The 144,179-nt window shown below is 37.7% G+C and overlaps 3 protein-coding genes across 18 annotated transcripts in view; 1 reads left to right on the top strand and 2 right to left on the bottom strand.

Moving 5' to 3' along the window:
* LOC128014194 (cytosolic carboxypeptidase 4-like) overlaps nucleotides 1-54,900 on the bottom strand; it is a 191,371-nt gene extending 136,471 nt beyond the window's left edge. The window contains exon 1 of one of the 2 annotated variants that reach the window (XM_052597556.1): nucleotides 54,667-54,900. Coding sequence is in view for 1 of the 2 variants with exons in the window: in XM_052597555.1 (XP_052453515.1) it covers nucleotides 4,270-4,345 (76 nt within the window). In the remaining variant the exon portion in view is untranslated. Of the gene's footprint in view, nucleotides 1-4,269; nucleotides 4,465-54,666 lie in introns of those variants that run through there. The other variant, XM_052597555.1, reaches the window with a different exon arrangement.
* On the top strand, nucleotides 14,814-35,832 carry LOC128014196 (kelch-like protein 25). 2 transcript variants are annotated; one of them, XM_052597557.1, is made up of 4 exons: nucleotides 14,814-15,013; nucleotides 17,210-17,316; nucleotides 18,762-20,609; nucleotides 33,562-35,832. In XM_052597557.1, exons 2-3 carry the CDS (start codon nucleotides 17,253-17,255, stop codon nucleotides 20,573-20,575), a joined length of 1,878 nt encoding a protein of 625 aa, XP_052453517.1. In that variant the 5' UTR covers nucleotides 14,814-15,013; nucleotides 17,210-17,252; the 3' UTR covers nucleotides 20,576-20,609; nucleotides 33,562-35,832. The 2 variants fall into 2 exon arrangements, with proteins under 2 accessions (XP_052453517.1, XP_052453518.1); XM_052597558.1 differs by lacking the exon at nucleotides 17,210-17,316 and having other exon boundaries at nucleotides 14,815-15,013.
* Nucleotides 54,901-56,523: 1,623 nt separating the features above from the next.
* Nucleotides 56,524-143,538, bottom strand: LOC128013719 (A-kinase anchor protein 13). Of its 14 annotated transcripts, none has more exons than XM_052596873.1 (39): nucleotides 143,157-143,504; nucleotides 126,673-126,716; nucleotides 118,945-119,098; nucleotides 114,777-115,085; nucleotides 109,579-109,762; nucleotides 105,989-106,175; nucleotides 103,379-105,719; nucleotides 102,261-102,334; nucleotides 88,663-88,750; nucleotides 87,880-88,013; nucleotides 86,071-86,390; nucleotides 84,635-84,682; nucleotides 84,112-84,171; nucleotides 82,589-82,775; nucleotides 82,272-82,368; nucleotides 81,691-81,813; nucleotides 79,103-79,127; nucleotides 78,704-78,818; nucleotides 75,829-75,991; nucleotides 73,319-73,386; nucleotides 73,007-73,073; nucleotides 72,764-72,914; nucleotides 72,450-72,559; nucleotides 71,466-71,612; nucleotides 71,087-71,334; nucleotides 70,849-70,974; nucleotides 70,584-70,701; nucleotides 70,240-70,491; nucleotides 68,805-68,881; nucleotides 67,593-67,774; nucleotides 67,119-67,219; nucleotides 66,480-66,662; nucleotides 64,991-65,137; nucleotides 64,801-64,871; nucleotides 64,175-64,219; nucleotides 63,229-63,279; nucleotides 62,411-62,884; nucleotides 59,340-59,652; nucleotides 56,524-57,945 (listed from the first exon to the last, which is right to left on the bottom strand). In XM_052596873.1, the coding sequence occupies exons 2-39, from the start codon at nucleotides 126,703-126,705 to the stop codon at nucleotides 57,887-57,889; spliced, it is 7,632 nt and encodes a 2,543-aa protein (XP_052452833.1). In that variant the 5' UTR covers nucleotides 126,706-126,716; nucleotides 143,157-143,504; the 3' UTR covers nucleotides 56,524-57,886. The 14 variants fall into 14 exon arrangements, with proteins under 14 accessions (XP_052452833.1, XP_052452835.1, XP_052452840.1 ...); XM_052596875.1 differs by having other exon boundaries at nucleotides 63,229-63,276; XM_052596880.1 differs by having other exon boundaries at nucleotides 67,119-67,201.
* Nucleotides 143,539-144,179: the final 641 nt, after the last annotated feature.

Below are 144,179 nucleotides of genomic sequence, written 5' to 3'. Positions count from 1 at the left end.
ATAAAGAGTTGATATTCCATTCTCAGCACTGAGATCCAAGGAAGAAACCCGGCTATTCACTTCTGACCAGAATGATAAATTAGGAGTCACTGAGCTGTAGCAGACAGATGGAAAAGAGATAAACCTCTGCTCCGAGCCAAATGAGCCACTGAGAGTGTGCGCTAGAGAGGGAGAGAGCTAGAGGTGTTATGGGCTTATGCGTGTGTTGACATTTCTCTACACTACTGCATTAATAATGCAAAAAAAAAAACATGCATACATAGTTTACATACAGATGCAATATAGGTTCATGTTTATTAGAAATAGATACATGAAGTATTCTGTAGTAATACTGAAGCTAAACACTTAATTTGATGTTAACAATCCTATCTGCCAACATTATAATTTCGGAAAGTTGCAATATATAAACACACATAAAAAAGACACAAGTGTGAGATGAAGTCCCACTCTGCGTTATTTTTTGTTCCATGGTCGAAGAGTTTAGAGAAAAAAATTGTCTGCCTTGCAAGATCTAGGTGTATATTTTCTCATTGTTTAATTCGATATAGGATTTAAACTCTTGGCACCATTGTAGGTCTGTCAATAGTTACTTGTGTAATGTCAAAATACTGAAATATACAAGTTTGCACAAGAACGTGCAAATGTTTTCGCTTCACGTCTTTAAACATCAGCAGGTCATGAATGTTACAGACAGCCATGCCTGACCTTTGACCCTGGATGCTGGCATGCCATGGGTCAAAGGCTTAGAAACGCACCCATCTGCTCATAAATAACTTTATTACAGGTCATTCAACACAGACGCCTACACTGCATACCTGGATTGAATTTAACTGTCCCAGCCCTTGTTCAGATTTCTTCCAAACGAGGATCATAATCATCTAGATAAAAGGCCCTTCTATTTCAATTACACCTTATATTCAGTATGAAAAAATGGAGGGAAATCATCAGTAGCACCATCTAAGGGTGTGATTATAAGGTCTTTGTAATAGTGAACAAGTCAGATATATATGGTGAAAACTATAATTATATAACATTTAAACTAGCCTTTTGATATTAACAGCTGATAGGGCTTTACAGTGCCTGACCTTCACATAAAAATTTGATTCATCTCCTCCTATTTAATAGGAGCTACATTATCAAGACATAATTATGCCATTGACTGCTATTAAGTGACATTAAGATTGTGATTCAGAAGAAAATAAGGTCACATTGCCTATATTTACAGTATTTGCCATCTTAAAAGGGAGTAAAGATTGTTTGATGCATGTAATTTTTCTGTAGATTTTTAATGTTAAAGCTGTTAGAAATACATTAGCATAAAGATGACCTCAGAACTAACATACATCGAGCCTAAATTCCCAATTTGGTTTTATGGGATTTATACAGCTGTGAAAAAACACCCTGCTATAATAAACTCCTGTTGGACTTACCTGGTAAATAAATTTTTTAAGAGACAAAATTACTGTTGTTATCTAAAATTGTTCAAGTTTAACTTAAGACACAAATGATCTATTTTCAAAAAGCTTTGCGATATTTGATTCATCCTTCCTCAGTTCAAAGCACAACAGCATTTCTTAGATCAAATCCGGCAATTATTATGAAATGAAAAAAAGATTTTTCCAGCGTCTCATTCTCCCAAATTGACTGTTTCCTGGCCAACAATTCATTGCTTAGCAACTGTCACATCTGATAAAACATGCATCAGAATAAATAAATATAAAACACTACTTTCAAATTTTGACAGCTTGGATTTTACCTTCAAGCATAAAAGAATAACAAAGTTGTCAAAAAAGTTTAATTCAATAATTGTCACTTTAAATTAACAGTGCTAGTCACCAATGGAGGTATTTTATTAATATGAATAAACTTCACTTTATTAATATTAATAATAACAACATGTAAGTATACATATACAATCTATATACAAACATGCAGATTATTTACATTTGCAATCCTTCACTGACCCTCCATCAGTCTATGTACCAGTTTGAGAACATTGTCATTGTTTGGGCATTAAATTTGATCACGTGTCAATTTCTGCCAAGTAATTTTTAGACATTTTTAAAGTTCTCTGTGCACAGCATAGCTTGTGCCATACCACTGTCATGTTCATTCTATAAAAACTTCTCTCAGTAGTTAGTAAATGATTCCTAACGCTGTGGTAAATACAGCCAGATACCTTAGACGGCAAACTAGTGGCTACCGAGAGTCACTTTAAGTTCCACCTCAAGCACGACTTCCTGACCTTCTATCAATATTTTTTTTATAAAATAGCGATCTGGCAAATCATTAGCAGAATTATTAGCTGAAAGGTAACACTCCCAGCTCAAGCTACAATGATAAAAGTTCATGATGGGGTCAAATGCTTGGTCAGAACTGCAAAGGTTTCATTTGGCTTCCTTCTCTATATGTCATCCATACAAGTTGTATTCTATCTTTGGTTCTTGCATGTTAATCAGCTTACAATATTTCATTAGCATTTGGCTGATATTTAAAAAAGACAACAGGGCTGTGATGTGTTCCATTCTTGTTCTAAGTAGTTTTTGTGAAAAAATACCAAAGAAGCAATGATAAAATAAACAGCAATGGTAAATAGCTTCCCTTATTCCTTTGGGAGCCAACAAATCCAAATTGTCTCCATTAGTGTAACAGCTGCTGATGAAGCAGGCACCATGAAGAGTAGGTGAAAATGGCATGACTTGTCCTTGAACTTCAAGAGGTAACTAGAAACCTGCTTTGGAAAAATAATAACAACTGCAAGTATCATTTTGGTTGCTTGGTTAATTGTATCCACTTGAAAAGTGGCATTAGCACAATGCTAATTCACGTCATCGAAAAACAAACATTCTATCCGTGCAGGTAAATTCAATTAGAGCTGATTATCACATTAGTCTTTTGTACAATATAATTAACGTCTTCAAGAGGCCAAAGTCCGATCATTATTATCTAGGCTGAAACCGACCACTATCAGAAAACATTATGCACAAAAAACAACTCTGGCTCCGTGAATAATGTGCTAATAATACTGAAAAAAAAAAATTGAAAAAAAGTTTGACCCTGAAGTCCCCTAGCAGTGTTCAGCGTTAGAGACACATCAGCAGTACCCTCTGGGTTTTCGGCTTAATCTCCCTAAAGCCTCTAATGGCACAGCAGAATGAACAAATATTTAAATGCCTGGGCTAAAATTACACCGAGGAGGTCATATCTTTTTTTACCAATATTGTTGAAAGTGTAAACATCTAGAGTGTCGCACATACACCAACGCATGTGGACATTCAGTTCTATAAACTAAGAAATAGCGTCAAATGTTGCAGATATCACATCCCTATAAGTGGCAAGGTGACTTCATCACACACAATACCACTGAATCCCTCTCTAATCCAGACAGACAGAGTCTATAAATTATAACCTACACCTGTGGGACGTGGACTTCCTAAAGCCGGAGGAGCTTTAGCGCTTTCGCTGTCTCTCAATGGAATTATCCGGGCACAATTGCATTGTGGGATGTAACTGTCACTCAGCAGTGGTCTTTGTTTAGTTACATAATACCATAAGTATCCCAACATTTGAGAGGCAAACTCATGGATCGTTTACCATATGAAGGGGGCAAGGAGGACAAATAACAACCGCTGAGTTCGCTGTTAAGGCTGCAAGATAAAAATAATGTTATTTTGACAGGACTGACATGGCAATTTGTGACATGAAGAGAGGAGGTTGATCTTATTTTAGAAACAAAACCTGATACAGCTGTTGTGCAATGTCTTGAGTCGATGGAAATAACTCATATCGTCTTAAGCTCAGTTAAGAGCAAAGAGCAGGTGGAGTTTGAAGCATCCCAAAGTGGATGCCCAAAATCCATAAAATGTGCCAGGATCAAGATGGAAAAGTCAAGAGCTCCACCCAACCTGTAGGCTCGCCAATCACAAAGCATTGCCTTAGCACACATGCAAATCAATCGACTGATTATCTTGAGAATCGAGCAAGCATTTAAAGGTTGATTCCGGTAAATCTTGTAAATGTACCCATGCGATCGTCTGCAACAAATCTTTTCACGATTTCAAAAGTCTTTTTAAAAATGCTAGATGCACCAAGCTCATGCAACCTGATCAAAAGCTGTGAAAGGCTGCAAAAGATCCCTTTGTGCAAGCAAAACAAGACATTTACATGTGCAAGCTCCGGTAGGAGCTCTCTTTACACACTGCACGCTCTTGCCAAATGCAGGATTTGATGTGCATTCAGAGCATTGCAGAGATGCATCTTCTCGCTTACCCCCATTAGTGAGGCTTTCACACTCTCTCAATGTCGCTGTCCAGGTGAAGTAACCCGGTTTACTGTAGCTGTACATCTTGGGATGGTCAATAGGGTCAGAGAAATGGACAAAAGGATATAGGACCAAGACTACCAAAAGGTGGAAGTATGTCTGGTATAGATTCCTGTCTCCTTTTACCTCCTTCCTCTGCCTCTAGGCCACTCACTGAGTCCTCAATATAAGGGTTGCACCTGGCCGTTTTTTAAATGCCCTCCCCCCTTTGGGTAAACTCCCCCACTGGATTCTGGCCTGACAAAAATGAACAGGGCCAAGTGTACCCTAGTGGCCAATGGGATGTAAATCAGTCCAGGGGGCACAAGTCATCTAGTGAGTGTTGTATCTTTCTGTGGGGGGTTGGTGTTGTGGTTTTATACAGCTTCTTTAGACAGCTTATGGCAGGGTTTGTAAATGTATGTGTCTGTTGTGTTGTATGGGCAGTAGACTTAGGACCTTCCAATGAAGGATATCCAAACTAGACTCAGCTTCTTGATGTGTCCATCCACACCACACAATATGAATAGCATGTTATGCCGGGAATGCACAAGTGAAAATAAACCCTATTCATGCAAGCATGCAACAGGATCCTTTTGAACAGCCTGACACAAAATCTAGCAAGTATCACCAATGCACAAGTGTGCATCCTTAACCTATCCACGTTGTCCACATTTCAGGTCGTTATTCTCCTTTGAGTGCTGCTAAACTGCATCAGAACAAAACAACTGTAAATCACCATCTAAACCCACATTAGCATCAGTTTGCTTGCCAAGTTTACACAGTGAGGTTCAGTCACAACAATCACAGGAACTTCACACGGTGCAAGAACATTAGTCTGCCAAGATGGAAAATGAACAAAACTGTTGAACGCCACAGCTAGGCATGCACAGGAAGCTCGGAGAAGCATGTCTTGTAAAAGCGGCTGCCTCCAACTACAAATTTACGACTGCTTGGCTGTCTCCCAACCTTTTAATTAACACTTTACATTGAGAGAGTGACTCCTGTCTGCTGCAGGATTTGTCAGCGGGCCAAATCTCTTCTGGTCTCTTGGTCCTGTTTTCCAAACCACTTACTTGCAGTAAGCTCAGGGACCCCGAAAAACACCAGCAAAGATACTTGCAAGGCACAAATGGATACACAAAATTTGTATTTTAAAAATGTCTAATTGTTTTGTTTAAAGTGAAAGCCATTGTATTCCAATGTTGATTAGATCACATTGAATTTCAAGTTTGTTGTTTTGTGTACCACAGAAGAAAGTCAGGCATAAGGATTTGGTGAGTACATTTACATTTTCTTTTCAGGGTGAACAATGCCTTTAAATTACTTAAGCTGCAACAACTAGTGTGTCAGCCAGCTTCCAATAATAGACAGGTAAGGTTTACCAGCAATATTTCGCCTTACTACAGAGGTTGTAAGAAATTGCAATTCAGTTCTTGATTTTGAATTTGGATTGCAGACAAGAGTTAGATATTAAATGAATGCAAAGAAGAATTGTTTTTAGGGTGGGTGGATGGACAGAGGCAGATAGATAGATGTAACATTTATAAGTGCAGAATGTTAAAGCTCTTGTACCAATTCAAATGAGACCATGCATGCTCTAAAGTTATGTTTTTACCACTTCAAGACCTACAGTACCAATGGGAGCAGTATATGGTCTTCTTGACAGGCATGCAACTTCAACCGTACAAGCTTGGGACCTGAGGCACTTTTTGTAGCTTTAGATTAGCTTTGAGTGGGGTAAAATATATAGCGAGCTCAAGGTGCACAAGCTGTTTCGAGAACATTCGAGAGGTTCAAGAGGCTTATGAAACCACAGGTCCAGTAACCAGCTGGGAGCCATGGATAGTTTAATCCCAGCCAAAGCAGGCAGAGCGTGATCATATTTTCTGGGGGTACCTTTCAGGAGACCCAATCAAGTCCCACACAGAGAGGTTTAGCTTCATCTCAAAAACAACAGAGAGCACTCCTCTTCTTTCTCCCTCCTTCCCTGTGGCATAACCCTCTTTACACAGGGAACAGTACTTTGCTTGTTCTTCTAGCATTCTGAGCACAAACATGTTAAATAAGTTATCAACCTAAGAGATGCAGGGCACCTATGACATACTTCTATGCCAAGCTCCTCAGAGCCTCATAAATAAATAAGAGCAGAGCTAAGGATGCCGGGAAGCGTGTTTGGCACTCAAAGCTGTCAGTTAACAATCCATCTTTACATCTTGTTGTGAACCATTCCCAGGTTAAAAGCAAAAATAAACATCCGGCCTCATGACTCCTCAACCCTTTTAGTACAACACTCCACAAATGATGCTGCGGTTTACAATGTTCTGCATGATATTGAGGAAAAAAAAGTATCGCAAGCAAACTCTGTGGTTCTGAGAGGAAAAGAAAGCGCATAAAAGCATTTGCTTCTTGAAATCAATAAGTGAATGAGAAAAATCAAGTACACAGCGGGCATCAAGAAATTATTGATAAACTGTGTGGGCTGGATGCAGTCCTTGAAAGTCTCACCAAGGACACGTTCTAAGCTATAAAGCCCAAATAAATTATTTCAGTCCACTCTGGATAACTGAGCGGTGGATCCAAAAAGGCTTTTAAAAAAGGAATGGGAATCATAAGGAATCCAAATCTTTTAGTATTTTGTAGGTCAATCCACTACCGAATGATATGATTTCCAATTAAGCAAAAAAAGTTAAATTCATTAATTTCAATAAAACACTAATAAAACTTAACATGCATCATTAAAACAATTACTTAAACAGTCAGTCATGAACTGCTCTGATTAAAGTCTGACATCCCTTCAAATTAAAATAACCCAAATTCTTTACTCACCCTCAAGCCTAGGTGCATATGACTTTCTTCTTTCAGACAATTTGAATTGGAATTCGCTACACCTACATCTCCCGCTGGAACACCATTCTCTCACATGAATGCATGTATGACAGTTAGCGGAAACTAGAGATTACGGTTTATAAAGGTTTAAATATGGCTATTTTTCTTACAAAAATGCATCTGTTTGCTTCAAAAGGCCTTTATTAACCCCCTAGAGCAATGTGGAGCACTTTTTTGGATGGATGGATGTTCTTTTGCTTCAAAATCTCAACCACCATTCACTGCCATTATAAAGCTTGGAAGAGCCAGGACATCATCAAAAGAAGAAATCATATTCACCTAGGATGTCTCGAGGGTGAGTAAATCAAGGGGGAAATGACACAAACCCAAACTAGTGAAGTCCAAATCCCATAGAGATGATTCTTCTTAAAGAATTAAATTCCTGGCTAATGAGAGTCATTCACTGGCTGTAGATTTAATAGAAGTGATGTGGTGCGGTTGATTTAGCGTCTGCTATATGTTGACGTTACAGAAAAAATATTATACTGTATAAAGACACGCAAAAATACCGCTAGAATTAATAAAACACATTGTTTTAATGTTCACAGTTCATAAATCTAACTCTCGTGCTTTTGAAGGAGGTGGGTTTGATCAAGTGATGACAAAATTTCACATCCGAGACCGATTTTCATTCCACACTCAGACCTTCTTACAGGGGTATTACGCAAATGTGGATACTGAGACCCTTAAGCAGACATACTTGTCATCTAGTGCGCTTAGCAAAAGATAACCTCGGTATGAAATGCACGTAGACAGCCATCTCGAGTTGCTGGCTCCCATTAGATATGAGATTAAATTTCTCTCAGGTTTTAAGAGTGGATGATTGTTTATTTTCATCTAATAACCAAGGAAAAAACAAGCAAGCAAAATTGCAGTAATCATAACAAATCATAAAAGGGAGATTGGCTCTTTAGCTCTCATTTTTTATCTCAAAAGGAAGTCTTTTGCTTATCATTCTGTGAAAAACCATGGGCCTTTTAAAACTTGTTTTTTACTTTTAAATTTCTATAACTAAAATATATGCAAATGTACACCTAAATTGTGACATTTTTATATCACAGTTGCCTTTTGAAGTTACAATTATTCATCATAGACAAAATTATGATTATCACAAAGTCCCAATTAGCATGTGAAGTCAATTATTTAGGATTTTATATAACTGCAACTATTTATCACATTCGCAGTTTTATTTTTTCAATACTGTTGCTTAATATTTCAACACTGTAACTATTTCTCATTATTGTGACTTGAATTTAAACTTCATTTAAGAATTACCAGAAAATGGCTTCCATACATGGGGCTCTTTCTGTGAGTTTAATGTCCATAAATAAAGGAAACGGCTATGTTTAGGAAAATAGAGGACTCTCCATGGAGTGTAGCCTAATTTTAGAACTAACTTTTTTTTAATGTATCAGAAAAATCTGTCAAAATGTTTACTTGACAGCAGCCAGTAATGCTTACTACACTGCTGATCATGAGTCTAATCGCCATCTGCAAATCTCAACGTCAAATTAAAGTGGATGACTCATTCCCTCGTGGTCCACTAACTTAAAATACCACATTAAGCATCTTTTCTTGCCATTAATGGTATTTTTGGAAAGATACGTGTTCAGAGGGCACGTATTCACTGCCAGTTTCGTATCTCCCCCTTTCATCAGGCCCACGGTGGACACTAGACTCTTTTCCCACCTGTCCTGCAACCTGAATGGGATGTGCGTCTTGTATCTTGTTCCCAAAGCAACAGAACCTGTGCTGTGGAAGTGTCCAACCTCGATCAGTCTCAGGATTTTCCAGCGGGCTCTTTTGTGTGCCAGAAAGTCCGACTGTCACTCAAACCACGGTTGTAACATGAGCAATCGACCAAGCGATGGCACTCACATGCTGGGGATGGCTGAAATAGCACTTTCCATAAAACATGTAGAGAGAGGGCAGTGAAATCAGACCTCAGTACGGGCTGCCAGTTCTCCCACCCCACTCCAATATCCTTATCCCATCCTCCAGCTCACCCACCTACTCAATTCCTGCACCAACAGCCTTGCAACAAAAAAGTAAACCAGGGGATAGAAAAGGGGAGGGGGGAAGCAAAGGGTCCATTTACTGCAGCTGTATATATATATATACTTAATTCTATACAAAATGTTAATTGGATAATTAAAAATTCAAATAATCAAGTAAGTTCAAGTAACTAATGTTACACCTATTTTCGCCTGTAGACACTCACATTTACAGAATTATGACAATAAGGTGCACTAATTCAGAACACACACAAACACACACATTATATTATAATGTATGTATTATATGTATTAATATCTAATGTGCGTTAAAGTGTTAAAAAAAAAAAAAAAAACTAAAACCTTACGAAAAGACGGGTTTAGATTTTGTAATTCTCCCATTGAAAACAAAAGGTTTTCAATTTATTATATATATATATATATATATATATATATATATATATATATATATATATATATATATACACACACACACACACACACACACACACACACACACACAATTAAAAAAAAATTACCCTTATGACATGGTACACACATACACACACACCCTCTCCTTGTTACTGTGTGTGCATGTGTGTGTGTGTGTGTGTGTGTGTGTCTTAAGGGGCATCATTCCATTGATGTACTAGTCTAAAATGCAGTTTTCATATATTTACAGTATGAAATTGACAAAATATCTTCATAAAACATGATCTTTACTTTAATAATTTTTGGCATGAAAGAAAAATGTATCATTTGACCCATACAATTTATTGTTGGTTATTGCTAAAACTATAACTACAAACGTGCTACAAATATCTGGTTTTGTGGTCCATGGTCAAATATTTTAAAGGAATCTTTAATTTGTAAAAAATTATTTGAACCAAATTTAGGAGACTATTCTTTAATGCTAATACATTTTAACATGAGAGAGGACATTGCTCAGCCTGTGCAGGTCATCATAATTTTTATTTTTATTTTGTTTTTATTTTTTTTGGTATTATAAACATTTAGAATTGAGAAAAAAAAAATCATCAACTTGATATCTAGCATACAGTCTGGGTCCTGAAACAAAAGCAGAGAGCCACAGTGATTTACAGTACATTTGTTTTTTTCTACAACACATGGCTGGTTATCTCCCTCTTGTGGTCACACTGCACTTCACAAACTCATAAACTACAGGAGAAGGATGTCATGACAGCTCTTGACATGGTCATGACAGCTAATAGCGCACATTCTTGACTAGCCTGACAGGAAATGGCATTAACATGTAAGCACTATGTGCTTGCATTATACACAGCTGGATTTAGCGGCCTGTATTTCAACCCCAGCTCATTTAAGATTTTATGAACTCTCTGGCCAGTATAAGTGAGGCAATTAACATCAGCGGTAATCAGAGGAGATATATGCAGACAGGACACATTGAGTTACAAGAGACTCGTTGGGAATGGGAAGACCGGGTCTCAAATTAACAGCCACTGAGTTCAAACAGAGTTTCATTTACATTAATTAAGGTGCTTCACTTGAACTGTGACTCTGGGGAAAAGATAAAAACAGACACAAATGCTGCCTCACATAAGATACTGCATAAAGAGCTTAGTTCATATTTACATGTTGTAAAAAAAAAAATACAGAAAGAAAAATAGCATCAAGTTGCTTCACAATACATTGGTATTTTGTTATTACATATTCAAATAATTTTCCATAGGCAATAGCAGTGCAATTTTGAAAAGCTTTGGTCGCAAAATAAATAAAGTATATGTTTTTATAGAAATCGACTTTCACAATTTTTCTAAATCTTTCTCTGTAAATAAATAAATAAAGCCAAGGCCTACTGCTGCAAGCACAGTTAAGATTTAAAGGCAGAAAACTATCCTCATCAGATTACCTCCTCGTTAACTCCCATCTCACCCTTACTGGATGATGAAAGATAGAAGGGAAAATAAGCTATGAGAGTGAAATGAATTTCTGCATTTCGGTTGCAAAACCTTCAGCTGTCATGGCTGACCATCAGTAATAACTCAAGCGCAAACCAACATCATGATTAACATCAGAGCATAAGAAATTAGAAGGCTGCGAAAAAAAAAAAAAAAATTTGTGGATGCTTCAGTCAATACTACAAATACTATTTTTCTGTTGATGGTGGTCATTGACGTTGACTGGGTTAATGATGAAAGGATTTTCTTTTCTGGGTGAAGTACTCATTTAAGCGCTAAAAATGATAAATGATTTAAAAAAACCACCATCTACATAGTACATGTATATCTTCTGACGCCATCACCACAGTATACTGCGAGTAGATGGAAAAATTTTCATGCTTCTGTAAGCCATTTCTCCCTTGTTTTTGTAGTTTCCATTCACCACTAGAAGTTTACCCAAATATGATGACTTCGACTTCTGAAAAAAAAAAAAAAAAAAAAAAACAAATGTGAAAAGGGTCCAGTGTGTCCCAGTATTTAAAGTGTTATGAAAGTACTCCAATGCCATCTTAAGTCATTTGAATTATTTTGTTTTCGAAGCTATTTACTATTTAGGCCACGGATTCCCATTAACTTTTTGGTCAGTCAAACCCATTTAACAGTACCCTCTGACATTTGAAGATGTCATTTAATGGTCACAATACATGCAGGTAAACAAATAACATGTATTTAGTAAATGTTTTAATTAACACTTTGTAAAAAAAACGGAGGCAAAGAAACCACACTACCCACTTTCCATAAACATGATTGATAGTCCCGCACATTGCCCAGGCCTGAACCCTACTAAACACCTTTGGGATGAATTGGGACAGCAGCCGTGAGAAAGACCCCATATTCTCAACATCCGTCCCTGATCTTAATGATGCTCGAGTCTAAACTGGGACAAATCCCAGGAGTCATGTTCCATCAGGGGAAAACCTTCCAGAAGAGTGGAAGACGAAGGAAGCTCATCTCCTCAAGGAGCCCATGGTTTAGAAATCAACAAGCACATATGGGGATGTTGTTTGAGGGTCCACATAGCTGTAACCAAAGATCCACTGAACACATTCCTAAATGTATTTATAAAAAAAAAAAAAAAAAAAAATCCATCTGGTGCCAGATCACACGGAGTCCTCAGCACATGATTCAGTTTCACAGAAAGCTTAGAGACTTGTAAATATGGGGCTGCAAAACCACAACGGGTTCATCAGATGCTTGATTTGTTTCAGCTGAGGGACGCAGTGTCATTAGCATCTCGCCTAAATGAACTGTCATCCAGATGACGGCAACTAAGACACCAGACGCTCTGAAGCCTCACAGTTTCACTTGGATTAGTACACTGCAAACTAGTCTACCGCCTTTCAGTGATACATATGAAAGGAATACATATCGAAAATTTCCAAAAACCATATAGTCTACAATGGTCATCACCAAGTAGCTTAAGTTCAAAAAATATAATATATATATATATATATATATATATATATTATTATTCTTTTTTTATTGAAGCAAAATGATCAATGTGACTACATAAATTACAAAATTACTGTACTTTTTAGTGTAAAATGCCATATTTGTTAAATGAATGCATCCTTTTCTATACTATTAAATATTTAATGCATATAACAAAACATAAGTAGATAAAAAGGAATGAATGAATATATATATATATATATATATATATATATATATATATATATATATATATATATATATATATATATATATATATGCCAAAAATAAATGCATGTAAAGAAATGTCTAAATAAATGGATATAGATAAAGAAATGCATATAGATAGATAAATGTGTTTACATAAATAAATGATTAAATAAATGCATATAGATAAATAAATGCGTAAGTATTAATTCTCACTCTTATATTGCATGAATGACTAATAATAATAATAATAATATACTTACAACTGATTAAGTGCTGTTTCAGGTTTCTAATCTAAGATGACGACTGGGAAAACGTCCATGGTTAGGTGACCTGTGGAGTGTGTCTTCCATGTTCAGATTGCGTTTTTGCACAGAGAACTTGGCTAGAAAGATCAAACTGACCTTCAATCAGATCAGGGGTTATGACAGAGTACACATAACTTCTGTTGCATAGAAACCTCTCTACAAACCGTTTCACGTTGAGAACTTATCATTGGAAATTCAAAGCACCAGCGGTACATCATGTGGGTCAGATTTTATTGTTTGGCAACAAGTGCACCATAGGAAGTTAAATTTACATAAAACCAAGCACTGTTGGAAAGTTTACAGTGATCTTTAAATATCATTAGGGCACATTTGTCATGTCAAGATAACCCATGGGCTCTCCCGTGGCCCTCTTAGTGGCCAGCTGCATATTTGTGGTGCATAAAGTTTAAAATGATGAGGGACATTACCATCTTTTCATCAGGGTCATTCATCAAGTGGAAATCGCATTAAATGTAATGCCTACGATGATGATCCATCTTTTAACAAAAATTGAGATTTATCAGTTCTGAATGCTTTTGAAAGCTTTTGTCTTTAGCAGCCAGATAAACAGACAGATATAACTATATAGATTGACAAAAATGTAATACTATTGCATATAAAGTTGATAGAAAAGTATAATCTGCACACATGCAGACATACATTAAGATATTATAAACATGACCATTTTCTGTAAAGCTGCTCTGAAATGTGAAAAGTGCTACACAAATAAATCTGACTTGACATTTACAAATATTATTTAATCTATATAATCCTCTATTTTGGCACCTGGCTTACCCTGTCTGGTTTATATGGCATGTATTCAGCATTTAAAATTAGATGCATCTCACATTGCGTGCCTTTTTAGTCTTACAACAGTTTTTGCTGGTGTAAAAAAAAAGGTTTAAGCACTGCAGTAAGTCTGTGGCTTAATTATAGTACTACAATTTCATGATCTGACTCCTAATGACCACAGCATATGCGGTCAAAACTCTGCCTGTCTTGCATGAATTAACACAGTAAAGATCAGCACATTTCTCTACACTTATGAGCCTTTGGTCCCGGATTAGATTTAGACAACTAATGGAGGATACTCCCTTGGTGATTTTGCAGATGGAGCATAGTTAATTATGGCCACCAATGAAATTCAACCATCTCTTTAACTAAGCCAAGTACTACAGTCATCTATGATCAGATAGGTAAACAGATCAAGGTTTATGTTGCTTTATAATAGCTATAGAACAATCCCACTAGATGGAGCTAAAAGCATTGCATTCAAAAAAATTATCCAGTTACAATTGTTACATTCACACACATAAAATAAAAAATACATGGAAAAGAATAGAACTATAGATTTCACTAACCAATTGTGCAATATTATCTAATGTCTAAATACGGTCTTTTTTCATTCCAAAAAAAAAGGCCATTATTCAAATGCAATTACATATTTGCCAGAATACTGCTAATTGTTGTGAAGATCCGTCTTTGTAGCTTTTTTAAATTATATATTATATAATTAAATAATAAATTATAAGTTATAATACTTCCCTGCTAATTGTTGTGATTCGCTGTCGTCGCCTTCAGGGACGCTCCTCCCACTATTCCGCCATTGGTTGTTTTGTAGTGTAAACAGCGCAGACTTGCAGGTTGGAACGTTCCTAATGGCTACAATTTATATTTGCATAAATTCTCATTGCGTGATTGGTCAACGGCACGCCAATCAACCCATTCCTCTGCTTTTGGATATCACCTCAAGAGACTCCACGGTGTTTCATCAGTGAGGACTGGAATGTGAACAAAGTAACACAACACAGCCAACCAGACGAGAGGTGAACAAAACTATGACTCCTTCCCTAATTCCGAAACTGCCCGACGTCAGGATTTCTCACTAGCGCCCAGAACACTGTAAGTATGTCATGTCTTTCTAAAAAATAGTCTTGTATTAGAGCAAAAAAGAAAAAGAGCTTCAGATGAATAACACCCTAACCAACATCTGCACTGTTCTTCCTGTTTTGGGCAGAGCTGGAAAAGCCAATACACTCAATCAGGATTAGATGTGAGCTGGATAGGGAATGGTGACGACCTCTCGTCTCTTCCGATGGGTGTAAATCGGAAGATAATGATCGCTTACAGGGACAGCAGCGCGTTAACGTGTTTCTAATCGCCAGAAGTTTGTCAGGCTTTCTTCTGCATGTCAGTACGCTGAGTTACGAGCATTAGCTCCTCATTCATAGTGTCGTTAATGAGCGTTCGCCATAAACATAAGCGCAGCTGAATCTGTCATTTTTTTAGATGTAACTGTGGTGACTTTTTATCTTAAAATTAAAATTTACCACAGTGTAAGTTCTCAATTTAAGCAGGTGTCTCTTTACATTTTTTTAGCGTAATAGGAAGCTGGCTAACTGTAGCTTTAGTTGGTGCGCATTTTTTATTATTATTATTAGTAGTAGTAGTAGTAGTATTCCATATTGGCTACACTTGTTAACGTACAACCACTTTTCATAGTGTATTGAGGCGAGGGGTTAACGACGGACAGAATATTGTGTTATTTGCTTTTCCCCCCCACCCAAGTCCGAACCACAGAACACCTGCTCCTAGAGAAGATTTGTACTAATAAAACGTTTATATGATATAAAAGTCAGTGCACCTGAATGTATCATCTTTGTCCTGCGGGTTCATTTAGAATTTGATGTTCATTCCAGTTATTTCTGCATTGGTCACAGTTCAAGTAAACAAACGCCTCTCTAACCGCATATTGGCTGCCGCTTACTTTTGCAAAGGTTTCATGACCCTAACATTACAATCATATTTGCCTTAATTACTCACCTGGTTCGTTAGACTACCAATGGTTCTCCATTTTGTTCCTGTAACATTTTGGATGTTTGATTCAACTCGTCAGCTCATTTCTAGAGGCTCCATGTCCTGAAATGAGTGTCAAATAAGGGAGATGTTCAGATGTCCAGTTCTGGGCTTCCTTGCAGGGTTGAAAAATGCTGCTTTATGTTGTAATCATAAATAAGGAACTAAACGTAAGGCTTAGCATGCTTTTCGTAAATTGTCTTTCTTTCTTAATTTCAGCCAAATTATGGCCAGTTCGCCCACACTACTATAACTTTCTGTAACAATGGCTGTGAGTACTGTCTGTAGCAACTATTTAGTGAAGTGTTAAAGGGGTATTTTAAATGAATCTAGCATTTCCGGAAAAAATAAGGATCAATACAAAGTTGTCCATTGGGGTACTCCCTCATTGACAAGTTGTTGTACCCCTAAAGGTACAATTCATTATTTTTTCAAGCCAAAAGACATTCATTACAGTGCCCCAAATAGCAGCTCACTGATAATGGACTGTGTATTACAACATTTCGTAAAGCAGTGGTGCGTGAAATCGAGCTTGCACAGCGAGAAATGTCTGCATCCACATACTTGTGTAAAATATGTTTCAGCCTGAGTGCTGATAGAAGTACTTAGTCCTGATGAAGGACTTCATGCAGGCCAGTGATTCATTGAGCTTGTTCAAATCGGCGAGTTTTCCAGCTTTTGACTTTCCGCAAAAACACTACGAGCACCTCCCACCTTCCATTGCAGTAGCCTAACTGAAATACAGCACTGGAATACCAAGAACTTTTGTGAAAAGAACCTGGAAAGGCTATTTAGTCCGAGTAGTCTAGATGTTTACCAAGGAAGAACATTCAAAGAAATAAGACCTTTGTTACTCAGCCTCTCAGTGGCATTGCAATTAAAAGGTGTCATTCATGCTGGTGAGAATATCCGCTTGGATAGGTAGTTAGTTTGTTTGCATTGAATGATTCAGCAACTTTGGCATGGCTCATGCTGTTGTTGAGTGATGGTTACCATGGATGATGGGATGAACCATGCAGGAACTCAGGCAGTTTCATCAAGCTGTGAGCTTTCAGCTCTCTCCTTTTCATTCAGCCACAAACCTGTATAAATCCACCGTTGCTATAATTGTTAATTTAAGGAATTGTCACAAAGCTGTGCTGTATCTTGCAAGAAATGACTGGAGACCATCTTAAGTTTTCTTCTTCTACTGTATGTGTACTTTGCCTTTTTTTTTTTTTGTTGTTCCCTGGCCCCAATAAGGATTCTGTCAGCCTGGTCTGTTGAGGGGACGCTTTTTGGACCAATGCAGACCCCCCCTCAGTTCCTCACTGTCAGTGCCTGTGCGTGGGTCAGCAGTTTTTGCCGCTGTAAGTGGTTTTAGACACCTGCTTTCTCCCTTTTCTCTTATTCACCCATCAGCAGCCCTGCATCCAACCCCTCCACTACCAGTCTCCCAGCTGCCCTTATGCCCCTGCATAGCTTTCTGCACGGATAGCTTGACCTTGCATCCTTTGTGGTCAAACTCTTGCATCGTGATTTCATGTCATCCCGAGAGTGTGATCCATAAAGACCCCCGCCAATATTTGTGCATGCTTGCACCCCTCTCTTGCACATCCTAAAATGGTTTCAGTTAAAGGATCAAGTTAACATGCAAGCACATAAACTCACACAATGAGCCACTTGTACCATTGAACTTTTGCTCATGAAACCTTAGTTTTTGTCTTTGTTGTAGGGCTGCATGAAAAAAAAAAACAGTTATGCAGTAACTCAATTATTTCCCTTCAGTCTTGTGATCGTTATTCATTTTGATTAATATAATTTACATTGAAATGATTTTTGTATTGTAACTGCATACCATTTTCTTTGCTTTTCCAATTGCGTTTTTGCACTGTAAATCAAGTACCTAAATTTTCATGTTCTCTTTTGCACTTGAAAAAGCTTGACGCTTACTGTTAAAAAAACTCAAGTAAATTTACTGCTATAAGAGAGAAAGTACAAGTTTAATTTAAAATTAATTTATGAAGACATAGTTGTATTACTTGGAAAAACTGTGCTGTACACAAGATCGATAGAATCAGAACATGAATAATTAGGTTCCTCAGTTTATTATAGATGCTCTCTTTTTAATTCTTGCATTTTTATTCATCAGGAAGGTCTCATTTAATTTAATAAAACTACTATTGATTAGTGTAGATGGGATACTCTTATGTTTGTTTTCTTTAGGTGGTAATTTTAAGGATTTATTGCATAGTTTTCTCAAGGTTTTGTCAAAAACAAAGGATCAGTGACTTATGAATCTAAACTTGATCACAATCTGTCAACCTAAAATGTGAGAATTAGACTTGATTAATTGTGCTCTTTGTGTTGGCTTTAAAGTGTAAAGCAGGATTACAGTTCTAAGATCCTCTGAACAAATTACAGGGAACTCAACTGTTGGAAGTAATATTACTGAAGGAGCTCTGAATATCAAGCAAAGTTTTCTTATGAAGAATGTCATTCATGCAATACCATTTTCAGTCTCGGAACATTATACAAAAGCTTAAAAAGTTCTCAGCCATTTCAACCCAAACACTACAACAGTTAAGTAAATGCTAATCATCAAAAAGTCCAAGACCAACAGTTGTGTTGGCTGCAGCTGAAAAAAAAAAAAAAAGTGGCACTAGTTGGCGCTAAATTTTGTTGATACAGCAACATACATAACTACTTTCTCAGTGGTGATTTTATTTCAGAGCATAAACATGCACAGCAGTACAGAAAATACCTTTATATAGCACTTGCTAACCTCCTTTGTTGTGCTTTTGTATTTTCCTAGTTCGGGGTATTGGAACCAGTGAAAATTTGGACGTGCTGGAAAAGATGTCAGTCAGCGTCCATGAAAACCGCAAGTCCAGGACGAGCACAGGCTCTATGAATATTTCGCTCTTCCACAAGCCATCTCATCCAGACAGTGTGCTCACCCACCTCAATACCCTGCGCAAACAGTGCATGTTCACAGATGTGACACTATGGGCAGGCGACCGCTCCTTTCCCTGTCACAGAGCTGTGCTTGCCGCTTGCAGTCGCTACTTTGAGGCCATGTTTAGCGGTGGCCTTCGTGAAAGCCTTGACAGTGAGGTTAACTTTCGAGACAGTGTTCACCCAGAAGTTCTGGAGCTGCTGTTGGACTTTGCTTACTCCTCACGTGTCATCATCAATGAGGAGAACGCAGAGTCACTTCTCGAGGCTGGAGATATGCTGCAGTTTCATGACATCCGTGATGCAGCGGCAGAATTTTTGGAGAAGAATTTGCATGCTTCTAACTGCTTAGGGATGATGCTGCTTTCCGACGCCCATCAGTGCAAACGCCTTTATGAACTGTCGTGGAGGATGTGCCTCATCCACTTTGAGACTCTTCGAGACACTGAAGACTTCTGCGGGCTCTCGAAAGACAAGCTTCTGGATCTCATTCTTAGTGATGAGCTGGAGGTTGAAGACGAACAAATTGTGTTCAATGCAGTCATGCGCTGGGTTAGGTATGACCTAGACAGCCGCAGAGACTACCTTCCTGAACTGCTGCGAGGTCTACGCCTTGCACTGCTACCCTCAGAATGCCTCATTGAGGCTGTGGCATGCGAGGAACTTGTGATGTCCGATAAAAGGAGCCGACAGATTGTTGATGAGGCCATGCAGTGCAAGAAAAAGATCCTGCAGAATGACGGCATTGTCACCAGCCCATGCGCTAGGCCTCGCAAGGCTGGGCACACACTGCTCATTCTTGGGGGTCAGACATTTATGTGTGATAAGATCTACCAAGTGGATCATAAAGCAAAAGAGATCATCCCTAAATCAGATCTTCCCAGTCCCAGGAAGGAGTTCAGTGCATGTGCCATTGGCTGCAAAGTTTATGTGACCGGAGGAAGGGGGTCGGAAAATGGGGTGTCGAAGGATGTTTGGATATATGACACAGTACATGAAGAATGGTCGAAAGGTGCCCCTATGCTTATTGCACGTTTTGGACATGGCTCAGCCGAACTTGAAAACTGCCTTTATGTTGTTGGGGGTCACACTGCTATAGCAGGTGTCTTCCCAGCCTCCCCTTCAGTATCTCTCAAACAGGTTGAGCGGTATGACCCCCTAACCAACAAATGGACAATGATGGCACCACTTAGGGATGGTGTCAGCAATGCAGCAGTGGTCAGCGCCAAGCTAAAACTCTTTGTGTTTGGTGGAACAACCATACACAGGGACAAGGCTTCAAAGGTCCAATGCTATGACCCTGTTGAGAATCGTTGGACTATAGCTGCCGAATGCCCGCAACCCTGGAGATACACCGCCGCTGCTGTCCTTGGCAGTCAGATATTCATAATGGGTGGTGATACAGAGTTCACCGCAGCATCCGCTTACCGATTTGATTGTGAGACCAATCAATGGACGCGTGTTGGTGATATGACTTCTAAAAGAATGAGCTGCCATGCTGTGGCCTCTGGTAATAAACTCTATGTGGTCGGCGGATACTTTGGTACACAGCGGTGTAAAACATTGGATTGCTATGATCCAACATCAGATAGTTGGAACAGTATCACTACCGTGCCTTACTCACTGATTCCAACTGCATTTGTTAGTACCTGGAAACATCTTCCTGCCTAGATGCCTCCATTTGAAGTGTATGGATCTGATCTGGGTAAGTTTTTGGCATTTCTCTCATTTTCAGTGTACTCCAGTCAGTTCTGATCTGTATCTGTTCTATACACTCACACACAACCAAATCGTTTTGTATTGTAGGTGCTTCCTTTGAAAACTGCATAAATCATAATTCCAAGCAGAGGAGCAACTGAATTCAGCAGGCTGTCGACATTTGACACATAAACAGTGATTTCTGTCAAGATAGCTGTATGCCAAAATGCTAAACTCGGCTTGGCAGCCTTTTTTGAAAGCAAAGAGAAAATTGGCTTGTTAAACCATCTGGATGAGGTCTAGCAGTATTATAGAGCAGTGGATGTCATTGAAGGACAACTTCAAGAGGGTTGAAGGTTGAGGCTTAAACGTCTCATGAGTTCCTACTTAGGATCAGAGTGATGTGTCAGCACTAGTGAGCCATTGAAATATTGATTAGTAATCTACATTACAAAGCTTTTTCTGTCAATTGGCTATTAGGTAGAGTGAGAGCACAAAGTGGTTTAATCTCTGTAATTACAGACTGCAATGAGGGACTCAGTGTGGAGAGATTTAGGGAGAGGGTGCTTATTGTTGCTGGAACAGTTTTTTTTCTCATCAAATGGACCATATAAAGCTCTTGAAATTTTGACCACTGAAAAGTTTCATCTGAAAATTGTGTTTTATGCTACCTTTTGCTGAATATTTTCAGTGGCTAAAGGACAATGTGTTTCACAATTGGAATGCAATTGTAAATTTGCAGAATTTGCACAATTGCATTTCCCAATTGTGCATTGAAGTTCCCATCCCCAGAAGCAATCGGTCACTTTGGATGTAGGTGCATTAGCAAAGACCCATTTCATTAGAGGAACTATTTCTTATGTTGGAAGTCAGAAAAGGAACTATTTCTTATGTTGGAAGTCAAAAAAGTTTGTTACTTAAAAGAACCTACCACCTTTGTTTTAGAAATCGAAAAAGCATTGCCGTCTATGGTGTATTCTTGAGATGGTACATACGCGTTATCAGCCAAATTTCAGTTTTTAAACTGCCATGAAACCCCCCGCTTTAGAAGGGTTTTTTCAGACATCCAAATTGAAAAGGGTTCCAAAAAGGGGCGTAGTCTACTTTGATAAAGTGGGTGGGTAATGTTTGGAAAGGAGGAAGTGTTTGCATAAAAAGGGGAGTATCATCAAGCGCATAAAGACAGCTAATTAACACACCAGCAATGCAGTTGCAAACACTAAGACACAGCTGGACAGAAATGGATAGTGATACTGAAAGCAAACAAGGCAATCGTCAAACACAGATTCCACTAGTCCTGAATGCACAAAGCTCTCCAGTACAAAATGTCTGCTACAAACATATTTTCCATGTGTGTAGGTATAACACAAAAAAAATCACCTCTGGTCGCATCGTAACGCTCAGAAACGAGTGACATAGAAATGGCCGTCTCCTTCCCCTGCAGCCCATCTATAATACACATTGAGGGCTGGCTTTACGTCACATCCTTGACTTTGCTTTTCAACCTGGAAGAATGAAATTGCTCAAAGATGAAAAAATAACCAGTTTCCCTTTAATTGATAACATTTATGAGTGCTATTAGTGTTTTCACTGAAATGCAGTCTGGACATATTGGTTCACATCTAAAATAAAATTGTTCTGGGGTTTCATGAACCTTAAAGTTGTAGATTTACTATACAAAAATTGTAATGGAGCCTCTACATAAATATCCAAAATAGAATTTTGTTTTTCCAAACGAAAGGCTAATTTGAATTAATATTTTGCTAAAATTTCAGTGCCTCATTATACAGAATTTTACTATTTTTTTAGGTCTGCTTTAAGTTTTTAATAATCATTTAATTCTCCAAAGAAACAAGGAAACTCCCATTAATAAGCTCCTTGGCATGCTACTGTATGTTACCGTAAAACAAAAGCATATAAATGTAAAACCATCATTTGCGTTGAACTATAAATAATTAATGCTTATTGACTAAATGAAATACATTAAACTTTGTTCTAATAACTTTACTTCTATAGGCATCCTAAACTCATCATCATTTCTGCTAACATATCTTATTCATCAGCACTTATGAGGATTAGGGATAATACAGACTAACAACATATGCATAAACTGCATTTCTCAGAAGTCAGCGAGCCTCTTGTCTGCATGAAGTCAGTGTAAGTATAAGCGTGCATAACTATTTATGTCAGACAGCAAAGGTAGCTGCTTAAACCTAATGTTGAGGAATTACAATTGTGTCGATGGCCTCTAAGAATGCGTCATAACAGTCAGCTGAACATATCTCACTTGTGTCGTTTAAATTAGACTGCCTGGGGAGGGACCAGAGTGGTATCATTGCATCCCCTGGTGATTAGAAAATGATTACTTCTGTGAGTAATCATTAACACTCTTCATCAGCCAGCGACTTCGTTCACACCACAAGCGCTTCATTTCACAGTGAAGCAGGTGGCCCAGCAAAAGCTGGGTTTTATAATTAGCCCCAGGGGGCACAAAATCAGAATGTCTGGAGGACGCCCTGGCAGGCCTGCCGAAGGATGTTGGCAGCAGTGGCGTGCTCCAGAAACGGCCACAGGAAGCGCGTAAACGTAGTTAACCAGGTTCCAACCAAAGGGTTAAAGCTTAGCCGGTTAGCATGGCCCCGCTAGACTCTGCTGGTAGACGTTGTAAGTACACCATCTGGCTGCAAAGTATTTTTCCATTGACGAGCATTAAAAAAAAAAAAAATGATATTCTGGCAAAATAGCAATATTTCATATTACAGTAATATTTTTTGGAGAGTACTTAAATTTATATTTAAACTGATATTTTTCTATTTGCTGCCTTTAACATCACAGCTTGGGGCTCAAGACCCATTTTTCATGTTTACATTCGACAGTTGAGATGTCATTATGCATCTTGAGTGATTATTTACTGTTCACGTGATTGGCTCAAAAATATTACATTAGCAAAGGTAGATTTCAATTTCTTCAAGCAATATAATAGTCCTCCTAGACTCTCTTATTTGTCTCTTTACCCTGTTCAGCCTGGCAGCCTTCTCCACAATGGTAAAGTAAATTAAGAAGTGGGTGATAAATGCAAAGGCTGCTGTGTTTTGAACTCTTATTGAGTGAAGATATGAAGAATTAATGGAGGTGAGTAGCTCTATGGTCTCACACTTAAAAAGTGAAAAAGTGAAGTGAAATTCAGCCAAGTATGGTGACCCATACTCAGAATTTGTGCTCTGCATTTAACCCATCCGAAATGCGCACACACAGAGCAGTGAACACACACACACACACACACTGTGAGCACACACCCGGAGCAGTGGGCAGCCATTTATGCTGCGGCGCCCGGGGAGCAGTTGGGGGTTCGATGCCTTGCTCAAGGGCACCTAAGTCGTGGTATTGAAGGTGGAGAGAGAGCTGTTCATGCACTACTCCCACCCCCAATTCCGTCCGGCCCGAGACTAGAACTCACAACCCTTCGATTGGGAGTCCAACCCTCTAACCATTAGGCCACGACTTCCCACGACTTCCCAAAACGACTGTTGGTCTCCATGGTGGAATGACGTGTGTCATTATGAGAAACAAAACATAGAGAAGAATAAGCTTCATAAATCATTTAAAGGGCTGTACAGGGTTGGGATTCCATTTTCAGCTTATAAATATTTTAAAATCTGCAGCAGCCAGCGAGAAGCAGAGGAGTACCTTAATGTAATCAGAAAGCTGTGTATCATTTTAGACAGCCGGATAATTGAATCCCAGAATCTTAATTTGACATTATTAGTAATAATCAGAGAGCCTTGCTGAAAACCATCTCGTTTCATGGTAGTTATACATTTTTTATAGACTTGGAGTTCAATGCCCTTAAACAAAAAATAAATAAAGGAAAGAGCTTGATGGTAGCGAATGTGAAACTTGTATCTCTTTTATTCCCCCCAAAATGTTTTTTTTGTCCCCAATTTTAACCACGCATTGTCAAACATTTGATAAAACATTTACAAGTTCATCTCATAGTTAGAATGTCGTGGAAAAGTTCATCGTGAAACGCTCAAATTGTGAAACGTGTATTAAATAAATTCAGTGCACACAGACTGAAGTAGTTTAAGTCTTTGGTTCTTTTAATCGTGATGATTTGGGCTCACAATGTCAAAAACCCACCAATTCACTATCTCAAGAATTTAGAATACTTCAGAAGACCAATAAAAAAACATTTTTAGGCCTTCTGGGAAGTATGTTTATTTACTGTACATGTACTCAATACTTGGTAGGGGCTCCTTTTGCTTTAATTACTGCCTCAATTTGGTGTGACATGGAGGTGATCAGTTTGTGGCACTGCTAAGGTGGTATGGAAGCCCAGGTGGGGTTCAGGTCTGGTAAGCTTGCTGGCCAGTCCAGCACACCAATACCATGGTCATTTAACCAGCTTTTGTTGCTTTTGCAGTGTGGGCAGGTGCCAAATCCTGCTGGAAATGAAATCAGCATCTTCAAAAAGCTGGTCAGCAGAAGGAAGCATGAAGTGCTCCAAAATTTCTTGGTAAATGGGTGCAGTGACTGGTTTGAAAAAAAGAAAAAAACAAAAACAATGGACCAACACCAGCAGTTGACACTGCACCCCAAATCACAGACTGTGGAAACTTAACACTGGACTTGGGCTATGGGCTTCTCCACCCTTCCTCCAGACTCTAGGACCTTGGTTTCCATATGAAATATTTGCTCTCATCTAAAAAGAGGACTTTGGACCACTGAGCAACAGTCCAGTTCTTCTCCTTAGACCAGGTAAAACGCCTCTGACATGGTCTTTGGTTCAGAAGTGGTTAAACAAGAGGAATACAGCAACTGCGGCCAAATTCCTTGCCATGTTTGTATGCCTTGACCCCAGCCTGAGTCCATTCCTTGTGAAATTCACTCAAATTATTGAATCGATTTTGCTTTACAATAAGGCTTTGGTTCTCTCAATTTGTTGTACATCATTTTCTTCCACACTTTTTGCTTCCACTCAACTTTCATTTAACATGCTTGGATACAGCACTCTGTGAACAGCCAGCTTCTTTGGCAATAAATGTTTGTGGCTTACCCTCTTTGTGAAGGGTGCCAATGAGTCTTCTGGAATACTGTCAGATCAGCAGTATTCCCCATGATTGTGTAGCGTAGTGAACCAAACTGAGAGATCATTTTGAAGTCTCGGGAAACCTTTGCAGGTGTTTTGAGTTGATTAGCTGATTTGCATGTCACCATATTCTAATTTGCTGAGATGCGAGTTGTGAATTGGTGGGTTTTTGTTAAATTTGAGCCAAAATCATCACAAAAGAACCAAAACTTAAACCACTTCAGTCCGTGTGCATTGAATTTATTTAAGACATAAGTTTCACAATTTGAAATTTCAATTTTCCACAACATTCTAATTAATTGAGAAGCAAGTGGTGTGAAAGTTTTTTTTTTTTTTTCAAGACACTTAAATGATTAAGATCAAACAAATGTTTATATTACACAAAGATAACCAAAGTATATACAAAATGCAGTTTTGAAATAATTATATTATCTATAATTATTTCATCTACCAAGGGAAAAAAGCTGTCCATATGTGCCTGGCACTATGTGAAAAAAAGTAAATCTAATAACTTGTTGTGCCACCCTTTACAGCATCAACTGCAATCAAGCTTTTGTGATAACCAGTGTTGGGCAAGTTACTTTTAAAAAGTAATTAGTTACAGTTACTAGTTACTTCTTCCAAAAAGTAACTAAATTAGTAACTCAGTTACAAATTTTTAAAGTAACTAGTTACTTAAGAAAGTAACTATTGCGTTACTTTCAAGTAAAATTAAATTTTAAATGCTCAAACGTGACCCCACCTCTACCCCTCTTTAAAGGAACTTAAAATACATGTGCATGTTCAATTATTTATGATAAATCTGAATATTATAATGAAATGGACACTTAATACAATACATTATTAACAGAAACATGAAACATTGTACACACATCTAAAAAAAAAAGTTGCTGTGGGACAAAGTGAGACTAGCCTCCAATCAAATGGCATGTATGTAGATATTATGTTTATATAGTGGATCAATGCAAATAACACGATAGATTTTTGGGAACTTTTGATATTTCCTTTTATTGTTTCTTTAATTTCTTGAAGGAAAAAGTAATGTATATACTTCTATTTAGAGAAGGCTACTTTTGGATTATTTGGGCTCGTCGCCATACCTGTCTCTCGTTGACTGACTGGCTTGTGTTGTTCGTTGTGTGTCCTGTCCTGTCCGATGATGGGTCGTTCGCGAATGAGCGTTAGTGATGGATCGACTCGTTCGCGAATGAGCTTTTGATGAGTCGTTCGCGATTCGCGAATGAGCCGACTCTAAGAGCCGGCTTTTTTAGTTGAACTTCGGGAGCTGGCTCGCATATCTGAAGAGCCAACTCTATTTTTTCAAATTTAGCCTATAGAAATTAAATAATTATGTAATAAAAATTGAAATATTATAGTCAAAGTCATTTAAAGAGCCGTTTGTGAGCCAAAGAGCCGGCTCTTTTCAGTGAGCTGAGTCAAAAGAGCCGAATTCCCATCACTACTATGCGTGCTTTCGAAAACCCGCCCAACTCTACCTCTGATTGGCTTACAATGAAATTTTACTCTACCTCAGCCAATCGTCAGCATTTATGCGCTTGTCTCGTGCTCTGCCCACTAACCAAGGAAGAACAGTAAAAAAAAGTATTTGCCTCTCGCTCAGAGATCTAGTTGGTCTGATGAAAAAAAAAAAACAGCTTCATCATCAGTTATAGTAACGCGCCGCATTTTTTGGCAGTAACGGTAACGGCGTTATTAAGATGAGAAGAGTAATCAATTAGATTACTCGTTACTGGAAAAAGTAATGCCGTTAGTAACGCCGTTATTTATAACGCCGTTATTCCCATCACTGGTGATAACTGGCAATGAATCTTTCACATCCATGTAGAGAAATTTTGGCCCACTCTTCTTTTGCAGAATCGTTTTAATTCAGCCACATTGGAGGGTTTTCAAGCATGAATGGATGGTTTAAGGTCATGCCACAGGATCTCAATTGGATTTAAGTCCAGACTTTAATTTGGCCACTCCAAAATCTTAATTTTTTTTTTGAGCCATTTAGAGGTGGACTTGCTGGTGTGTTTGGCATCATTGTCCTGCTGCATAACCCAAGTGCTCCAGAGCTTGAGGTCAGAAACTGAAGGCCTGACATTCCCCTTGAGGATTTTCTGATAGAGTGCACTCAGTGCAGAATTCATGTTCCATCAATTTTGGCATCCAGGTCCTGAAGCAGCCCATCACACTACCACCACCACCACCATGTTTGATTGTTGGTATAATGTTCTTTTTATGAAATGCTATGTTGGTTTACGCCAGATGTAACAGAACACACACTTTCCAAAAAGTTAAACTTTTGTTGCATCAGTCCACAGAATATTTGACCAAACCATATTTTTTTTTTCAACCTGAGTGGAAGATGTAATTCAGAAGTATATCATGCTTTTGCTGCAATCGTGTCTCCAAGTTTGTTTCATTTGTTGTGTCAAAAAAATGCTTTAGTCTGACTTTTGAAAATATTGGACTGGTATGATTTCAGTTGGACTAAAGAGTCTACATTTTGTATGTAAGGTTTCAGGCCATTTCCTCTTTGAGTTACTATCCCACCCCCAGCACTTAACTTAAACAAAGACCTTTCTCTGCATAAAACCTTGACATTGGACTTCTCAAACCACTTCTGTTTGGGAATCTCCTGAAGCCCTGTTTGATGGAATCAGCTAGCATTTGTGTGTGTAATTTCAGAAGTAAATTGCTACCACAGTTTCCTGTTTTCCTTAGAGTGACCACTGCATAAACAATCAGAAATTGCCCAAACAACACCATAGTTGTTTCCAAAGTACGCACTGGTAATGCTTTTTAAAAGTAGCATCAAACCTGATGACTTTCCAGGTCTTGAATTACAACCAGAAGCTCCAGGTAAATACAATATGGAATGTCCAGGCATTGACTTGTAATGACCACCCTTTTGACTTTTTGCTTTAGTGCATGCCATATGTCCTCAATAAGACTTTGTTACTGCTTTTTCTGCCAACAGGGCAGTTTCATTGGGCAGCATTGTGTTAAACTAATCCAGGTAATTTGCCAGTTGGAACAGTCCTGACCCTTTGCCAAACACCACAACCTCCTGTCCCAAACACGTAAAGGAGGGGCATTTAGAAAAACTAAACCAGCTAATTATTTTGCTGTTGCAGAGCCCATAAATCGGATTTGGCTGTTTTAATCTGAGCTCTCTTTGTGGCATTCATGTTTCTAAAGCAGGAAACATGATGTTTTGGCATGTGTCCACAGTTCTTCCAACTGGTGGAAACAGGCCAATACAGGTAGCAAAAGCCCGGATTTCCCATGCTTCCCATGCGTCTCATCCTCTCTGACACGCCAAGCATTGACACAGTTGGGTAAAGGCTGGAAAAGCTTTGCCTGGTCGATGTGCCCGGTTTAAACTAGCTGTGGATTTGCACATTTCAAGTGCACACAGTTATGGCAGCAGCTCTCCATTTCCTGAAATGGCACCGCACACTGTAATCAGTCCTTAAATTTATCCTTTAGCATCACCGCATTAGTAGTGCCATGTCTACTTTAACCCTTCCATCAAGTCTGTTTTTGATAAGCATAAGCCTATAGTATTAGCAACATGTTTAACAGATCTACACAGAAGTGTGTTATTGAATTTGACTATGTGCCAGTTCTGAGGAAATGTTGAACCATTTAACTGTAATGGTCTTGTCCAAACATTAGTGTTTTCCTAGCAAACACGTACATTTGCATTTCAGTTGGACTGAAGTAATAATTTATATATATTTTTTTTAAAGTCACGTTAATGCTTTCATTCAAAAGATATAATTTTTTTTTTTTTTTAAATCAAGAATTGTTTAGACTTTTAATGTACAATATTTCTCAGTACTTTGACTAATCTCAGTTATTCCCCTTGAGCTTTTCACCTAAGCCAACACATCATAAGCACATAATTTCTATGAAATTCAGTAGACCGTTTTATCCTCTATATGTGAAATGTATTTTAAAACCAATGTCATCTCTGTGTTCCCTTCAAGAGCATGTGGAAGCTTTTCTGCCAGATCAGAATCTCACACTTAATGAATCATAAAGCAGATGGATGCATATAAGGTGAAACCCACGGCTGGGGATCTGCAAAATATTTACTTTGTTTTTGGTTTATAAAAAGCAGCAGTCAGTTTTGATGGATACGTCAATAGAATGATTTCATTGTTGTGGCTTAACACACTTACACCCCTTTAAGGGGGAGGCATTAGCATTAAATTACAATGTGGTGGAGGTGATGAGAATTGAATTAGAGGCAAGCTTCACTGGTGGGATATGAAGCTGATTTAAGCGATTGATTTTAAATCTTCTATAAGCATTGGGATGTTGAGAGGGTGTTAGGTGGAAGGCTCATTTTAAGTGCTTTGAGATTACAAATCCCATCCGCTCTCCACAGACACAACAACAGCCAAGGTTTAAAGATGCTTTTAACTGATTCCGTTACTTCGTCCAAGTCAGTTCTGGTTTCATAATCGGTCTCATTTTGTCGGTTTGATTTTAAATCTGTTTTTAGAACGATCACACATTTGTTCTTATTGCAACACAGCAGCTAATATATTTGGCTGGGTATCGATACAGATTAGATACTGATTCACAAGATCTTGATTTTATTCCAGTCATTTAGATATATTTCAGTTATAATAGTATTTTTTATGATACCGGTGCAAAATCGATACTTTCAAAATGGTACTGGTGCCTAAACGGTGCCAGAACCGATACTTAAAAAAAAAGAAGAAACTATGGATAACATTAAAGAACATTACAAATATTTAAAATTAATATACAGAGCATTCACATGATCCCTGGATGCTCTCATTTCCCGAGTTGTGCTTCCCTTACTCTAAGGCTAATAAATGTATTTCACGATCTGGGTCATTATTTAATATAAAACAATATTTAATACAAAAATCACACAATATTTCTACTGTATCTTTGTCTATCACTCTGATATTAGGTTAAAATGATTGAATTGACTGAGTGCTGTCTGTCACGGTCTTTGAATGAATGTTTGGGATGCCACATGCACTGTAACATGTTTTATATTAAATATTACATATTACAAAAGAAAATAGAAACATGATCATACATTTTATAAATATGCGTGTTAAGGACTAGATTTTCGCTAAAGGAAATGGCTGTGGCGTGATGGCAGTGGACATAGCATCATGCTAGCATAGTAAGTATTATAAGCTACTACTAAATATTATAGAAACATAATTTCTGTAAAGTTGCTTTGTTACGATTTGTATTGTAAAAAGTGCTATACAAATAAACCTTTAGAGTAGATGGTAAAACCAATTGCTCCCTCATGACCTTTTGTAAACCGTATTTATGACAAAGAACTGCACAGATACATATATTATAACAATCTATCGATAAACACACCTTTTGTCCTCCGTTTCTGTTCGAGTCTGCTCGGGCTGCTTCGCCCCGGTCTGAGAATTGAAGAGTGTGCAGAAAGACGGGAAGGAGACAAAGTCTGCTGCCATTTTCGTAAGAAATTTAAATGGCACTGACTCTGACGCGATGGGATACACAAGTATCGCCACCAGTTCAAAGGGTCCTCAATGAGAGGAAGAGATGGAGCTTTGCAGTATGCTTCCATTTCCTCTTTAGCAATGACGTAGAGGTCTTGGGTCCTACTGTACATTCAGTGTCAGCGAAAGACTGTTCCAGAAAACCTACAAGCAGAGATGAGGCCTTTCATTTGGAAGCAGCAGAGGGGCTCTCCTCCATGGATGTTCCTTCTCCTGGAGTTCCTGTTCCTTCAGGTGCTCCCATCCACGTCTGTCCTTCTAGGTGTACACTCATTCGGTGTTTGAACACAATAATTGAAAATACAATTAAACTAGTAGACCGTGAACTCAGTCAATACAACAGCTCACATATATAAGTATTTTAACTGTGTTTAAAGTTTTAATTAAAAAAAATTATATATATTAATCAAATATTATTCCTTAATTTAAGCTACTCTTAATATAATGAGTGTTTAAATGTGTTTTGATTTTATATATTGTACAAGAAACATGATAGAATTACCTCCAATCTCTCCTCTTCTGTGAGAAAATGCATTCCCTTAAATCGGGGATTCAGGGCAGTTTCTGTATGAAGGATCCTCTTCTCCGACTCACTGTTGTAGCTCTTCAGGAGATCGGTTCTGATTGCATTTTTGATCTCATGAATTATGTGCGCGTCTCCGATGGACTCTGGCATATTCTGGAGGAGTTTAGAGTGCATTTAGAGGAGCAATGAGAGACACTGTTGGATTGCACTCTTCTGACGTCAGTGTTGTTGCATCCTTCACTGGCTTTAATGCCCTCACCGCATCCTCTGGATTTGTCACATCCGTTTCAGTAAGAGTGCACAGATCGGTCTCTTCTTTTCTAACTTCTGGTGACAGCAAGGTGGCACAAATTGCAGGTTGTTGTTCCAAGAACCTCTCAACCATTTCGTATGTGCTGTTCCACCTTGTTGCAACATCAGTTATCAGCTTATGATTTCTCAGGCCAAGACATTGCCGTTTCACTTTCAGACAGTGGCTCACTGTGGTGCTGTGATGGAAGAATTTGTTGATTCTGCCCAAAAGCCTGGAGAGGGTGGCCACTTTAAGCACACGCTAGGAGATTCAGCGTATGTGCAAAGCATTTTACATGAGGGAATGTTTCGAAATTGAGCTGCAGCGGTCATGTTCGATGCATTATCTGTCACAAGTACTACATCATCTTTATCTGTTAGCTGCCATTCCTCCACAACATGAGACCGTAGCTCTGCCTGATGAGCACCCATGTGAGACTCATAAATGGCTCTTGTTTGCGGCACATGTGACAAAATCTTCCAGTCCTCGTTAATGTAAGGAAGTCCAGAAATCACATCATTGGCTCATTGATGTCATAATTTGAGCTTTGGTTTCGTGGTTAAGTTCCGGCATAATCTCTTCTGAAAAGTGGCTCCTTGAGGGGGCTCCAGTGTATTCAACAGGTGGCAAAATCAAGGGTTTTCCACCACAGAAAAGGGCTGTATGTCCTTTTCAATAAAAGCTGACACTGCACTGTTTATTCACTGCCCTCTCTCTAAGTTAGGAGGCAACGTTGATATCATTTGATCTATTTTAGCCGCTTTGAGGTCAACAGGCGTTAACAGCTCAGGGTGAGAACGGCTGGCGTGGTTTGTCAAGTTAGTGGTATTACCCCCTGCATATTTTATTTGTGTGTTGCATGATTTACGCACAGCTTGAGTCTTCTCCAGCTCGTGCTTACCAGGTTGTTCATAAAAGCCTAAATGTGCCCAGATGTCGGCTTTTAAAGTAGTTGGAGAATTCGCGTTTCGCCTTCCCTGTCATTGTATGTCATTGTATGCAACAAATGACGTCAGAACAGCATCTGTATGTTATAATAGGTTATGTTACGTTACTGAACCGATACCAAATTGTGCTCATTTGTATCGCAATGCATTGTAGAAACGATTCATTTCGACACCCCTACAGTTCATAGGAGTCATGTAAAGAATACATTTACTTTGGTTAGACTGTATTGTTGTATTTTTTATTGTTATTTACTAAAAAGAATCACTCAGAGAAATAGGTGAATCAGACTACATTCTTCCCACATGCATTGTTTGTAAATCAAACTATGCTTTAGTTTCCATTCCTCAAACTCTTTGCTTGGACTAAGCGGTGAAAGTAGATAGCAAGGTAGAGAGGCACCAGAAATGTGCTATTCTTTTATCCCTGACATTTCTACCAGTCAATTAAAATGTCTTATGTTTGCATGAAGTTGGAGTGCATTGGCTGGGTTCAAATTACAGCGTTTGGCTTTGAGCTCTGGGAAAATTTGGTTTTATACTGTGCTGTCTCTCATTGCAGGTGCCCTGTCTTCTAGCCACACTGAATGGATGACAACAGGGCTGGATTGTCATTGGCTGGCGTGAAGCACCTCTGCTGGGTGAGTGTGGTGTGGCTGTGGTCGGTCATGGCCACTCTCGAAAACAAACCATCTATCCACTGCTGAGAGGAGCCACAGAGAAGAGCTGAAAAATCTCCAGAAGAGAGGCCACAAAGGCCTTCTCCCTACAGCACAACACTAACTCATGCCATGCTTGTTCATTGCCAAATCAGAGGCACAAAGACACTATATGCTCTTATGCCAATACCTACTCTTTGGAAACTCTTTTGCAATCCATCAAGGTCAAGAACATTCCAGTGAACTATGATAAATGACTACTAAAGCATGATTTCACTTCGTGAAACTTTCTTCTTCACATTGTTTGGCAGTACAGCATGTTCATTTTGCTTCCAAAACGCCTTACAGACACTGCGTTTAAAACAAAACATCTGAAACATCTACAGAAATGAAGAACATCCCCATGGGAAAGTGCAAGTTTACTCAAGCAGGATGTAAAATGCCTGTGGTACTTCTATTTAAGTATCTGTGAAATGGATTTGAACCTGGAACTTGTATAGATTCTACAGCACAATGTATTACCAAGTACTTCTAGTTTTAAGATTTATTGAAGGTTTAAACATTTGATAAATGCATTTAATTTATGTGTTTGTGACTAAAAGCAGTAAAGGGAAAAAATTGCACATGATGAGTACATGATGGATGATGAGGGTGTTGATGTTGTTACCATTTTCCTTTGTAATTGAATGCTGGATCAACTTAATAGGAATTTTCTGGGTTTAATACAAGTTAAGCTCTGTCGAAAGCCTTTGTGGGATAATGTTGATGAATTTCAACTAGTTAGTCTTTCTGTTAAAAAACAAAAAACAAATCTGGGTTCCAGTGAGGTACTTAAAATAGTGCCATTTTGTAAACACTAAAATTCTCGCTGCTTCAGTAGTACAGTCAGTCACAAGACGTAAATATGCATGTTAACATGATTTTAGTGTAAATAACTTGGCCCTAAAAAAGGTACAGTTTTAAACTGCTTTGTTTAAATAGACATTTTAACAACAAAAATTTAATGTGTTCAACAAAAAAAATGTGTGCATATTTGATACTTCTACATCCATTCACCTAGTCCCCATGTGGTAACTAACCCTCAACATCCATTTTTGCCTGTTAGCAAATTTCCCCAAAGGACCCATAATACCTTTGTTCATCTTCAGAGCACAAATTAAGATATTTTTGATGAAATCCGAGAGCTTTCTGACCCTGCATAGCGACGCAACTGACTCATTCAAGGCCCAGAAAGGTAGTACGGACATCGTTAAAAAAGTCCATGAGACATCAGTGGTTCAACAGTAGTTTTATGAAGCTACAAGAAAAAAAAAATAATAATAATAATGACGCAATTTAATGATTTCTTCTCTTCCCTTTCACGATGTGTGTGCGTGTGGTGCTGGTATTTTGACAAAGAACTACATGTGCTGCAGCTTGTTTACGAGCAGAGCAATGCACATGCGTGTTGTGGCACTGTTGTGAATGCGCGGTGAAGACTGACAAGAAAGAAGAAAGTTGAATAAAGTCATTATTTTTGTTTGGGTTTTTTTTTGCACACACAGAATTATTTTATTTATTTTTCATTATTTTTGCAGTATTTTCGTCGCTTCATAAAATGATAGTTGAACCACTGATGATGTCACAAGGACTGTTTTAACAATGTCCTTACTACCTTTCTGGGTCTTAAATGAGGCAGTGGTGGGTCAAAAAGCTCCCAAATCTCATCAAAAATGTCTTCATTCGTGTTCCAAAGATGAATAAAGGTCTTACGGGTTTGGAACCACATGAGGGTGAGTACTTAATTACAATGTTCATTTTTGGGTGATCCAACACATTAAAGAAAAGGAGGGACAAGTCATTTTTCATCCCTAATTTATTGAGCTTAATTAGTATTGAACCCAAAAAATGTATTTCAGAACAACCATTGGGGTTGGTTTTCTTGCTCACTCACAGTCTTAAAGCTCTTGAAAAGGGATATGAATCTGAATTGTGTTTTGGGGGGAGTTTATCTTCTGTAGTAAGTGACTCACTGCTGAACATTTCCATTTGAAGGGGACTTTCTGGGATTATGCAGCAGATCCCACAGGCTTCCTTGTGAACTGAATTCCTGGTGCCTAATACCGGTCGGTAGATGTTTGTTGCTCATTCAGTCAGTTGAAGGGTTTGAATAAATGATTTTTTTGATGCTTGCAGACTGGTTTCATAAGCACCCTGGAGGTTTTTTAAAAAAAGTGCCTGGATTCCTCTCTGAAAACTCCTCCACAAAACATCCAAGGTTTTTTGACGTAACAGGAACAAGATTTACACTATTAGCCAAATCTTATAATGCTCAAGCTAAATCTGCATGGATTTTTTTGAAATGCCTCTTAAATTAGTAATTTTATCCATTGCATGAGGTTTCCTGCTCCTACACAGATAGAATTGATGTGTTAGATTTGTGGTAGCATTGGGGAATTTTAGTTCATATTGAAATAAGATATTAAACCCTAACTAAAATATTAAGGACATTGGAACAAATGAAAGGAAATTCATGAATACTGGATGTTAATAAAATTTTTAATTTTACTAGCAAACACACTTTTTCATTGGATATAAGCACTCAATAGTCAATAAGCTGAGAACTGCTTTTGTTTTTTTGGGGGATGTAAACCAAAATAGTCATTCTACAATATCTCAAAAAAAAAAAAAAAAAAAAAAAAGTGCAATTTATAAAACTGTTGACCCTAGAAATTTCAATCTGATCAAAATTATTCTTAATGAAGAAGAAAATCAAATATGGTTTCTGGTAAGCATGTATTGAGCCTCTTTTATAGGACGGCTATGCCAACAGCAATGCCAGAAGTGCAGGTCTATTGCGCCTTTTTTTAACATCCGCTTTATCCCCTAAAATAGGAAAGGGTACCGAGTCCATGAAATGGTGCAGTCATCTGGAAACTGAGGCTGGCATTTCGTAATGATTCCTTGAGGGACCTCTTTGCAAAGTTTTTATCGAGTTCATGTTTACTCTTAAGCCTGTGAGAAGCTATTAGCACATCTGACGGATACATTGGTGCAGTGCAGCAAGAGTTTTTACTGGTCAGTTCGGAATGAGATCGAGCAGTGGAAATGTTTCAATTTGGATTTATCAAAAACTGACCACTTCCTGTGGCAATGGAACATACATGAAATGTCCAGCGTCTAAATAATTTTGCCCTCTTAAATAGGATGACAAGACTCTGCAATTTCCTTTCAAGCTTCTAATCTGGTACTGTGGCTGACAGCCCAGTGGATTGTGGGAGGGGGTGAGGAGGCCCCCAAAGACAGACAGACAAGGGCACAGGCGCTAGGAGGCGGAGAACCCTGGGTGAATAGAAGGTAAATCCTCTGCCAGGCAGGAATGTTGAGCCCAGTCTCTCCTGCCAATCATTTTGCCGTTCAGGCCACCTGCTAGCCCTAAGGACTGGGCTCAAATAACAGCCACTGGCTGCTACTTACACACCAAAGAAAAAAACCTTCACAGGCTTCAGGAATATTCTACGACATGAACATTTTAATAAGCCAGTCAGTCCAGGTAAAAAAAAAAAAACATTAAAATCAAATCAAAATTAAGACTACATACACATATACTGTACATACACACTAAATTGCCAAATGTATTGGGACACCCCCTTATAACAAACACGTCTGACTACTTTAGTAATTTCCTAATCTTAATGTTTAGAGGATTGTGTGCATCTAATTTGATAGCAACAGTTAGGACAGGACCCTTTTCTATTCTAACATGACAATGCCTCTGTGTATAAGGCAAGGTTCAAAAAGAAATTGATTCAGTCAGTGTGGAATTAATTGACTAGTCTGCAGAAAGCAAAGTCCTGATCCCAGCTAAGCACCTCTGGTGTGAGACCTTGAGCCAAAGACTCCTCACCAGACACCAATGGGTTGTACATACACTATATGGACAAAAGTATTGGGACACCCCGTTCTTTTCTTGCTCGTTTCTTGGCACTTCCAAAACTGTGGCAACAAAGATGGAAAGAATTCATGCATTTTAAAAATGTATTTCCATCTCCGTTTCAACAGTTTTGGAAATGTCTAAAATGAATGTACCCATAAGGTGTTTGGTTTGGTGTGTGTAATATATATATATATATATATATATATATATATATATATATATATATTACACACACAGGGAAAAAATAAGTTTGGAATAATTTGGAAATATTATTAATCTAAAATAATTTTCCATTTTAATATATGTAATTTATTCCTGTGATGGCAAAACTGAATTTTCAGCAGCCATTACTTGTGGGTTTATTCTGAAAATTACATTAGAAAATATTAAATGTATATAAAAATAATTTTTATATATCAAAATAAGACTTTTTCACTGTATTTTTAATCAAATACAGCCTTGTGAGCATAAGAGGCTTTATAAAAAATAAAGTTATTCAAATACCTTTGACTAATATATTGCTCAAACTTTTGGGGTCTTTATTTTATTGTAGGTTTGTTTTTTTTTTGTTTTTTTTTTTTTTATTATGGTCCTCAAGGCTGCATTTATCTGATCAAAAAATACTGTTAATAAAAATTACATAAAATATCAGTTTTCTAGTTGAATATATTTATGTAATTTATTCCTGTGATGCAAAGTGTCCAGTTTCACATGATTCTTTAGAAATCGTTTAGCCTCCCCTTGTGTATGGAAGATGTTTGGTCTTTGAATGCAGTTGTTTGGCAGATCAGCATTGGCAGCCTCATGCAGAGACAGTTTGCTAATTGAAATGCAGAAATGTGTTTTGCCTCGGTTCTCTGAACTGGTGCATAATTAAACATTTCACTCATGTATATTTGAACAGGTCTTTTTTGCCTTATTGAAATCTTCAGAGCAAATCTCACCAACTTCAGAAGCCTGGATATATATATATATATATATAATTATTATTTGCACATTTAATGAAGCATTTGCTGAGTAGATTTCATCATTACTTTTGTCATTTACATTATACTTCAGTCTTTTTTTTTTTCATCTGTGGTGACAAGAATAAAGAATAATACTTCAAAATATATATTTTCAGTAGGCAGATCTTAACATGCAGTGGTTGCGTGACATTGCCTCATCCACAAAAAACTTCAACAAATCTATGGCAGGTTAAATAAAATAAGACTATTCAAGGATAAACCAGGTTTGTGCCGACTAAAGATCGAGTGTTCAATTACTGTCTGCCAAGAGCATAAAACCATCAAATTACAGATGAATTCAGCCAATATTTAGGGAACACAAATGGTACATTTCCACTTTTGAATCTTGTTGGGTCAATCAGTTTGTGATAACACGATTTAAGAGCATTTGCTTAAATTAATGATTGTGGTTAATCAATTGTATGGACATCTCTTTGGTGATCAGTGTCAATAAGATCTTGTTCTCACTTTCATGTCAAATTAATCAGCTGCCATCACACTTCCTTGATCATGCTTTCACAGCTGAAGTCTGGGGCTGATTTTTTATTTATTTTTTTTATAGTTTTTTATTTTTAATAGGTTTTTACTCAATATTCTGCTTTATTTTTTATACAAAGTAATTTTATAATGCCAGCCACAACAATGCAAAAATATACTGAATATGTCTGGCCCAGTATTTTTACTCTCTTGGGCGTTATAAAATGAGAGAGACAGAGACAACAGCATGTTGCAAGAATTTCCCGTCCACAAGACAACTTTAATTATATAATATCAATTATAATTACAGCCACCCACACATATTCTAGAAGCGCTGGCAGTGGCCCAGCTCATTTACACATACAGTATGAGAGCTCAGAGATAAAACGGCACAAAGCAGCATTCATACTCTCTTCACAGGATTTACCCTCGCTGCGATCCGAGCCGTCATGGCTACCACTAGCTCATCACCCATTTACATTTAATCAAAGTGGACATGCCTGATCAATATGTTCCATTAGCTCCAATACGTCTGTGACAGAATAAGCCGACGACATCAGCCGCTAATTTCCCCAGCGATTCCACAGACAGCATCCTGCACTATCCTGCTTTTAAGAGCCTAAACATGGCACGAAGCTCTGTGGTATGCGGCTTTCACACACACACACACACACACACAGACTCAGGGGAAAGCGGAGGTCAATAGTTAGTCTTTGACTTTCTGAAAGATGTTTAGAAGTGTTTGTGTCTCTCCTTTCATTGTCTATGACAAAGATTTTTAACAATTAGTTGGCACTCGCATGTTGTAAGCAAAGCTTGTGAGAATATATGCAATGGTAATTTCAAAAAAGGCATTTTTATATGAGTTTTTTTTTTGCTGTCAGTTTTACAAGGTGAACGGGGTGGAGAAAGACTCAAAATGGCTTCAGGTCAAGGCTGACAGCGAAAAATGCTGAAAACAGGATACTCTGCGGGTCAGTGTTCTGTCAATAAACGCGGACTTTAGAGTAGAATGAGAAAACCAAACAACATAAAAATGTGCTTGCGCTTGTACAAAAATGGAGCTATGGGTAAACACTGTCAGGTCCGTTCCTTTGGAAACTGTCAATCTAAAACCCTGTCTTTGGGGAAACTAGGTGTTCATTTCAATCTCGCGGTTTTTGGAGGTTTTCGAAATTGGACCCCAAACGTGTGTGCAATGGTAAATGTAAATATTATTCTCTGATGACAGTTGTAAAAGCACAAAAATTTTTCCTGCTGCAGTGCAGAGCTCACAAATTAACAATATTGTTAAAAATGATTTGTTCAGACAGCTATTAAACTAATATGGACATTCTATTGGGAAATATAATATTTCCCAATACACTCTTAAAAATTGAATAAAACTTAGATTTTGCACTTATGGAAATCTACTGAGTGTGAAAACCAACCATAATGATAGAAGTCTCTGGATTTATAAGACTTAAAAACAAAGGGCAAAGTTAAAAAAAAAAAAAAAAAAAAAAAAAAACCACACACGCCTTGCATATTTTCAAGCTCAAACAAGCTGAGGTCAATCTTAACCCTCAGGTTTAAGGGATCCCTCAGATTCTTTCCAGTGTTTACACAACATTCCATAGTCTGAGCTGTCAGTGTCGGTAAATACAGGGCCCTCCGGCTCAGGTGCTACAAACATTATTGGCCCCTGATGTCATCTGTATGTCTGCCGATGGGCGAAGCATGCATCAACCCTCTGCTATGAATAAAGAAGAAAGCTAAGACATGACTACACCACTTAAAAGAAACAAAAAAATATAAGTTTGATTACTTATGCCTTAAAACATTAAAATAAAACGCAACAATTAAATAAAATAGATGTCAATATGTAATGCATGAGCCAATATGCATTTTATTTTAAAGTATTTTTATTACTTCAATTAAACTAAAATTAGCTGTTCATGTGATGTGCAACTAGTGTGTTGTTAATTATTAAATGTTTTATTTTAAAAGCATGTCAATATGTGATATGTATTTTTAAGATTAAAGACACTTATTAAATCTCACAAATGCATTACATTCAGCTATTTTATTCATTTTTTTTTTACTTGAAAGTATCTGTAAATGTAATGTACTTGTGAGATTATATTTTATAATCGTATTTAATCTGCATTCAAATAAAATAGCTGTCAATATGTAATGCATTTATAAATCGCAGATCATTTTAAAATGAAAATAAATAGATTTCATATTGGTTTAGTAATTGTACTAATTGTCATGATCTCTAGCTGGAGTGCCCATGAGCTCTGCTAGAGGGCACCCCATCCTGTACCACTCACCCTGGACTCCATTTCCCATAATCCTCTGCCTGAACACATTAACTGCCATCACCTGTCTTTCATCAGATCTCATCATCAGCTCACAGCTGTCTCGCATTAGAAGGACTTTAAGTAGTAGCACACAGATTTTCTGACTTTGCTAGTGATTGAATGTTTTATAGCTCTTCCGGGTTTCAAAGTTTACGTGTTTCTAGTTTCTCGCCTTCGTGTTTTGATCCCTTGACTGTTTTTTCATTTTTTTTTCTGCCTGCCCTGACAATTGCCTGATTATCTGGATTACTCTTTTGTCTTGCCACGGTCACATTGTTCGCGGTTGTTGATCATGCCTGTTTTACCACAATCTTATTAAAGGCTTGCATTTGGATCCCCACTTCGTTGTTACGCCTCCCTCGTTACAGAATCACCAGACATATCTGGATCCAGTTGCTTTGTGAGCGTTTACAGATTAATCATCTACTTCACCTCCGGCAAAAGGACCTGTCTATTGAGCAACATGTTTACATGTTCTGTGAGTTTTTGTACCGTGTGCCATTGTTTGATGAGCCAGAGTCTGCACACGCCAGGTCTGGCAAGTCAAAGCCTGCTCATGCCAGAGCCTCCGGCCTTTAGGGATGTCCGGCCACAGTCTTCAGCAATCACGAATGCCACTACAGTGTTCAATAGCACCACAAATGTTGCATTTGAAGACACAAAGTCAGTCCCAAGGCATTCAAGGCTGGCATCCAGTGTGGAGGACCCTCAAGTTCATGTCGGTGCAAGCTGCTGGCATTCCAAAGGTCTCTACGTTCATGAGCTATGCAGTTTCCACGCTCTCTAGTGACACTGGAGTTTCAACACTCCCAAGCTTGCTGGCTGCTACTCACCCAAGTTCCCCAGACACAGCACCATCAGTCTGGGAATTAGACAATGTACACTCTGTCCTGCCAGTAATTTCTCGGCCATTCTCTGTGTCTGGGCCGCACACACACCTATAGTTTTCCCAGAGGTGGCAGCCTAGCCTTCGCTGCAGAACCTCCTGAGGTGGAGGTGACCACTCTACTCCCTGAATCTGATCTCAAGTCTAGCCCAGAGAGAGTTCCTGTTCCAGAGTTTGTTCAGGAGTTTAGCCCAGAGAGAGCTCCTGATCCCGAGTTTGGAGGCCATCTGTGAACTCTCTGCTTGTCCTGTTACAGGTAAAAATGCAGTTTCTGAATCCTCAGACTGTCCAGTCACAGCTATGGAGACTTTCCGTGAACTCTCTGCCTGTCCTGTTATGGCAATGGAGGTAGTCCGTGTACTCTCTACTTGTCCTCTCACGGCTAAGAAGGCCGTTTCTGAATTCTCAGACTGTCCTGTCATTGCTATGGAGGCCATCCGTGAACACTGCCTGTCCTGTTACGGCTAAGAATGCCTTTCTGAATCCTCAGTCTGTACGGTCATGGCTATATCCTGTTATAGTTAAAAAAGGCTGTTTCTGAACTCTTAGTTGATCCTGTTCTGACATAAAAATGTATTATTACTTATAAATATTATACTGTTGCATTCCTTGCCATGGAACAAGGTGATAAATAAACAGTCTACAAAGCATCCATGGATGCATATTTCAAGAACTCACTGGAAATAACTGCACCATCCTGCCTGGCATATTGGATTCAACATCCTCTCAATTAGAATGCGCTGATTCTAATCTATCACTTTATTTAGGATGATTATGCAAATTGGGATGCAGGGACAGAGAGACGACGGGACGAGATGGAGCTGTGTTCACATTGCCTCACTGCTCTTTTAATGTAGGACAGGCGGTTGTTTTCTTACATTGTATGCTCTGTCTTTCCCATTGTCTTGGGAGTGTTAGGAAGAGTTATGTAAGCTAGGTTGCCAGCAGATGAGCGTGGACACAAGCAGAGGGTTTCAAACCCTCACGCCATATGAAGCAAAGCTATTTTGGTGGCTCGTGAAGCACACTTAGAATTAGCGTGAAAAGACGACATGGTGAGGGGCAGATGGGCCTGCTGCAGGGACACAAAGAGAACGAAACTGGAGAGAACAAGAAAAAAAAAGACTTATTGAATTCAATTATGGATGAAGTTTCTTTTGCAAGAAGTAATTCGGCAAATCTTTTTATTCAAAGCTACTTCACAAAAAGGGCCTTTAGAAGTCAACATGTTTATTTCCAGATCATACAAGAAGTCTGTCAATGGTCTATGTTCCACCAAAATGCAAATACAATAATGATGATAATAATATTGCTGCTTAAAATAAATAAATCACAAGCAACAACAAACCCAAAAAACAAAAAAAGCACAGCAGTAAGTAAATAAATGTACATTGGTAATAAATAAATAAATGCACTGGTTTATCTTGTAATAAACATATCTTGTATTTGTTTGTGCTTCAGTCTGCTTCCTCTATCTACGGTTTACATACATATATACACATACATATATATTTTTTTTTATACACACACTGAATTCCAACTTTTACATTACACCACTCTAAACCACAAATATGCAGTGCAGACATTTCTGTCCTTGTGGATTGTGCTGTAATTATAGGACAGAGTCATAATAGTGCTATGGTGTGGAGACAGCGAATGCTTTGAGCCTGTCACACGTGTGCAGGTGGTGTAATTATGAAGTGTCTGGTTTGAGGGGCCTGAAGGGCCCGCTGTGGCCTTCACACCGCTCCGCTGTCAAACTGAAATAATGTCATCAGGGAGACGGGCAGGAAATGAGCATCCGCCTGACGGGATGACCCTCCAAGGGCTTTCACCGCGAATCCCGCAGGATAGGCAGGCACATTTGCCAATATCTGCACTCATTCATGCATTTTTAAAGATGCAATTTACACGCAAAAACAATGAAGCTTTCACGCCTGCTTTCAGAGCATCACAGCGCCTGTTCCTGCCCCAGAGCACTTAAAAATCAATATGGGAGACGGAGAAAAAGATGCTCAAGAAATCTTACCAATAAAAAACAATATATATTTTGAGTATAAGAGACTTTCAAACCTCCACAGCCACGGTGGCCACCTGGGAAGCCCTGTTGTTCAAGATCAAAATCTGTAGTCCATTAATAATCTAATTTGTAAATTAAGGCTCCCCGAACCAAAGGAGTGGGACAGATCTGAAACCAAATCCCACTGAATCAGCAATCCCTAATGTAATTCAAATGAACCTAAGGAGATTTGAGTGATTTTTGCCTTGACTGAGCCAAGTGGAAGAATCAGAGATCCATGCTGATGTTTGCTGCATTATGACTCATCTGCGGAGCCCCGAGCCAACTTGATGCAGCTATCAGGACGGCCTCCCTTGAGGGGCCTGGATCCGTATCACACATTAATCTCATAGCGAGGGGTACTGATCCAGGATCAGGCTCTCCAACCTGTCTACGAGGCGAAACCGACCCTGAAACAGCGCATGTTCTGCAGCTTCATGTAGCAGACGGCTAGAGTTCAGCCTGACCTCACAGCATCCAGTCTGCTAGAGACCAGTCACTTCATGACAGTAAGGTTATATCAAGAGCAAAACCAGACCTGCTTACAGACTGCATACACAATTCTAGCTCGCAACAACAACAATAAATATAATATTTATAACCACTGTTACGTGTTCTCTTTTATTAATATTGCTACAATATAAAACATTAAAGAATTGCAATTGACATTTAATAATAAAATTATATCTATAAATAGCATGTAACATTCCATTTTTATTGTATGCATAATATCAATAATACAATGATACTGATATTAATATTTAGTGTTATATTAATTAATATTAATACATTAAATAGTAGGAACTGATTATTTAAAAAATAAAAACTGAATGAAAAAAAAAGCCATTATTTACTGACCCCTATGTCATTCCAAACCAGTATGACCTTTTTCAAAAACAGAAAAAAAAAAAAAAAAAAAAAACAGGTTTGAAAAGACATGAGTGTGCATAAATGCATGACAGTTTTCATTTTGAGGTGAACTTTTCCCTTTAAGGCAGACAAAGAAACTCGGAGAGCTCTGAAATTGACTGCCACGGTACATTCACAACTTCAAAGAAGTCGTTTCTTTATAGATGAACCATTTTATTCAGCCTTCTTTTGCGGCTCTGACTCCATGCACATCTGAGCTATTAAAGAGACTTGCCCGTGTTTGATGTCTGGATGCATGTGCAATGCGCTTTATTTTTCTGCTCAGTGAATGGCTGACACGGCAGCCTCTTTCTTTTGAGTACTTAAAAAAACAACCAAGAATGACAATACAGAACAAAAAGATATTCTGTGAAACACTGTATGCACTGGCCAAGCTTCTCTGTTAGCAGTGCGACTGACTGCTTCTGCATGATGTAACGTGTCTAATGAGGTGTATCATGTGAATGGCTGGAAGGCGATCTCATCCGCCATTGACCCTCTTATTGGTTTTCAAAGGCTGCAGGCACAAACAGATCAGTGACGTATTGACGAATGAGAGGAGAGCATTGAGTGTGTTATGTGACTGATCAATGAAGCACTGATCCCTGCTCTCACAGAGACATTCCTGCTGATTAGCATCTGCTCCCATCATTAAGCACTAGCAGATGGCCTGTGGCGCATGGCTAATAAAAGTGCGCATCACATGTGATCTTTTGTCTGTGATGCGCTTCTGCATGACTCAACTGAAGAAGTAAAAGGACATTCCAGTGCTGAATCTGTCTGGACACCCAGCTCAATTTCCCTCTTCCTCTGATGCCTGGATTTTCAGACGTTATCCGATCCCTGCCTGACGATTAGCTACAGAAATAATGACTAGTGCTGTCTACAATGCACGGAACATTTGAAAATAAGCTTAATCAAGGTTAAATAATACTTTTGGTGGATTATTTTGCTTTACAAAAAAAATAAATAAATAAAAATATATAGGTTAAGTGACCTTTAGGCTAACCCAAACTGATTCACAAACTTTTGGCTATGTTAACATCGACTACGTTTACATGCAGCCAATAACCCGTTCAAAACCGAGATATTAGCAATAACCCGGTCGTGCACTGTCATGTAAACACCGGCAAAAACCCGGATTTTAGGTTTTTAAAAACCGGGATATTATACCTTTTTTTTTTTATTATACCCCTTTTCTAACCCGAATATTTGGTCTTGTAAACGCGTTTCGGCATATCCCCATCAAAATGTGTGTTCTGTGCATGTTCTATTCACAAGGAATCTTGGTCTTTTGAGTCTTTGGATACAGGAAGAAGAATCAGAAATGACGCATATTGCGTATTACGTCCAGACGCTAACCGTGCATCGCTGTTTACATCGGGATATTGGTGACTGATTACACATTCCATGTATACAGGAGTAACTCTCTCTGCTCAGGCATGTAAACGGGTTATCCCGAATGTTTCAGAAACCCAAATAGTGACCTTAACCCGACCATAACCCGAATTTTAACAGCATCTAAATGTAGTCAGAGTATTCTTCCAAATAAAATGAAGTAAAAAGGCCTTACAAGAAAAAAGCATGGCAATGTATTGATGTATTCTCAAGCATATAACTGGCCAAAAAACAAAACTCAAGCTATATGAGGTACATGCAGCTAATGAGCTCTACATTGCAAAATCCCAAGGCTTCCCACTGAGAAAAAATTAATAAAGTTCAGTTGATTTCCTATATATGAAGGTCAGTGAGACGGTTCTTTTTTCCTTCAGTTTCTTTCATTTTTATTTTTTTTGAAGCAGTCAGCATGATAGCCGGCAGCACAGAAACACGACATAATGGCCTCTTGTGGCAGCCTCTGAAAGTCCTCGCCACACTTCAGCGGTTAGCAGAATAACTCTTCCTGCTTCAATTACCTCCCCGTCACCTCCTCTCTGGACAGGATGATGGGGAACGAGAGAGGGGAGACTGCAGCCAGCTTCGTGTGAAGGTACATTAACATTTGTCAATCAGTTGGCAGGGACATGACAAACAAAGTGTAAACCACTCAGAACGAAGAATAATATAGAATCCACGTAGAAGATTTGAATGCTTGTGGTGTTTTCCCTGCCAACAGGCTCTCAAAAACCAGCGGACCACATCTTAGGTTGAGTGTTTTCGCAAGCCAAGCGAGGATGTTCTGGATTTAATAGACAGCAACAAATCCAGTGAAAAGACAAAAGCAGACCTGACATGAAAAGACGAGCTCGTCGCAGACACTGCGCCATTGTTTGCTTTGTGAAAAGAGTTCGCAAGAATGAACCATCTTCCTAATTAGTCACACACTATTAGCTAGCTTAATTACCCAGAGCCCTGAAGCCACAAGCCTCTCTGGCATGATCAGACGCTCCATTTCATTGTAGAGAAAATGGGCGTCTCTTATCTGACTTTGATGAGGTCGACAAGCCAGAAGCAGCTGGCATGCTTAATTTTTAAATGTGATCTCCTTCAGTTTTGTCAGTTGGAACCTAATTAACAAAACAGCCAATGGCAGCAATTTGTTAGGCGTCTTGTTCATAATCAGAGTAACATGCTGCTCAAGATTGTGATCAGGAGACAGAGAGATAGTGTAGCGGCGAGGTAAGGTCTCTCCGGTAAACGTTTCTGTGGCATAAGATGGACGTTATCTGGGTATTAATCTCATTATGTCAGTGATTCTCTAAGCCCACTTCCTCAAATCTTGCCCTGGAGGTCCAATGCACTGCAGAGTTTAGCTCCAACCCTGATTAAAGTCACCTGTCTGCGATTTTTGTATGATCCCAAATAAACTGATTGGCACTGATTAGAATGCTCAGGTGTGTTTGATTAGGGTTAGAGCAGGAAACTGGATCTCGAGGTCCAGATTTGAGGATCCCTGCTCTAAGCCAAACATTAAACATTGAAAAACAATGCATGCAGTATACTCCCAAAATAAAAAGGTACCAAACTGTCAAAATAAGGTATGAAGATGTACCTTTAGCTTTTGTACTTATGATACCCCGCCACTTCCCCCTTTCAGACAATGTTGCTTTAGACTAGCAGTTCACTTCATAGCAAATATGAAGTGTCCTTTACATGGTATAAAAGAAATAAATAGCCACCTACGTGTAGTCTGACAAAAAAAAAACTAAAGCATTTATTCAGTCTTTTCCTTCATTGTTATTCTTTTTTTATGCAATCTAATGATTGCAAAGTAAAGAAAGTGGGTTTGTTGCCCTGAGGCAACATCATCCAATATTGGAGGAATAGAAGCAATAACAACTGAACTCACCACCTGCATTTAAACGCAAGACAGTCAATAACCCTGTGGTAGGAAACAGAGCATGCTTTTTGCAAAGAATCTATAAACGCATGGCTTCAGATGCACTTAAAATGTTCTAAAAGCCCTTCTTTAACTAGAGCCAGGCAGAAGAGGTCCAGTCGAGTGGAAGGGATTAAAAACATGAAGTGCTATTTTCAGACAGCACTGTACAAAACAGCAGCCATCCCAGAGCTAAGCTGCCCAGGGCCGCCCTGTGCAATGGATGTGAACCCTCTGGCCTCATGTCAAAACACTCAATATCCTCTGAAAGTTCAACACAATTAACATTTAACACTGCTTATGGTGCATGAATAATCTTCTGAAGAATTCATGCTCCAGTTTAAGAAATACTTTACCATTTATGAGTACTTTCTGCACTAGATTACAGACCATGCAACCTGCTTGGCCCGGTTCCCATGGGGAATAGCACCTGTCACAAGACGAGCTGTACTCTTAAGGGTCTACAGGGGATGCCAGGCAAAGTCAAGCTGAGGCATGAGCATGTGCTTGGAGTCATCATCAGCCATACCTTTCTCACCTTTTCTTTCTACGGGGTCTCTGAAGGTTACATTTCTATGCAGATCATTTCCTGTAAAGCCCAGGAAAAAGCTGGTTGGCCTTCTGCAGTCACTGTCTCAGTCTCAAAAAGGACCTCTGAATGATTACTGGTCAGAGAAATGATCTACAACAAGAGTTTGAGCTTGGACGTTACCCCCCTCATTCCGGTCCCCTATATAAATTAGCATTTGAAGGACTTGTAGAGGCGAAGACTATGGAGGAGAAGGGGAAGACAGAGAATGGCTATAGTAAAGTGCAGAGGTTCCCCTCACAGTCAAACCATTATTCTTCTAGTTTTGAGGGTCTTCTAAAAGAGCCCTTTGTCAATTCTGTATGTGTGTGTAGGTATTTCGCTTTGCTAATGGAAGCTGCACTCCTTGAGGAACTGGATATCAAATCTTCAGACAATGAGCTCTTCATATTCAAAGTCTTTAGTTGATGATTTATATAGCACTTTATACAATACAGATTGTGTCAAAGCAGCTTTACAGTAGAAAATTTGGAGAATATCCTTACCACTATTTTCAAGACACTTGTACTAACACTGGAGGACTGGGGATGTCAAGGTCCGAAATAACAAAACAACATAATAAAAGTAGTGACAATTCACTGAAAAGCTTGAAATCCACTCTTGATCAAGTATAGACGTAACAAAGTCTGAATCGTGAACAAGTACTTTTTTTTATTTAAACGTTTGGATGAATCAGTTCATATCAGAATTATATGAACATGAGTATGACTGATTTGATTCGGTTCCAAGGGTTCCAAATAGGTGGACAATTTCCAGTAAATTTTGGAAACATTCCAGGATTTTTTGGAATCTTCCAGAAACTTTTGGAAATTTCCAAACATTTTCCATCCCTTTGCAATCCTATTTATCACTTAGGCCCATGTTCCAAACCCGTAAAGCGGTTGAAAAATAAATTAAGATGATTTGATGAAATCCTAAAGAGCTTTCGGACCCTTCTTGGGCAGCAATGGAAACAAAATGTTTTATGGCTCATAAAGGTAGTAAGGACTGGCAGTGGAAACTGACATGGAAGAGAAGAAATGGTTGAATAAAGTAATTATTTTTGTTTTGTGTACAATTATTATTCTTGTAGCTTCATAAAATTAAGGTTGAACCACTGATGTCACATGGACTATTTTAACAATGTTCACATTTTGTGTTCCTTAGAAAAGCAAGCAAGGAAATAAAGGTTTGGAGCGACATGAGGGTGATTCAATTAAAGAATTTCCATTTTCAGGAATTCCAACAGGAAAAGCAATTGCAAAAAGTGTTGTACATACGGTTACGCTTTGTAACAGCGTTTTACCTTAACTGATCCTAGTTTTAACAACTACCTCCTTATCTCACCACTTTTTTTAACCACTCTTCCTGACTCATTTCTCACTACATGGTGGTATTTGCCAAGCAGCTGTCAGCGAGAAGATTCCCGGCTCACAGACACATCAGCTATTGAGTGTCATCAGCCTTGTAACCATGGAGCCTTGCCCAACAGGAAGCACTTAAATCATGCCTGGAAAAGCACTTCATATTCTCCATTCTCAAAAGAGTTTACCCACAGGTGCTTCAGCAAACGAACAAGACAAATTCAACATTGGCCCAGAAAAAAAATAAATAAATAAAAATAAAAAAATCACTAAATGCGTGACTTTAATTGCATTATTTCCTTACTTCCCATGTGCATTTAGTTGTGAAATGTAGTTTGCGGTACAGTGAGAACTTGGCATTTATTGTAAGAGTTTAAACTTAAAAGTATCCTCCGATCCACAAATCATTATTTTAGTGAATCGAAAACACAGTTCTAGAAACTAGATTCTATAAACTAAAGACTCCGAGTCAGTTTTCAATTATTAGTTACCAGATTGTAAAGGGCAGCGTTTCAGAATGATTCAGAGATAGAAATGTTTCATATACAAGCCAAAACAGACATAACTAAAATAGACCCAAATAACCCACAATTACAATTGTTCAAGGTTTTTTTGCCCATGCATACCATCTCAGACTGGAGGTATGCAGATGAAGCCCTCTGCTCTCGCCTCGAGACGAGCACTGGGTCATTGCATTCTTCCCTGGCATTAGCGCCAGAGCGGACTCGCCATTTGATCCTTTGTGACGGGGCCGCCGGTCCAATTGAAATTTCCTGCTCGCTGACTAGAGAAGCCGAGCTCTGTGTGGCTGTTCCAGTGAGGACCCAGTCATCCTGACACTAATGGAATAGCCCAGCGCTCACAAATCACCACACAGAAGCTTCTAAAAGAACCCAGAATGACCGGCCAAACACCCCGCCATCACCCAGCTCTAATCTCCCTCAAAACAGGCACATTAAAAGAGAGCGGCTGACAGCCATAATAGAGAGGGGGGCCGGGGAACAATACTGCTCCATCCACCACATGTCTTACCGTTGGGTCTTATTGTGGCCCTGGCTGGGAGAACATTTTTGTATAATAGCTTCCTTTCCTGTTAGAGGAGAGAGAGATTTCTCGTCTCTCATCACTCCACCTCTTTATTCTCGCTAGTTTTTGGCTCGGTTTGGACGCCAGTCAGGATGGGTCAGGGAGTCGGAGCTAGTCGTTCGGACTCTTCACGTTATGTGGGTGTTGCGATATTCACGGTCTGCTTTAAATGGAAAAGTAGAATACATCTCGTTATATAAAGCACCAGAGAATAAGTTATCAAGGGATTTTCCAAAGCTGTGGAAAACATTTATAGGGTAACCATCATGCTCTTAAATACTGCATTGCAGATTACTTAAGCGCCTTAGTTCAAGTGCCATTTGAAGCAATCTTCTTCAAAAACGGCACTTAAGGACACTCAAAATATACAGATTAAAAAAATATTTAAATTGCTTATTGTGCCCAAGTGCATGATCCATAGTTTTATGCTTCCAACCTCCAGTCAAGTGCTATAGTTCCATCAATGCAAGTTTGCGATGCTCTTTGCAAATGTTTATTTGAAATATGGTTTCAGCAATCACCAAATCCTAGGCCTGCTCTAAACATTACCGTCATAAGACAGAATAGATCATACAAAAATGTAGACCTTTGTATGAGATCGTATGAATTAATACGAATTAACGCCAAAACATAAAATAGTTACGAATTGCCATGTCTCAATAACAATACGTTTTCATTGCTTTGGGGGATTTTTTTTTTTTTATTTGACTATGAAATACCACTACTATTAATGAATTAATGATTAAAAATAAGATTTTCTTAAACTTCCTTGCAATTTTCTAATTCACAATGGTATAGGAGTTAAAAATGCGATGCCCCATTATTCCTAATTCACCTTATTAGAAAATGAAATGTGTAAAATCATGATTGATTTCTTTGTGCTTTTCTGTCCTTCTCCAAGAACAATGACTGCAAATAGAGTGAAGAATTGCAACCAAACCCGGCAGAGAGGCACAGCTGAGGCTTCCTGATTTAAGGTAGCAGGTGAAATACGATTACAGCTGATGAGAGCCAAGGGGCAGCAGGAAACCGAATGAAGCGCAAACACCGCTCTCTCTCATCAGGACCGCTGGCCGGGGGAGGGATACAGACGAATGAAACGTATCCACCCTTACTGCAGCACTGCAGACAGTGATGGAACGGCACAATATCACAACTACAGATGGAGAGATAGATGGGCTCGCAGGGCAGCATGCGAAAGATAAACGGAACAGAGAGCGAAGGATTGCATTGATATACGAGCTGGTGGTTTTACGAGGCCTGTCCAGCTAGTTAAACGACTCATCGTAAAACAAAGCCATCGGACATCCATCCATCTAAAAACAGACAGTCTAAATCAAACACAGTAGCTTGGGTTGGTTCTTAGAAGATAATTAGCCAAGTAAATAAAAATATAAAAAATTATCCATATATACTGTGTTTCACAATGAATTTTCCCTCTGTGATTCCTAGTTAATTTCACAATTAATTACAAAGAAAAGGCCAGTAACACTTTGAATTAAATGCTAAATTTTGATGTGGAAAGACTTAAAAGTGCTAAACAGTATTTCATGTAACTTCAAAAAATATATTTTTTTACATCGTAGCACTATATTATATCAATATTAAAAGTATGGCAAATATTGAGAAGCCATTTATTATCTTTATTTTATAAATGACCGATTTTATTTTATTTTTTACATTTGCCAAACATTATATCTAATACGGTTCATTAATTAATTTATATACACTGAACAAACTTATAACTGCAGCTCTTTTGTTTTTTGCTCCATTTTTCATGAGCTGAACTCAAAAGGTCTAAGACTTTTTCTATGTACACAAAAAACCTATTTCTCTCAAATATTGTTCACAAATCTGTCTAAATCTGTGTTAGTGAGCACTTCTCCTTTGCCAAGATGGGCAGGACAGGTGTGGCATATCAAGATGCGGATTATACAGCATGATTATTGCAAATAAATATTTTCATATAAAACTTTTACATTTTTTGAAAATTAACCAAGGGTTAGATGATAAACAATTAAATATCATATATATATATATATATATATATATATATTTTTTTTTTTTTTTTTTTACACACACACGCACACACACACACACACAGCATTACATTAAATACACTTGACATGTTTCTGTGGACTTCAGCAACCGTAAAAGCAGACCATGATGAGTCAGACCATTAAATCTCTACATGACCTCAAGAACAACCATTTCAAGTGCTTTAATAGTATCACTAAGTAGATTTACAGAAAATGTCCTAATACATCAACACTTTCTTGCTCATTGAATGGAAGTCTCGAGTGGACCTAATGAAATGTCCCACCGCTTTCTCTAACAGCTTTATTAAACTCTGTCTGGAGATTCTAGCATCCACCCCAATACAAAGTGAGATGTCACATGTGAATGGAAAACATCAGATAGCTAGTATAACCTTATCCAAAGGAAACCCAACAACAATATCATGAACGCCGTTCTTCTAGGCGCATAAAAGGCCACAGTCCTTCAGGTATCGGAAAATACCAGCAGCACAGAGCTATTGTTCTCCCTGATATACAACTGATATTTATACACGGACTGTCAGTGAACAACAAAGGCTCAGGTTTCTCTAGGATGCATCTGGATCCTTTGTTCTCTTTGGAAAGCGAGAGAAAGAGAGATGGTACAGCAAAACCCAATCAACAGATAGACAAAACAGCACAACAATGACAGATACTGAGGGATCATTCACAAAATACAAAACATTACATCACTGGGAGTCGACGCATGACAAGTTCTAGAAAAGGTCATAATGCAGGAGGCAAAAATTGAAAAAAACAATGAGATATCTGACCTCCTGTTTTAAGAGCAACTCCCAAATAATTATCCAGGAATGGGGGGGGGGGGGGGGGGGTATGTATCACTACGTAAAAAAAACAAGGCTTGGATTTAAATTATATGAATAAAGATACATCCCTCCTGGGCTGAAATAAAAAAATCACCTTGTAAAAAAGCAGAAAAGTGAACATCCAGTGTTTAATCTGACAGGAACTAGTTCTTTTGAGCTTTGCATTACCTTCAACCACTGTTTCCTACCTTTGTGCTTGTCAAAAGAGCAGGGTAGCTTGGCAACAGGAACAAAGGCAAAGTCAATGGAGTCCAAAGGGGTAAGATGCCACGGCCCCCCTTCAAACACATCCAACAAACCTCTGAATGAGATAAAAAGCACATTTAGGAAGCAGACATCGCTTAACTCAAAGCAGGACAAATGGACTCATGGTGGTGTCTCCTGGCAGGAAACCTTAAGCTGGACCAGGCCAGACAACAGGAAGAGAAAGTATCAACAGGTGCTCCAATCAAGCATGGCTTCTTAACAGCTGGCTTCAATCTGACAATTTACACTTAATCTCCCTTCAATAACTTTGAAATCTGATACATCTGGAGACATAGTGGGCATATTATATATAACAAAATATTTGTATATATGCTTGAATATATATACATGTATACATACAGTATACACACACTCACATTATATATGCATATATAAATAATATATCTATATCTATATCTATATCTATATCTATATATATATATATATATATATATATATATATATATATATAAATTATATAATCTATATCTATATATATATATATATATATATATATATATATAAATTATAAATATAAATTATATATATTTATATAATTTATATATACATATATAGTGTGTGTGTGTGTAAATATATACATACATGAGTGTGGGTGGGTGTGGGTTTGTGTGTGCATATATATATATATATATATATATATATATATATATATATATATATATATATATATATATATATATATATATATATATAGTTAGATAGATAGATAGACAGACAGACAGACAGACAGACACACACACACACACACACACACACAAACACACCTATCCATCTATCTGAACAAAAAATAAACAGGAACACTGGGCTGATGTACAATTTTTTTTTTTTATTAAGATTTTTAATGTACATTTTTCTTCTCTCCAACATAGAGAATGCTGATAAATAAGGATAGTTATGTAAAGCTTTAAATCAAAGCACAAAAAGAAAATCCATATTTAATACTTTTACAATTACTTTTTTTACATTACAGCTATTTACAGAATTTGTGGTATTTTGCCCATTTTTTACACAAGATTTAACAAGAAATCACGACACCTCTTAGTAACCACAGACCTAAAGATGGTAACGTTAGACGTCGTTTAATTTTTCGTAAATAAAAACGAGTCAGTGAGGGAAAAGCCCAGTGTAACTAACAAAACATTTTTTTTTTTTTTAAAGTGTTGTGTCAGCAAAACAATCAATTTAACTTCTGAAAATGGAAATTATATAGTGTCCACATACAATAAGGGTCCGCTGCGTGAAGCAGACCTAAGTTTGAATTGCATTAACGTGACGATTTGGATTCTTCTTTAGTGCATTTCTCATGGCAGCCAACATGAGTCAAATGAGCGAGAATACTTCCGAATATCTTTAATTACGCTAGTAATAATTCATTTGGACTTCTATGTTTCCCTGAAAGAAGATTTGTCGATAAAAAAGGAACTGCCAAACACTGCAGAATCTGTGAAATATTTAAGGCTACTTAACGTACGCGTTGTTCAGTTCTCCGACAAAACAATGCGTTTGGTAAAGTCTGAGGTGTGTTACGCTTCAGGAGAGACAAAGGAAATAACAGCGCTTGAACATCCCACAGCGCCCTCTGTCGGTCGAGGCTTTCAGTTCTCGGTTTAGCACCATAACATACCAGCATGCAGAATGTCAGCGTCAGCAGCTGTTATGCTGAATATGCTGACGGATAACAAAAATCTCTCGTAATGAATATCTTAAATCCCAAGAGGTCAGAGTGAACTGATCAATAAATGAATCACGAGACATTCATCACTCTAAAGCATTAGAGAGGCGTGTTAGGTAGAAGTTTAATGGCAGAAAAATAAAACCAGAGCATAAAGCTTAAATTAACACTTTTTTTTTTTCTGCGCAATTTCCCCTTTCTTAAAATATTTCCTCATGTTCAACGAACGGTAAGCCTGGCCAGCAGGCGAGGGCTTTGATTGGCTAAAATCTAGTTTTTTTGAGTGTACAAACCAAGCGTTTAATACACCAACACAATCATCATACTTTTACTTTAAATCAACATTTCTGGCTTGAGCGTAGATACTTTGTGGCTTATAAAACTTGAATTTGTTAACCTACATAAAACTGAATCCCTCATCTCGTTCAAATTGTGTTTAATAATCTTAAAAAAAGAAAGAAAAGAAAATACTGCAGCAATACTGCACCCGCTCTTTTGGTAGCTTAATATGAAAGCTAGCTTTCTGTTTGGTTTAACAAATTTACATAACATTCATATGGTACTGTAAAAGATTATCAAATAAAACCTTGCACGCACATAGGAGACAGTTTGCCAGTTAAGTGGAGCTGATCGATTGTCTCAATTTAAAGCCAGCTGTTTTTTCCCACTCAACGTGTGCTTATAAAGTGCTAAGGAAAAAAAAAACGCAAAAGTTTTGTGAAGCCTTTAGAGTCACAATAAAACTTTTTTTTTTTCTTAAGTGAAACATGAATTTTCAGTCATTTAGGGATGGAAATGTGGTTAACAAAAACAATAAATAAATAAAAGAGAATATTTGTTACACTCTTTTGCGCTTCCATTTCTTTCATGCTCACTAAATTGTTTTCCAAAGCATCCCTTCTATTCATAAAAATGATTTTGTGACCTTTTTAAAAGAAATAAAACCTTGTGACTGTATTTAAAAACAAGCCTGGTCCATTATTAACTAGGCACATTGTAACATGACGGGGTTGAAAGAAAAGGATGGAAACATATAGATACTTAGTCACTGCATTGCAAACTGCAATTTGACTCCACTCACTTCGATTATTAGTATCTTCATTAGTCAGATGTCCTTCAGAAACTGAATGTGGCTGTCTCTCAGCGTGATGCCACTTGCTGTTATATATCTTTTTGTTTTTCACAGGAAGTCTGTGTGTGAGAAAGTGCCTGCGGTGGGTTTATCTGACCCAAACTCGTGCTCCAGGTCCCTGCTCGGATTCATAGGTGTATGTGAGGGGATGGAAGGCACTGCAGTATGCTGGCCGCTGAAAATCAGGAAACAATCCCTATAAACTTCCTGTCCAGGCCTGACGCCCATCGAGACCACAGGTATGTGCTTCTTACTCTGGTTTATAAGTCCATGACCAGAGACCAGCAGCCCTGCCTGGAGGGATTGTGGGATAGTGGAAGATGAAGAGGGGGCCGAATCAGCAGAAAAAGATCTCTCCGTCCGGGGTAGAGCCTGGAACCACAGTGCTCGGAGAATCTGTGAAAAGAGAAAAACTCATTTTACTTTTGAGCTATTCAAAGTAATCACACTAACACCATGAAATGGCATTTACAACACATTGACCTTACATAATGAAGTGAAAAACAATATTTAGTGGTATAATAACAGTGTAGGGTGGGAGTTTCTTTTATCTGTCAGAATTTGAGCGCACTGTAAAACATATGTATGGAAAAATGTATAGCCTGCCGGTTATTAGACAAATTATGGTTTAAGAATTATACTGCATGACTGATGAACATTTCTGAAATAAATTATTGTAGTAATTGAGAAATGCCATATCTGTACTGGATTATACAATAAAATATATGTACAATTATATCTATAAATAAAAAATATTGGATAGATAAACTAAAACAATGATCACAAAAAAAGGAAATCTACATAAATTACATAAAATAATCTCCATACAAACAATAACATAAATAAATAACCTTCATACATTTTTTTTTATTTATATAAAATAAAATAAGGATCATTTAAATAAAAAGAAATCTTCATGCAACAATATAAACATCTATAGAAATCTATACAATTAAATATCTATGTAAAAAAAAAGAAGATCAATCAATGCAAGCAATCAACCGTAATCTATAAAAATCTACATTAATCACATAAAATAATCTCCATAGAAAAAATGAAATCTTTATAAAATTAAATAAATCATTAAAAAGGATGGATGGGTGGATGGATCAATCGAACTTCATAAAAAATTTAAATTTGTGTAAAACTAAATAAATATGAAAATATGAAAGAAATCAAACAAATAATGACCATAAAAAATACATTTATGGAGAATCTTCATACAAAAGAAACAAAATAACTATATATATATATAAAAAAAAACAATTGTAGAAAAAAATAAGGATATTAATAAAAAAAGAAATCTTCATACAAATATATCTAGAAATCTATAGAAATCTATAAAATGAAATAAACCTTAATACAAAAAAATGCATCTAAGTAAAATTAAAATTACAAATAAAAGTAAAATTAAAAGAAAACGAGACAATAAAAACAAATAAATAATTATACAAAAAATTCTATAAATAATAGTAATTAAAAAACAAATAAAATACACAGAGAGAAATGCAACTATGACTGTTTTAGAGAAAATAAATAGGTGCCTGGGAAAAAAAAAAAAACGAACAAACATTACGGTTTAGTGGTAATAACATGAAAAAACTGACTAGTACAAATCAAGTATTACAGAGCACTAAATAATCAGTTTCTTTAATATTTCTCATCACCCCTGTGGCATTAAATCACCATAAAAGCAGTTTTGGGACCAGGGAAAGTAACCGTTTATTGAAATCAAGCCTTTAATAGAGTAACATGAATTTCACGTGATGTGATGATGATCTACACTCTACCTGCAGCCTGGCTCTGCTGCCCCTTTCCCTTCTTCTTCTTCTTGTCCTTCTTCTCCTTGGATTTGGCCAGCTGTAGCAGGCGGCTGGGGATCTGGCTCTGCGCCTCGCTGTTCTGGCCCTTCTGGCTTGAATTGGAGGAGAATGGATTGAGGTTCTTCCCTTTGCGTTTGGAGTCCATGCGGGACAGGAAGTCTCTGGCAGACGGAGACGAGGAGAGTTCCACCTCTGAGGGGTCGGGCTCCAATGAATCCGTGCTCTGGAACTTTGAAGAGTCCTCAGACATGCTGGAAGGGGTCCGGTTCTTCCTTAACTCCTGCAGATGATGATGGAGAAATTAAAATAAATGTGCAAGCATTCTCTTACAATTGTTTCTGGGAACCTTAAAAATTGTTTAGACATGGCATCAAAAAGCAAACTGAAAAACACAACCTCATAGTTGTAACTGCGAGTGCTATTAAGTTTCGAATCATTTCAAGGTTTCAGGAAAAAGGAACTATATTAAGGATGAAGATCATATGTTAAAAACAAAATGGATATAATTATGCAAACTTAATGTGCAGGGCTTTTGTTTTCACATAATTACAGAACAGTTTTGGGGTGGAATGGAAAAGATTAGGGATTCTCTCAACTTATCAACATCACATAGTGCGAGAGTATTGTACCATCACAGAATAATGACATACATATGAATCTTCAACATATTTCCATTCACATTATATAGAAAACGCTGATGAAAGAAAGATTCAATCTTCACCCTCATTCCAAACCCTTGTGACTTTATTTCATGGAACATAAAAGGACAAATTATAAGATGGTGTGAGTCACTCTTTTCCATTTAATGAATGAGGACCGAAGCTTTGAAGCTTCGAAGTCTTCTGACTCAGGAATGATTCAGTTATGCATCAGATATCGCTTTCTTTCATGAACAGACTAAAGTAACCTATAGGGGGGATTTTCAGTGAATAATGACTCAAATTTAAGTTTGTTCCTCGCAGAAAATCTATTCAGAAGACTTGGAATATACACTACCATTAAAAAGTTTGGAGGGTTTATATATATATATATATATATATATATATATATATATATATATATATATATATATATATATATATATATATATATATATAAACGCTGTTCTTCAGAACTTTCTGTTAAAGGGCACCTAATATGCAAAATTCACTTTTACATGATCTTTGGACATAAATGTGTGTTGGCAGTGTGTGAACACAACAATCCTGAGACTCCTAGTCTCAACTAGGCCAGCCTTTTGATTCTCTAAACAGTATGACATCACAATGCTTAGGCCCCGCCCACAAGGGCTGACTGACAGTCCTGTATTGCCATAGTTTCCGCAGCTGTAACATCAACAGTGTCTCATAAGCAATCCCCTCACTGCTTTGTGAATGTCATGTCGTTATAGTGCTTGGCATTTTAACCGCATTTGTGTGCGTACATTATCAAAGTGTTATAGTTAAGTGCAGGGGTAGGCAAGTTCGGTCCTAGAGAGCCGCAGTCCTGCACAGTTCAGCTCCAAGCCTGAAAACAAAAACATCACCTGCCTGTATCCAGTGCTTAAAGTGGGCCGGTACGCACTGGTACTCAGTACCGCCACTTCCAAATAAATCTCTTGAGCGTACCGCCACCTCTCTGTGCGCCCAGAACGTGCTTACAACTCAACGTGACCAGAGAAAGTTTGTGAAACGCGCACACTCAGTTCGGCAATAATTCAAATACAGTGAAAAACACAACATGCTCTCCTGGCTTCACACTCTGAGTACTAAAACATCACGGAGTCGCTGGCTGACACCCCACCAAGCCTGAATGATATACATGCAGGTCAGGAGTGACAGACAGTTCGCAGCACTGTGTACAAAAAATACGTTTAAGCTCATTAGCGTTAGCTTTACAGAAAGGTCTGATTTACGCACTGTTACAACAGTCATTATTTTATTTATTTTTATTTTTTTTACAATGACATTTGAGTTCATGATTTTAATGTTGTTGTTTCTTGTGGCAGACTAAAGAGTAATGACAGACGGTTGATCTTTGAATACAAATTTAAGCCAATCTCATCTGGTCACCCTATTCTAAGGGTATTTTTTCCTTTGCACATTTTATTTATGTTCAGTAGCTCTTTCTAGCTCAAGCAAATCCACAAACTAATAAAAGGATTTATTATGTTTTATAAGGTCGCCTGTTGACTGCTGTATATAAAACCCCTTCAATATAGTTGTTGTTACCTCAGGGGATGAGGGGAGTCCTCAAAAAAAAAAAAACGTATATATATATATAAATAGCTATTAGCTATTTGGTTTCCCTTATGTATGGCTGAACACTTCAGGGTTGCCAGGTTTTCACAACAAAATCCGCCCAAGGACTTGGCAACACTGGTCATGTAGCTTCTACTGACTATTTATTTCTGTAGGTATGCAAAGCGGAGATGTATAGGAGATGGCGGGAATATGCAGCTCATTTGCATTTAAAGTGCTACACACCTAAATATATATATTTTTTTCTTTTGTTTTAAGACATGATCCAAAAATAAAATTTTCCAGATGTTATAATAAAAGATCTGTGTGGTATTTTGGGCTGAAACTTCACAGACTTGTAAAAAGGGGCATACTAGATGCCATTTAATCAAATAACCTTTAAAAAAAATCATGGTTTCCATAAATAAAATTAAGCTTGATTGATAATAAATTGACCGTTGAATTGATAATAATAAAAAATGTTTCATGAGAATCAAATCATGAATGATTTTTGAAGGATCATGTGATACTGAAGACTGGAAAGAGTTTTTAAATTGAGATAAAAATTCACAATATTACTATTTTTGTTCTAGGTTTGATCAAATGCATTCTTAGTGAGAATAATTTTCCCGAATTTGACATACTTTTGAACAGTAGTGTAGCACACGAGTCATATGGAGCTCCAGTCCTAATTTACTTTCATTATAATCAAAAAGAGTGGCCAGGATGTTCTTTAAAAAATGAAGTCACTCAGGTTTGAAACAACATGAGGCTGAATAAAGAATATTTTTGGTGAACGATCTTGACCTTGAGCCTCACCTCCATTTGTCTGATCTGCTCTGCCTCTCTCTGAACTTGCTCTCGTTCTCTCTCTAGTCTCTTCTGGCTGTCTCTGAGCCGCGCCAGGTCTCTCTGATACTCTTCTTTTTTACTCTGCAGGTCTTGCTTGTCCTCTTCCAGCTCCTTCCATCTTCTCTGTGTTTCGTCCTCTTGGGTCTGCAGCTGCGATTCCCTCTGGGCCAGTTCCCGTTCCCGCACTTCCCACTCTTTTTCCCTGCGCCTCCTCTCCTCGGCGTGGGCGGCCTGCTGCTTTTGAAGGCTGGCCACTTCTTGCCGCTGCTTCTCCAGGCTCCGCTGTTTCTCCTGCTCAATAAGTGAGCTGGGCCGTGATGAAGAGGAGGAAGAGATGGAGTTAAGGGATGAGACGGATGGGTGGCGTGAAGAGGGAAGGGGGCGTTCGCTGAGGGCATGCCGTTGGTCCTCGATGAATGTGTCTTGCTGGATGACAACAGCCTGTGTTGAAGGTGAGCAAAGAAAGTGGTTTTAATTGATGATGCAAACAGGAAAAAAGTAAAGCTGCTAAACTGCAAATGTGCAAAACCAAAATTCAGGTGAAACAGGCCCATCTGGTGGCCACAGAGCACCTGTCCCGGGAAAGGCCAACAATCACCCACTTAATAGTAGTACAAATCTATCAGAGTGTATCTGAATACATCATAATGCACTCTGCTTGATTACAAGCCTGCAAAATAAATCCCTGCATTTGGAAATTTCTTTTTCTTCTGTCGTGCTGCAGATGAAAGCTGCTGGTCTGAACACCAGTGAGCGACGAATAAGGCAAAAAGAGAATGACTCACCTGTAACGTGTTCAGCAGGTCATGGAGCTGAGCGACGCTCTGAAGAACCTGCTGTGGGAGGATCAGAGGATTCAGAAAATGAAATCGCCACATCTCTACAAGCTGAGATGCAGATCACTAGTCTACATTTTGTCACTTTATATTTGAAACTTTTATAAATAATTTCATCTATACATAATTATATATATAATTATGAATTTTTATACTAGTATATAAGTAGATTTGTAATTTTATATTGCTAATCTTAAACATTCATATAATTCTAGAGCAGTTGTTCTCTTTGTTTTTATTAATATAATATACACTATACAACTATATTTAAATGTATTATATTTTCATATGTGCATTTATTTAAGTGTGTGTGTAATATATATATATATACACACACACACTATATATTAATACTGTATATATTTTATACTGTATATACTGTATATATTTATCTCTCTCTCTCTCTCTCTCTCTCTCTCTCTCTATATATATATATATATATATATATATATATATATACACACATTTTTGATGCATAATTATATATACTATTTTTATTATATATTATGCATTACATATATCATTTTATATTTTTATATCATAAAATATATGTTTACAGGTTATTATACTGTATAGTTTATTATATTATATAATTTGTATTATATATAATAATAAAAAAATCTCTCTTTCTCTCTCTCTCTCTATATAAAATATAAATAAATCTTCTGGCAAGAAATAGTATTTATTATTATTACTGATTTAGGTAGGATCAGAAAATAATGCAACCCTAACACAAACTCATGTTGCATGCATTAATCAGAAAACCACAAGCTTGGGAAAGAATCTTGTCAAAGTATATATACGGCTAGGTTGTCTGGTCATGGTACTGAAACCAATTCACCTTTGACCTGATCTTCAAGGCTGTCCTGAACTGTTTCTGAACAGAAAATCTTACCTCGTTGTTCCTCTTGAGGAGTAGCAGGGGATTGGCGTTGCTGGCCTGTGGGAGAGAGAGGAAGTCACATGCTCAGTGCACTGGGTAAGAGGCTACTGTACACAAATCAATAATTAGCAATCCATGTGCGATCCTTAGACAGGGTACTGCAGGACCTGCCGGAAGTAAGCAGCTGTGATGACAGGTCGCATTGCTCTGAGGACAGTTTTAATGTGTCCTCATTATCAAGTTACTATACAGTCATGTTCTGCGATGAGCGTGTGTGCAAACTTATAGTTCACTTCAGGTAACGAGTGCTAGAGCGGACATACACTCTGATGCTCAGCACTTAATGCTTTGAGCATATGGTGATGCACTATTGAGTAATGAATCAGATGGTAATGGGAACACATCTTAGAACAGCACTTGAAATAAGAGTGAACAAAAGCTTTTTTTAATAATGTACTTATAAAAATGCATATGTAATGTCATTTAACATCACAACACTTCTTATTTTTCAGAATGTACAGATTTAAATTGTACTTTTGCACTAATTTCAACTAACTTTATCTATATATGATGACATGCTACATGATCTTTCTGATAAACACAATTTCTGAAAGCTGCCTGTCTTGACCGGGTTATACCTTCTTTAGAACGCTGTCTGACTCAGTCCTGCGGAGCTCTGCCGAGTCTTCCGTCTCCTCTCTGTCTCCATCTGCAGGAGATCAAACACAATCAGACTCACCTGGAACAAACACCCACGCACACGAGTCGCATCACAAAATGCTCTCACGCACACTCACACATTCACACACACGTGGAAAACGCGCCCACCTTTACTCTTTGAGATGTTCATCTGGTGACTATCAAAGCCTCCGAAGGTTTCCGCCCGTCGTGGCAAAGTCACGGGCCCCGCCGCACATACGCCATCCTGCACCGCTGCTCCTAGACTGTCATTTACCAGAACCTGCAATGTCTCAACTACACACAAACACACACAAATTCAACATGGAATAAAGTGTTTAATGCAGATAAACACTAAATAGTAGATTTATAATTAGTTAGATTCTCCCAAAATGGAACAATCAAAAAATAAATAAAAAACAAACACACCAACAGCTCACAAAAGGTTAAGAGGAGACAGTAATCAATACTCTTTCCCATTCTTGACCTGCAGCATTAAAGCAATCCATTATCTGTTCCTGCCCTGTGGATTCAGATCAGCTTTACGTATCGATTCTGCCCATGTCCACGTTCCTCTAATGAATACTCCTACTTGCTGTATGAACTGTGACAGGCACTATCTATCACTCCCACATTCAAAGCATAAGCATCTTCTCAGCACTTTCAAGTTTTTTTTTTTTTTTTCTCTAAGTACACTCTAAAATGCTGTTCGGGAATATCACTTACTTCATTTTAATTGTTGTTTTGTCACTTCCAATGGTTTTGGAGGAGTTTTAAAGAAATTGTTTGTAGTTTTTGTTAAAGCACATTAGGGCTGCGCGATTAATCAATATTACGTTGAGATGATTATGATGAAACAACAAATATGCCTCACATAAGAAACCCAGGAAATGCCTATAGCGGTTGCCGAATAAACAGGAGATTTAACTGCTTTCATTAATTCAACGTCACTAATAAACACACGACTAAGGCAAATTATGAAAAAATTAAATGAATATCAAATAAAAATAAAAATGTTCAGCGTCCACCTGTATTTTAATGTCAAAAATAATTTAAATGTCAACAAATAGCTACAAATCAAAAATCTTTTTTTTTTTTCACCATTTATTGCATTTGTGTTATTTTCATACGAAAAAGTCTAAGCATAATGAAAATTCTTAGATTTTTACTTAAATTTTGACCAATTAGTATCATTACATTGCTTACTTGTATCATAACAGCAAAAATAAATTGAGGTTTAAATAATAAATAATTAATATTTGAAAACACTTATTGCGTTTTATTATTTTCATTTAAGTAGTAGCTGCTACAAGCACAGCCAGTGTTGAGGTCTTTCTGAGTCTGTCTGACTCACATATTTAATGTGATTCTGGTTAAGCAAGGTTGTGTAACTGGCCAGGGACCATACGCACAAGCTGCACTATAATCTGATGCAACATGTAGCTAACACCCTCCACTTCATAGAGTCATTATAAAACTAAATTATGCTCTAAATCTCAGCCCTCTAAGATTGCAATGTTCATAAAAACATATTCTAAAATGTATCAAGTTTACTAGCTGACATATGTTTGTAAGACGCCTACGGTGTTTTTCCCGACTTTATATAATAAGCATTATATAACTGTACTGGTCATCTCACCTTCCTTCAGAGCCTCTTTCATGATTGGCTCTCCTTTGGTGATGTCATCGGGTGTGGCCCTGAAGAGCATTCGGTTGCGAAGGATGGTCTCGTCTGGTAAGCCACAGTCACACATGTCCCTGAACAACTTCACTTTCTCCTCCAGTAAAGTCAATATCTGCTCATCCCTCTTATGCAGCTGATCTGTAAAGACAGATGTTTATTTCATGATGAGAAGCGTAAGATTCACTGCATCTTAGCATCTTCTACATCTAATTTTCATGAGTTTTCAGTCATTTTTAGTCACTAGAGTGTTTAAAAATCATTTTAAACAGACTGTACTCATATGTACTTGTATACTAGTATAAATATTTAATATATATATATATATATATATATATATATATATATAATTATCTTATCTTATATATATATATATAAATAATTATCTATAGATTAAATTATTTATAAAAGTTTCAAATATAAAGTGACAAAATGTAGACTAGTGATACTGTGTTGTCATCCTTTCCAATCAAAATGCTTGCCACAGATGTGACAAGAATTTCACACTCATTGTGCAAAGACCTTTACTTTTTCCTCTTAACCCAAACAAACCATATCTACACAAACACACAAAAATGAAAAAATGGAATCCAGTACCTCTCAACTCCTTGACTTTGATTTCTTGAAGTCTTCTGTCCTCTTCGTTTTCACTAGGCACACCTTCATCATCATCACCCTCCCTGGAGGAAATCGAGAGTCTGTAAAGAAAGACTACTAGCTCACAAATTGTGATGTTTAAAGTACCTATTGTCAATTATGTTAAGCTTAATTATTATTAATCATTATTTGTACTATTTTATCAAGATAAATTAAAAATAAAACACAGAAAAAGTAATGTAGATGGATTTAAAAATTAACTAAAGATTACAATTTACAGTGTTATTTTTTGTTTTTAAGAATTACATTTAAGTGAGCATAAAATGATGGAAAAGTTAATCTAAATCTAAAAATTAAAAAAAATGTAATGTATAATTAAATATTCAATATTGGCCTAAAATTTTTTTTTATTGATCGATATATTGTGCATACGTTCTTCCTGTATATAAAATGAGAAACCGATTCGAGTCTCACATTGACTGCATGGCCTCCTGAATGAGCTGCATCCATGTGTTCCTCTCCTCCTTGGAGCTGGTGTATACTTCTACCATCTCAGGCTTCTCAATGCCTGCTGTTATCAGGAACAATCCTTTCTCCTCATTGGCTACTTCCCTCACAATGAGTTTCTGCAGGGAGATGACAGTGGAGCGCTGGTCCTGAGAGTGGAGAACAAGAAGATGAGATGGGACTAGAAAATAAATGGGCCAAGGTTACACAATTAGAAAGCTCCAAATAACTTAAAGGAGTCATATGATGCGATTTCAATTTTGCCTTTCTCTTTGGATTGTTACAAGCTCTTGGTGCATAAAGATGTTCTGAAGCTGACCTCGCTCACTCAGCCCACCGTGTGTGACGCAGTGTTTTGTTGTGAATGCGAAACTACTTTGTTTGGCCTTCCAAAAGAGGACACAACTAGAAATCAGTGGATAAGTTGTATTTACAACACTGTTACAGAACAGTCTGGCCCAAATATTCAGATGTGTGCAATGCATTTTATGGAGGACTGTTTCCTGATCCTGGGAGAGCAGACTACAATGTCAGCTGTTCTGACTCTCAGACTGTAAGTACGTTTACATATTGAAAGGATTTGCCACTGTTGATTCAAGCGCAAGTTTTGAGCAGTGTAGAGTAGCGCTTGTTGATTATCATTTCTCCAATCACAAATGTAGACATGGTTTTAGGTTTACGTGTCGCGATGGAACACAATGCGTAAAAAGATGCATAAAAAGGTCATGGCAGGAAATGGCATCCTTAATACGGTGCGGGGCGTAACATTTCTGACACACACTTGAGGCATTCAGCCAATCACAATGCACTGGATGGCTGGCCAATCAGAGCAGACCTTGCTTTTCAGACCAGACCAATGAGCCTTGTAAAAATCGATGCGTTTCAGAAAGGCAGGGCATAGAGGCGAGTCAATGTACAGTTTGTGGGAAATTATGTCTTTTTTACATGGCATGAACAAATTGCATTACATCAAATACACAAAATGTTCTTTTTAGCAACATCACATGACCCCTTTAAAATGCCAATGTTCCTATGAAAACCAGTGCTGATAAAGCTCCAGAGACATTACACAATACTGGATTCCAGCATCCAAACAAGAAAAGGTAATGTAAACAGTATTGATGAACACTGTTTAGGGAGTCACAGGCAGAGGTTTAATGATAAACATAATAAACATACCAAGGATGCGAAAATATATTTCTGGTCTTTCTCCTGAAGGAACACAATCACGTCCCTCAGCAGCAAAGCCTGGACATCTGGAGAAGAACACATCAAATAGATTTAAAAACAGGCCCTGTTTGTGTTAGTGTGGGTGTGAGTTGCTATGGTGATAGACATGACTTAGTTTTGTCAGCGAAATGTCAAGGCTGTTTATCGATGCACTGTATTTTGAAATGTGAAACTAGCTTATTACATTTTCTGAATTAAATGTGAGAGGCAAAAGTCACACCACAATTTCAAAATGTGGATGGTTTCCATGGAGCTGTTCTGCAGATGCTATTTTCTTCGGCTTGTTGATTGTGCTCTGTTGGTGTTAAAGTGTTGTGGGTGGTTGCTAGGGTGTTGTTATGTGGTTAAGGTGCTCTAAATGATTTTAGCATGTTGCTGTTATGTGGTTGCTAATGTGTGGTCAGTGAGTACTAGGACTTTGCTATGTGGTTGCTAAGGTGTTCTGAGTAGTTTTGCTACTCGGGATGTTGCTGTTGATATGTGGGTTTCAAGGTGTTGTGAGTGGTTGCTTCTTGTTATTGTGTCCAGGGTGTTATAGTTGCTATAAGGTTGTTAAGGGGTTCAGAGTGTCTTTTACACATTGTTTTTATATGTTCGTAAGGGTGTTGCTATGCGGTTGGGAATGTGTTCTGAGGGTCTTTTACAGTTATTTCTTGTTATTTGGATGGATGCTAGGGTGTTGCTATGCAGTTGCTATAAGGTTAAGGTATTCTGAGAGTCTTTTTCACATGTTGTTGTTAAGTGGTTGCCAAGGTATTGCTATGTGGTTGCTATTGTATTCTGAGTGTCTTTTACATGTATTTGTTTTTATGTGGTTGCCGGGGTGATTTTATGCAGTTGCTATAAGGCTGTTAATAAGTTCTGAGTGTCTTTTACATTAAATTGTTGTTATGTGGTTGCCTGACTGTTAATGTGACATTGCTATAAAGTTGTTAAGTCATAGTGAGTGTCTTTTACATGTGATTGTTGTCATGTGGTTGCCAGGGTGTTGCTATGTGGTTGCTATAAGTTTATTGAGTTCTGAGTGTCTTTTACATTTAATTGTTGATTGTGTTATTGTCTGAGTGTTGCTATGTGGTTGCTATAAGGCTGTTAAAGTGTTCTGAGTGTCTTTTACACATCATTGTTTATTGCGGTTGCCAGGGTGTTGCTATAAGGTGTCCTGTTAAAGTGTTTTTCACACTGTTACTTTGTTGCTAGGGTGTTGCATGTGGTTGACATGCTAAGGTTTTCTGAGTGGGTTTTATTATGCTGTTGATGTAATGCAGTTGCTAGGGTGTTGTGGTGGTTTTTCTATGCGGTTGCTAGGGGTTCTGAGAAATGTTTTATCTTTTTATCTGCTGATATATTCATTCACCAATGAACCGGTTGCATTGGTTCTCACCCTTTAGTCTGCCCGCAGAATTCTTGAGCTGCAGTTGCCCATCGTGAATTAACTTCTGCCCACGTAACAGATCCTCTCTGGCAAACATCTGCCCGCTTTTCATCCTCATAATAGACTTGCTGTCTGTCCTGCTGTACACTTCCTTTAGCTTCTTTTTCTTCTCATGCTCATTCACTTTATTGTCCACGGCAGCAATCACTTCCTTCACCAACTTCAGACCCTGGGTTACATCTGCATGGTCTTCTTCATTTTCTGTCATGAAATACTTCAGAATATTACCTGGAGCACTACAGATGAGGTCAACGGTATTAAAATAGCCTGACTAGTATAGTAACTAATCGTACCATTCGTGTGCTGCAGTATTCTCTGTAGTAAGACAGGATACTTTGTTATTCGTTGTGTGACTAACAATATACACTCAGGAATGCTTAGCCGTCGGACAACTGGGCTGCTCATCTTTTTCTGGAAAACAGAAACAGATGTGAAACACAGTTCCATTTTCAGGCTTGAGCAGGAATCAAAAGGAGGATAAGAATTAAAGTTCCAGGTTAATTTTATAAACTAACATACTATGAGAAATTTGTGAAAGCAAAATAATGAGATGGCTACCTTAATGAAGGCTTGAAAACGTTTGTCTTTGGTGTGAAGCTCCTTGTAGAAGTTCACAGCTTCATTGTGTCTGCTGCAGAACTTCCCATAGACCTTCTTCATTCTTTCGGCACTGGAACCTGAGAACTAGGGAGAAATAAATGGTGGAAAAAATGATACGTTACTTATACAAAATGTTCCATAGATTTAGAGGCACACTTCTCAATGTTCAATCACAAGTTTGACAACTACAACTTACCTGAGAGACCAGCACATCACCAATCCTTCGGATAACAAAGCCACCCTCTTCATGGCTGCCTGACTCTTTCTTCCTTTCGAGAAGCTGTGAGAAGAACTGTGTGTGCAAGTCCAGAACGTCATCTAACATGGGGAACATCTTCTCTACAGTCTGGGCCTCCAGTTGAACCTCTCTAAGTAGCCCTTTACTGTAAACATCAGCCATGATCTTCAAGGTCCTCACATGGTGCATTTCTGTCTGGATGAGTTCTAATAATGAGAGGAGGCAGGAACTTTATCATATGACCTTACAAGTGTGTCAGTGAACTCATTCAACAGTTTCAATACTTCTTCTCACAAAGTTTGAAAGTGAAAGAAGAAGCTTCTTGGGAGGGTCTTACCATAGATGACATCTTGCCTCTTGATCACATCCTTTTTAAGTGGTTTCAGGAATTTCTTGTCCACCGTAAAACTCCATGAATCTGCTTCCAGATCTTTGACATCAGCTTCAAACTCTCCCATCAACTGACTGTCCATCATCTCTGTACCTGCCATACAGAACGATTAGAACGATGCTGTTGTCTAGACTTTATACATTTGTTTCGGTTTATATAAAGTGAATGTCATTCATTCATAAAGATCAGCTACATTACCAATGTTAAGGGCTTTAATGTTTTTGAAAGATGATGATTATGCTTACCAAGGCTGTATTTATTTAATAAATAAATTAAAAACAATAACAATGTGTACTGTAATTGAAAATAGCTTTTTTTTATATTAATTTTTTCTATTTTATTGAAACTGTAATTTGTGTAATGGTAAATGCCATATAATAATAATAATATTTTTAGGAAATCGTAGTATTCGTATATCGTAGAACACCATTTATTTGACATCTAAATCTTTTCTAAAATGTTAAACATTTATTCACTCTCACCTTTGTCTAATTTAATCCTTGCAGGAAAAAATCCATTAATAAATAAATCCAAAAAAAAATAAATTATATATATAAGATTTTTTTGGGGGATTACTTATTAATGGATTTTTCATAAAAAAAAAAAAAAAAAAAAAAAAAAAATATATATATATATATTTTTTTTTTTTTTTAATGAAAAATCCATTAATAAGTAATCCAAAAAAAAAAAAAAGATTATATATATATATATATATATATATATATATATATATATATATATATATATATATATATATATTCTAGATAAATCCAGATAACAATGATATATTTGCAATTGTAAATGATTTAATTATTACAAATAACCACTAATTATGTAAATAATTAATAAAAAAACTCCATAACTTGATTGGACTCAAGACAGGTGTATATTGTATTGGTAATGATTCAAGTATGAAATGAAGAGACTTACCCTCATCAGTAAGAGATTCTGTGGACTCACTGACTTTACAGGTCTTGTGAAGAGAGTCAGTCGATTGGGACAGAAACTTCAGATTCTTTAGAGGAGTGTCTTCCATTGGTCTGAATGTGCAAAGAGCAGAAGATATATTGTATACTCCATGTTTTAATGCCCTACTGATTTATAATATAGTGAGCTCAAAATCTAAATATCAAGGCCACAATGAAGAAAAACAATGAAGAAATCTGCAAAACTGTGATTTTTAAAGCTATTACAATTTTAGATCTAAAAACATCTGTATGTTATCAGCTAGCATTGGCACTGACCCTGCAATGTTATTAATGGACATGCTCTTGGACAGCGGGTTACTGTTGAAAGACATGACACTGCTGGGGCTTTTCCGAGGAGGGGCGAGAGGGGCGGGTTGATCATCAGGAATGGAGATCGCAGACCACGGACGATCCCGTGCAGGCAGGGCTAAACATATTAACAAGGTAACATGGTCATATTTTAAATGAAGCAGAAATGCATAAAACATGGAAAAATGCACAATTATATAAGGACTTTACTTTTACTTCTAAGCGTGACACCAGGCGTTGAAGCAGAATCTGGAACGGTCTGCTGCTGTTTTTGCTGCTGAAAGAAATATTTTGAAGAGTCTTTAATCTGCATAGATCCATATTATGATATTAAAAGATATCCACTTTTAATGTAAATAATGACAGAATCTTACATTTGTGGTAAACTTCCCCATTACTCGTGTTATTTCTACAGTTTAGGTCATTCAACTGACAATAATTAGCGAAGAAACATATCAAACATGCAAAAGTTGCACCGTTTAAGACTTATGTCATATGAGAACCAAGATAGGAATGGAATACCTTCATTTTGACCTTGGCACAAACAGGAAGACTCTCTCTGCAGCCTTTGTGTACCTGTGCATTGCAACCTGAAAACAAACACACACACAAACCGTACAGTCAGTACTGAATGAAAGACATTGATCCATCAATTTAGTGTTATATTCCACTCGATCATATCCAAAAGCAGACAGAATAAGCCTGAAACTAGAAAAGTCGGCAGCAAACAGAACAGGCATCTGGAAGAAACACTGTACCAAACACTGTGCCATTTCCTGCTTCTGCTTGTGTAGGAGAGAGTGAGATTAGCCTTTTCCTGCGTAACTCCACCTCTGCTGATGTTTACCACAAATTTAACCACAAACACTTCAGTTGAGTCATTACTAGTCTTCATTGTTTAAAGATTTCAAGTATATGCGCTAAATCGGTGTTTACACTCATTCTTTCAATGAAAACAAGCTAATGCAAATTGTGCATTTCAGAAATTAAATATATAAAAAAAGAAGAGTTGATTGAAATTAAAATGCAAACACATTATATAAACATATGACACAAGTGATTGGTTACGCCAAATGTACAACCAGTTTGATATTACGCATATAATGCAATATGCAAAAATCCTAACATTACTGCTAATCCTCAGTCCAAACATACCTGCACAGATGGTGCTTTGGCTTTTCTCTGGCAGTTTACTTTGCACCTCATGACCACAAAACTGCATTACAGTTAGACACACCCAAAAGAGATTTGCAAGCTTTTAAAAACAAAACCACACAATCTCAGATGGTGTGCATGATGGTATCAAGGCCTGCTAGACCTTCAACAATCTACATGTTTGAAGGCGTAGAGACTGTGATAATTTCCCCCACGAGTTCACAACTTTCCCCACTCCCACAGAACTTCTCCAGCAAATCCCACACAGTCACGGAAAGCGACTTTTTTTTACAAGAAAAGCAACATCCACTATCACTCAAAAAGCTGGGTTCAGCAAAAAAAAGTTTTTAGCATTTAATAGCGGAGTATTAAATTGTTTAATAATAACAACAACCACAACAAAGCTATCAGACAAGACTTTCAGATATCTGATCAAACTGTCTAAAAGTGTCTCGCGCATCAGTCACTTTTGGGAAACGAGAGGAAACGGTAATGAGTCTGCCAGCACATCCTCTGAGAACAATAAACAGAGAGAGCAATGGTGGTAGCGGTGCGCTGACAGGATGTCCCAGCACACGGACTGGCCTCGGTGCAGCGCTGAGCCTCCCCAGCTGTGTGCGGGTGGAGCCATAGAGTGATGCAACACTGTGTAAGGCCTGTCTGGGCAGATAGCCAAGATTACTCCTGTTCCTTCCTTTAAAATACTGCTCACTCTGAGACACATATTCACCCAATTCTCCAGACGTATCGTGGCCAACCGTGTCTCTCCAGAAATCTCATGCGCAGCTTTAAATCACAATTAAGTACCTACATCTTAGAAGCAGTCGCTGACTAGCTCATTAAAATAGCTTTTTTATTTCTAGAGACAATCTGCGGGAATTTTCTCTATAGAATCAAATTTATTTAACCAACTTCCTGTGTGAATCTCTTGCGAATCAAACTTCTGCAAAAAAAAAAAAAAAAACACTTTCACGGTGGTAAGTTTAACTCCATGCATGACTGCTCTGCAAATAACAGTAAAGGAGGAAGTGCCAAAAAAGACATGAGCCAATGGCACAACAAAAGAAGCAACAGAATACAACAGTTCAGTATTTTACCTTTTTTTTGTTTTGTTTTTGCACACTGAACTGATGTGATCCAAATACATTTTTATTTAAGCAGATGTATCGTATGCATTTTTATCATAAATTGCATGCCCTTACCTAATTTTACAGGAGTTTTATATAAGGAGTTTTTTTGTCATTTTAGCCATATCGTAAATTTATAGTATTATTGTTCTAGCATGCAATTTAATTTATTATTGTTTCCTTTCAATTGAATTTTTTCCTCCAACACAGATAGAAAAGATATTCCCATAACTCTGGGAAACTCTGAAATATAGATTAATAAAGAATGTATATAGTAGATGTTGAATAGTGTACTGACTGAGCAGAACAAAGAACAGAATGGAAGAGCACAGAATTTTGAGTATAGCAATACAAAAAAGTATACAGCAAAACAGTAGATAGTATAGAGTAGTATAGAGTATAGAATAGAGAGTAGAGTATAGACCAGTATAAAGATTATAGAATATAAGAGTAGAGTGTACAGTGTATTATAAGAGTTGATTAGAAGGGAAAAGTAGAGAGGAGAAGGACGTATGTTTACAAAAGGTTATAGAACAAAAAGTATAGAACAGTAAACAAAAATAGAAGAATCCAGAATATGAAATAGAAGAGAACAGAAATACAGTATTGAATAGTAAAAGACGGTTATAAAATAAAATAAATGAGAATGTAGAATTGAAAGTCTTTGTAGAAAGCACAGTAAGGTTGAAAATAGAGCGCAGAATAGTAGAGAAGATTATAGAGTGTAGAATAGAGAGCTGTATCTCTTACTGGTGCAGAGAAAGGCATCTCTAGAGTTGATGGATTTGTTGCACTGCTGGCAGGGGATTGTGGGTACTGCCATGACCGCAGTGAAGAGATGCCCGTTTGAGGCTCTCTTCTCCTTGTCTTTGGCATCTCGCTCACGCTCCTTATTCTTGTCCTTCTCCTTCTCCTGCAAAATACAGGCCAAAAGGTGAATGAGTGAATCAGAGTGTAGATGTGTGATGTACAGTAATTTCAGACAGTCCAAGCTGTGCATTAGACTCAATTACAGTGAGGTCCCAGTCCAGATGGGAGATTCAATGGGAGCGGTGCACATCCATCATAAAACTCCCAGTGTCAGCAGATCACGGAGAAACCCCATCAGCTGCACAATCAATACTTTCATTCCTTGTCATCATTCATCTCCTGCTGCATGTATTCTCAAAATCTGTCTATCTTCAACATCACATTTACAGTATCCTCACTGTTCTCAACATTATATCTACCTATCTATCTACCCATGTGTCCATCCGTCCTCAATGTTAAAATCTATCCATCCATCTTTTCATCAGTCCTTTCATCACATTCTTACTACAGTATCTATCCACAAACTTACCCGTCCATCTATCATCCACCCATCTTCCATCTATTCATACACTTATTTATACATTTATCTACCATCAATCCATTTACCAATTTACCCATCCATCTACCTACCATCCACCCATGTACCCATCCATTTACTCATCCATCTATCCATCCATCTTCTGTACCATCTATCATCCATCCATCTACCTATCTCTAAATGTATCAACCATTTATCTACTGCATCCATCAATCCATCTACCTACCACCAACCAACCATATACTTGTCTATAAATTTATATACCCATAACTCAATCTACCAACGATCTACCCATTATTCCATCCATCTACCTACCCAACCATCCATCCACCGATCTATGAATTTATATACTCAATCCATCTACCATATACCCATCCTTCTATCTATCTACCTACCCCTTAACAATCCATCTACCAACATATAAACGTACCCATCCATGTAGCCATCTACACATCAAATACACTGTCCTTTTCCAATGTCTTTAACACTTTACTTGAAGTGTCAAAACCACAGTATGCTCACTACATCACTCCCTGAGAACAAAGATAGCTCAAGTGGAGAAACCTCAAATTGTGACCATATTCACATATCCACCCTGATTACAAAACCCTGTCTTATCTGCTGCAACAATTACATACCAAGATTGTGATCATGTGCAAGCCACAATGGGAATTTTTTTTTTATATATATTGGCCACATTCAACTAAATGGATTAAAAGCTGTCTTATTAATTCTTAATATCCAATATATACTAAAAACAAGTAAAAGGCTGCTGTATATTCACTGAACTAGTATTCCAGTGAGTATGGATGGGTGGCTTAATGTCATAACATCAGGAAAAAATTATTTGGCTACAAACAGTATAGGAAGATAGATAGTCAAAGTGCACTTCCCAAAAAAAGTTTAAACATGGCTAAAAAGTAAAAACATGTCCAAACACAAACACAAGTGATTTACGTAATTCACGCCTTTCTCAACTGGAGCGAAACAATAACCTCGGGAAGCAAAAAAAAAGTTTCCAAGCCACTAGAATAACACATTGCACATGAAACCTCTAAAACATCAGAACATAACAGCAAACAAATGTCTATTTTCTATATATACGTGACGGGAAAAAAAAAATCGAACATCTGCTCTTTGGTAACACAGTCTTACCTCAACCAGACCACCAGTATTCTTGATCTTCAGTGACCGACCCTGCGGTAAAAACCTACGACACAACGTAGACATCCCTGATGCAAGGTAGCCAGTGAGTGCACTGGCCTGAAGGTATGGCAGATGAGGTTAAAAGTCTGTCTGCACAAACACATAAGTTCCCATGACGGAGAGCAGGCGAGCCAGCCAGAGGAAGTGACTGCAGTTACTTTCTGTCGTCTTTCACATTGGGGCTCAACTTAAAGATACAGTTCACTTCCTTTTACCATAGACCCTCCCTAATACAAAAGGCAGCTTTTTGTTTGTGTTGTGACATTTAGCTGATTCAACACAGATCGAAATTCGAATCGACACTGCAGTTAATTCAGACCCGGCAATGTTACATCAAACAATAAAGATGCATGCATCCTGTTTATATCAATTGCCTAGTTACCAATATGACACTCTGTTAAAAAACAAAAAGCATGTGACAAATTAATGTGGAGGGTTTTTTTAGGTCAAAATGTGTGTATAAAATCCTAAATAATCATATTTAAATCCACAAACCATATATGGTGGCCCAGCTGATTTATGTGGACATCAAATAAATGTCATGACGGTTCTCCGAAACAGTGAAGTCATAGATTTTAACATGTATTTGTTTCCACTGAATTGCATGAGCTGTAAAGCTTGGTGTTAGCTAGTATATTTAAACAGAGCCATGGAGAGACCACAGCTTGCTTCTACATCCTGTTGAACTTCCCTACCGCGAACCCTTGTACGACAGACAGAGTGTGCACACATTTGCCTGCACAAGAACAAACTCTGCAAGCGCTCTAGCAACTTCAGATAGTGCGGGGGTTGCTGAGAGCTTTCACACCATCAGCAACCTCGTCATCAACAGGAACCACAGGAAGAAAACCTCAGAGTTAAATAGCAGGTGCATGGTGCTGCATCAAAGAACACCATTAGATCAGCATGATATGTGGCAAACTAAAACGATAACATTTGTTTCCACTAATAAGGTCTGAGATGGTTAAAATAAGCTTTGAAGGAAATGTGTTGGTTTTCGAGCGGAAGAATTCTAGATTGACTACAGCTGAAACACATATACATATATAGTAAAGTAAAATGTATACCAACCTTGTTCTTTTTGCTCATCTTGCTCTTGAGGTAACTGAAGGTCCTGCTTACTTTGGTTCCTCCAACTTTTCCTTCACTGTCACTCCGCAACGGCCCCGGATCCTCCTCTGATATACTGAATGAGACAAAAGATGAAAACTGCAAAATATAAAACTGGTCCTGCATCCTAATTTGCATACTATCAATTTTTAACAGTATTTAAAATCAGAATAAGTGTGCCTCAAATCATAGCATGTTGAAATTGTCCATCTCGTCACCTATCCATACCAATAAAACTGACAAAAACGCTAAAAAAAATGTATTAATATTATGGCCTATTAACTTGATAAATAATAAAAATAAATAAATAAATGCTTGGACTTTAACATAACCAGTTTTCATGTGATGCAGGGGTCGTACCTGTACTCTAAAGATCCTGATGTACCTGGGGAATGTGAGAAAAAACACTGATTAAACCAAAAGTACATTGGAGACAAGACTACAACTAACAAAATGACATAAACCAGACCACAGAACAACAACTAACATTATTAATCACTTTTCAATAAGTCCCAGGAGTTTTGTACTTGTACAAAAATAAATTACACAAGAAGTTTTATGGCGTGCATAGATTCTAAAGGCACAGCCCTGCAGAGAACAAAGGCAATTCTTCAAGCAAAATGCCACATTTGTACAACACTCAAAAAAAATATTGCACTGCAACCACAAAAGCTTAACTCTGAGAGATTAAATGATTGCTGATGTTTTGCAAGGACTGGAGAAACAGGCTCATATTGTATTTATTTATTTGTTGTCTTGTATAAGAAATGATTATGCTGTGTTTGTACAATAGTTTTATATATACATATACACACACATATACACACACACACACACACACACACACACACACCAATGTCAGATGAGTTTGTCTTATATATTTTAGATATGTTTAAAAAACTTATATTAAACCAACAAAATGCAACAAACTTTGAAACATTTTTATTAGTTCCAGTGCTGCGTAGTTACTGCATTTAGCCTTTAGGGGCAGTATAACTTACTCTGTATAATAAGCTTGAAAAAGACAAAGTATATTAACATTAATCTATATAAAAAAAAATACACTTTATTTTGTCAAATGATCCTGGAACTAAATTAGACTAAAATTTCAGATACCGATTTGTAATGCTTTCTTTTTACAATTTAAAACGAGCCCTAAGCAGCTGTGAAATCTATAAGCAATGCTATGAAAAGTGTTTATGTGGATCTAAATGACTTTGAAAGACATGGAAAAAGATGGAGCCAATGGAAAGGAACTATACAGACGTGGCAATGTTTCATTTGGGAGACCCACTATCCATTCGTCCCAATAATCCACAGGAATGAATGACTTGAGCAAAAGTATGCGTCAAATAAAATTTTTCTGTCAGATGAGGGTCTGATAAGACTTTTGCAAACACACACGTCTGCTATACCGTACATAAGCAACACTGTGTTACAGTGGCTGTAACAAACCTCAGTACTCAAGTGTGCAATGTACTTTGAAATATCTGTGCCATTAAACCAAATGCATTATGATTCAGGAAGCAAGTAATAACGTTATTAATTCAACTAGTCTTAAAGGGTTATTTCACCCAAAAATTTAAATGTCCATGTTCTACTTACCCTCAAAGCATCCTAGGTGTATGTGACTTTTCTCTTTCAAAATAATCCAATCGTAATTATATTAAAAATCATAATTGCTTTTCCAAGCCTTTCACTGGGGGTAAGCAGGTGTTTGTTGTCAACAGTTCAGAAGACGTGAAATAAAGTGTGCACATCTGTAATAAAACATCCCTGACATGGCTCCAGGGGGTGAATAAAGTCCCCTGTAGCCGATCCATGTGTTTTTGTCAAATAAATATCCAGATTTCAAACATAGTAAACACTTTTTTTCTAACATTAGATGACTGCGTAAGATGAGCAGGCGGAAGATGGAAGACGTATGTGTTTCGCGCGCAACAAAGTTTCCTTACTTTAGCAAAGGAAAACCAGTCTCCTCTTGGCTTATTTCGGAATCCTCTGATGTTTTTCTTTACAAATCCTCATTTTGTGCTTCTAATTCGTGACCGGCGCTTTGTTTTGTTCTCTCTCCGCTCGTCACTAACCATGCAGCGCTGACGAACTACGACATCCGCCTGCACGTCTTCCGGTTCCCAACAGTCAGCAGAAGTGAGAAAGAAAAGTGTTTATTTCGTTTGAAATCCTGATATTTATTTTACAAAAACACATTGATTTCCCTTAGGGGGCCTTTATTCACCCCTCGGAGCCATGTGAGGGATGTTTTATGTTTTGCACACTTTATTTCACTTCTTCTGAACTGTTGACAACAAACACCTGCTAACCCCCATTGAAAGACTTGGAAGAGCAAGGACAGTTTTTAATATAACTTTGTTTGGATTATTCTGAAAGAAGAAAGTCACATACACTTTGTGTATACAGGATGCTTCGAGGGTGAGTAGAATTTAAGATATAGAATAGATTTAGAATTATAGAATAGATTTTCAGTTTTGGGTGAACTAACCCTTTAACTTACTCAGAAAGATTCTCCTCAAAGTTCTGTTGATGGTACATTAAATGCATCACCAGACAACATGCATATCATACATAAGTTCATTAAGTTATTGCATAGAGAATTTTAAAAGCCATTTCATTATTTTGGCACCATTCGTTTTGTTTAATTTTGTATTAACCGATAAGTAAAGTAAGATAAATCCAACTAGATAAAACACTTCAGATCAATAAATAGCAAAATTGTCATAAGACTCAACACATGGGACAGTAAAATTAAAATAAGAAATATATATATATATTAAATAAAATTAATGAAAAGTAGTTTTAGGAATAATTTCAATGAGCCGATCTGATCAATAACTTAGTGACACAAGGGAGGTAGGGGGACACACTTCATATTAAGCAGGGGTCGGGCAGGGTCCATGCCAGGCATTGTGGGATATTCTTTTACTTACTGACTGCCTCCTCCTCATCACTGGATGAAGAGCCAATAGAAAAGAGTGTTTTAGATTTGGGGAGCATGGGCGAGATGCTGAAGGAGAAGGAGATTCGTCGCTTGGGTCGCGGCCGTCCGATTGCTGGTGGGTCCCATGATCACATGAGCAAAAAAGATCAAAGCAGGCATTATAATAAAACTGGGCAGTAAATGTCCACTCCCTTAAAGTGACACCACAGAGAAAGGGAACCATGGGAGATCCACATTTGATGAGTTGAAGAATACCAACAATCCCAGATGATACAGGATATTTTTGGAGTATAGAGATCCCAGGACACGAAATCGGGTGTTAGATATGATTGATAGCTGAGTAGTCAGTGGGTAATTTATGACTGAACATCTCAACTCCTTATCTTACCACAAGAGACCAGCAGAGAAAAAAAAACTCTGAGCTCTGCAACATCTGTTCTAAAAGCAATTTTGAAGCTTCTAAAATAGTTTTGCTTAAATGTGTGAAATGTGTTGCTTGCACAGTGCTGCAGAACTCAGAGTGGCCCAATGAGACACAGGAGAGAAAACTGTAGAGGTGTTTAAACTCACCATCCACATCCTTTTGACTGATGGCCAACATGGAGACAGACTTGGTGAGAAAGGTTTGTGAAGGTGGGACACATCTTTGTCCAGATTGGATGGACTTCTGAAAGCAGCAAACAAATCAATTATTTAGGGTAATTAATGGCAATAGAATTGAGACTAAGTGGAAAATCTGCAGATGCAACTCTAATCATCACATTCAGCAGAATTCAGGTGATGTGTGGTGACAGGTGCATATATAGTCTGTAATATAATGTCTGTGCGTGTTGCAAAACCAATCAGATTTTAGGGCTGGATCTATGTATTTTTAAATAGAACTTCACCTGACTGTCCAAACTGCTGCAGTCACCCAGATCTGATTCCTGTTCCTCTTCTGTCAGGGACACAAGTGAGCCTCTCTCTTCTCGGTCCAGCTTCGACGGACAGTTCGGTTCCTGGCTGGCCTCCCCCATGCACTGATTAAGGCTTTTCCTTCCTTCCTTCTCTGCTACAAGTCCTTCCAGGCTGTAACTGTGGAAATAAGCATATTTAATGTGTTTCAGTGTTTGTTTGTTTTTTTTTAGTTGAGATGGTGACTACATGGCACACACACCGAATCACCAAAGACCTTTTACATTGCTGTGTGTGACATTCAAATACATGCAAGATAAAGCTAGACGCAAATCCATTCAGATTCACATGCACAAGAATCAAATAACAACGAGCAAAAGTCTACTAGTAAATAACGACAATACAAGCTTGACCTCATTCTGTGAAAGTGAAAAGTTTACTGACTCACACTATAAAACCAGCCTTTTGCATTTCCTCAAAGCAAAATCATTCAAGCTATGCCACAGAAACGGTTCGCAATTTTCCACATGGTAAAAAAACTAAAACAAAGCATCTCACAGTGGACAAAACAAGTGTTTGAATACTAAAAAAGTTAGAATGTCACTGAATTACATATCAAACCGAATAGCATATATTTTTTTAAGAAAAGCAATCAAGCAAAGCAGTTCAATAAAAGTTATTGGTTAGTTTTTAAATAAGAAAATCGACAGATATACAATTAAAACTAAAACTACTTATATTTGGATACTTCTGGTTGTCAAACATTATTAGTGTTGCATTATATGTTTTGCTTTCACATAGTTAACTTGAGGGAAAGGGACATCCTTTTTGAGATCACTTGGTTAAAATTAAATGCAATAATTACTCAGAAAAGTGAAGTCCGTTCTGAAAAAAGCATGGTTTGCTTGCAGATGTTACTTGGTAGCATTACATGTAATGAAATTAAATTGAAGTGCCGCCTAAATATTTAAATACTTTTTGGGACGAGCATGTACAAACTATATGCTTATATATATATAGTCTATTTATAAGAATACAATTATTTAAATCTACTTACATCTAATTGTTGAGAGCAGCTCAATACAAGTGTGATGAGTTCTGAAATTCTTTCTAACAGGAAACACTCAAAATGAGTGACAATGTTATAAGAAAAAAACTTCTCACCTCTCATCAGGTTTTGAGATCCAGATCAGTATGTTAGTCATAGTTCACATTCATTAATTCTGTAGTTTAATCTACATGTCTAGCTAAACTTGTTCATTTAAGTGGCCTGTTAGTCTCTGTCTCAGACAATGAAATCAGCGGAAATGACTGCAACGGTGTTTGTGGTCTCAGATGTTTGTCCAGAGAGACGAGCAGACTAAAGCATAGAGAGGAAGTAGACTAAAACACATAATGTGCTATGAACACATACACACACCTCTGTCTAGAAAACACACTATTTGTGTGCTCCTATCAAGCAATTAATGCTGCATAATACCACAGAAAAATGTAAACACTCTTTATCTTCCTTTACCTTCTTCCATTTATTTCATCATTTTCAGACCGCAGGGCAACTGAAGGACACCAGCTCATGCTTTATGGAGTGCGTATGAATCAGGATGATGGATGGATGGATGGATAAATAGATGGAAGAAGGAATGTGTATAAAGACAAAAGAGGAACTTGTTAGTACAAGATCTAAAAGAGGCCCTTGGACATTTAACCTTTACATATATTTATTGTATGCAACGACAAAATGCGAGCTTATTTTCTAGATAGTTGGCAGGGAAGCTGAAATAAAAATAAACACTATATATACACACAATAATAAAAATAAAAAAAGAGTCAAACTCAATAAAATGACTGAAACTTTACATTTAAAGGAAAAAAATACATTCAAAATATAAAAAAAAAAAAAAAAAAAAAAAAAACCTCACAGGTACTGTATTTACGGGCTGTTTTAGTGGGATCTGTTAGTGTTCGTTTTTTTACATTGGTTGTTCTGAAAGGATTTGGTGGAGCCCCTGATTGGAAAGAGTGAAAATGGATGCTGGTACCTTCTCCTATGACCCGCAGACCTGTGCTCCACTTCACCTCGAGCCGTACTGGAAAAAGTAATGGATGAATATGAGGAGGAGAAAATGATTGAACAGATACAAATGAACCAAAATGAATATGAAAAGCTGATGAGATGATTGACAGCCCTAAGAATGTTTACTAGAATGAAGAATAAAACAAGGAAATGGTTTTTGTGTATATCAATAGCTGATAATTATTCATTGGAAATATTTATGAAATAATAACAGAAAAATTATATTTAAATAAACTGAATCATTTTATTATTAATACTTTCTAAAATAATTCATGCTAATTATAATAGCTCACACACACTCACATATACATATACATACATTATATATATATATATATATATATATATATATATATATATATATATATATATATATATATATATGTATGTATATGCACACACACATATATATACATTCACATATATATGTGAGTTTGTGTGAACTAAACAAAACATACACACTCACACACACGTATATTCAAAAGATGCACCTGTGTGTGTGTGTGTGTGTGTATATATATATATATATATATATATATATAAATTATTGATTGCTACGACTTTGTTAAATATATATATATATATATATATATATATATATATATATATATATAAATAATAAATGCACAAAACAATGAATAAATACATTTTAAAAACACACACACAACCATGATGTAAGCAAAGATGTTCCTCTTTTGTGTCTTAAGAGTATTAGAGGTCATCTGACTGTTTATTATAAGCAGGAACACAGTCCTGTGTGACCTAAATACAGCTCTTTCTCACAGAACAGCAGCCTGCTGACGAATCCCTCAGAGGAAGGGCCCTCACACTTCTGGGATTTCCCTTCACAAACACAGTCCTAATACAGACTGTAAATGATTCAGAGCTGTACACAAAGCTGAAGTAATGCCAAGATGATGGGACAAAAACCAAAACTGAGCGATTACAAGTATAAACTCAAACATACAGCATATCTGATTGCATTATAAAGACAGCTGCGATGAATGATTAAACGGTGGGCGGTTTCTTTGGTAATAATGCTTGGATATTGTTATCAGATGATTCACAGGAAATGAAAATGTGGGGTGTCTGTCACATTTATGAGAAGAAAAAAGCGACGAGACATGTATGCCAAGTTCGGAAACTCATACTTGAAATTTGTCTTCTGCTTTTAACCCAAGAGCACAAAACACACATACACATGCATTTGAAAACTAATTTTTACAAAATATATTTGTTTCTTTATATGTAGTGTTTCTCTTATTTATGACATTTAATGTGATAATTAATTTCATATGTTAAACGACATTAGCCTGCTATCTTAGCATGTTGCTTGCATGGCTTGTTTTAGTATGTTTTTATTCAATCCCTTAAACCTTCATTCTCAGAGGTAAAGATTACCTGCGTTGACTAATCTCACTCTCCCCCGCCGCATTTTTGCCTGGGCCCCAACTGTGCCTGCGGAAAGGGGACAGGGACCGTATTGAGGTACGTAAAATAGCCGACCGCTCCGGGACCTCTGTCAAGCGGTCCTTTTTCTCTTCCTCCTCCGTTTCTCCTGATGCTCCAGGAGATGTGGGCTTTTCCTGACAGGGGTCTGATGTAGGAGCTTCTGTGCTGGCCTGAGAGATGGCACTAGGGGTCCCGAGGCTGGAGGTTTCATCTGTGGAGGACGAGTAGGACATGGACACACCACTGGTGATTGTGACGCTGTCCTCAGCCTTTGATGGAGAAAGAAGAATAGAATTGGAAAGAGTTTGCAAAAACAAAATCACAGTTGATGTTGGGTGACAACTAGGAGGACTGGGATTTTGGACCGACTTTCCAAACTGACATCACAACCTGAAATCACACGTTGCTCCTGGTTAGGACAAGCACATGTGAATTCTGCAAATGACTGCTGATGACGTACCACCTTTACATCTGTAGTTAACATACAAGCAGACTACATTTTTTTCTTCTTTCTGCAAACCCCATGAAGTCTCTGAGTTCTTTCCATCCTTGTAAAGCTTGCATAACATAGAAACGCACAACTCTGACACTCATTTCCATTCACAGCAAGAGACCGCAGCCAAGCAGGGGTGTGGTGAGCTAACAGCTACATACATTACACTAACCGTAATAGATGACTTTATGAGCTTTGAAAGGAAAAACACACTTCCAGAACACAAGTCAAGCTTAGGTGAAGTGACTCTACCTGCTTGGATGAAACCGTAAGCAGGCTATTTTGTCATTCATAATGCTACCTTCACGTGCAATAGGAATTACTATAAATATGAGCATCCGATTTTAAATTTGTTTTTAAAGTTAACTTTTTGGAATTTTCATTGTGAAAGTACTGATACTATTAATACTACAAAACGTCATGGAATAAGTCCACAAGTACGCGATTTTTAGATACACCCATAGTAATAGCTAATTAGCCTGCTAGCTTAGCTACTAACAACCATGTTCCAAAAGTAAAAAAAAATTCATTCTGTTACAAAGGGTCATCTATTTTTCTTTTTCTTTTTTTAAATACAGATCAACTATGAGTTTGTGATTCACCTCATAGCTGTTCAGTTTGGTTTAATGGCCAATTACTCTAACAAAGGCTTTCTTATTAAAAAATACGAATACTTTTGGAACCAAATCCACTGAAAAAGTGGGTGGTCACTGTTGTAGTCTACTTTTTGAGCCTCAACTATGGGCAGAAAAACACTTCCAACACATCAACTTAGGTTAGCAAGCATTCAGCATGAAATTTCACTTGGGTTAAGGGTATTCCGCATTTCAAAATAGGATTCGAATGAAAAATGGAGGGATGTTCATTGCTATCATCAAGAAAACAAAACATTACAGCTCACAAAAATTCTTTGTGACATGCTAGGAAACAAGTGTCAAAGTCAAAGTTAAACATCTTTAAATTAAAACAAGGAGTATAAGGGGTGGATGATTCCTCTGGGAACCTCTTAGGATGAAGCATGTCAGAGGATGAGGTCATAATTATGGCCTGGCTCAGTGATCTGCTCACGTCACATGACATCACATCAGTGAAACAAGATGATGTGTGTAGAGGAGCACCGCTGAAAATAAGACATATTACATAACCGCTTTTATTTGGCCGAAGCATTGGTTAAGAGACATGGAAACAAAACAAATAGCAACTCTGCTTCGAAAACAAACACAGAATTGGGTGATATGGGAAATGCAAGACAAATCCGCACCAACCTTATTATTAAAAACACTGTCCTCGCCCAAGTCCTGGCTAAACAGAGAGTCGCCATCGCTGGCAGACCCTCGCATAGTGCTCGCCGAGTCCTTGTGATGTACGCTCCCGAGTGAGGGGGGTGAAGGGGGGGTTTCTGAAAAGATAAAAGAATTTAAAAAAACATGAGAGAGCTTAAGAGCAACAGAATAAAAAAATAGACCAGAAAACAGACCAGACTCGACTCATGAACTCAATCATTATACAGGGAGTCTGAAAGTGACGACTCATTTCAATCCACTGCATCTCTGCTCTGCAACTGTCGCAGACAGGATGTTGATGTCATGTACTTTAATAAATGATCTTGTTTGACTAGTCTTTTGTATTGACGGGAAGACATTCATTTAGTCTTTGGAGGAAGTATATGCCGTTTCCCATGTGACACAATGTGGGCACTATTTAGATTGGACACACACAGAAACACAGTCTGAGCAAAGAGGGCATCCTTTTTTTGTAGAGTGCTGGAAGATGTATAAAAGATGTTGTGTGTTTTGTTCTGGATGCAATTTTTTACCAACCACTAGACTGACGTGATGCAACGTTGTGTTGTTGATGTCAAATGCTACACATCAGATTACTTGGTACTTCAGTGTAATTTAATGCATCAGTTGAAAGAAGATAGAGAAATTTTGTAGATGCCCACATGGACATCCTCAAAAACCACTAACATTTGGGTTCCACTTGATATTCCAATGCAAAATGGGGGTTTTGAAGTTAAAAGAGTTTAAAAGCATTGATTTGGTTACCTGAAATCACTGAAGTGGATTTCTTCTCCTCTAGTCCAGCATCTCGACTGGCATCAACTGGATAAAATGTCTCTGTCTCTCTGTGGATCTGCAATGACAAAATCAATAGAGTTTAGAGTGTCATTTAATATACAAAATAGAATATTTGATATGTCCTGATCGTAAAATATGTATACTCATAATATAAAATTCCTTGTTGAATGTTTAAAACCATTATAATCTAAACACAGAGTGAAATAATTTGAATATTTGTGCACAGATGATTTATATCATATCAAGTCCTTTAGTCGAGTCGTCACTTCCACCACAAACAAGGTACAAATCACATGTACTGTATATATATATATATATATATATATATATATATATATATATATATATATATATATATATATATATATATTGTGCATCACTGCAAATAGAGCTGTTTTAATAGCATGTTAGCCATGAATTTAGCATTACCAAGAGAAGGATTCCAGCATTTTATTACAAAACTGTTTATAATGTCATTTTACCAACTGTCATTCTATCACACAATCAAATAAAATAATTAAATGGGGATATGGTGGAAATGACATTAGTCGGTTCGGTACAAAAGAAAAAAAATGAGAAAAATCATTTTAAAAATTTTTTATCTTTCATCTGCTAAAGATCCTGCTAAACTCCAGCAGGACATACTAATGAATCAGGTGAAAGAGAATTTCCTCCGCTATCCAAACTCAGGACAAGTATGTCAATGGTTTTGTCTTGGACGGCTAAAGCATTTTCCCCCTGACCACAGAATTCACTCTTTTGATGAAGAAAGGCGCTCATGAACAGAAATATTAGCAGTGGTAAGAACATCTACCTCCTGAGAGTAACATGTGGTTGGAAACCCTAAAGGCTGTGATTTGGGGAAGGAAGGGTTTCATGGGGGCATGTGTGGGGCGATCAGAACAGACCTAAAGAGGAATGTGACCCATATATAAACATCACGGCCCACTTACGTTCAACACAGAGCAGCTGTGAACAGACCGTAAAGGGTTAGTTTGAGGCTACTGAGAGGACGAAGTGGTCACTATACACTTTTCATTTATCAAACTTAAGGCCTATGCATATATAATATAATGAATTTATAAAAATTCATACTTGGCTACACGTCCTTCCCTTTCATTTTGTGTATATATATATACTTTAACACTTTTGCTGCGGGTTTTTTTTTTCATGTCCACGGGATGAGGCGAGCCAAATAACATGATTTTTAGACCTTGGAATGCGAATTTTACCAGAGGATCCCCACCCGAAAACATTTATTTTACTCTCCTTAATGCAATTTTTTACCAGGGAATCGATTGCAATTGGGGTAGTTTTGAGTAGCAGTTGGGTGGATTTTGTTGCGAAAACCTAGCAACCCTGGTGGAGAGAGCACTGGTAATCCACTTTCCCCACCTACAATCCCTGCTGAACCTGAGACTCTAACCTGCGACCTTTGGGTTACAAATTTAGACTCTCTAACCTTTAGGCCATGATTTCCCCCAAATATAGTGTAGAAAATATACATTTTTTGGAAAAACCTGAAAAAGTGCTTTTTGAAAAGGTACATTTTAGTTAGTCTGATATCAAAGAAAAGCTACAACACCAGCTGTAAAGTAGAGAAGAAGATCAAAAGACCATGGAAATGAAGAACGTCCTGTGGCGGAAACAGAAGCTTAGAAACCTTCCTGCGCAGCTCATCTGTATGACTTTCTTCAGCTCCATTCATGACTGATTACACCCACCCGCCACCCATCGTGAGCATGTGACACACGCTCAACTCCCACGCTTAGTGTTTACCCGCTGTGTGCACGCACGTGTGTCTGCTGGTCATAGGCTTCCTTTGTTTGGTCATTGGTGAGGGACACTGGTCTAGTGTGGCAAGCAAAAAGGGAGTAGGCTTTTTCCAATAGAGACGTCAACAGCTGCGGCCTTTTAACTCAGAAAGAGAGCGGGATAGAGGGAATGAAAAATAAATACTGGTAGGTTTGGTTGTGATACCCTGACCTGTTGTCATAATGTCAGAGCAGCAGGTTTGAATCTAGCCTGCAACATGCCCCAATTCAATTTCCTCCAATTTTTCGCTTTTAATTTTCAGCCAAAAATAAATAAATAAATAAATAAACAAAGCAAAATAAATAAAAGCCCCACAAAAAAACAAAAACAAATTTCATTTAGACAACTAAGTGAAAAAAACCTATGACACAACTCAAACAATAAAAGAAACAAAATAGAAAAACCAAATCAAATTAAAAAACGCACACCCACAATAAAAACAGACAACTAGAACAACCCACTCGCCCCATAAAAAAACAAAAAAAAACAAAATGTAAACAATAAAATCAACAAACCAAACAAACAAAGCTCAAAAAAGAACACAAAAACTTAATGGACAACTACATAAAAACAACAAATAAACAGAAGCGAAATTAAACAAAACTAAAAACCCAGACAAAACTAAAAAAATGTAAGTCAGAAGAGACTAAGTGAAACTAAAAGGAACAACAACAAATAAACAGGTTGAAATTGTCAGGTGACTTAATTTAATTTCTTAGTTTTGTCAATATTATGTTAAAAGACAGAAAAAGATGAGGGGATGGATCAGTAAATTACACCAGCTGGATTCAACTCTGATCGTCTGCCTAAGTGCCACCACATAACATGCCAGGCCACATTTCTGATTGTTTTAATGATCACACACCCTCGTGGCATCAAAAATAGTAATTCAGGTCTGTAATATTTCACTGCTGTTCATGACAAAATGTCATTTCCAACCACAGTAGGATCTGACAGGATCCAGACAGCACTGGGGAACTCGCACCAGCTGGATCTCAGACGAGAAGGCATGTTACGTTTCCTGATCCCAGAACAGATATCAACCTCAATCTGACAAAGAAACTCAAACAAAACCATACAAACACACAGAATGCACACTGTCCCCAATCCTTCAATCTCGGTTTTGAATGATAAACTTGTCTCCGAGTGGGAATGCAAATGAAAAGTCTCAAGTACAGAGCACTCGGTTTCAACAGATTAAACATTAGTTATCAATGCCTATCTGGATGTAAACTACCAAACACTCAAAAATGTTTTTGTGCGCACAAGTTCACAGAGAACCAGAAATCTAGCTGGGATACTGCTCTGATATTTTATGTTAAGTCTTACAGCTTTGTAATAGATGTAGCAGAAACACTTCCAAGCAGACAACGTTTCAACCAATAACGGAATGAGTCGTGAAAATCACTCCACAAATGTGGCACATTGAGCCAGTGTGCAGTAATGGAAAGCTGTAATGCCTCACACTGACCGAATGCTCCACTGAGAGCACTTACACGTAAACATGCCATAGAGAGGAAACGGTCAGCCAGAGTCCTGTTCTTTGATCATGACTCGTTTGAGGAATTTTATGAATACATGCTTTAAGGATAACTTACAAAGAACTAAACCAAGCATAATTAAAGGTTTGCCAGGCCAGATATGTTAATAGAGCAACAAACCCGACTGATCAACTAATATGGATCTGTTTATAATGATCAATGCTAATCTCAAAAACAAGGTGGCCGAAATAATGCTAGTGTATCTGTATGGCAGCCATTATCATTTTTTCCATAAGCAAAAGTGTTCAATAACTGGTTATTGAGAAAAAGGCAGGGCTCATGAAAGCACAGATGGAATCGTGAAATCCAGGCATAAAAACGGAATTTACTACATCATGCAGAATGTCAGATTGTGACAAATTATGGATGAATAAATCAAACGTAGGTCAGTACACAAATCAAAACAGTCTGAATACTTAGCCGCAAGAATACAAAATTTGAGTAACACAGGTTGTGTGCATTTAATTTACTACACACACATACTGAAGCTCGCAGTGTTTTAAGCCTCTGCTGCCTCAATATATGAACAGAAAAAGTCGCTTCATGAGCATTTCTTCATGAGCATATGACTATATATATATATATATATATATATATATATATATATATATATATATATATATATATATATATATATATATATATATATATTATAGACCGGGCAGAAATATTACTTCACGCCATGATAGTACTACTACTAATAAATGTGTTATTAAAACTTTTCTTTTAAAGGAATATTTACCAGAAACAAATTTAAATACACGACACATTATTTTGTTTCTTTTTTTTTCTGAAATATTTTAATTCAAAATGTAATAAACCCATTAAAATATAATCCAGGAAACTAAAGGAAAAACTAAATTACTAAAAATAAAACTATATATATTTATTTATTTATTTAAAAATTAAATTTTTGGTAAATGTAAATTGCTGTTTCATGATTTCAATTAATTATTCATGTTTTTTTATTAATACAATTTTATTTAATTTAACCATTAAAACCCATTTTGGAAAAATTCAAATAATGAAAAAAAACTGAATTTGGAAACAATAATCAAAAAAAACAGATTTCATAGGGCCCTAGATTAGTAGTTGATTGGTCATGTGATAAAAATGCCGGCCGCCATAAGGCTACTAATGTCACTGGATTTATCTAAGACTAAATGTGCTTTATATTTTTGTTTTACATTCTGCTGGCCAAAAATCAGCCTGGACATATTTTTCAACCATTACCAACAGGCCAACTACAGTATTGTAGCAGATTTAAGTTTCTTTCAATTATAATAATATCTTCAAAATATGATTGTTTTTACTGTATTTTAAATCAAATAATGCAGCCTTTGTGAGCATAAAAGACTTTATGAAATCTTATCGACCTTAACTTTTTAAACAGTAGTTTATTATTCTGAAACAGTCAACCCGCATTCAGAAAATGAGACCCAGTTCTTTTTGGACAGGCATGTGTGTGAAAACACAAAAATATAGCACATAGCATATTATTATAGCACATATATTTATGTTTGGTGTGGCCTACCGGAAAAAGACAGACATACTTATGTTATCACAACTCAAGGCAACCCAGGACTCTCCACTGCGATCCTGCCTGCAACAAGTGTACTTTAGATAAAAACTAGTCAAATGACAACAACTTATATGCCTACACATAAAAAGCTCTGAATCAATATTAGTGCTGTCACAATATGACTCTCAAACTCTATCTCTACACTTAAAAACTCTCTCTATAAACACAATTCATACAGACAATACATGGTTTTTAGCACAAACAATCTTTCTGAATCTGTTTACTTGCATTGGGAACCTCTGGACGCAGCCGGACACAATGGGGCTTTGAAAACAAATGGGACAAAGAGCCCATTGCAGTGGATGATTTATGGCACAACAATGCAGACATGAAAAGTCATCAAGTAGCTCAAAGTGGCTTTATGATGTGTGTTCCAGCAAATCTGACGTTGGGTTTCTACATGCACGACTGAAAGTGAAGTATCAGAATGAGAAGACACGCTGAATAAATGAACACAATGTTTGAAACCATGCATGTGTTTGGAGAGGAAAGGAATTACAACAAAAGGAGTGTTGTGCATGAGCACATGATGTAGGCTGTAAAAAGCCGCCATGCATTTCCCTCAGGCGTGGGGCTTTATTGTCTGTACGCCACTGGTGGCGAGTAAATGGGGCCATAATGGGGCTCTATACACAGAACAACACAACACTTCATGGACTGTCAAATCCAACGCCTCAAAAGAGTGAGACGGCCAAAAAGAGAACATCAGAAAGATGCACTTATTAAAACATGATCCTGATGGCCTCCATGTGACCTCTCCTGATATGCAACCCTATTTTGACAGTATTGACTTCCTATGAGAACCCATGTAAAAAGAACAGGAAACTACCCAAAAATTGCCTTTTCAAAACAATTTCCTTACCCTGGGGAATAACAGACACCTAGAACAGGTCAGGAGAAGCCGTTTGAACTTTAAAACTAGATTTTTATATTTTCTGAAGAAACTTTAAGGAATGGTTGCCTATGCAAAATTCTATGAGATAATAGTAAAGTGTTGTGGTGGTTGCTAAGGGAACAGTTTTCTTGTAATTTATAAGTATTTATTTTTTTAACAGTTATGTAAATATACTTCTTCCTGTTTTATCATTTTCCTAACGTTAAGTATTTTGAGCAGACTCAAAAACACACACACATTCATATGAACTATATTAAAAGTATGAGTCTATCCAGTCTTGAACTGGTTATTTACTATTTTAAAATAATGTTTTTTTTTAACATTACTTTAAATCAATTTTGATTTGTTCAAACAATGTTTAATTCTTCCAACAGTGTTTCATTCTTCAAACAAAAAATAAAAAAACATTCAAAACATTAAGAATAATATGCTAGACAAAACAGATGCAATAAACTGATCAAAAGCAACAGTAAAGGCATTTTGTAATGTTACAAAACATTTCAAATAATAATTGTAATAATTCAACTTTATCAATAAAAACTATTCTTTTGAACATTCTATGCATCAAAGAATCCTGCAGAGCATCACATTTCCCATCAAATTATTAAGCAGTTCAACTGTTTTCAACATAATAATAATAATAAATGTTGCTTGAGCAGGAATCAGCATATAAGAATAATTTCTGAAGGATCATGTGACAAAGGCGATGCTGAAAATTCATATTTTCATTCCAAAAATAAATACAATTTTAAAATACACTTAAATAGAAAACAGTTATTTTAAATTTTAATACAATACACAATATTACTGTTTTTACTGTATTTCACACTTTATTTTAAGGTAGAATTCTCGCAATTAACGATCAATTAATTATGACTTTTGACTCAAACTCCTAATATGTTGTTTATTAATAGGTAGTAGGGTAGTTAAGTTTAGATATTGGGTAGGATTAGGGATTTAGAATATTTATAAGCACTTATACACAGCCAATATGTAAACAATAGGCATGCTAATAAGCAACTAGTTAATAATGAGAATTGGTCCCTATACTAAAGTGTTACCAATCTTACCTACCCCAAACTTTTGTATGGTAGTGTATGCATGCAAGGAAAGAAAGATTACATTTGTGGGAAAGTGTCTTTTAAGTGTTCTGGCTCTGATAGATGCAGCTGAAATCCAAACACAACCATGGTCTAATCATGGAAAAGAAGATCGTTGAGATGCGCTATATTTAGAGATGACAGAACTTCCGAATGGCTTATGAAACAGAGCTGTAATCCACTGAGTGTGGAGTGAGACTGTCCACAGACTGCGGTCTGAGCCAGTCCTTCTGGACACATTCCACAGATATGACTAGCCGTGGAGACAGGAAAACCTATGACATGGCAGCGGGCACCAGAGGACGTTAATACAGTCTCTCAGATACAGTCTCAAAACAATCACATGCAACGTTCATACTGCAAAAACGCTTAACAGCTACCGACTTTGATTTAGCATGGACTCCTACCTGTTTCTAGCAGGTGGTTCTGGGTAAAACATCTGTGAAATGACTTAAACGAGGTGTTAAGTAGCCATTTGGCTTCTCGATCAATATTAAGGAGGTCCCAGTTGAAAAGAATACGCTGCAACGAAGGTTTGCGTCGTTTGGAAAGTGCTCCCTTGGGTGCTCTTTGAGACGGGTGCTGGACAACCTGTCTTTCTCAATCATCACTTAGTGGTGAACCAGCACCTGTGGCCCAGTTTCTTAACTAAAAAATGGTTTAACAGCCCCTCTTCACTTCCCACCACAGATGCTAAATGAAGAGTGTATAGTAATATATCACCTCACAAATATAAGCATATATATAATGTTGATTTAAGGCGATAAAAAGAGTCTTTCACTGCGGAGACCATCAAACAGTCTATAAATTCACAAGCAGCTAGAGTATTTTCAAGATGATGGAGAGCAGACGGAAGCAGAAGAAGTGAATGGAGATAAACAGGCTGTGACATGCACTGATACAGTACCAGACTAGCCACTAAATATACAACCTCCAACATACTGACGGCATTCCAGTCAGCGTCCCTACTGTTCCCACACACACACACACACACACACACAATATCTAAATTAGGACACAGTACACTACTATTGTTTTAATAAGGCCTTTGTATTTCTAGATAAAGCTTTACATAAAGCTTCAGTATTTTTACGATGAAAATAACTTGATTTAAAGATCATTTTTGTCGTCAAAAGGAAATTGTGCAGAATTTTGTGGAAACTTTTGTGTCGACATGAAGTATATACACATTGCTTTAAAGCTTTAGATGAAAATATGGACAGAGGCATCTCAGGTTTCAACACTCGTTACACAATTACTTTATTTTTTCAAATAATTTTCCTTACTTATACATGTCCTCAAAAAGGACGTGGTCTCAAACTTCTTGGGACATTTTGTCTCTAAAGTGTCCATATGAAACTATCCACATTGCTTTGAAAACTAAAGAACAAATCAAAATCCTTGTGAACATGAAACCTGGACTGAGAAGACTTCAAACTCCATCATGTCTAGAATAAAATGTCAAACCTAAGAGCCAGCGGACAACGGTGGCCAAAAGTTGAAAAGCAGGCCTCATCATTCCACATCCAAAACTGAACTCCACCCAAGCCAAGCAGCAGAGCTCCAGAGCCCTCTCACACACACACACACACACACCCCTTCGACTCAACGTGAGCGAGATCTCTTGCATCTCAACAACGCTCCCGGCAAACACTAATCAATGCAACGTGACGGCACAAGCAACAGTCAACAAGACAATCTGCAAAATTTATGGGCGAATCCCCCAAACAATGATTTTTAACAGACAAACTCAACACAACTACTTGGTTTTAGTTCCGTACCTTTATTAAAACCACGTCCACGGACCTCTCGCCCTTTGCGCACAGACTGTACTTTCGCCGGTGTCGCTCGTACATTTTTTCCAGGAGTGAAACGTCAAGGAGAAGAAGAAAGTGCTGTTATAGTCCAACATGAAGCCAGAGACTTGTAGAGTTCCCAGTCAAGCTTTGGGAGAAATGAGCAACTCTCTGCACATCTGCACCATGAACCAGCCCCGTTCTCACTCTCTCTCCCTCCCTTCTTCACACACTTCTTTCTCCCCTCCCTCCCGCTCTCCTTTTTCCTTCTGCACACTCCCTCTCTTTTTCTGTCACCGGCTTTCCTTCTGCTCTCACCGTTTTTATTTTATTTTTGTAACTGACTCACCATATTGCAGCTGATTTTTTTCCTTTCCCCCTTCTCTCTCTCAATGCTTCTCATCCCACCGTTTCCATCCTTCTCAATTTTCATATAAAGCTTCACGTCTTACCCAGTGAGCATCACTGTGTGGTTGAACTCTGATCAGTAAACTGTGACCAAAGAGGATGAGGTCGTCATATACATTCACTGATAAGACACATTTTCATCCTTCAAACAGTGGGCTGAGATTCCCAGACTCCACCTAGCATTGTGTGTGCTTTGAGCCATAAGATAAGGCTTTTTTATCAGAGTTCACACTCTGTCAAAATGATTTTGTCATGATCAAACATAACACACCCTTGATCTATGCGGTTCACAAATTATAAGGTGCATTAAATCAGATTTAGCTTAGCACTGGATGCAACCCTGCATCTGTATAGATCCATCAATGGACTAACAGCTGGAGCCATGGCGAGAATAATAAAAGGCCAGAGCACGGGCTGATGGGATTCACTGGAGTTGAATGTAAGGCGGTGCGAGGAACTCACAATTGAACTTTTGGAAAAGAAAATATCAATTCAAAAGCCAATTCAAATATAAATAATATTAAAACCACTATGTAACCACTGCACAATATATAATCGATAAAAAAAATGCTAAATTAAAATATTGCATTACTTAAAACTGGTAGCATTATGACAAGCCTGTTGTTGAACCAATGCGTGGCGAATTGCACTGTTTTCCACACATGCTTGGGAGTTTCCATCCACCATACAGTATAATGAGGGTGTCACGGTGTGGGTATATATAATTTTATACAAAAACACACAAAACTGTCACACAGACACACCTTGTGCACAAAAATACCTTCAATTGAAGTCTCATTCACTTTTCCATGTTTAGCATGAAGATCCTTACTTGTACTTAGGAGAAAGAGATATTCAGATGTCCTGACGCAGTCAATTTGATCTTTACTCTGTGTTTGCATGCATGCGTGTGATTATCCAGTGGAGGAGGGGATAAGAGAAACAAGGGCCCTTTGTGGGGATCCCAGTGCACGTAATCCCTACATTTCACTCAAGACCGCTCATCCAATCTACAGTTTACATTTTAAAGGAATAGTTGAACCCAAAATATATAACATTCTGTCATTATTTACTCACCCTCTTGTCTGTTCTATGAAATAAATGAATATCTTGAAACTCTTTCCAACATAATAAACAAAAACAAAGAAAAGCATCGTAAAATGAGTTGAGTGCAATGTTGAGAGTTTCTGAAGTCATGTGCTAACCTTTATGTGAATAATAAACTGAAATTTGGCATTAGTCATTAAAAATACTGAGGTTCATGAGAGAAGCAGTGATGTCCGAATCATGAATGAATCATTCCTTTGAGTCAGGTCTCTAAATGAATCAGTTGATCCAATTCACTAAACTAGTCTGAATGATTCATTCACAAGTCTGATTGAATTATCGAACTCAAAGTAATCAAGCTGGCAGTAAAGGGAAGTCTGTTTTCTAAATGTATGATAAAGGTGAATTTTTCACAAAAAGATCAACAACACACATTTCTGAGGTTTGTTTGACCTTTAAAATCAGTCAGCCATAAAACGGTATCTTACAATGTCAGAAGACATAAACATAGTTCAAATATAGTTATACGGCCATCTTTTATAATAAGTTTATGTGAAAATGCTTTGAAAAGAGTGTCAAGCACTAAAATATAAATTTCTAAAATATAACATTTATTTTTTGTTTTCCACAGAAGAAAGCCGTATGGGTTTGGATCAACATGAGGGCGAGTAAATGACTTTTTGGAAGAACTAACGTTGGAAATAAGAGACAAAAACAAAACAAAGGATGATGGACAGAGGGGAAAAAAAGAGAAAGGATTTTCCATCAGTGGTGGAGCCAGCAAACAGATGCATGAATGGAAGGAGTGTGTGTGGATCTAGACCAGCCTCAGTGGTGTCTTCAACCCTCCCACTCCACCAAACACCAGCCCTTTGCTTTTCTACAACATCACGCCATTCTTACACTTCACATTCCAGCACTTGAGAGGCAGCCTTGTCCCTTTTTCCAACACACTAGATGTTGGATTTGTGTGCGTGTTTGTGAGTGTGCGCGCTAAGGTCTCGGTTTCCCAGGGGCGGGCTTGTGTGGTTTATTAGTTTGGATGTTTAGTGAAAAAGGAACTCCTTTAAAGGGATTCCCACAATGCATCTGGCCTACTGCATGAGGACAGATGAAAAGAGGTGAAGAAGAAGGCTAAGTTAGGAGATATTAGGCAGCTCTCATGCTGCTAGTGGCATATTGAGACCACAGTCTATGCTTATTTGCCCTTGTCCCATTCTATAACACGTATGTAGACTACTTTACAGCTCTGTGCACATCTGGAAGGTGTTATATCTCATCCTAACACAAGGGGGAGCCACAGCGCCCTAGAAGCCACAAGATAATAAGCTTAAATTAAAACAGCTAAACCACCCCATTACCCATCATAAGTGCAGGATGGAAAACATTCAAAGATAGTATTAAATCAAAAATGAATCCATTTATGTTCATAAAGCATGTTTCTGGTTTTATTGTCAATGATTCATTCGCCCAGGTTTTTAAAAAAGTGAATACCCTCATGCTAATTATTACAATCGTCTCTCTTCAGCCTCTTCTAAAAATGTCACACTGCCCTATGTTGGAAGCAACTGCATTGAGGAATTCGTTTATCAACTACCTCCAAAAGGTAAGAAATATTTGAAGGCTGAGTTTTTCTGATGTGGAAAAATACTAAATATTTGTTAGCATGACAAATTAGATTGAATGAAGCAACCTCAGAATCAATTTTCATAAATTAACTGACAGAATGACAACAAAAGTTAAAATATAAGGGGGGAAAAAACAAGCAACTTGTAATGCTGCTTTAGCAAGCACTGCTAATACGTCCCTGGCGTTCTAGTGGTTTATATTGGACCAGCAAAGATAAAGTTAGCATGCTAGTCAAAACTGGGATGCTCTGTAAATGTGGCCTCTGCTCTTATCTCAAGAGTCTCTCAAGATAGAATGTTCCAGAGTGTAATTTCTTTCAAATGCTGACAACGTAGCTACACAACCTCATGATGCCTTCCAAGTCTGCATACCAGACAGCAGATAAGTGTAAATGTAGCTTGATTCCAGAGGCAACAGAGACCCAAGAAACTAACTTCACAAAAGAGGTCAGAGGGGGGTAAAAAAAAAAGATAAGACAGTCAATAATTGGGTAGCCTAATTCATATACTTTTTGCTGTTGTTCATATAGGACCTAGATTCAAATTAAACAGGAAGAATGCAGCTAAAGCTAGCTATTGGTTTAACAACATGAGATTTAGCATTCTCTGTTAATTGGTTTGAAAACAAACAAGACTGAATAAAAACCCATTATGTCACAGTAATATCACGTAAAAGAAAAAGATTTCATCACTCATCCTTCAGTGCACCACAATGAAAACAATTGATACTAGTCGCAACATGCTAGCAAACAGTTTCCATTTCTTTATGGCCCGTCCACACAAAAAATGATAACTATAGTGATAGTGTCCACACCATCAGATGAAAGTGTTCTTTTTATTGTATGCACTGCAGTTTTGTTATATGCCAAGCTCTTTAAAGTCGGGTGAATTGTGACCAGTTTTTATCATTCAGTTGAAAAAAAAAAAAAACATCTCAAAGTTATTCCCCTGATATTGTTATAGCTGTGGTGTGGACTTCCATATTCTCATTTCCCGTTTTCAAGAATTATAATTATTATTAAAACGTCATAGCTGCAGTTATCATTACAATTATAGTTATCATTTTTGGTGTGAATAGGCCTTTATATACTGTACCAGTTATAACTTTATCTTTCACATCCTCAACAATAATTTTAGATCCTATCATGTACTCCAAAACAAACTGCTAGGCACAGGAAAAAGTCAAAAGAATATGGATTCCCACAAAAAGATGACAAAATCAACAACTGAATTTCTTTCTAATAAGAAACTTTATCACTCTTACTGGCCCACATATACACGCAAGCTAACACATCTTCCCTTCCTCCCTCTGTTTTCTCGCCAATGATATCATCCCTCTGACACACAACTGGGAAAAAAAGGTGTTCAGGGTGATGTCATCTTTTCTTTGAGAACAAGGACAGCATACACATCCAAAACCACAGTGTGAGCTGTAGGATGGCAGTGTTCCCATATCTGCCAGTATGACCTTGTGTGACACAGTTCAACACTTGTAACTCAGACCTGCGTCAGAACGCTGAGGCACTTTCAGCAACCAGGCAAAAAAAAAAATCGGATTTACGACAGAAGGTCAGGTTGAAAACGTCCCTGAATTTCTGCTCCGTGGAGCCTTTCAGGAATCTACCACCCTCCTAGCTACTGAGAATTCAGGGTGGCTGGAAGCAAACTATGAGTGAATCATACTAAGAGGTCTAAATGTTAATGATTTATTTAGTGGATGGCAGTTTGAGGATAATAGCCAGAGAAGACTCACCGCTTCGGAATTCGCTATGTCTGCTGAGGAGTCTTGGTGTCCGTCCACCGCATCTTCTGCTAAAGTGCCATCATCTATGAAGTGGAATCAAGACAGAGGGCATTTAGAATTTGGAACTGAAAAAAAGCTGAAGCACTTTTCAGTTGCCATTCTGTCAAACTTACTGTAGACGATGAGGCATGTACAAACAATAAATCGCTTCATTTAAATAAGTTTCGAGGAAAAATACATACGTGACTTTTAAGTGAAACTTCCAAAAAGCAGTACGTAATTCATTAACTCCGCTGCTGATTCATGTTTGACGAGCGAACATTTCAGTGGCGCAGGTTTTATTTGTTTACTTACAGATTAACAAATCATGATAAGACCATTCAGATATGTTATTAAACCTATAGTTATGATAAAAGGAAATTACTTTTTCCTCCTTTCCAACATAGCTCAGCGGCTCAGTGAATGTGATAAAACACATACAGTAAGCAGCTATTAGTAGAACAATGCTGAACTCTCATACATGTGGAAGAGAGCTGGGCGTCTACCTTGTAAAAGAAATGTTCACAAGACAATCTTTCAACTGATTTCATTCTATGATGTGAGGCAGAGGTGACATCAAGCTGCCATGATACAATGTGCTGCTAATACACACTATAATTTGCAAACACTCCCTATTAACACTGTTACCTGAATGACAAAGAAGGTTTTCCCTTCCAGATGGAAACCTAAATCGCTGATCAATGGCAGAATTTGGCTTAAACATTACTAAAAACAACATTACAGACAAAATGGGAATATTGACCGGAGTAAGAATAACTCAATGTTATGTCCATAGAAGATAGTTTTTAAGGCAAACATCATTGTATTCTCATGCATACACACACACACATACACACGCATGTGTCAGAATACAATGAAGCTAATGACAAACTAGCTTTAGCTGTAAACAGTCTGCCTGGAATGGCATGACGCTTCATTTAGTGGCAGGACAAAGTTTCAGACTTTCAAACAACTGTTACACAGGATGACAGTAAAAAGTAGCATTATCTTTTAGCATTAAACTCCATAAAATACTTGTTTACACTAGCTATGTTAGCACTGCTAGAATAATAAAAAAAATGCATTACCTGTCATTTTTTCAACTTGTGGTTCCTCAGCACACTTCTGAAGTGTTTCACTGTGCTTCATCAAACTATCAGGCATATCTTGATGTAATCCATTCAGGCTTTCAGGTGTTTCTGAAGGCTGCCGTTCCTCAGACAAACCATTGTCTATATCCACTGGGGAAGTGTGTTCCAAACCCTGGAGCAATCCACTATTAATATCCAAAGGGGAAGTGACCTCAGCTGTTGAGGATGAGGCATTGAGTGGGTCAGACATGGAGGATCTTTCTAGAGCTGAACCACTCGTGGTGTCTATGGGAGAGCAGGGGCTGTCCCCTGAGACAGCAGTCGTCTTACACATATCGGTAGTAGTGTCAACACATTCATTCCCACCAGGAATTACAGCAGAGATCTTTATTCCATCAGTGAAGGGTGTCTCAACAGGTCTGTCACCTTGGCTCTCTGCTAGGAGTGAGGCACAAGACAGCTCTAGGTCATTCACACATTCAGCAGTGGGTTCTGATGGTGTGTTTGCACTCTCCTTGGAGGATTCAGGGAGCTGGAACTGTGATTTGGATTCAGGACAATCATTGTGTGTGACTTCCGATGGATCAGGGAGCTCGTTGATCGTGTCCTGTGAAGTAGAGTCAATTTCCGTTTCCTGTAGAGGTTCATCTGGATCAACATCCTTAAATCCCGGTTCCCCCTGCAAAGTGGACACTAGAACCGATGGTTCCCCTGGTTCACAAATTTGATTTTCATTTGTGGTATCTCCAGAATACTCCTCAGGAATCTGCACAACCAGTTTGGGTATAGAATCTGGCTGAACAAACGTTTCAGATAAATCTTCTTTGAAAGGAGTTCCTACGAGTATATCAGCTCCACAATGTTCAGAAGGCAGTATTGTAGACACATCCTGTTGTAAATCACTTACCATAAAGGTTTCAGAATCAACAGGCAAAGAAAATTCATCAGAAGATTTTGATTTGTCATCCAACTTTGAGACAACAATATCCTTAACTGATTCTGGCTCTTCAAAGATCCCCTCAGGGTTGTTTATACTCTCTTTTAGGGCTACCTCCACCTTGCTTCCATCAGGTAGAGACCCATCAATCTGGAAAGACGAAATTTCTGCAGTGATGCCAACAGAATTCCCTGTTTTTGCACTGATGTCACAGTCGGTGTCATTCGACAAAATCTCCTGACATTCTAATGCAACATCTGAAGATTGTGTGACTTGGTGTGGCTGTTGAAAATGTTCTGTATTTTCAGAAAATGGCTCCACAGCTGGACCTTCATGATAGGAAGTCTCAGTAACAGGCGAGAGCCCTCGTCGAACCTTATGCACCGGTCCTGGTGCCATGTTTGGCAGGAGAATTAACAATTCCAGAGGATCACCCTCTGAAATGCTACATCCAGAGTTCTGCTTTATGCTAGCGTCATCTGTGACCAAACCAGAAACTGACTCAGTGTTGCCTTCGATAGGATTTCCTGTCTCTGTCTCTAGGCTACCATGTGTCTTGTCAATGCCATCAGAAATAACAGTTTTGTCTATTCGTACAGATGAGGTAACCTCAGAATTTACTTGAATTAAAGTCAATTTAACTTCATCTGTTCCCACCAAACATTCTGTAGACAGCTTAGGCTCAATCTTGTCGTCATGCTGACCGTTTTCCTCTGGATCATGGGAAGAAAGTGCTGAAGAGTTTAAACCTATTTCCTGGCTTCTGCTACTTGTCTCCCCTTCCTTTTCCTCTGGTAAGTCCCCTTGCCAACTAAGATCTGTACTCCCCTCACTCTCTTCCTCTCTTTGTGAGGGCTGACTAGTTTCCATAGGGACGAGACCCTGAGATTGTGTATGGCCCATGTCTTGGGACTCAAGGTTTCCAGATTGAGAGTTACTGTCTGTTTCAGTCTCTAAACTCCTCTGGCAAGCCTCCTGCTCTTCTTGGTCTCCTTTATCAGGCTGTGAAGCAGCTCCCTGTTTGGCACTGATTATGCAGAGCTCTATATCAGCTTCCTCCCGCTGGTTTCCACAGGAAGGGGCACTGAAAGTCACAGAATTGCCTTTTACCCGCTGCTGTGAACAGTCAGCCTTATCTGACGCCTCCCCAGTATCCCCTACAGCTGGCTTGTCAAGCTCCACCTCCCCGCCCCGCAATTGGACATGATCTCCTGTGCCGTTTTGACGGATACACAATCCATCCTCAATGGCAGAGTGGTTCAATTTGCAGGTTTCTTCTTGTTCAGAGTTGGGTCCCTGATGCTCAGGCTCCAGAGAATTGGGTGCTAGGCAATCTGTTTTATCACACGAGTTTCTGTTAAGAATCAGCAGTGCTGGCTTATGCTGTGGCGGAGGATCTTCCTGAATAAACAAAGTTCAAAAAGAGCTATTAAATAAAGCAGCACGCTTTAAACAGCCCTCATTAAAACTGACATTAAACATTCACAGAGAGAAACCGAGCAATGGTGTGTGCACAGAGACAGTCAAGTTTGTGATCTGCATTTAGTGACTTCCTTTAGTCACAGATAGCTACCTCCTGCAGAGTCCTAATCCGCGCTGATCGTACCCAGCTGGAAATATCTTAAAGTGACAGAGCAAGAAAATAGAGGACTCCGAAATCACTGACTCACCTTCTGATGTGACTGCATGAGGCGTTGGAGCTCCTCCACATCAAACTGAAGGTTAGGTGGGGAACTCCCTGGCACATCCTCTAGCGTCAGGGTGTAAGTGTTTAGCTTGGGGTGGTGTCGCAGAACCCTGCCTTCCGGGTAACGCCACTTGGACGTTTTCGTCTCCAACTCAGGCAGGTTATCAACCCTGCCCAACACAAACATAGCAAACTTTGAGAACGCCCAGTCTCAAGGCACTGAATCAGCAAGGCCACACCCAGCACACCTACAGAGGATTTTAAGTTATACACAATACTGATTGTGGTTACCCATTGAACACAATGTCAAGTGTGAAATCTTTCACTCATTTAAACAACACAGCCAAACTCAAAACAGGTTTACATCCAGCACAATGCTGCAATGAGCTCAGACAACAAGAATTTCATTCTTTCTTTAGACAAAGATATGAAAACCACTCACTCTCATTAGTGTAAAAACCTGTTCTGCTTTTTTTCTTTTGCGGGGAGAGAAAAACAGCGTGATTAAATAAAAGGTGAAATTAAAGTTCCCGGTGGCAGCAGCAAATAGATTTAAAACAGAACATTATGTATCTTAGTAATGGTAAAGGTGGAATCACCCTGGTCAACCCCAAAACGCTTCAAGCTTTCAAAAGAGAAAATGTGCAACTGTTTGTGTTTTTGTGCATGTAAGTAGCTCAGATTGTCCCTAGGGCTCTGACACATGGGTAACAACAGGAGCTGTTTTCACCTGCTGTCTATCTAAGATCCAAAAGGTATCCATAGCAACCCTGTGACATCACTCACAGCAAAAAAAAAAAAAAAGAGTAAAGTAAAGAGTGCAAAGTAAAAAGATGTTTATGGCTAAACTATGAATTAATCTTAATGTATATCTGCTGTTTGCCTTCTACACAACATAACAGCTTAAAATGTTAACATTATAACAATGTTATTTAGATTTATTTACATATACATACACAAACTCATATATAATTAAAACCAGTTATAATACATTACAATACTTTTACTTGATAACCCATAAAATGTGTTGATCATGAATTATATCTTATGCATTATACTCTGAAGGTGAAAACTAAATAGGCAGGTAAATTACTGTATAATAACAGATCACAATGCATAGATGTTTTAATGACATAGAAAGTTATGACAAAAGAACAAATATCTTAAAGGTCCCGTTTTTCACACTTTTTTGAAGCTTGGATTGTGTTTACAGTGTGCAATATAACGTGTTCATGTTTCACATGTAAAAAAACACAGTATTTTTCAATGTCATAAAAACAGGCTGATGACTTCCTTGTTCTATAAAGTCCCTCCTTCCGAAATACGTAACAAGTTCTGATTGTGCCAGCAGTTCCTGTGTTGTGATTCGACAGCAGCTGAGCGCAGGCTGCCCTCCTGGAAACGCGATTGGACTAGTTTTGAGAAGCAAGTGCGCAGGAGCATGTGCAGATGATGTACTTCTAATCACAGGAGCGTTTTTACTGACGAGATGCGCATGAAAATCGCATTCGATTTTTTTGCACAGCCCTAACATCTAGTTAACAAAGCTAAACAGCGTTGCCCTTTGTGTAATAAGTTACAGAAACTGTTAAACACACCTACTTAAATAATAAAATAAATTTACCGGTTGTGGTCCATAAACAATGCCTTCTCCAGACAAAGAGTTAACTGCTCCATCTTTCAAGATTATCTTTGTGCAAATCCGGCAACTGATTGAGATTGAGGAAGCTGTCCTCAGCAAAATGTGCTGCACATAGTTTTACATGTGGATTATAATTTTCGTGAACTGAGTTTAACATAAATCGTAACTCTTCCTCTTCTCCGTCGGAGCACAACAAGACCACGCCCCCCTTTTTGTGTATTCATGTGGGCGGAGGTTATTGTTTTAGTGACGTCATTACTGCAGGAACTAGAGGGATGTAGTCCAAACGGGTCGTTTTTTTGTAGGCGAATTCTGTTAAATAAAATATCTCGCTTGGCATTGAACTTTGAGCTTTAGAAGTTTACAGATATTATTTATACTCTGACAAAAACATTACACACTAACTAAAGTTTAAAACCTGGGATCACGAAGAACGGGACCTTTAAAGAAACCACTAACAACATATCATGAGCTTTGAGGCAACATCTAAGGGTGTGCCATGCTTCAGTAAACTTGCTTTAAATGAGGCACTAAACCAAAACACTTAATGGCCTTCTATAACAGACCCTTGAATCCAAAGAGCACAGATCACACACTAGCTCTGGTCTCTCCTCTATCCTTCTGTCTGTGATCACATTTCACTGGCTTTACCAAAGCTGGGCATCCAGTGACCCGGTAGACATCAGTCTGGGTGACACCGCTAACAGGAAATGGTTCCAAGAGTGTCACGTCTCTCATGCATTAATACAATTATTAAGCCTAACTTTCATATATTGAATTCAAACCTAATTTAACAGATGTGAGGTCACAGGTATGTCTCAAATTAAATTCAAAAAGAGATATAAAAACGGGATCAAAACATGCATAGCCCTCTCATGTGTTTAGTTTTCAACCCTGAGGAGTACACAGACTGCCTTGGTGCCATGCTTTAGAATAGTCAAGTAGGGGAACATATGGAATCTGTCCCACGTAGGTTTGCTAGCCATAGACTGTGAAGAGCAATGGCTGGAGGAAGCTGATAAAAAGTAAATGTCTCTGTTACACACGCACAGGTAATGCCACTTTACTAAGTAAATCTGCAGACAGGATCTTGCTGGTTTGAAGCAGGTTTCTGTTGCAGACTGCAAAGGCTTGCTTTAAAAAGCTTATGTGGCTTTAACTGTTTACACAGAGCTCAGAGCCACATGGCCTGTCCTTGTGCTTTGCTCTTATCTCCCCCACATCCTCCTTTCTTCAGAACACAACACTAAATCTTGCCTCATTCACATGATAAAATCATTGCTTTATTATTATAAATCTGACTCTTGCTCTTTTTGGGAATCCATATCAGCCCAAAACAAACATTGCCTGAACGGATCTGTGTGGTTGTCCAGTGCAAGACCAGTGGGGGGGGGGGGGGGGGATGGGGGGGTTGGGGGGTATAGGACATCTGAAAAATAATGACATTTGCAGCTTTACCTTTACAAGTGTGACTTAACTTTTTATGTTTGAGAGCAACAAATACGATAGAGCTGTATTTGTTTAAGGCATTTCAAAGGTCACAACATCCGTTCTGTTTGATAAAGTCTGCAGCTTAAAACAGTCTGTTTCTTGACATTAATCTGGTCAGATTTCATAGATCAAGATTTGCAGAGGGACCATAATGACAAAGGCTGTATTATTATGTTTGTATTAGTTTTAAAACAGAACAAGGCAAGAATACTATTTAAACAACATTACATAATTTTATTAGGACTACATAATTATTTATTTAAACATATATTGGCACTCTTTGTGTAAATACAAACTCTCAAAATAACCCACATTGTCATTATCGCAGAAGTATCAGAAATATATTATTGTTTTCAACAATGGTGGGCCATGGAATCAAGAGGGTTGCTTAAAATGAACCAAAAATTCTGGTTAATTATATCATTTTCTTGCATACTTACTCCGTCAGCAGTTTCTGGAGCTGCGTATGGCCTCTCTTCTGGGCGACCCTGGCCGGTGTACGACCCTGTTTGTTGGGAAGTCGGAGGGCCTCTTTTCCCCCAGGTTGCTGGAGGAGAAATAGTGCTACCTTGCGTAGTCCACGCTTTGCAGCAAAGTGCAAAAGTGTGTCTTGTGGTCCAGGTTCTATAGGAAAAGAAATAGTTTAGCTCAATCTCTTTCCTTTTCCTTTAAAAAAACACTATTATCTAATGCATATTTCTGATAATGCTGCTTCAGGAAAGTGCCACACTGACTGCTTCATAGGGGCTCTGAAGCTCTAAGCTCCGCCCCCTGCCACTTCAGAACCAATGAGAGCCGGCAAAGCCCTCGAACTAGACCCACCCCCACAATTCCCTCGACCTCTGTCAACAGAATCTCCTGACAAACTTGTGCAAACAAAATTTCAATAGATGATTTACAACGAGGACAGAAAAAAATCGGGCAGAGAGGTTTCCTGAGTGAAAGAAGTGAACGCAATTGAAGGCGTTTTTCTTAAAGACAGATTACAGAGTGCTGTTTTAGAAAGTTCAGGAAGCTTGAATGAGGCTCTCTGTGAAAGTAACAGATACAGAGGAAGGATTGGTCTTGCTGGTTAATGAGAGGCTGAGAATGAGACTGCCCTCGGTTAATCGGCCCACTGAGGATCCAACAACCAATTTGAAGCTGTGGTGAAGTGATCTGGCACAGGAAAGAACGGCAGATCAGGATCACTACACAGTCTGATTGGAAACACAAGAGTGGACATGACACTATACTGAAAATACTGGACTCAAGTAACTTGTATCCCAAACCCATGTTAGAATTAGAACCATGAACATGCTCTTTTTATTATTATTATTATTAATAACAATAATTAAGTAGATTTTGCTGACATCCACAAATTAACAAATAAACTAAAAATTTATAAAACCATAAGAACAAATAAACAAAAATCTCCCCCCTCAGGTCATTCTAAACATTAATTAATTTTATTTAATTTTATTTAATGTGTGTATATTACACAGTGGACTGGAAGTACACTTTATTAGCACACTTTATTAATAAATTATTAAATACATTTTGCTGACGCCCACAAATTAACATAAAAAATCATCACTAAAACAAATGAACAAAAAAAACAAATATAGATTAAAATAAATAAACAAATATCGAAAATGCATTTCATTTTATATGTTTATTAATTTATATTTGTTTACGTGTGCTATGGCTCAATGTACAATAGTAGGCCACAGCACAGAAAATAAAGCACTTTTAAAAAATATATTATATTCAAATTCCAGAAATATTTGAATTAATGAATGAATGAATGAATTAATTAATTAATTAATTAAATTAATTAATTAATGAATGATGCATATATGTAGCACTTTATTGTGTATTTGTTGTACACCCAAAGTGCTCTACAATCATGTGTGGGGGTCTCTCCTCAACCACCACCAGCGACGGCAGCCACAGGACAACGGCTACAGGTGGAGAGGAGAGAGAGATAGAGCCAATCAAGTGGTTGGGGATTATTAGGAGGCCATGATTGACAAACGCCAAGGGGCAATTTGGCCAGGACACCGGGGTTACACCACTACACTTTACGAGAAGTGCCATGGGATTTTTAATGACCACAGAGAGTCAAGACCTCGGTTTAATGTCTCATCTGAAAGACGGTGCTTGTTGACAGTATAGTGTCCCCGTCACTATACTGGGGCATTAGGACCCACACAGACCTCAGGGTGACCACCCCCTGCTGGCCTCACTAACACCTCTTCCAACAGCAACCTAGTTTTCCCAGGAGGTCTCCCATTCAGGTACTGACCAGGCTTAGCCCTGCTTAGCTTCAGTGGGAAACCAGTCTTCCGCTGCAGGGGGATACAGTATGGCATATTTATACCACCCATCCAAAATTCTGTCATCATTTACTTACCCTCGTGGTTTTCTAAACCTGCCTGCATTTATTTGTGTCCCGCAGGAGTAATAAACACAGAAAATAAAAATAAAAAATGTGCCAGTTTCTTTGTCTAAAAAAGTTCAATGTTGAATTGGTCCCTACTGAGTATCACTGTATGGAGAAAAGCAGCTAAAATATCTTTGTGACGGTGAGGCAGGGCCATGGGAGTGGAGCGAAGCCGGTGGAGTGAATGATAATGAGCGACACGTGCACCACTCACCGGTCTCGAGAACCATGGAGGAGCTCCGGAAGGATGAAAAGGAGGAGTAACAAAAGTGAAGGACGAAACAGGACCAGACCTTTAGATTTTCAGTCGGCCGTGAGGGGCTGTCGCGCTATATTCAGTTTGTGTTTATTTTGTTATTAAATTCTGTATAAAATGTCCGCTGGTTCCCCTCTCCTTCTTCCCAGTACTACGAACTTTGTTACAATCTTCTTTTGTGCATAAAAGAACGTTTTACGGGTTTGGAACAACATTCTGGGTAAACTATCCCAAAGAAGAATCCAATGAGTCATTTTCCATGAATATCATCTTATATGTGCCATGCAACATGTACGAATACCAGCAAATTCCCAGTTGGCATTCCCAGTTCCCACATTGGAAATATAATTTTTTTGTAAATAGAAAGCACTTAATTTCTCTTTTGGAAGACTGCTGGCAGTACAGGCTCACTGACGCACTGGGCAAGATGCCCGCGGGTTGCTCCAGTTTCAGGGCCGGTCCAGGTGCCCAGCGCCAGCTGCAACAAATGCCAGAGCTTGGGGAGTCATTACACAGCTCGCCCTCTCCCTCAACAGACAGGTCAACTCTAGGAATTTTTTGTTTTTGTTTTGTTATTCGGCATAAGAACCATAGAGTACTTATTAAAGACAAAATCTAAAGAAAACACTACATCTAAGGTCCACAGCAACTTGATCTAAATCTGTGGGAAATACAAAACGATACCAACATGTGCTCAGGTACCAGATAAAACCTACAATTGTCTTTTCTCTTTTTACTCAGAGTGCTGAACTTTGCATGAATAGGTAACTGAGCTTTTAGATGTTTTACTGAATTGGCTATTTAAGGCCAAGGCTGTTTATAAAAGATAAGCCTGTGCTTATTATGACATCACAGAGCCTGTTTAGCCTTTGTTGGCCTTATCTCTCTGTGCCTACGGTCCAGCTCTCACCACACCTCCTACATGGACAGAGATTGTCCCTAATTTAGAGGACAAGCTTGAGTCACATGACAGCCGGGAATCTGTTGTCGCGTCAGCTGCCCTGATGAATGATTCCTCACTGTGCAATTGTTTGAATCCTCACATCGGCCGGATCCACACACTCATCCAAGCACACTTAATATACACAAGCTCATATTTCAGCACCGTGGATTACAGCTAGGAATGATATACAAAACAGGGGCTTCCCAAGGCGTTCGGTCATTTACGACTGCAATCAGTATTTTAGTATTCATGTGATATCTTTTCGATCTTTTGTTTAGCTTTGTTTAGGTTGCATATTATAATCATCTACCGAAAGTTTATTTTCAGTTCCCCTTTCAGTTCCTGGTTGATAGACAGTTACACAATAAAACAAACAGACACAATACAACTGTACTTCTGCTGGCAAGTTTGTTGTATGCAAATCATCTGAAAACACTTGACAATGTAGATGGTCACACAGTGCATTATACATTATTGTGAAAAAAATAATATATATATATAAAATGCATCGTTATATAAAATTTAAAGAAAATCATAAATATTTTCATATATTTTAGATAAAATGTATAATGATAAATATTTCTAACAATAAGTAAATATTAGGCCCTTATAAGAATCACATTTTTAAAATGTTTTTAAAGAAGTCTCTCACACTCACTCAGACCAAATTTATTTATTTGGATATAATATATATTATTTTACATTATATACTGTATTTTACATCCGTTTTTGTCAACTGGTGGGTCACGAGACCATTCTGAGTGGGTCAAGTAGGCAAGTTAGTAAAATTCTGCTCTTAAGTCAGAAATTATGAAATATGGGCCAAGAAATATGGGCCAAGTCTTCCACAGGATTGCCGATCCTCTGTCGAATACCATTCACAACTCTATGGATATCAGTGAGCAGGACGGGAAGCTCAAGTCATAAGTAATCATTTACAAGACACTTTCAAAGCGACAACCAGGATGGCAAAAGTGTTGAGAAAACGGTTCCGATTTTGTTTACTAAGAACTATAATTGACAGCATATACAAACTAAAATCGACTTTTCTTAACATGACAGACAGCAACAGGAATATTGGACAACTGTTCCTTAGAAGTTTTTCCATGGACCCTATATACTTTTACACACCTGACATGTACTCTCTTTCTCAACTATTTAACTTTCCAAAACTTACTTTGTTTAACTGCATACTCACCAAGAAGGGCATTTTGACATCATTTTGTGTGTGTTTGAATGTTTTAGCACAGTTATTCACTCATGTAGGTATTTGTGGCTAACAAGCTATTTGACATTCTGCGCTCCACAAAAAAAGGGAAGTGGTGGTGCAGATGCTTTTGGTGTAAGAGCGAAACCTGCAGGACTGACTAAAATAATGCGCATTACAAGCACTATTTAACTGGTGCGAATGAGACTTGAATGAGAGAGAAGTAGAAGTCCGTACAGGCTTTAAACTTTTATATTAGGCTTTAAATAAAGTAAAATTTAAAGCCCAAACCAAAAAAAAAATTTATCCCACAACGAATAGCCAAATAAAAAAAATGGTTGAATTTGTTTGAATGGTTGTATATGACTAATAGAGAATTCTTCCATTGTGCAAATTATGGTCATTTTCGTCAGTTTAGGCTCGTTAGCATTTGGCCTGCTTTAAATCAGACAGAGAGATGCAGTGAAGATCACATTTATTTGAATTAGTAAGAGTGAGACAGAGAGAGAGAGAGAGAGAGAGAGATGAAAGTTGTGTGTGTGTAAACCTGTGTGCGCGTCTCTCTCTACAAGTAGTCTCATAAACAGAGATTTTACCCTATGCAATATTTCTTGTTTTAGTCCAGAGGTATCCAAACCTGCTCCTGCAGGACCACTGTCCTGAAAAGTTGAGCTCCAAGCCTAATTAAACACACCTGAACCAAGGCAAGTATGTTGCAGCTAAACTCTGCAGGACATTGGCCCTCCTGGAGCCAATGTTTTAGTATAACTGTGTACTTTGAAAACCTCAAAAACATTGCCTACTCACCAATTCCCAAGCCTGTGCAAGTGTCCGTGTCCAAGTTTGTGCCCAGGACGCTCCAGCCTGCCGGTAGAGGCAGATGTCTAAGAGCAAGAGCCAGAGTATCATCCAACCTCTCACACTCCTTCAGGGGGATCTGACACTCGTCCAGAAGTAACGCTCCCTCTGTCTTCCCAGCCGCATTCACCAGGAACTGAGCCATGTCCAGGGCAAGGTCCTGCACGAACTGGAAGCGTTCCTCAGCCACAGGGTCCACTGAGCCCCCGGGCCGGGCCTGGCACAGTGTGACCCGCACAGTTTCACTGCAATCATGAGCTGTAAGAAGACAAAAAAAAAAAAAAAAGACATTGGACAGAAAGATATTATTTTTTGTCATGCATTTGTGATTTTGCTGATGTCCACAAGATAAACTAATAAATACAAATAAAATGTTTTATAAATAAATGAAAAATTCAATAATACAAATATTTAATAAAAAAATGGAAAAATAATTATTGTAAATAAAAGTGTATAAATGTAATAAATAAAGCTTGGGATATTCCTTGGCACTAAATAGATAGCAGCACAATTTTATTTATGCATCTATTTATTTGTAAATAATCAGATAAAAAATAAATAAATAAATAAATAATTTAATTACGAGTTTGATGATGTCCACAAGATATACTACTAAAAAAAATTTAATAAATAAAGCTTGGTATACCCCTTGGAACCAAATAGATAGCAAAAAATATATATTTATGTATTTATTTATAAATAAGTTAATAAATAAATACAAAGCTTAGTATATTTCTCAGCACAACATAGATGGAAACAAAATGTTAGTATTTAATTTTATGCATGTATGTATTAGAGCTGAAGATCTTTGCCCGAACCCGACGTGAGACTCGATGGGGTTCGGTCGGGTACGGGCTTAATTTATATAATCTTACGCAGGCTCGGGTTTGCAAGGTAACCGAGAGGTCATGTGATGTGTTTCGATTAGCTCGAGAAAGATGCGAAAATGGATGCTGAGTAGGTGAAACTGAGGCTTGTCTCTGGCGATTACGTTTTGGTTGCATCAGCAACTAAAGCAAAGTCTGAGGTGTGGAAAAGTTTTGACCATGTTTATAATGAGAATAATGAATGAATAATTACGCACCATCAGTGAGCGCAGGAACGCACTGAAGTCATCTACAGTGGATTCAATCATTTTCCTCCACAAAAACATGTAGCCTAGGCTTAGCCCTGATCTCTGTGAGTAAAGGTTTTTCAATTGATAACTAAATATTCATTGAGTCTTAAATGCATAATGTGGAAAGAGTCTTTACGCTAATGTTAGCATTATTCTTTTATTAAATGTCCGGCGTAGCCTTATCTTAATTTCGTAATTGCAAAATACCCATCTTAATTTAAAATGTATCTTAATTTAATTTGTTAAAAAAAAGACTTGTTTTATTGGTGCGTTGGTCTATTTATAGACTAAATTTGCCTATGTCTAGTGCTGAGATGTTAAGATGTCACAGAGGACTTTCTTTATTCCAACTTCCAAGTGGTCTAGTCTACGTTAGTTATGAATAAATTATGTTAAAACATGTGTAAATGACTCATTCTTGACAAAAGGCAAAAGAGCTGTAAGTGTGCTCACATTTGAATAATGTCGGGCTGTAAACGGGTTCGAGCATTGGTCTCAAACTCAATTCCTGGAGGGCCACAGCTCTGCACAGTTTTGCTCCAACCCTAATCAAACACACCTGATCCAGCTAATCAAGGTCTTCAGGATTACTAGAAACTTCCAAGCAGGTGTGATTTGGAGCTGGTTGGAGCTAAACTCTGCAGAGCTGTGGCCCTTCAGGAATTGAGTTTGAGACCACTGGGTTCGGGCTTTTAAAAAGCTGTCAATCAAAATGTACTTGTCGGACTCGGGTCCTGTCGGGCCTAACTTTTATGGCCCGATTACAGCTCTAGTATGTATGCATGTATGATTGGAAAATCAGGGAACACAGTCGGATTTCAACTTGCTTTACAAGCATGAGAACCACAGCTCAATGTACACTGCAAGATCACAATTCTGAGTATGAAGCTCTTTAAAATTCAAACTCAAATTCCAGTCAAAATATTTTGGTGCAGCTTTCAGACTATAAAAAATATTTATACCACCCACTAACATTTCCACAACTTTCTCAACTATAAATCAATTGTGACTAAGGTAACTAACTATGCATCTCATATCAAACAGGGAGGTCTCCTTTAAATCATCTTCAAACTGATTAAAAAAAATAAAAAGATCTAGCTTAATATTTTGGCAGCTACACATCAACAGACAAAAAGGAGACTAAGTGCCTATGGTTGAGTGGAGATAGATATAATTACTGAGAAATGTTCCTGCTTTAACACTACTCAATTCCAAGAGGAAAACAGCCAGAGACATGTAGACATACTATAAAAACAACATTCATAAACCATTAGAACTTCACCGTGAGGGCTGCCAGGAGGCCTGTGTTGTTTTACAACAGTTATGAGAAGTCACTACGACAAGTGTCGCAAAATCAGAGTTTGTTAAGTGAGCGACTTTTCAGTCAACGCAGAAAACCCCCAATGTGTAGATCCACACATCCATACTGACAAACATTGGTTTGTCCAAAACATCTCAGTGGGACATCCATCTGGGTTCAAAGCAATTGAGCCAGTTTTGCCGATAAAGACCTTTTAGCAGCCAAACATTTGGATTTAACCGAAAGTATGAACCTCCAGCAGAGACACAGAGGGTTGAAAGTGTATCCTGGCGGGCCAACAGCAGCGCACCTGAGGCGGACGATAGTAGGGCCATTCTTCATACACTCTTAATGCATTGCTGAAAAGCTTTTAAGTGCTCAGTCAGAGTAGTGATTACAAAACTGGTGCCAAAAGTGTCAGCTGGATTCCATAACACTGTATCTACTGTGACCCTCTGTGGAAGTGCTCGGGGGCTACGGTTGAAATTTGTTCCTTTTTCGACTCTGAATTTTTTGACTTATTTCTTTGCAAAACAAGATAAGATCGCAATGCTACCGGTTCCACTAAAAGCAAAAATGTCTCAAAATTATGGGTTACAAGATAAATCTTCAGTTAATTACAGTAATGGATTGTGCCTGTTAATGGACGGTTGCTAAGGGTGTTCTAGTTGGTTGCTAGGGCATCACTAAGCGGCTGGTAGTACGTTCTAGGTTGTTGCTATGTGAATGCTTACTAGTTCTTACATATTGCTTAGACCACTACTTTTTTTTGTTTTGAAAGTCAAATTAAATATATAAACAAACAAAAACATGAAAAATAAATTAAACAAACAAACAATAAATGAAGCAAAAAAAGACAAACACAAACAGAAAAAGAAACCATCCCCCACTACCCAGGGTCAAATGAAATGAAAATACAAATTCTTCAAATGAAATTTCTTAGGTCATGATTTTCCTTTTTTTTTTTAAATTAAAATATTCAAACAAAAACATGAAAAATAAATAAAACAAATCAAACAAAAACAAAAAGGCAAAAAAAAAAAACAGAAACCCTCCCCTACTATCTTTTGGAAAAATAAAATCAAATAAAATAAATTCAATTTAAACATATCAAACAAACTAAATAACCTTTATAAACCTTCTTCCACTAGGCCTCGGACAATATGTGGTAAAAACTATAAATATTACTAAGTTACTATATATTTATATATAGTTTATAAATATTTACTATACTAAACAGAAAAACAATCCACCCTCGTTGTCCCCAGACAAGTCTATTTTTGCACCAATAAAAAAAAAAAAAGTGTATATATTTGTAGACTCTGGTTATATTTTCTTCCACCTCTTTCAACATATTACTCCATTAAAGCAAGAATGTGTCTGTTCATTAATAGTTACTGCTTGTCCATAAATCTTCAGAAGCAGCACTGGAATATCTGAATCAGCTCAAGCATGTGCTCAGTGCAGTAATACAGAGGTCGCCCTGTGGTAACCGGGACAATTTTGTGGGTGAATAATTGGGCAAAGCAACAATGTGCCAAGCAGTGCCTGGACCAGGTCTGGCATGACTGGAATGTAAATGAGTCGCTCTCTGCAGGTAATGAGCGTTTGGTTCCAGGAAGAAGCTAACAATTATCAAGCACTGATAAAATACTGTACGCGGAATGTGTTGTGTGACCGTTGGGGTTTTAAATACTGACCTGGGCACACGGCTTGCAACGTGACATGGCTGACTTTCAAAGTGCTGGAAACGTGCCTCTGGGTGGAGCCGGCGAATAGCAGGTAAAATTCTACATCGTCCTCATCCTCGACACACTCTTCCTCACAGAGCTGGACAGTCAATAGACACTCACCCTGAATAAGAAAGAAAAAATAGATCACAAAGCATTTAATGAATTATTGCTTAAACATTTAAAAATAATCCCATTGCATTTTAAATTATGGTGGAAGTGCGACAATCAAGGACTAAGAAGTCTTTCTCTTTCTCTCGAAAGACTAAAAGTAGGACTGATAAAGTGTTTAATCAACTGTGGGTGCAGAAAATTACACAACGCAAAGAATTAACTTGTATAAATCATCATTACTGGATCCTCAAACAACAGGGAGGCATCAACACCTGTCCGTTAAGAGAGACGCATTACATTACAAAGAAAGCAGCGACAGAACCGAAGACTATATACATATCAACAAATGCTGAAATAAAAAACAGTCATCAGCTTTTCCCCACCCTCATAATTATAGCTTTACGGTCATAAAAGTATATGTGAGAAACTGTTTTTTACTCTTGACATACTTTAAATGTCACTTCAAATCTAAGGCATAGACAACTACTATAATATATCTCTTGAAAGAATTGTGGATATGTTATGAACTCCTGCTTTTGGCTGGAATGTGAACAGACAAAGCAAAGCAAGACAAAAACAAACAAAAACGCCAAAAACAAAACAAACCACAACAACAAAACAACATACAAAACAAAAAACAGAAAAAAAAAGAAAAAAACAAACATCAAAGAAACCTATTTAAATAAATGTCATTAGATTTCACCTAAATGTTTATTGACAAACAATTTAAATGACCTATTTGATGTTACATTAAAAAAGGATAGATAGATAGATAGATAGATAGATAGATAGATAGATAGATGATAGATAGATAGATAGATAGATAGATAGATAGATAGATAGATAGATAGATAGATAGATAGATAGATAGATAGATAGATAGATAGATAGCAAGTAGCAACAATCAAACTAGACAAAAATAAAATAAAACTAAACTGTTCATTTGGCCTGGAATATAACTCCCAGTTTGTCTGTACAAGCAGTATATAATACTGTCACCGACACTTGACACCAGAAACAAATCAGCAGGCGTGACGAGAAGAAAGTATATCCGCCGTCTTAGATATCGTCACTTATTTATAGCATGCTTGTGAATGAGAATGTGACTATTAGAGTGAAAATGAGAGAGAAGTACCACCATAAGATACAAAATAAACAAGAGAAAGAGTGGCTTGACATAAGTTTGACAGGGCTGTCTAAGCAGAAGGAATGTTTATACTATCTTAAACCAAAGTAACAAACTAGCATTCCCACACTGCATTTACCTAGCTACTATTCTAAGCCACAAAGTTTTGTCTGACACAGAGGGCCTTTAGAGCGTGACGCAAGCAGCGGGACATCCTAGCGAGAGATGTTTTCATTGGCCAGGCTGCAAAAGCCACATGGTGCCCTTGCCAAATGCCAGTCAGCTGCTTTTTTTGGCTGACGATGATCACAGCCGCAGAGTGATTCGGAGACAAGTCCTCACAGTGAGATTAACTCCTGTGCACTCTAGGTCTGGAGAAAAAAAAAAAAAATCTTAAGATATTTCTATAGTTAAGGTACACAGTAATATTAAAATCTGATGAGTTGCCATTCAACATCAGACCAATTTTATTAATTAACATAAATTTATTCTGTAAATTAAAGTTTGAAAGTTTTATTAAAATACTAATTTATTTCAATAGGATTTAATGTAACAAAAGCAACATAATATATAATAATAATAAATAAAATGAATTTAGTTAACTATTCTGGTTTTATTACTCTTGCTGGTATTATTCTTTTGACAAACACCTATAAATTAAATAATAAAAAAATAAACAACTAATTACATTTCATTCACTGGGGTCGTTATTATTATTATTATCATTATTATTATAATCCATAATTCAATATTCTGAGGTTATTATTATTATTGTTGTTGTCTAAATAAATAAGTATTCTAGGGTTAATTTTGTTATTATTAACTACAGCTACTATTACTGTTTTTATTATTATTTATTTTAACAAATAATACAAATTTAAATAATACAAAAATATATATTTATAAAAAAAAAAATTAAAGTTAATTAGAGGAGTTGTTAAATTAATAGTTCACCCAAAAATGAATGTCATTCCAAGCCCATAAGTCTTTTGTTAATCTTTGGAACACAAATTAAGATATTTTTGATGAAATCCAAAAGCTTTCTGACCATGCACAGTGCAAAGTCAATGCAAAGTTTTTTTTTTTTTTTTTTCAAAAATAATTTGTGTTCCGAAGATGAAGAAAGTGTCACTAATGCACACAGGAAACGAGAGATCCAAATGCAGTGTTTTAATGGGGTAATCCAAAATCAAATCCAAAAAACAGGCAAGACGTCATATCCATAAATCAGTCCAAAACAAGAAACAAGAATCAAGAAAAACACAAGGGAACACGAGAAAGCCGGGTGACGGAAAACAAGGACTCCATGAAACAGAATGAAACAGGCTGGTTTATATGGACAGGTGAAAACTATGAAAGTGGAGACAGCAGAAAGTGTAGTGCAATTGACAGTGATGAATGGGACAAAGGCTTGTGGGAAGTGTAGTGCCTGCAGTGGGGTGACAATGGGGAAGTGAGACCACTAGTGGACACCCAGGGAAACACAGACGAGACACTGTGACAGAAAGGTCTTACGGGTTTACGGAATTTACATTTTTGGGTGAACTATCCTTTTTAAAGTCAAAGACAAACTATGAAGAACAAAAATATTGCCAACAAAAATAACATTATTCTCTAAACTTACATTACCAACATTATACACTTGTTAACACACACCCAATGTCCTATTCCTGATGCTATGGTGACAACTACAGAAGCAGGTGAAGGTGTAAAAGCAAAGCTAGACTTTAAGGCCACAAATTACATCACAAGAAAGTTTGTTTCCATAAGCCCCTTTCACACTGCACGTCGGACCCGCAATATTCCCGTAACATTGCCTGGTCGCCTTCTGTGTGAAAGCAACCACGTCCCGGAATTGATTACCGAATCGAACCCGGGTCGGGGACATAGTAACATTGCGGTAATCGATCCGGAACGAGCGCTGTGTGAACAAAAGCCAGATCTAATTCGGTATCGAAGTGATGACGCGCGTTATCGCGCGACTTTTTTACCGGCTGTTTTGAAGGAAGATCAACATTCGCGACAAAAACATATGTGCAAACTGTAATGAAGCAGAGATCAGTTAGTTCCTCACTTTCCGCGCTGACGCAGAGATCGTTTGCTTGCTTCAGTGAAAGTATAACGTGCCAAGCGTTGTCGACTCGTACATTACACGTCACGCGCTGATGTCACGTGTCGTTACGGGATCTTCAAGGGTTGTGTGTGAAAGCACGCACATATACCGGGTCATCACTGGCAGTGTGAAAGTGCCAAATCTAGCGACCAGGGAACAATTACAGGAACACTTTACCCCTGTATTTGCCGGAATGGCAGTGTGAAAGGGGCTTTACTGGTTGAATCCCTGGGTGTGGGAAGGGCTTTTTATGGCCAGGTCATATTACCAACTTGCATGAGAAGCAGTAATGGTGACCCTTTGATCTAAGCGACATGCATAAAGCTTAGGAATCTGACTGCAACGTCCCAAGGCTAACCAAGCCCACACTTTATTGATGACGCATACGTAGGCCACTAGAAATGTGTTACTGACATTAGATCAGTATTAGAAGCAAGAAAAAAAATTATTTGGATGTAAATATCTTTTATTTTTACTGCTAACACGCAAAAGTCAGTCATGGGCCACTTTTAGACTACAGCGGCCCAATATGGATAGCAGGTGCCGAACCAGGATAAGTGCCAAAGGCGAGAGCATAAACAACTGAAACAAAGACCACCCTGGCGACTGTGTCAACTGTGTCCATAAGACATGGAGATTCAGATTCAAAGATAATGGTCTTTGTGTTTATTGGGTCACTTTGTCTTATAAACATACAGGATTTTGAGGATTCAAGGTTGATTTTTCCAATCCATCAAATCATTAAAGCCACATACAGGCCTGGAGATAAGGCTGATGTGTGTTAATACTTGGTAGATTTTCAAAACAAAAGATCTAAAATACCCAGAATCCAAATTAATCTTGCTCAGAATCTTTTGGCTTAGCTGAATATAGGATCCATTTTGTCAGGAAGCATTTTTGGCACCTGAAGCGGGCTCATGGGGTTCTCAAAGTACTGTTGATACTTTGGTTCTTCGTTGGTCTATTTCAGGATCTCGCAAGTCAATGTGCCCAAGGAGGTGTGCATGGCCTTTTCGCCCTGTGCTTAAAACAACACTTGGTAAGCTGCCTCGTCTAAGAGAACTGTGGGAGTTGGAGACCACCGTGCAACTTTTAGCTACTTGCATTTAGCTCAAATTTAGCAGAACAAGTTTAGACCAAGTCTCAGTGCAAAAGCAAACTTCAAAGTGCATCTTATGTTTCATGACATGTCTTTGCTTCTTTAGAAACCCAAAACCGCCATTCCTCTGTTTATAATTAAGGAGAGCAAATTAGCCCACGTCATGTGTTGAACAGAGGGCGCTCCTTTACATTAGCTTCTACAACAACCATGAAAATACAGAGTCTCTACACCTGCTAACTCGTAATACAAAAGTTCTGTCCTTCTTCAAGCCACCATTATTAAAAACAATGTGTCTGAAAAAAAACTGCTACAAAATGAGGATAGCTTTTGTTTGTTTTTGTAGCCATAATGTGGTTAAAACTTATAAACTAAAGATAGTACAAGATGTTGGCTCTCCAGCTTTGTTTTTCTGACTTCTGAAATTAAATTTGAAATGAATTTAGCTTATGTTTGTTTTTGCAGCTGTCATGTAGCTACAATTTACAAATCTACCAATAAAACAGAACTACACAAATTAATTTAGCTTGTGTTAGTTTTTGTAGCTTAAACCAACAAAAATTAACCCTAAAAGTAATCTTGCTCTTTTTTGTAGCTGTCAAGTAGCTAAAAAAAAAAAAGAAAAAGAAAAACCTACAAAAATTATTCTATAATTTCTTTGTTTCTGTACCTGCCATTTAGCTAAAATTTAGAAACCTACCAATAAAACTGAACTAGAAAATTATTTAACTTGTGTTAGTTTTTGTAGCTGTCAAGTAGCTTAAACTTAGGAACTTACCAACAAAAATTAAGCCGAAAATGAATCTAGCAGTCATTAGTATTTGTAGCGGTCATTTAGATAAAACGTAAAAATCAAAATTAAAAATGTATCTAGTTTTTGTTTGTTTTGTAGCTGTCAAGTAGCTAAAACTTAGAAAATTAATCTAGCATTTCTTTGTTTCTGTAGCTGCCATTTAGCTAAAATTTTGAAACTTAATAAAAATGAAGTTGTAAATTAATCTAGCTTTTTTTTTGTAGCCATCATATACCTAAAATTTAGAAACCTACCAATATAACTGAACTAGAAAATTAATTTAGCTTGTGTTAGTTTTTGTAGTTGTCAAGTAGCTTAAACTTAGGAACTTACCAAGAAAAATTTACCCGAAAATGAATCTAGCAGTCATTCATTTTTGTAGCGGTCGTGTAGATAAAACATAAAAATTACCACAAAAAAAAATAAAAATAATAATAATCTAAAAAAAAATAGAATTAGAATCTTTCCAGAAAGAAATTTGCTACAAAATGAGGCTAGCTAAAAAGTAGCGCTTCAACCAGAGCAAACCACTGTACATGCTAGTTAGCACCAAAAGAACTACAAAAGGATTTAGGATTTCTAGAGTTCATGAGGGGTGAAATTCAAATGTGTCAAGTTTTGTTAGGAGTATGATATCTGCTTTACAATATACACTTTGTTTCCATTTGACCATTTCCAACCTTAAAATGTACATTAAAATATGCAAAGAAACTGAGGACATTTGTGACTTCTGTGAGTTCATCAAGACGTCCTGAGAATAAACAATACAATGCCTCATCAAGTCAGCCACTTGCAACTGCTAAACATGGAAAAACCACATGTGCAGCTTTAACCACACACATGCTAATACACACGAACACAGCAAATGCACTGAGCCACGGCTGTGTGCTTCATTTATGGTGAATCATGGCAGCATATGCGACATGCTTCATAGTTCATAACAAAGGACATATAACTATACCATTAAACCCCAAATTACATATTTGATATCATCTTTTTCTGGTAGGAAAAAAAAATTAAGGCGGTCCTCTTCAGTGTGGCGGAAAGTTACTTTTAAAAGTAATGCATTACAATTTTGCATTTAATCCCTAAAAAAGTAACTAATTATGTTACTTAGTTACTTTTTATGTGAAGAAATTAGTGTGTTACGTTAGATACATGTGTTATTTGACATTAAATTATTGCAGGTTTGCGTCATATTCTGAGTTTGTATTTCACTGCTTGAATTAATTTTGATGAATACCAAATGTTTTTTGTTTTGTTTTTTTTTTGTTTTTTGCGAGTGGGATGAATTTATGCACATTCACATTTAGTCTAGAACTAAATCATGTTCACACAGTGAACGCAATGCCTCTGTACTCTGTACTGTCAATAAATGGGAAAAAAGTTACTTTTTTAAAAAAGTAACTCAGATATTTTCTTGCCAATTAAAAAATAATGTGTTACTTTACTAGTTACTTGAAAAAAGTAATCCGATTACATAACTCGCAATACTTGTAATGTGTTAGCCCCAACAGTGGTCCTCTTCATGGGGTCTAAGCAAAACACTATATTTTAAGGTCCATTTCTTTCAAATCTAGCTATTAGGTATGATTAGGGATGTAAATTATGGTCATTCAAAGTATGTGCTTTATAAGCACTTATAAACAGTCAATATGTTAATAATATGCATTCTAATAAGAAACTAGTTAATAGTGGGAATTGGTCCCTAATTGTTACCAGGGTCTGCAGGCAGAGTTAACATTTACACTCATCAGTCGCCAAATGAGATAAATAAAGGATTGTTAAAAAAAAATCATCACCTGACTGTAACTTGACTGTCAGTCAAAAAAAATATGAAAATTAATAAATATTTATAGAAGAATTAGCAGGTATGCCAGAAACTAAATTGTAGACCCTGTACGTCTGTTTAATTGCGTCTCCTAACAAGATCCCCAGTCAACAAAGTCACATCCATGGCAGGATGTTGACATTACCATGGATGCACAAAAAACTGTTTTAAGCATGGCCTGATTTGTTCAAGTAGTGCAGTTTATTTTAGTGAACTGTTCCGGTCCTCACCGTAGATTTGAAAGTACTGTGGTGTCTTCGGTTAGACATCCTGCTGACATATGGGCTTCTTATGCCTTAAGCAAGTCTAATTAAAAGGGTCAGCACCAAACAAAAGAAAAACATAATTACCCAGCACCCTCCCCCCTAACCGAAGACTAGAACACGCTGATTCAGCCTAACATGAAGAATTTGAGCAGGCCTTGGCACAACAACATTTCATTGGAAGTTTCCATCAACTAGGGATAGGTCAGGATGGTCAACAAGTTGCCTAAAAACCAAGGTTGATTAATTCGCATACATCTTTTTAGGGGTAATTTATTAAAGACACATCCTCTCAATAGATACCTAGCATGCACACTGAATGAAACACATAAACATAAAAAAAATTATGCAACACTTACGTATAATGGGGCTTGCTGTGGATTCAGTTTCATGGCACTGGCCACTGCGGAAAAGAAAAAGTGAGAGAGTTAGAAACAGAATGTTCAGTTAGAGCTCTTATTTTTTTATTTTTTTATTCATTTCACTGATCATGTACAAGTACAAAATAGCTTCTGAACAACAGGCCGCACAATGCAGATCATCTGGGGCTTTTAACAGACAAAACTGTGACCCCAATAACTATTAGTGGCACATTACCTTGCCTACATTCGTAATGGTCATTCTTTCTGGGTCCTTCCATTAAAAACCTTCTGTAAACATTTAACCACAGCTAATAAATAACAGGAAATCCATTATTTGCATCTGTTTTCAGGACTCAACAATAGAGAGAGCCTGAGGTGTTCACTGATGCCTACCAAATTAAAATAATCCGATTTTTGTGATATACTGCACAATGTTGTGGAATTGTGAGGATGTATATGTTGCAATGGTTTTGTTATTTAGCTGAATAACAGATGAGAATTTACTGCAACTGCAAGAAAGACCAATGATTAGAAGTTCCGTTTAGAATGGGTTGAACATGATAACAGGATGTAATCGTTTTCAATAAGGAAATACAAAAGAGGAGTTAATTTCTCACTCCATCCATTTTTCCTCTACACAAACATGCTTCAGTAGAAACAGAGGCTCTCATGCCAGAGAATATGCCACTCGGTGGAATCTTGCGGCTGGCCGCAAAGCACATTGCCCACCTGCACGCTTCACCCAAACATGAGAGGCAAAACCACAGCTCTTAACCCACAACAAACTGCAAACCCAACCACTGTCACAGAGATTCAGACAACACCCAAATCTCAGTTGATTCAAGAAAAAACATATTAGAAAACACAGTAAGACACAAATCATGTATTTAATGTGATGGCTAGGAGCAGCAACCTAATACAGAGCACTGGGAAACAAGTGACATTGGAGCGTTAGCACTGCCTCCGCCTTCTGTTCACTAAGGATGATATACCGCCCCCAGCTATTGTTCCGTTATCTGCCCCGGGTGAGGTGTTAGCCTTTAGGAGGTCCTTGTGGTTATCGGAGGCCCCACTCCTAAACTGAACACACAGGAACAGCACATACACACCCACAACACACAGACAAGCACACACTGCCTTACATGCTTGTGACTAAAGTATGTTCCTTCTACCCTTCTAAAGTTAAGTTGCAATAGATTTCAATGGAGTTTTATGCTAATATGTTGCTAAAGCAACAATGCGGTACTGTTAGCATAACAATTCCTGTCATACAAAGTACACATCAAACTTTTTAGTATTAAATTAATTTAATTTCATTTTTCTGTTTAAGCCACCATCTTATATTAAATTTTGCACTGAGCTGAGCTCATCACAATGCATTCTGAGATGCAATGATACATGCAATGCTGTCTAAACCATAAATAAAATGACATATCCTAGCACAATTAAAGTCGCCTACCTTGTTGAACAACCTTCATGACGGAAACATGGCTATGATGCCTCAAAATATGGTCTCTGTTTTGGGACAGAGCACATAATTTCAGTTCTCTTTAAAAAGCAGAAATCTGACTGAAACCGAATAAGAGCACTGTTTTTGAGGAAGCTTTAAAGATCACAACATGACATTTTTATGCATCTTTAATTGATGAGGCAATCTCAGAATTGACTACAATATCCAACATGGCAGACAAGTTGAATAAGTATATCTAGCTCGGCATTGCAATGTACAAAAAACGGTTCCATCAAATTCTAATTATTCCTCAAGATTTCTTTTAACTATAGTTCACATTATTTAAGTATTAGCTTAGCAACATGCTAGCTCCAGTATTGATTGAAACTCCACTCAATATTTGCATAGTCTCTGTTTTAGTGCTCAGATAAATGCCATTAGCTTAGCAACATGCTAATACCTGGAATCAACTGAGTATCAAACGTTTTTTTGCGCTTTACGAGAAGACAATTGCTACAATTGTCTTCTTGTAATCTTGTAATCTTCAATTACAATTGCTACAGCTACACACAAGTGAGTGTTAACTTAGTATTCAGTATGCAGACAGTAGACAGTGAAGTGGCTTACTAGGTTTTGTAAGAGAGCTTAGGTGTTATAAACTGGACAACTGACTAATCACTAATCTCTTCTATTCTGCTAATATGTTGCCAGGCTACTTTACTTGAACCCTTCTAGGGCTCCCGTGGCGGCGTAATTCCCAAAATACCTTTCCCCTCCCTATTCTGCAGGAAGAGATCAGACATCCCACCTGCTGCTTTTTCCACTCATGCTGATTCACCAAGTACCCCTGCCCCAAATCCAACAGCAACCATTTAGCCAGCTGATCCACTTCCAAATCTCAACTAATCAGCTAGATCTACGGTGGAGAGAGAGAGGTGATGACCCATCCTAAGCCAGACGGCACTGTGAATGCTGAGAACCTGGCTAAGCTTCAACCAGACAGATCAGAGAATGTAGCAGTCATCGAGGGGGCATGCTATTACAAAGATTGACGTGAAGTGGTCAGGCATGCATAAAACCTGAACTTAGCGTTGATATGAGGCCTCCTGGTTGGACCTGATGAGCCAGTACACTGCAGAGTCAGCAAGTCAGTGGTTACCCTCAACAGATTCATGTCTAGGGGATAGAGAGAGGGCCATAGTTTGTGTGCCTTGGCCTGCGTTCTGGCACCACTGAAACTCAAACGGCACATTTGGGCTTTTTTGAGAACCCATAAACCCCCACAAAAGCCCCACTGTCTTACACATGTGAGACAGGCGGTAACAGACAGGAAGTAGGAATCTAAAACAAGGACAACATATTGACAGCAAGTCAGGGGTGGGTGGCAGGGTGGGGACAGGGCTGGACATTATGAGAGGGGTCACAGCCTCTTACTTCAGGCCACATCTCTTGTTCTTTTAGCTGAATAAAAAAGGCTACTGTTGAAGCTTAACAGGATGGGGTACAGGGATAATCAGCTGGTTCTAATTATAACCACTGATTTTGTCCTCTCGAGCTAAGCCCACTCACTATCTAACACAATGGATGCACACAAAACTAAACAGTACACTTAATAAAAATAAAGGTTAAAAGATGGTCTCAGATATGCATTTCCCTTACACCAAACCTATCATAAAATATAGAAAATGGCTAGTAAATTGAAAGTAGACACCAAAACCAATTTTGTTATCACAAAGTGCAAACTGTTGAAGCATTACTAAAGCAATATTTTTGCCAAATCTGATTTATGCGAAAAGTTGTACCTGTAATAAAAGGTAAGATGTCACGTTGATCACAAAAGTAGATAAGAGACAGAAAACCATAAGGAGAATGCTCAGTGCATTTAATGTGCATTTTAAAGACTTGATCTTGTAGTCCTGATTCCTCTTAAGACCATGTAAACGTGGCATGGGCCTAGTTCTTGGCTTAGGGCAGGAGTGTCCAAACTGGTTTAGTTTAGCTCCATTCCTAATTAAACACCCGAACTAGCTAATCAAGGTCTTCAGCTTTACTAGAATCTGCCAGGCAAGAAAGTTTGAGCTGGTTGGCGTTAAAATATACAGGACATTGGACCTCTAGGAGCAGGATTAGACACCCCTCACTTAAGGTCTTAACAAGACCGCAGTCAACTGACACTCAGCCACTGTGAAAGTTCCTCTGTGTTTCAAATAAATGCTGCAATAAAGTATTTTCTCTTTAAAAATTCATTAAAATTGTAAACTGGTTATTGGACTCACAACTCTAGGTCTTGGCCCTGGAGTTCAGATCTGTGTCATATTGCAATTAAATGCCCTGCAGAAATCTTTTATGTTATGAAAACCTAACGAAAATTACTAAAGGTCTTCTTAACTTGCTGCTTAAATGGTTTGGGACTCTGAACCTGGGTCTTGCAGGGTCTGGTCTGGATTACCACTCTGGCACAAAGCTTGAGTCAACAATTAGGCCATTGTCCAAACCAGAACCAGTTTGACTGTTAGGAGAGATTATGCTTGTCTTGAAATGTGTACATCTGAAGGAGGAAAGTGTTTACTTTTCAAGTTATTCGGTTTCATAAGCACCTTTGATCTTAGTAACGTCTAGATCAAAGGTGCATATGAAACCAAATATCTTGATGGTAAATGATGGAAGGTCCAGACCCAGTTGTGAGTCTTGTCAAGACCCAGACACAAAGATCAAGACCTATCCTACACACAATAGCTCCTAAACATCTTTGTGAATGGAAGTAGACATAGCCGACTCTTCTTGCTCATAGATCACATTTAAAAAAGAAAACATCTCTAGTTATACAAGCTATATTTTTGTAAAAATCCTAAATTACATCTCCATTTTTTGGATTAGAGTGCCCCCAAAATAGAAGAGGAACTGCAAGGAAACACTACTCAGTAAAAGCTAGTTCAAATACAGTTTAGATTAGAAAATGTTGGTACACAAATTATGTACATTTGAGTGGGAATGTTGAGGGGGAAGCACAAGGTTCATTGGCTTAGAGACCACAGTTGTTCTAGGCTGGAATCATGGTCGGTATTTGTTTTATGAGCAGCAGTGAAAATGTGGTTTTGTCGTTTGTCGACATGGAGGAAACGACAGCATTCCCAAACAAAAGGTCATCAAGTTCAAACCAAGAGAGGGGGCAATGTTCTGAGTCACTGCTTTGACTGCAGCAGAGCAAAGTCACATAGGGAGATGAGATCAGGTCCATGTGATTATATGTAAAAAGGCCTGATAAAACAAACCAAAGTCAACAATCACATGTTGATTATGAATAATGGCAGAACCGCACGCAAGAAAAACCCCAAAACAACTAAACATTAAAGGAAAATGCCACCTTCTTCCCATAATCCACTGTTTTCCCTCAACTTTGACGAGTTGATACGTACCTCTCCCGTCTCAGTGCGTGCACTTAATCACTGTAGCGCACGGTGCCACTATGTTAGCGTTTATCTTAGTACCATTAATTCCTTAGATAACAAACAGGGATGAATTTAGAAGCCACCAAACACGTCCATGTTTTCCCTACTTAAAGACGGTTACATGAGTACTTACACGAGTAAGTATGGTGGGAAAAATAAAACATGGCGATTTTCTAAGCGGAAAAAGTGGCACAGCGCGATTCAATGATTGAGTGCACGCACTGAGACGGGAGAGGTACATGTCAATGTACGTAAGTTGAGGGCAGAACAGTGGATTATGGAAAGAAGGTGGCATTTTCCTTTAACAATAACAATGAAACACTGTACAGCTAGCACATTGCAACACAAACCAAGTGTATATCTCAGTTTGGCTCCCTGTTACACTCACTTTCACATCAACAAACATAAACTTACATATCAGCCCTTGTAATGTACCTCTGGTTTGTCCTTGTATGCTTTAAGGGGCATGAGAAATTTAATTTCCTCTGTCAAGCCCCAGTAGGAGCCAAGTTGGCCTCACCCGGCAGCCAGGGCCAGACACCTGTTTGTTTAGTCTGAGTCAACACTGCTCAGCCTCTCAGAATTCTGTGTCCCCTTCACCTCATAGCTATATGCTTTCAAAAGTCCAAATAAAACACTGTATTCAGCTGCAGAATCCAATCAATATCCTGAAAATAACAGGTTTGCACATTTGTTATGGAATGTCAAGCAAGCACTGTTTTTTTTTCTATCACTTCTCTATATTCTTGACTAAATATTATCCAGAGTGGCAGAGAAAATCAATACAGCTTAAATACAGTCACTTCCTGAATGATTCCAATAAGGAAATGGCATACAGACAGTCACAACAAAAGGCTCTTCCTGGTCTATCTGTGCTATGATAAGCATAGACGTCTGGAAGCAAGTGAGAGGTTTCAACAGGATTACAAGATAAGGCGATTTAGCTAGCGTCGCATTCATCACATCTAGTTAACATCAATGCCTAAAGTGTGAAACATAGGGCAAATATGGATTGTTCCCATTTCTGCCGATTTTAACCTCCACAGAACCTGCACGTTCAGAATAGCACACACTACCATTCCTAAAGGACTTTATGGCTGGTGTGTCCAATCCTACTCCTGAATGGCAACCTTCCTGCAGAGTTTAGCTCAAACACACCTGTCTGGAAGTTTCTAGCAATCCTGAACACCTTGATTATCTGGTTCAGGTGTGTTTAATTATGGCTGGAGCTAAACTTCCTACTGGAAGATGGCCCTCCAGGAGCAGGGACACGAAGTACGGCAAGTATGCTACATGTGCACAGTACTGGTTTTGGAAATTTTCATGCAAGAAAACACTCAATACATTTGCACATTAAAAAAAGAAACACAAATTTACAAGGAAGTGTGCTATTGAATAAAATGTTAACTGCATAATGCATACGATTTCAAATGCAGGGTTGCCAACTCTCACGCTTTCAGCATCAATCTCATGCTGAAGTCCAAGTGTCATGCCAGATGCGTGAGAGTTGGCAACCCTGCAAATGGCATTTAAAAAAAAAGTAGTGGCCTGTATTCAATAAATAGTACTTGGTATGCAGTAAGCCAGCACTTCATTCCGAACATAGCCAAGGGTTTTCATTTGAATGGCTACAACAGGCATGGAGAACTAGCAGTTTAAATGTGCATGCCAGAGTCATGCTGGAGGAATGCATGAACAATCCGCATAACAGGGCCTTGCGTTAATTTGCGGGACCTTGCCAAAATGGCAGGGGCGTCACTCTCAAGGCCTGTGGAAGATGACGGAGTCGTACCGCATTTGTGTTGGAGGGTTGAGAGGGCCCTCTTGCCCCTGTGACATGAACAGGATGTAGCATGTGTTGCTCTCCCAGTGGAACATCCCCTTGGGAAATTTGGATAGGCTTTGTAGTGCAAACAAGTCAAGCTTTTCTCCATTCAACGAGAAAGACACAACCCACTTAAAATAAAATGAACTAACCATCTGACTTGCATATTGACAGAAAAATGGTTTATGTAACCTTTACCTTTTCCAATAAAATCTTCGCTCCAGAGGCATCATGTAAAAAATCACCATAATGTTTTATAATAAAAAGGCTCATGACACTCATGAGTTGCCATAGTAAAGCCTTGTATCAACCATAACAAATACTTGTGGTGGTGAAGCTAAAGTAACTCTAACCCCTATTTAAGAGGATATTTAGTCTTTGCAGAACACACACTTCAACACAGAGCACACACAGTGCCAAGACAGCGACTACTTCAGGGTTTGATGTCGCTGTTTACCAAGCTCATGGTGGTCAGTATTATCAAACAAGCATAAAAATAAGGCTTTAAGGAGATGGATTTACAGTACTATGAACCAGACATGACTTCTAAAAATACAGAAATGCCTTGCTGCGATTTCAAGCAAGAAACAAAAAGAAAAATGACAACTGCTTTTCTAGGATATTTATTAGTAACTATCAACAAATTAAAACATGTTAATGTTCTGCACTCTGCACTTATATTTTTAAGTAATAGAAAGTGTTGGCGCAAAATTACAAAATTAAACTAAAATGTGTTTAAATTAAAGAGGGAGAAAATCGCACATCCCACAGCAGACAGTTGTCTTCCAGCCGAAGTCTCCATGCCAACGAACAAACAAAACCAGCTCAAGCATATCAGTGAGAGTGAGACAGGCCGCAAGCTCACACCACACTTCTGTGTAACCAGAGAACGAGACGTTCCCATGAATAAGCGAAACACTGGCCAGTCCGAAGGGAAAATATTATGCTTTCCAGCTAAGATTTCCAACAAACACAACTGCTGACAACGACAGATAAGAGCAGAATGAATACAAAATAAAAGCGTTTGAAAATGACAACATATTTAAGATTCTGTCAGAGGTTATGCACGGCCTCTCAGGTTTAGTTAAAACAAAAATCATCGGCTTTGGCTTGTGCACACGTGTGTGTGGACAAAATCAGGGGAGGAGGATTTTCATGGAGTTTGAAGTTTAACTGGTGGATTGTTTTACGGCCCCCCTGCACGGTCAGTGCAAGAGCGACTGGCCACCCACTAAACACAAAGCCGCACCAAAGACACGAGATGGAAATCAGGCAGTCGAAATGGTGAACTGACAACTGGAGGATTGTGGTAGTGTTGAGATGATAAACCTGTTTTATTCAAAACTTGAGCAATTTCCATTTGTTACTACAGAATGTTTACTGCAGGACTCCAAAAAAATAGCTAGCTGACATAAAATACTTTGGAAAAGTTTACGTCCTGTGGTGCAACTTGAAATACTTAATCGAAAACTATTTTAAACAACATTTTGCCATTTTGTTATGCGTATTCTCAAATTTATATTTATTTGCCACATTGCAGAACTATGCAGGGAAATAATTTGTCTCTTTAATATAAAGTTAACCAATTAACTGTTTATATATTGAACACACTTTTTAAACTGCAAAACTGGTTTAAATGAATAATGTCATATAAATAATGATACAAATATAAACATGAATGGGTTATTGGCTATAACTTAAAATAAACATTTATTAACATTAAATATAATCTGTTTTGTATCAGTTGTGAAAAGCAAGACATCTAGACAACAATAATCTGCCAAAGACTCCATTGCCAACTAAATATGAAAAAAAAGAGCCAACTCCAGCTAAATTGCCAGATCCAAGTCAGATTTTTGTGGTACAAATATGAAAACTTAAAAAACCTGGCAAACACTACCAAGCAACCAACAAGTATATCCTGCAAACTCTTGATATCCAAAAAAAAAAAAAAATCATCATATTAAATCAGTTGTTTAAAGAAGCAGCAGCCACACATCCTAAAAAAGCTATAAGTATAACTCAAATGATGGTACCTCCTGCAGCTTGAAGCAAAAGTTTAACTTTTCCATTCCGTGTAAAGGTTATGCTCAGTGACTGTTTAACCATCATCCATCTTTAAACAGTGAAAGCCAAAGCTCAGACTAAGGGCATGCTTCCACCTCTCCAAGGGCAGCTCTCATTAGCTTAAAATATAGCGGGCCTAACAAACTCTTTCTATCCGAACACATTTAACCATCACTGCAAGCAACTGGCTTTTGACATCCTCCGTTCCAGCACGAGATTTCACTTAGCAGCCACTGATTCCATGATAAATAAGAAAACTTTAAAAGGAATATATTTGCCATGGATTCACATAAAACATTTCAGTTGTATCACAGTAAGTTGAAACCGAAAGGTGGGACCTTTGTATGGCCAGAAAGGGTTTTTGTGTAGCAACTATCAGCCAGTTAAAAGCCAACAATGCTTTTTACCAAGTCCACGAGGTGAGCGTTTAGAGATGGGGCTTAGTACACCATTGATAGTAAACAGGCCCTGTCTGAACGCACAATAACACCACACCAGCACCACCCAAAACTCACAGGGTCAACAAACTTCACAAATACGCAAGCCTCGACATGCAAAAACAGAACTCGCACAGAACCTGCAGTTCATTTTATTATCATCACTCATAAAGATTGTACCATAATGTAATTGAATTAATAACAGACTGACTAAAACACTGAGTTGCGTGAGATTTCACAACTCTTCATGGCACATGCACAGTGAAGGTCCAAGCTGCATGTTTGTATGCAATCTGGCAACTTTTAAGGACAGAGCTGCAAACAATTAAATCGAACTACCACCGCAGCATTCTTGTCTGGTGTTCGTGGCTTTTAAAGAGAGCATTCCACTGCTTCCTGCTAGTTTCTCACTGGTGTCTACATTAAGACAAAAACGTTCCCTAGATAGAAGTTAACACTGTCAAGATCCTGAGGGAAAGGCAAATGTGACATCTGCTGAAATAGCATGAAGAGATCTTAACAGAATAGTATAAATGTGGACTAAAGCTTTCAAGCTTCAAAAAAAAAAAAAAAAATGCAAAAGCACAATAAGGGAATCATAACAAGGGACCGACATACATTAGCCATATATTTCAAGTCTTCTCAAGTCAAACAGATATTCTGGTATGAAACAGACTGAAATTTAAGTCATCATTTTGTGATAATCTTGTGGACTATCTAATGGACTGAGCTGGAAAATCAATATGATTTGTGAACTGATTCATTGAACAAATCAGAGTCAAAGTTCAAAGTTAATGGTAGGTTGAAATATTCCTTATTTTTGTAGCAGCATACATCCATTCGTCGTCTTTCTTTATCATTAAAGCTCAACCATATAGACTCGGTTCAAGGCTGCAGAGAGCTACATTTGACAAACCTCTGACAGGATGATTCCACGAGGGGGATATGAGCCACAGAAGATCCCGGACAGTCAAAATGCAAAACTAAGCTGTGCGTTCTGCTTCCTTGCTGTACCCAGAGGAAGACAAAGTGCAGAGGTCTGCTTTATCAATCTAACCTGACTGAAGCATTGATTCAACGATTTAATCATTGGATTGGTGCTTAACATGCATTTTGTGACCTCAAAACACTAGAGTGGGTTTACAAATCCAGGACAAGATACAGGGTCCTGCATAACCAAATATCTAATTTATCTAACTAATTCTTGAAGTGACTCCTATTAAAGCATCTGAATTTCAAGGCGTGATGGGTCATGTGAACTCTGGTGACATCAGAGTAATATTTACACTGCAATATCAAGTAAAGATAAGCAAAGTCCACCATTTGTCAATATTTGTCCTTTGATTATTATAGAGGCAAATTTTCATATATGCTGCATTATGTGATGCACAAGTGTACTGTCTTACATATAAAGACATTTCAGTCAATCCTGTTTTCATAAAACGACCATGTGCTGCATTTCGCAAAAGCATGGTTTCTACGATCTAATGTTTGAAATGCAGTCCAGATGTCTAAAACCCAGCATTCGAGGTGATGTCAAAACCAAAAAGTAACATTTGCACAATTTTGGATTCTAGACTTCATGGAAGTGACATAATTCCCTCCGCCCAAATTGTTGCAAAATAAAATAAGAATTTCATGAAAGTTTTAGTGTTTTCACAATAGAGCATAAACCCTGTTATAGTGTGAATACAGCCCAGAATCCTGAATTCTAATCTGTGAACATCTGGAGATGAAAAACTTTTACATTTAACATTTACAGCATACCAGACTGATCAAAGGACATTTGAATGAATATTTTGGATTCCCAGAGGGAAGTGGCCTGCTGCATTGTAAGTCAAGATGACCATAACGCAAGCCTTATTAAAGGCAATTTTCAACACATATTCGGCAAGATAAAGAAGATAAAATCTTCCCAGATCCAAACCCACACCCAAAGACTAAATATAGTCATATTAGGTTAAGAATTCTCTGCTGACTACATTCCAGTCAGCTGAGGACCATGGTAAAAATCTTGGGGAGATTAAGCCAGTGGATGAAAAAAATGTTAAATCTTTTCTTCCTTAAAATACTTAAAACTCAAACATGGACATTTTGACTAGTGATGACAATAAAACAAAGAAAACCAGCAACAAATTGCCGCTCACTCAATGCTTGTTTCAAAGACAAAAAAGGTAATAAAAAAAATAATAATCAGATGTCAGATGCTATATGAATAAGCAGCTAAAAAGGACTTCTGCTCTGTTTAACAAGATCACGATCTACAATAAACATTGTTACTTGATGATGTAAAAAGAAAAAGGCGTGGATTTTCGTATCGTGATAACCATAAATGTTCCCAATAGGCACTGCCTTACAAATTCGTGATAATCTCTCCAGTCACCATAACTGACTGTACAAATGAGCCAGAAAGTAGCCGGAATGACAGCAACAGCCTGCAAAGTGCTCGAGTGCTCACAGGAAACCGACCAGATGCAAATCACCATTAAAACTGCAGATGTGTGCTCTTACAAAGAGGTGTGTGTTTGCATGAAGAACACTAGGCCCTGCCTGCACAAGAGGTTACCGACGGTCATATCTAGCCGCACAGCTGATGACCCAGTTTCAATGTAGCCACCTAAGGCCTATTGTTCCAATGCATATAGCTCACTGTCAACAACTAACTAAGGGAATGAAGCACAGCTGAGATATTTCTAAAGCACTGGATTGGTCAATGAGAAACTCTACACTATGCACCATTACAAAGGGATTTGGTAGAAATTACTCCTTGGAACTTTATGAAAAATGAAACCGCATTTGCAACCAATTTTAATTCCATATTGGGTCACATTTCTGGGACTCTTTTGAAGAGACTTTTGACCATGATGTTATTATTTATTAGATTTAAGTTAGGGTTAGGGTTAGACAAGTTAGGGTTGGACAAAGACTTTTTATTTGTAATAATGTGCACTAAAGAATCATGCAAAGTAAGGCAAGAACGTGTTATGAAAGCAAATAGGCCTAAGCTAAGTTTTGAGTTTAAGCTGACTAGCAAAGTGTATGTCTGGTGCTTGCAAACAACCCAGTTCTGCAAAATTGAATGTGCATTGACGACCTCAGGGTAGATAAAGATAAAAGATTTGACGTCACACAGAAAGGGGAGAGTCGGGTCACTTGGCAGGTGTACAACAACAAAGAGAAGGGCCTCGCTAATAGACTTGAAAGCACTTACTGTACACACATGCTGTCTTAGAGGACACATTTTGCTTCCTGCACATGCCAGGCATCCTCAGATTTACAATAATGAGGCACTTTCAATCTTTGGTTACAGCTGACAGACCAACTAGTTTTTCTTTGCGGAGAAATTACATAATGCCTTTACTTTAGAACAACAAGAAGTCTCTTGTTTAGATTTTTTCAGGCACGGTGAACTGTGGCAGGGACTTTACAGGAAACGTTATGTCACAAGTGTCTTTCTAAAGCTTAATTTTAAACGTGTTACATTTGTGGAGTCAAAAAAACTGTATGAAAAAAAAAACTGTAAAACTTATGTTAAAACACATAAAAAGCATTGCACAGCAAAATTTGGGGGCCAACAAGAGGCAAAACACTGCAAAAAGAATCTGGACAAAACATTTTCTAAAATGTGTTTCTTTCCATAAACTACTAGAACATACTCTTGCTGAATGCTAAAACCAATCAATCAAACTGACGATGTTCTTCATTGTTCAAAACTGAAACAGCATGCAGTACATGCGATTTAGCAATAAGAAACAGCTCTTCCTCTAGCAAACAAAATATCTGGCATTTCTGGGCAATCGATGGATGTTCACGCGAACAGTCCTGTTGTTTGAAACCAGTTGAGTCTAAAAGGCTGGACTTTTCTCAAGTATGTGCTGAATCAGAGAACATGGCCACAGTTTCTGTCTGCCTGGCTGCTTTTATTAAAAAGCAGGAGGCTTGGGAGACTCATGTGATATCCGTCACTGACAGAGATACTCAGAACTGGAAAAGCACTTCTAAAGTCTGCAAGTGCTCAAAAAACTGAGAATTAACTGAACGATTAGCAGGCTGAACATACTGGAAAAGACTGGGTTTATATTCGATTTCTATTGATTCCACATCAGCACAATCCTTCGCATGTCTGGAAAACATTGAAACCTACAGCCTCCACTGGAGAATTGGACTTCCTGCGATATGTGTAACCATGGAGCTCTTTGATTACTAAAAGGTGGCGAATGGGACTCTCTTGACCTGTTTCTCCAAATGCAACACAGAGAAACTGTGTCTTAGAGTACAGATTATTCCCTTTATTTGTCTAGATGCAGCTTTTTGCCTTGGTCTTAAGGAGTGTTTTAGGTTCAATACAAATTTAAATTATTACTCTGAAAGATTGGCTATACATTTAGTGTAATTCTTTGTTGTGATCTGAAGGTTTCCTTGCTATACTTTTAATAATATATTGTGTTTTAATGTTTTACTGCCTGACCCTATCCATTGTTATTGCACATGACCTTTAAAATCACCATTTAAAAAAAAAAAACACCTGAGAGGAAGGGTTTAAAGATTTTCTGTGGTGATCACCATCAAAATGGCATAGGCTACATGCTGTAGATTGATCTTAACTTATATTGAACATGGAATATTCCTTCACACGACCGTTCACAAGTTTGGGATAAGTAGGATTTTTAGTAATTCAGCGAGGATGCATTAAATTGATCCAAAGTGAATAAATAAATATTGCTAGTTTGACCTTTCTATTCATCAAAGAGTCAGCATACTTTATATAAGTATGATTTTGGAAGGATCATGTGACACCGAAGACCAGAGTAATTATACTGAAAATTTAGCTTTGCCATCACAGGAATAACTTGAAATTATAATATATATTCAAAAAGTAAACAGTCATTTTAAATTGTAAAACGATTTTACAATGTTTCTGTTTTGAATGTTTATTCAAATAAACAATGCCTTTGTGGGCATGAGAAACTTTCTTCAAAAACACACTCACACAAAATTACACTAAACTTTTGAGCATAGAGTGCATAGCATAAGCAGCTGCAACAACATACAAGTGTGGATACTGGATGTCATTCCATATGCCACTGTGCTGATTGGATTGCAAAGTACAGTAAGAGCTGCTAGAGGCTCTTCAAATATTCAGTTCTTATTTGCAGAACCTGAAAGCGAGTAAAAATTATGTTTAAAACAAAGCTTTTATCCTCCCATGCACATAGCAGACTTAAAAAAAAAAAAAAAATAGGCCAAGTTGGAACCATGCTGCAAAACTAAGCTAATCATGCCTTTTTGGGTCAATGATCACCACCAACATAGATTAGATTGTAAGTGATGCTGCGGTGCAATCTTTCCTAAATGATCAATCCCCCAAGAATTCTAATCAGTCAACTCAGTAAAGATCTCGACAGAAAACATCTACCAGAAAGAAGCTAAAACTTCATTCTCTGTAATGAGATACAGATGAACCCTCTTGGATTTCTTCTGGCAGTGGTTTCATCTCCATAATCGCTAGCGGACACTTTCACTGTTTGACAACTGCATTTCGAGAAAGACACAGGCCCGGAATGTGGGTTAACAATAAAAACTCAAACTTCCATTATTATTTCTGTATTCCAGTTTTCATGTGTGGCTCATTAATGTGGCAAATACCATGAGAGTGCTGAGGAAATTAAAAAATCTGCAAGGTTATTAGATTTTAGATCTGGCCAGCGAAAGCAAGATTTCCATAAGCAATTCCAAAAGGAACAAAAGCGCTACATACAGAAACTTTTAAATCAGTTCTCAGCTGATGAGTCACGGGCAATGCTAAATGAAAATAATAAAACAAAACTATCAGGCATAGTTAGAAGAGCAAATAAATAACCATGTATTTCATGTACATTTAAAATGAAATTTAAATGTTAAGGATTTTTTGTTAACTTTTGTTCAATATTCTATGTTAGTACTTGATGTCCAATACAAGTCCTTAGCAAAAACCAATTGAGAACCACTGCTTAAATGAATAATAGATGCCAGGAACGACACACAACCAAATACAAAACACACCCTGGGAATTCCAAAGATTCTAGACACAAGAACAACAATCTAGGACTGTGGAGTCTGGGGAACACACAAAAAAGCATATTTGTAATAACAAAATGCAAGGCGCAATCTTGTGTTTACTAACAGTCAACTCTGCCTTTGTCTTTGATTCTGTCTTTTTCACATGCTATGGCTTTCTTCAACACAGATCAAGTCATGTAATCTGTTGAGATCAATTCTTAACATTTTACAGCTTTGAAGAGGAAAGGTTCGAGTTAAATGTGAACACCTTCTATATCAGGCCACGGAACGATTAGAATAACAGCAGGGGTTCAAACCGGGCTATTGATATAAACATTCTGCTGAGATGAGTTCAGATCAACATCAAAGGCATGTTTGTCTAAAAGACACCTGTCACCAAAAAAGTGTATAATCCAAACAATTTTGTTTAACTAGTTTTTTTTTTTTGTGTAATTATAAACCATGTTTCTTTCAAGTTCAGACATGAGACAAAATAAGGTAACCAATTAAAGAAATAAGTGAAAAAAAAAAAAAAATTACAAAAAAGTTCACATAAACAAACAATTAAACATGAAAAAAATAATTGTAATATAAATATAAATATTAAAGCATATAAATTGAACTGAGCATTGCAAATTCTAAATGTTCCTCTGAAAGCTGATCGATATGTTTTGGAATATGATCCCCAGCTGGTCATACCATCTTAAGATGGTCGAGCTAGTTTTTGGGACATGGTAGTTGGTAGACTAGATAGTAACTGAATTAACATGCAGTAAAATTACTTAAATAATAATAATAATAATAACAATATATATATATATATATATATATATATATATATATATATATATATATATATATATATATATATATATATATATATACTGTTACTTATTGCTTATTGTTACTTATTGCTTATTGTTACAAAATGTAATATTGTGACTATTTACTGCCATAAGAAGATTATACTGACTTCTAGAAATATAAACACATAATTATTTATCATTTTATTTACAACAACAATTTTTATATTATTATATACAATAATAGCCTACTTGTTAAGCATCAACACCCTTTCCCCTAAATAATAAATAAAAGTGTTATAAATAAATGTGACACGCTGGATCCAGTTTAAGACCAGCTCGAATCCACTAGAGACCACTATAATGACTTTACAGCTATTATTTTTGGAAATTCGAGGTTTCTTATATTACCTCGAACGCTGCAGTGCTCAAAGCGTGCTTTCCTCGTTCACTCTCATTCCCTTTAAACGCTCACAAAACAGCATCCAGCGTTGTCTCCTCGGGACTGTTTGACTGGTAACCGCGAACACGCTGAGCTGTCCTTCTATTCCAATGAACGTCGCGAGACCAGCTACTTTGTTACAATGTTGAGCTACGGCGTTTGTCTGGAGTAAAAGCGTTCTAAAATGTACCAAAACAAACCGCCTGTTACAGTGTTGGAACTTTTATTCTGCGCTGCGGGTTTTGACGAATGTAAAACGGTCCCAGAATGGAGAGACACATATCACTTGTTAGACTGTAGAAACTTCTATTCTTTCTAGTCCGCGTGTCTCATTATAGGGCGGGACCAGCAGCGGTTAGTGGGGAGCAGTGAGGTGTCTCTCTGGCCCTGTCTGTCGCATGCTTCTCTGTTTATTCATCACGAGCTTGAATAGGACTCGTGAATGTTTACTCATTTCTCGCTCTTGAACGAGGTGTTACCGTGCATGAATACCTATATTTGGGTGTTGTTTAATATGATATGACTATAGTTATGGTTTAGGCTGTAGTTTGGGTCTGTGTCATTTAAATGCTTTTATTTGTTTGATTAATGAACGAACGATACCTGGATCTACTTTTAAGCGATGACTGTCTAAAAAGCCACGCTGCCCATGTAGATTTTTGTCTTAAGTTTCATATTGAAACGTATCCAATGCCCTATGAAAAGTTATCAAATGAATATGACTGACCTCGTGTGGACAGAATAAATACTACAACTGTTAGTTTTGGACCAATTCTAAATCTATCTCCGGTCGCCCGTGTAAATATGTATTTCTATGTCTGTCTCTATTTCTGTCTTTGCTTTTCTCTATCTATCTATCTATCTATCTATCTATCTATCTATCTATCTATCTATCTATCTATCTATCTGTCTGTCTGTCTGTCTGTCTGTCTGTCTGTCTGTCTGTCTATCTATCTATCTATCTATCTATATATCTGTTCATCTTTGTTAAT

This window comes from Carassius gibelio, chromosome B25 (genome assembly GCF_023724105.1).
Source record: "Carassius gibelio isolate Cgi1373 ecotype wild population from Czech Republic chromosome B25, carGib1.2-hapl.c, whole genome shotgun sequence".
NCBI classification, from domain to species: domain Eukaryota; kingdom Metazoa; phylum Chordata; class Actinopteri; order Cypriniformes; family Cyprinidae; genus Carassius; species Carassius gibelio.
This window is presented reverse-complemented; position numbering and strand designations above follow the sequence as displayed.

Bases quoted from the DNA above. Each gene is read 5' to 3' on its own strand.
- LOC128014196 (XM_052597557.1), top strand. From the start codon at position 17,253: ATGCAGACCCCCCCTCAGTTCCTCACTGTCAGTGCCTGTGCGTGGGTC. The intron at 17,317-18,761 runs GTAAGTGGTTTT...GTATTTTCCTAG, and splicing joins GGTCAGCAGTTTTTGCCGCT to TTCGGGGTATTGGAACCAGT.
- LOC128013719 (XM_052596873.1), bottom strand. From the start codon at position 126,705: ATGAAACTGAATCCACAGCAAGCCCCATTATAC. The intron at 86,391-87,879 runs GTTGGTGCGGAT...TCTCCATCAAAG, and splicing joins ACAGTGTTTTTAATAATAAG to GCTGAGGACAGCGTCACAAT. The intron at 82,776-84,111 runs GTAAAGGAAGAT...TTATTTCCACAG, and splicing joins GATGAAATAAATGGAAGAAG to TTACAGCCTGGAAGGACTTG.